General features: G+C 46.2%; 2 protein-coding genes across 2 annotated transcripts in view; both read right to left on the bottom strand.

Annotated features, from left to right (window-relative positions):
- The window catches only part of EPHA8 (EPH receptor A8), a gene marked incomplete at its 5' end in the record, with an annotated part of 34,473 nt that extends 29,423 nt beyond the window's left edge, over nucleotides 1-5,050 (bottom strand). The window contains one exon of the mRNA XM_032760914.2: nucleotides 4,982-5,050. Within this exon, the coding sequence (XP_032616805.2) occupies nucleotides 4,982-5,050 (69 nt within the window). The remainder of the gene's footprint in view (nucleotides 1-4,981) is intronic.
- Nucleotides 5,051-42,932: 37,882 nt separating this feature from the next.
- On the bottom strand, nucleotides 42,933-122,849 carry ZBTB40 (zinc finger and BTB domain containing 40). Its single transcript, XM_032759224.2, has 18 exons — nucleotides 122,696-122,849; nucleotides 83,415-84,179; nucleotides 82,537-82,670; nucleotides 72,378-72,570; nucleotides 71,620-71,762; nucleotides 67,791-67,983; nucleotides 65,915-66,051; nucleotides 65,316-65,517; nucleotides 64,817-64,950; nucleotides 62,719-62,887; nucleotides 61,935-62,393; nucleotides 60,950-61,156; nucleotides 56,614-56,778; nucleotides 53,810-54,024; nucleotides 52,435-52,597; nucleotides 51,634-51,720; nucleotides 49,658-49,884; nucleotides 42,933-47,903 (listed from the first exon to the last, which is right to left on the bottom strand). Exons 2-18 carry the CDS (start codon nucleotides 84,109-84,111, stop codon nucleotides 47,709-47,711), a joined length of 3,720 nt encoding a protein of 1,239 aa, XP_032615115.1. The 5' UTR covers nucleotides 84,112-84,179; nucleotides 122,696-122,849; the 3' UTR covers nucleotides 42,933-47,708.
- Nucleotides 122,850-144,179: the final 21,330 nt, after the last annotated feature.

The following is a 144,179-nucleotide window of genomic DNA, read 5'->3' as shown; positions in this document are numbered from 1 at the left end:
CTAAAAATACAAAAAAATTAGCCGGGTGTGGTGGGGCGGGGGGGCGCCTGTAGTCCCAGCTACTCAGGAGGCTGAGGCTGGAGAATGTCATGAACCCGGGAGACGGAGCTTGCAGTGAGCCGAGTTCCCGCCACTGCACTCCAGCCTGGGCGACAGAGCGAGACTCTGTCTCAAAAAACGAAAGATGCCAAAAACACTCCCTGTCCTCAAGTGCCCCGGGCCCACCAGACTAGGCAGTGCAGGGTGATAAGCTGAGGGAATCCAGGTGGGCAAGACTCCCAGGCCCCTCCCCAGCCCTCCTGGGTGTAGGCATCTGTAGTTTACATGTCAACCTGGCACTGCAATGAAGCAGGACCCTCTTGCAAGGGTGGAGGTCTGCAGAAGACAGGGGAAGGGACAGCCCTAGCTTCCTCGGCTGCTGAGCACCGGCTGGCCAGGAGCAGTCCTTGTTGAGCTGACTTCAGGGACTCATGAGGGCTCTGAGGAGGAGCTGGCGGACGAGGGCAGAGGGAGGGGTTGGTCTCTGGGCCCCGTCCTGGTTCCCCCACATATGCAACACCTTGACCTTCTTCAATTGTCCTTGAACTAGAGATCCTACTGCTTAAAGGGGGAGGGGGGCTTCATGACCAGATGCTCTGAGAACCTGTGGAGTTCTGGGCTTATTCCACAAGTGCTAGAGAGAAGGTCATGGGCATCTCAAGTCTTTTTCTGCCCATCCCAAGCCCCTCCATCTAATCTCGTCTTGATCCTCAGTGCCCACATGTGTAAAATGGGACTCAAACAGGCCCCACTTCAGCGAGATCTGAGAGGATGCAGTGGGAAAATTTCTGCAAAATGCTTAGCTCAGGCCTGGCACAGGAAGGCCCTTGACGAATGGCCCTAATATGATACTGAACTGGCAGCGTCTTCACAACCCACCGTGCCTGCTTCCAGGGACCATGTGGGAAGATTTCCTGCTTCCAAAGGGGCCCCAGGGAGTGCCAGCCTCACCTGAAAGAGTTTAGGCTTCCGAGTCTCCCCGACCCAAGAAGGACCCCTGCTCCACACCCCGCTTTGCTGTCAGAGGCTCCAAGCAGCGCAGCGTCACATCTGGGGTTAAAGTCATTGTCACATTTAATGGAGCACCAAAGAGCTAGCCAGCTGCTCCCTGTCTGTTTCCTGCCAGGGACCCGGATAAATTAATCAGCTCAATCCGAGTCTACTCCAGCTGCCCCGCCGGGGCCAATGGTCTGCCCTGGCCCTGCCAGCCCCAGGAGCTGCTGATGCCCAGAGTGGCACAGACTCCTGGAGGTCTGGTGCAAGGGCAGAATCAGCCCTGTTCTCTGCCTGGGGCACCCCCACCCCACGATGGGTGCCACTCTCATCTCCGCTGCTTCTCAAGCCCAAAAACTGACTCTGGCATGCTGCTCCCCCAACTCTGTCCTCCCAGATCAGAACGCAGCGAACCAGCTGTGCAGCGCTTGGTGAGGCACAACCCTTCTCTGGGGCTTGGGCTTCTCTTCTGTAAAATGGGGTAGCGAACGCCTGCTCCTTCCATCTACTCCAGGAGGTGGTGAGAATCCAGTGAGACAATGAAAATTAACCTGCCCACTTACCTAAAGCAGCATTTGTTAGTCCATGTTAATTAGCCAGAGCAGGCGGAGCACGTCCCAGCGTGCGGAAGTTCCTGGGAGCAGAGAGAAGGACGCAGCCTCATGAAGAGCAGGGGGTCTGGGCCAGACCTCCCCGAGTCTTGGTAGAATTGCTTCGCCTCTGAGAGCTTGCAGTTTCTCGTTGGTAAAATGGCCTTTTCATGTATAAGCCCACTGATGGCACTGCACGGAGCAGTTCTAAGATTGTCCCCACGTTATAAATGAGGAGGTGGAGGCGAAGTAAGTGATCTGCCTGAATCACACTGATCACAGGAGGCGGAGCCCCCGTTCATCAGGACCCAGTGCCCTGGCCCTTCAGGCTCTGCACCTGTCTGATAATCGGGTAACATTTCTGAGACTGGAGACTGCCCTGGGTGACCCTTGTCCTGAAGCTACTGAATGGACTCCAGAGTCAGAGGGTGGACCATCTCCAGAGGTTCCCCCTCCCAGCTGGGCAGGAGAATCACCTGGAAAGCTTATTATTATTATTATTATTATTTTTTTTTTTTTTTTGAGACGGAGTCTCGCTCTGTCGCCCAGGCTGGAGTGCAGTGGCGCAATCTCGGCTCACTGCAAGCTCCGCCTCCCAGGTTCACGCCATTCTCCTGCCTCAGCCTCTCCGAGTAGCTGGGACTACAGGTGCCCGCCACCACGCCTGGCTAATTTTTTTGTATTTTTAGTAGAGACGGGGTTTCACTGTGGTCTCGATCTCCTGACCTCTTGATCCGCCCGCCTCGGCCTCCCAAAGTGCTGGGATTACAAGCGTGAGCCACCGCGCCCGGCTATTATTTTTTATTTTTATTTTCTGAGACAAGATCTCTGTCACCCAGGCTGGAGTATAGTGGCTCACTGCAGCCTTGACCTCCCAGGCTCAAGCGATCCTCCTACCTCAGCCTCCTGAGTAGCTGGGACCACAAGCGTGCACCACCACGCCCAGCTAATTTTATTTTTTTTTTTGTAGAGAAAGAGTCTCACCATGTTGCCCAGGCTGGTCTCGAACTCCTGGTCGCAAGCAAACCTCCTAAAATGCTATGATTACAGGTGTGAGCCACCATGCTTGGCTCCCTGGAAAGCTAATTAAACAGAAGATTCCCAGGCCTCTCTGCGGACCTCCTGGATGTGGGACTCTGCATGCTTCACCTGCTAGCCTGGCACAGGTTCAAGGTCTAGAGTTTGGGAATCAGGCATCTCATTCCGGCCTTTCCTCCTCTCCGAGAAACCCCAGTCTCCAGGTTCCCTGAAGATGGCAGGTGGACCCTGCCTCAGCAGAGAGTGCAGGCTTGCCTCCTCATCTCATGAAACGGTCACAGAGTGGGCCTTACTGCCTGCAGTTCGAAGGTGGCGTAAGGGACTCACCGCAGGCTCTGGGCCCAGAGAGACCCAAGTTTGAGTCCCAGCTTGCCATCAGCTGGAACCTGCTTGATGATGGGCAAATTAGTCCTCACTGCCCTGAGCCTCAGCTTCCTCACCTGTGAAGTGCGGTGGCTGCACCCACCTCAAGGATTGGTTGTGGGGAGTGATGAGATCATGGCTGTGACCTGCTCAGAGCTCAGCGAATCTAAGTTGCCTGATTTGTTCTAACTCGCGAATGCAATGCCAAAACGCTGAGCTATGCTTTATAGCGCCCTGCACGGAAACCCACCTGAGACTGCCAGTGTGAGCGTCCAAAACACGAGGCCAGCCATGCTCCCCACCTGCTGAAAACTCTGACAATTCCTCGCTGCCCTAAACACCAAGTCCGATGCTCTGAGTGGGATAAAGACACCCCGGAGCCAGCCAGGGCCCAGGCGTGCCCTCCTAGCTGCTGCGACTCAGGGGAATGCCATCTCAGCCAACCGCCATGCAGTGAGGGAGGGACCAGGACCCACCTCCTCATGGGTGGAACCCTGCCACGGTGGGGGGGCAGCTCACTGCACCAAAGCCCTTCCACACCACGCTCATGCGGGGAAGACAGCCACACCAAGGAGTGTTTTACAGAGTGGGGAACGGACGCGCCAGGAGGTAAAGGGACACCTCAAGAACCCGGCGTCCGTCCTCAGGCAGTGGTGCTGGGTCAGGTGACGAGGGCTTCCTCCGGGCTCGGGGACCTGGAGAGCCAGGGCCATGTGGCCTGCCCCCAGCTCCCGGGAGCCCGGTGCATGAGGGCTGATAACAGGCTCAGCTCACTGCTGCCTGGTGATCAGACCCCCAGAGACAGGGGAGCGGGGCCGTGTCGAGACTTCCAACCACAGGCCCCCCACAAAAGGCCCAGATGAAAACTCTACCCAAAGTCAAGAAAGGCCCTTCATAAATGTTAACTTTTGGTGTCATTATCATCATCATTATTAATATTATTAGTCCTCTGTCCTCAGAGCCATAGAAGCTGAACGTGTACATGAAAGAACTCAGGTATGCACGATGTGCTCGTGCCTGTGGCAGGGATGTGTGCAGGTGTGTGTACACGCGCGTGCGTGTGTGTGTGTGCATGTGTGTGTTTCTGAGCACGCTGGTGAGAGGAAGTTCGTGTGACAGTAACCATGTGAGATAATACACATAACAATGTTAATGATCATTTAAGCCTACGTTCATCGACGGCTCACCCTGTGCCAGACTCGGTGCCAAGACTGTGTCATCTGCTCTCACCCTGGTGCAGACCTGGGAGGTCATCACAGACTTGTCCCTTTCTATAGATGGGGAAACTGAGACTCAGAGAGGTGAAATGGCGACCCAAGGCCACCTGCTCGTCAAGGGCAGAGCCGGGATCTCACCAGGCTCGCGGGCTCACTCCTACTCTACTGCCCTGCCCCCGCAGGATTAAGAGAAGAGAAGCAGAGGGATGGGGCAGTGCAGCCTGCTCACTGTAGCCCCTCCCCAGGAGGATGGGGGCACGGCCTGTGAGCACATGACCCACAGCAACCTGAAGGCTGAGTCCAGAGTCTGTGGCCAGGCCCAGGAGCTTGGCCACACTGGGAGAGAGACAAGCAGAGACCCCAGAGGTCAGAGGACTGGTGAGGCCAGGGTAGCTGGGAGGGAGGGAGCAACCCAGAAGGCAGGAAAGCCTGACTGGCCTTCTTTAGTCCTGGCCTGGCACCTCATGAATCTGTAGGATGCAGCCATGGGGATTCCCGGACCTAGGGCTTCAGACTTGAAGAATCAGGGACCTGGTGTCAGGGTTGGTTCTGTAATCTCAAGGGTCTGTATGCACTAAATTGTTAAGAGATCAGCAGCACTAACTGCTGTGTGCCCTTGGGTAAGTCCCTTGACCTCTCTGGGCCTCTGCTTCCTTTTGATCTATCTCATGCAGACTCTGTGAGTGGCAGCCTCTCTCTGCTCACAGAGGGATGACGTTGTCCCCAGTGCCCATCACTCACCCCATGAGCCGGATAGGTGAGCCAGCCCCAGTCCCCGTGGATGGTCGATGTGTCCAGCAAATTCACTGTAAAACAGGAGACAAGAGGGCATCAGGCCCCTGTGACTTCTCCCCAGATCCTCAAGAGCGGCCTGACCCAGCTACACTGGTCCACACTCAGCCCCCAGCACACAGCTCACACGGGTCCCTCTGCCTGAATGCCCTTTCTCTCTTCCCCTCTCCTTGAAGGCCCAGTTTAAGTTCTTTCTCTTCCCCGAAGCCTTCCCCTCACCCTCTTGGCCAAAAAGTAATATTCTGAACTCCCAGAACACAAGCTGTTCCAAGTGCTAGACATCCTTGGTTGGTGGCACAGTGGGATAGTTAAGAGGTGGGCTCGAAGCTGGCAGGCCTCAGAATCCCAGTTGTGCCACTTAGGAGCTGTGTGTCCCTGGGCCAGCCCCCTCGCCTCCCTGAGGCTCAGCTTCCTCCTCTGTAAAATGGGGTGATAACGATTCCGGTCCCACAGGACTTTTGTGACGATGACCCCACCCTTGTCTCCTGTAAGAGCCATGATGGCATTCAAGGTATGCTGCAAAGTCATACCTCCCATCTGAGGACTGGCCCCAGCTTCATAATTACCCTGTTCCCCCAGCACGGTGCCTGGCATCTAGCATGTCCTCTGTGCACATCTGGTGTGGAGGGGCTTAGGGGGGTAAGAACTGCCTCTTAGTGAGCACCTACTATGTGCCAATATCTGCCAGGGGAGCTTGAGATGCCTCATCTGCGCCCCGCACAAAAACCTAAGAGGCGGGCATTATTACCTCCATTTTACAGATAAAAGAACCGAGCCTCAGGGAGGTCTGGGAATGTGCCAAGAGCCCCACAGGTGTAGCTGGCGGGGCTGGCATTCAGAGCACTTGCTGTAGCAACTGCAGGCCATCCGCCATCCCTGGATGCTCAGGCCCGAGAAGCAGAACCTCTGGGTAGTCTCCACGGCGGGGAAGGAGCACTGGTCCAAAGGGCAAGTCACTCTAAGTCAGGCCCTCTGCAAAGGGGACCCTGCAGGCTCAACATGGTAGGGAAAAGAGCCCATCTTGGGGGTCAGACATTCCTGGGCCCATGTCTCAAGGCAGCTACTTATTAGCAGGTGACCCTCAATTTTCTCATCTGTAAAATGGGTTCATAGTACCTAAGGGTGGGATGAGGGTCAGGAAGGTATGTGAAGCCTGGAGCCAGGGCTGGTCCTTACCAACACTAGTTCCCCTTCTCTAAGTCCCCCGCCCCCCACCTCTCTCCATGTCCCTTGTGGTCACGCCCTCACTTAAGGTGATACAGATGCATTACACTGTTTAGAAATCAGGGCTCCGGCTTCAGCCGTCTCTAACTGCTGTGTGTCCTTGGTTAAGTCCCTTCACCTCTCTGCTTCCTTTTGATCTAGCTGGTGATTGCTGTACGAGAGGGCTTTTGGCTCCAGAGTCCCACAGCTTTCCCTTTCACTCTGCCTGCCATGAACCTCCTCTACCAGCCAACAGCCATGGGCTTTTAACCACTCCAATCAGTGGGCTTGGGCAGGTGACGGGGGTTAAAGGTGGGGCTCTCCTGGAACTTTCCCGTGGGGAGGCTGGGTGTCCTTCTGCCTGAGATTTGCATAGCTCTAAGCCTGCCCCTCAAAGACGGAGACAAGTGTCCTCAGGAAGTGCTGGAGTGAGGATGCTCTTATTTGCTGATTTTCTCCTGCCTTTCACCCTCCCCACCCCACCGTCAGGGACCCTGGAGGAGGCTGGCTGGAGTGGGGCTGGCAGAACTAGGGAGGGAGTCTCCATGCTCCTCCCTGCATTCCTCCCCGGGTCCCCAGGGGTCACCTGGGGTCAGGGGACACAGCGAATGTCCGCAGAGGGACCTCCCCCTCCCCAAGCCGGCCCCATACCAGGGGCAGAGGCAGAGAGAAGGCTTCCCGCCTCCCTCCCTCCCTCCCTCTCAGGCAATGTAGAGAAAACTGGGTCAGGCAAGCTCTCTCCTCCTGCTGGCTGGTGGGAGGGGGAGGGGGCCGCACTGCAGTTTCCCCCAGACCAGCAAAGGCGAGTTTGGGGAGATGGTGAGGGAAGGACAGGTATGGGTCCCCCCGCCCCACCCCACGTCCCAGACACAGGTCTTGGGGTGACAGGGCCCCTTCTGTGACCTGGCCTGGAGGCAGCCCAGACCTGTCCCTACCCCAGAGCCACCCGAGTGGATGTCCACCACTTAGGATTCTCCCCCTGGAGCGTGCAGGCTTCAGGGCCTGCAGACACCACTCTCCAGGCCCTGCCCTCCTGGGGGAAGCCCCACCTTATCTGCAGCTGATTCTTGATCAACCAGCCGGGGGATCAGATAATCCAAAGATAAGTCAAAAGTCGATTCTGTCGAACTCAGGAAGGGCTACAGGATTCCAGGGCTGTTTGTTCCAATTCATTCCAGACCCTTCTCTGTCCCTCCCCTCCCTCCTCTTCCTCTGTCCCCATCTCCACCTTCCCCATCCATGTCCCCTTGAATGGGTGAGAACGCAGAGTGTCCCTTGAAGGAAGCCCCAAGTCCATAGAAGGTTTGATCAGCACTGAAGAGAACGCCAGCATTAGGCCCACCCAGCCTGGGCCTGGGTCCCCTTGGGAATTCAGACCCTCTGGTCACCGCAGCTGGCCTCCCTCCTGCCTCTTGCGCTGCCGGACTGTGAATCCAATTCTCCTCTGTGGGCCCATCTCGCCGCTTACAAAACACGGGGATTGGACTCCATGGTCTCCCAGGGCCCTTCAGTGAAGTGAAGCACTTAACCCCCTGCCTCAGTTTCCTTATCTGAAAGATGTCCATAGGCATCCCTCCTAGGCCTATCTGCCCGGGCTGTTCTGGGGGGATCAAACGGGTCCCTCTCCTGCTCTGGGAAGCACAGATAACTCCTAAGCCGTTCCTGTTCGACTGTGGAAGGCATTATGCGATTTCTTTTTTTCTCCAGCACCGTCGCCTTCCCCCATTCCATTCCGCTGAGACTAATACTTAAATTGATTTACATTCCCTGAGGACTCAGCGCATGACGGTGAGGCTGGAGAATTCGGGGTGGCCAGGGGATGTCAGCCAGGATTCTGAATGCCTTGGACATCACCTCAAAGTGGAGGATAAGCCACACCGGAGAGCAATAAGGGGCCGTGGGCCTGGCAGGGGTCGGAGGGTGTCTCTGCAGGTGCAGGGCCCTTCCTGGGCCCACGGGCGCCCCAGCAAAGGCTCTGAGAGTGGCCTGGTGTAGGGGTATTTGGCCAGGCTAAGGTCCTGTCACCTTTGCTAGACCCAGCTGGGAGCAGAGCCCCCTCCCTGAGTTCCAACAGTCTCCTCGGCTGGCTCTGGTTGTTCTAGACCAGCCCAGGGACAGTGCTGTAGAGGACTCCCAGATGTGCCACATGGAACTCAGGTCCCAGGTCTCCACCCCATGGCTGTCTGACTCGCGTGGGTAACCTGTGCCTGGCTGTGGGTACCCTGCTGCATTGATCGGAGAGGGGGTGGACTCTCACCCTTGGGCCATGGCTCCCTTCACCCTGGACACAGACTTCCCCACCTGCCTCTCTCTCTAGACCCTGCCTCTTCCTCAGCTGCTGGCCCCCACCCACTGCACAGGTCCCCTCCCCAGACCCATGGTTTGTCCTCAGCACATGAGCCTGGTCCAAGCCCCCTCTTCAAGGGGCTCTGGGGCTACCAGCCTGTGATTCCAGAGAGTGCTGGCTCCTTCCCAGAGAAGAGAGTTGAGGCAAGGGGTTGGGGGTGCACCACCTGACTCCCAGTGCCTCAATGGAGGGGTCCTCGGAGCCTGCTGGGCAAACGAACTGTCCCCTTCCCTCCACCCACCCTCGGAAAGCCGTCTTCTCAGGTGCAGCTCCCAGGGCCCCAAGGCCTCTTAGATTCCAATCCTGCCCCCTTTCCTACTCCCCAGCACTCCCCAACCCCAGACCTCTCCCAGTGCCCCGGGAACCTGTGCCTTGTTATACCCACCCAGCCCTGCTCTGCCGGCATCTCACCTCTCGGCCACCCTGCCGTGCCCCTCCTCCATGCTGGGCCCTGGGCTCATGGGAGACTGATTTTATCTGTGTGTGTGTGTGTTTCTTGGTGCACATGCATTTCCGTGGGCATGGATGCAAACGACAGGCTCCTTACATATGCGGTGTGATGTATACATATGTAGACACAGAGTTGCGTATTTTCATGTGCATGCATCTGTACGTGCATGTACATGTGTGTTTGTGCTCATGCGTACTGGCTTCATTTCTGTGCGTGTGGCTGTGGATGTTATGTGGGGTGGGGAGACTGACCACACGTCAGTCTCTACAGGCCTGGGTCACAAGTGTGAATCCCAAGTAGCCTGTGTGTGTGCTTGTGTGTAGGGTGGGACCTCGGTGAGCTGCGTGTGAAGGGCAGATGTGTGGTCTGTCTGGGTGTGGAAGAGCAGGACCGGCTCTGGAGTTCGCTCACACCTGGAAGTTCATCCTGGCAGGGTGAGTACCCAGCTCTGGTCCCTGGACATCAGCCCGGGAACCTGCATGGAGACGCTCTGGCTTCCTTGGGGCAGAGCTGTAGGAACAGAGGAAGGTCAGGGCAGGGGTTGGGGTGTAGGGAGTGGGACCCAGGGAAACCTCCTGAGCTGGATGGAGCTGGAGTCTCCAGGGAGCTAAGGGGTGTGTGAGCTAAGGGGTGTGTGGATAGGAGGCTTCCGTGCTCCCTCAGCTCTTCTTGTGCCCCCACCACCAGAAGTCATTTCCCAGACCTTTTTGGTCCCAACGACTCAGTGCACCTCCCCACCCCAATCCTTCCTCCCACACGGGGCCCCAGAGTGACCCTGCCATCCCAGCCTTCTCTGACAAGACTTTGCCCTCCGGGGCCTGCCTGCCTCAATCTCTCTGTGGCCTCCCCATCCCCCAGCCCTCTCCTCCCCGAGCCGTTCCTGCTGCCCACGAAGCTGCCTCTCTTCCAGCTGGAACTCCCCTGCCCTCGCTTCTCCCCAGCCCGTCGCCAGACTGTGGCCCTCGGGCCCTGACACCTCTCCCAGACTTTCATTCCGCACCCCTCCTTCCTGCCTCCCCTCAAAGCCAGTCCTGCTCTCCGGGGTCCCGTTTCTCAGCGCCTGGCTTCTATCTCTCAATGCCGTCCCCACCCCCTTTTCCTTCTGCCCTCTGAACCTCCTCCCCCATTCTCCTGTCTCTCCATCCCCAGTGCCTACCCCCGTCCTCTGTCCCCAACCTTGTTCCTTGCGCTACCTCACTGTACCCTCTCCTCCTTACCTCTTCTCTTCTGTCCAGTCCTGTCCCCTTGTCCCTGGCGTCCGACCCTCAGTTTTCTGTCCCCAGCTGCACATCCCTCAGTCCTGTCTCCTGTCCTTTCCCACTGTCCCCCAGTCCCCGGTACCTGTCCGTCTTCCTCAAGCTCGCGGGTTCCCATCTCCACCGCTCTGTCCCTTAATCCCGGGTCTCTTCCGCGGTGCCACCCCGCCCCCCGGGCCGAGGGATCCCGGCCGCCTTGGAGCTCAGGGTCGATGCAAAGGAAGTTGAGCCGCAGGCAGCGCGCGCCGCGCCCAGCGCCCCTCGGCCGCCCCCGCCCCGCCGCCGCCGCCGCCGCTGCCGCCGCTCACGACACAGGTGGCCCCCGGTCAGACCAGACCAGGGGCAGGCGGCGGGGGCCAGGCCGGGCTGGCTGGGCGGGGGCCCCCACCTCGGCTCCGGCTGGGCGGCCCCTCGGGGGAGACCCACCCCTCTCCACACCCGGCGGGCCACCCGGCCACACCGGCTCCACCACCGGGCACCCCCCGGGCGGGGGCCGGCCCGTCACGGCGCCAAGCCAATCAGCACCGAGGCGGGGGGGTGGTGGACACTGAGCCCGCACCGCGGCCACCCGGCCCGCGGCCACCGCCGCCGCACGTGCGCACGCCCACACTCCCCCGGCGGGCACCTAAGGGGGCGCGCCCCGCGCTGCGCACTTGGATTCAGGGCCCCAGTGCGCGAAGCCACCATTGGGACGTCCCGGCGACACCAGGACCAGACCCACCCAGGGATTCCCTCTGTGGACACACGTGCGGGCCGCACATCCACCGCACGCTCGCTCCTGCATGCATGACCCCAACACCGAGTGCTTCGCGTGGTGACACACTCCGATGGATGCACACTAGTTCATGGGCAGAGGCTCAGAGGTAGGCTCAGCGGCAAACTCAGAGGCACTTTTAGGTGAAAAAACAAAAAAACACCAAAACCAAAACTCTCTCCTTTTCCCCACCCCAACAACTTGGCATTTAGGGACCACGGGATTTTAGGGAGGCCTTAGATTGCAGTGGTCAGGAGGGCAGGCTCAGGGACCAGGAAGACAAGTGTCCTGCTGTGTGGCCTTAGGCAAGTTTCTTAACCTCTCTGAGTCTAAAACTTCATGGCTGTAAAACAAGAATACCAGTATCGATATCATAGGGTGGCGTGAAAGGGCCCAGGTGGAACTCCTGGCAGACGGCCGGGCACACAGCCAGGTGGTCGTTCATGGCAGCTGTTCTCCAGTGAAGGGGACTATCATTCCCTGCTTTTCCCTCCCCTGAACTTCCCTGCCTCCAGTTCCATCCCCCAGGACTAGGGGTCTCATCCAGGGATGGCTTTGGGCTGTGAGGGGAGGACAGGGATATAGGGCTGCATCCTGGGGCCTGCTCTGCCACCCTCAAGTCCCTCACACACCTGGTGGGCCAAGCAGTCCGGGAAGCATGCAAGAGACCTGCAGCCTCCTGAGAGGGTGGATGCCCACGGGAGCAAGTGCCTAATCGCTTCCCACTGCCATCTGGCACAGACCATCGTCCAGTCCCCTCTTCCTTCGCTCCCAGCTCCCATGGTCCCTGGCGGGGATGGGGCGGTGGTGGGGGCAGTTGGGGCCATGGCTGCAAGTTACACAGGATGAGAAAGGCCGTTTGGGGAACATGTGCCCGAGTCAGAACCTGCTCTAGGGGCTTTATAAACTCGCTCCAGTTTAAGCCTCACACAGCCCTGCAGGGGTGGCACACCTAAGGAAACAGAAGCTCAGAAAGGCCATCATTTGCCTTAGATCACACAGCTGGTTGAATGCTAGAGAGGTACTCAGATCCACAGCTGCTTGACTCCAACACCCATTTCTTTCATCTGTGTCTTTTTTTTCTTACAGAAAGGGGGAAGACAGTTCCATAGGAGCCCCTTCCTCACAGCTCAGGTGGACTGCCTCACTCATGTAGTGAGCCACCTGTGACCAGAGGCATTTAAGCAGATACTAGCTAGAAATTGTTCAGAGACGCTGTAAGAGGGCAGGTGAGTACAAAGCAGATTGGACTAGAACCAGAGTGGCAAACTCAAATGCCTACATGAGATAGGCCAGCACCCTTATAGATCCTGCTAGGAGCGTGTACCCAGATCCAGCCAACATTGCTGGTGGAGATGTGTGCCCAGTTTTCTGCATTTTCAAGAAAAAGTTGTCTATCTGGAACTTATATGTGATACCTCTTGATTTTTAAGGTTGGCAGCTAATGTAAACATTTTAATAACACCATAGTGTAGGCAGACCTGTGAGTAGAGTGGCCGTAGCCCATAGGCCTCCGGGCTGTGCTTCAAGGCTCATCAGATGGAAGAATCCATGGCTGGGAACTCACTCCTGGGGTGTCAGAGAAGTGGGCATATGGGAGGTAGAAAAACGCAGACAAGGTGAGACACGGTGGCTCATGCCTATAATCCCAGCACTTTGGGAGGCAGAAGCAGGAGGATCGCTTGAGCCTAGGAATTTGAGACCAATCTGAGCAACATGGCAAGACCTCCTCTCAACAAAAAATTTTTAAAAAATTAGCTGGGTGTGGTGGTACATACCTGTGGCCCCAGCTACTCAGGAGGCTGAAGCAGAAGGATTGCTTGGTAGGCTGAGGCTGCAGCGAACCATTAGTAAGCTGTGATTGTGCCATTGTATTCCCACTGGGGAGACAGAGCAAGACCCTATCTCAAAAAAGAAAAGAGAAAGAAAAAAGAAATGCAGACAGTATGCAGAACACAGTCACAAGCACTCCTGGGCATCCCCTACTCCAACCCAGGCTCGCAGAAAGATTTGTTGGTGGAGAGAGGCTTTGCTGGGGGTTGGAGATCTGCATCCCCACGTGTATGTGAAGCCAACCAAACCTGGGTTTTGCCCATTTTGTAGGTGAGGAAACTGAAGAAAGCCAAGTTTTCTAGACCTGGGGAGTCCTTGAAAGACTTGGTAGGCATGAGGGATGGTTCTGAGTCAGGAGTCTGCTCTACATTCCAAAGCTCTTTAGCAAAATAAGGAATTCATTTTGCCAATGTTCCGTGGAATGCTAAGAGCAGCATGCTTTCAGCTGTCTCCCTGCCCCCTGTGAAACTCCCAGGATGCCCCAGCCCAGGTGTGCCCTCTCCCCGGGGTCTCTCCCTCCCACCCCTCCCCTTTGCTGTTCTGGGTTTCAAAGGGGCAACTTGCCCATCTGCCAATGGGAAGGAAGAAACTCCTAGAGGGGCAGGTGATCTCACCGGGCTCTTGGGGACATGACAGTTCCATAGGAAGACAGTTGACCTTGCATCTGTTGACTTGACTTTCCATCCTCCCTGAAGGGTCAAGCAGTACAGGGCTGTGGGGAGAGCCTCAGAGAGGGACTGGGGCAGGCTCCCTGCTGGGGCAAATCTTCCCCAGCTCCGCCACAGCACTGCGAACACCATCCAGGCTGGACTCAGCATGCCTTTTCTCATTGAATCCCCGCAATGCAGAGATTTCACCCATTTTAAAGAGAAGCGCAATGAGATTTGAGAGGACTGACGGACAGGGAGCCCTGTGAGGTGCATGGGCGGAATCCCTGATGCTTGTGGCTTCTTTTGTCTCCTCTCCCCAACTGGATTCTGAACTGCTTGAGGGCAGAGTCCATGGCAGGGTCCCGGCTGGGTCCTGCTGGGTCCTCCTGGTGCACTGTAGATACTCCGGGAGCGTTTGCTGAATGACTGAATGGGCAGCTGTCTAAGAGGGCCACACTCCGCAGGCCAAGTATGCCAGGTGAGCATGGCTAGAGTTACAGGACAGTTGGATAGCTGTTCAGGTGTGCTAGCTGTACCTGCCAAGTGGGCTTGGCCTGAACCCTAGAGGTGAATCTGAACAGTGCTCTCCCTCTCCCATCAGCACATCGGGACCTTGTTCTACAAAACAGGCAAGCTGGGGGCAGCAGCGGGCAGAGCTGGGCTTGGCAGAGCAGGGCAGCCTCTGAGTCAGTCCTTCCCCACTTTCAGACTCCTCCCTGACCCATGTCTTTTCCTTCTGGGAGGGCGAAGAGTAATTGCAAAGAACATCAGACAAGCCTCGCCTACGCGTGGACCCTCCCAGATGTATCTCTCCTCACTTCACCTTTCTGAGCCTCAGTTTCTCCAGTTACAAAATGAGGATAATGCCAACAACTCACAGGGTTGCTGTGAAGCATAAGTGAGTTCACAGATGCAAACGTGCTTGGAAACCTATAACTAGATCTAAGATTGGAAGGCACGGTTACATGCTAGAGGAGGGGACTGAAGCCCAGAGGCTCTGCGCTCTGCAGGCGAACTAGGCCGGGTGCCATTTTAGGCCCAGGTAGAAAAGATGTTCTGGCAGAACACAGATGTATAGGAGTGTGAGGGGTCAAGTCGGGGCAGTGGCAAGTGGTTAAATCTTCACCCATCCTGAGCCACCCTGCCCCCGGCCTGGATCTCTTATTGCCCACCCAAGCTGTCTCAAAACTCCCACCCCACATCTCAGAGCAGGCTTGGTTCACTTTGTGAGGGGTCTCAAAGGGGACAGGGCTTTCCGGACACTTGCATCTAAATCTCTCCCTCTCCTCTGGCTGGAAGGTGGAATCACTGGCGATCTTGGAAGAGTCCTATTCCTAACACGAGGCCCATGTTGCTTTCCCGCTTAGGGCCTCTGTTTTTCCACCTGTAAGGTGCCTCCTCCAGCTGTTTTCCGGAGTTGCACAATGGAGCTTGGCGCTGGCACTCCACCGGGCTGCTGCTGGGGTTCCCTGGTAATAAGAGCTGACCTTGCCCTTGAAGTGTCCCAGCCAGAAACAAGTGAGGAAGTAGCTTATGTTGCGTGGGAGAGTTTCATGCAGACCACGGGGAATGTGTTTAAACTTTGTACTTTGCCTCTAGAGTCAGAGCAGAAGGGTCTAAGACTGCCCCGTCTGATGGAAAGACAGTGGTGTGTGCCACATATGTAATTTAAAATGTGTTTAGCATCACCTTAAAAAGTAAAAAGAAGGCCGGGCACGGTGGCTCACACCTGTAATCCCAGCACTTTGGGAGGCCAAGGCAGGCCGATCACCTGGGGTCAGGAGTTCAAGATCAGCCTGGCCAACATGGTGAAACCCCATCTCTACTAAAAATACAAAAATTAGCCAGGCGTGGTAATGGGCATTTGTAATCCCAGCTACTCGGGAGGCTGAGGCAGGAGAATCACTTGAACCCAGGAGACAGAGGTTGCAGAGAGCCAAGATCGTGCCACCGCACTCCAGCCTGGGTGATAAGAGTGAGACTCCATCTCAAAAAAAAAAAAAGTAAAAAGAAATAGGTGAAATTAGATGTAAGAATACATTTGTTGATTGAGCGGTGCCTGGTATGTAATATTAATTTATTACTAAATTCATTCATTCAACAAATGTGCACTGGGCACCCCCTGTAGCACCGTGCCAGGTGCTGGAAGAAGACAGCAAGCCAAACAGACACAGGCCTTGTTCTCACAGTGTTTCCGTCTAACAGAATAATTAAATAGGCAATTACAAAACCCCCTTCCACATAAGGGAATGCTTCAGAAACTGTAAGGCACCAAAACTTAAAATGTACAATTTAAAATATTATCTCCAAAAAAGTCCTTTTTTTTTTTTTTTTGAGACAGAGTTTTGTTCTTGTCACCCAGGCTGAAGTGCAGTGGCACGATCTGGGCTCACTGCAACCTCCACCCCGCCTCAGCCTCCTGAGTAGTTGGGATTATAGGTGGGTGCCACCATACCCGGCTACCTTTTTATATTTTTGGCAGAGATGGGGCTTCACCATGTTGGCCAGGCTGGTCTCAAACTCCTGACTGCAAGTGATCCACCTGCCTTGGCCTCCCAAAGTGCTGGGATTACAGGTGTGAGCCACCGCGCCCGGCCCAAAAAAGTCCTTTTTAAGTGTCAAGTACTGAATGTGATTTAGCCTATTCTTAGCGGTTGAGAGTCATCATTATGAACCAAGAATCACTGAATCTTGATGTGGAAAAAGACCTAGAGATGAGTTCGTCCAAGCCCCTGCTTGTGGAGTATGAGACAGAGGTGCCTTCAGGGCCACGGGGCTGGGTGGACTTATTTGCCCTGGCATGAAACGCCCAGGCTTGAACGAGTTTCTGTCTCTTCCTTCTCCCTCAGGCTGTCAGCTACCTTTTCTGTCTGCCCCAGGTCTCCTGCCTCTGACAGTTTCTAACTGCCTCCTGCACTGTGGTTTGTAATCTCTTGTGGACTTTGAAAATAAAAAGGAATGCTTGTTAGAATTGTTTGCAGAGTAAGAGTCAATGGGCTGTAAGCGAGCAACTGCCCCATGGGTAGAGTGTGAGGTTAGGGCGGATGGTGCGGCTGCCCAGAAGTCTCTTCTGCTTATTCCTGGCGGTTCTCCAGACATTTGTTCTCGGGTTGAAGGGTAAGGGAGGTGTTGTTCTAAATACATAAGAGGCTTATTAATGGCCAGGCATGCACAGACTAATTGCTTCCTGCTGTTTACACATAATCAATCACGTCCACAGTTAGGAACCACTAAGCAAGCAGCAGAGTGGAGTGGAAAGATGACTGGATGGGGAGGGGCCTCAGAGGTCTGGGCTGCTCCATCCTTCATGTTCAAGTCTGTCCTGTCCTAACAAACCAGAACGAAAGCCTCCCTCACTCCCCTGCCTTCTCCCTCTCTCCTCCCCTTCCAGCAAACTGCTGTTCTCACGGCCTCCCATTTCCTTCTCTCCCGGTCTCCCCTCCACTCGGCTCATCTCCCAGTCCCTGCATAGCCCATTGTCACCTCCATCACAGTCCCTGCACAGCCCATTGTCACCTCCACAGCCCTTCAAATACCACCTGCCCCTGCCCCAGATGACGCCCTGGGCCTCTCCCAGCACCATGGGCCGCCCGGTTGCACAAGTCAGGAAACTGCGCTTTGTCCCTGAGCCTCCTTCTCCAGCAGCCACGTGGCCAGGACAGCACAGTCCTGTTGCTGATACCACCTGGACGTGTCTGGAGTGTGTCCATGCTTCTCCATCTCCACCGCCATCAGCCTGCTCTAAGCCTCCCTCACCTCTCACGGGGACAGCTGCAGTGGCCGCATATCTGGTGGCCACATCCCTGGCCTCTGTGCACACCCTCTGGCCCCTTCCAGCCGCTAGCCACACTGCAGCCAGGAAGCCATTCAGTGCACAAGGTCATGATCAGCCCTGCCCCTGCCCTCCCCTCCTCTGACCTGATTGGAGCTTTTCCAGAGCTTTCCATCACCCTCTCTGGATAAAGACCCAAATCTTTATCACACCTGCAAGTGCAGGGAGAGAGGGGCGGGGTCTGGCCTGTACCACCTCTCCAGTCCCCGCCTCCCCCTCCCCAAGCTTTCTGGAAGGCACTGTGCCCCTCCTCGCACACGGTCTTTGTCTCTGCTGCTCCCTCCTTCAGCCTCTCCTCCCCACCACCCCTCACTCCTCCTTCAGCTTGGCTCAGGCCACCGGTCTTCAGGGAAGCCACCTGTCCCCCGCCCCGCCCCCCGGCCCAAGTCAGCTCTGTCTCAGAGCCTCGTCTGTCTCAGCGGCACTCTTGGCTGGGGCTGGAATCCTACCTGGATTCCTCGGGTGGCTCCTTGATTCTTACCACCCTCTTGGGGAGCAGGGGCCCCTTCTTCTCTCGCTGGACACCAGCTCGTCAGTGCCCGGCCGGCAGGTTGCCCTCCACAAGGGAAGCCCTGGCTCCTCCTTGAGGCCTGGCCCAGCCCCGGAACTGAGGCTGGATTGTCTTTGCCACTGCCTGCCTGTGTGACTTTGGGCAAATCACATTACCTCTCTGGGGTGCTGCTCCGCATGGGGGAGGGCCTCCAAGGGCTCTCTGCATCTACGATAAAATGACAGAATAGTCACTATTCTTATTAATCTCAATAACAATCCTTTGAAGCGAGTTCTATTATTATCAACATTGTCTCTATGTAAATAGGGATCAGGCCGGAGGGGGGAACGTGAGGTGTCCAAGATGCCACAGCTATTAAGTGGCAGAGTCAGGATTCACACTCAGATCTGTTTGGTCCCAAAGCCCAAGCACATAGTCATGAGACAGCTGGGGCCAGGCAGCAGGGGGAGACTCCGAGCGTGGAGAAGGCCTGGGCGAGGGGCCAGGTCGGCAGTGAGGACAGAGCAGGCGCCACGTGGGTGCTGGGTTATTGCTTTGGGGGTTACCAGGTGGGTTGGCTGATCCTTCCCTGGCTCCTCAGACTTCTATGGGGAAGGTCAAGGAGCTCATGGCCCCGAGGAGAGGCCGAAATCTCAGTGGGTGGAGCAGGGAGGTTCTGCCAAGTCCACGGGTCAAAGCTGGGCTTGACTTCTAAGTGTGAACACAGGGCGGTGCAGGGGCCCTCCCTGGGGACAGCCAGGGTGACAGGGCTCCCAGGAAACGGCTGAGGAAAGTCTCTAGAGTGTTGGGAGGCAGCAAAGAGCTCTGGAGTCAGACCTGGTTTAATAAAAACCCCAGGCCTGACCCTTCCCGTGTGCTGTGTGGCTTTGGGAGCTCACTCTACCTCTCTGAGCCTCAGTCCAGATATGCAAAATGGGGCCACCAGCCCCTGTCCTTTAGGGTTGTGAAGATTAAAAGGATGCCTGGCACAGAGTAGGTCCTCGGGCTTCACAGGCCCTTTGCCTGGCTCTCCCTGCCCAGCCCCAAGGCCGCCCCCAGGGAGCAGGAGGGAGAAAGCCTCGGCTGCGTATCAGAGAGAGGAGCATTAATGTCCCTGATATTCAAAAACAACCATATCACCACTCTGCCTTGTTGGGGGGACAATGCATTGGCATTCTCACATATGGGAGGAACTCTGTGCATGCCAGTGTTTTCTAGAGAGACAGACAGACAACGAGAGGGAGGGGGAGAGAGCGCGCGCGCGCGCGCGCGCGCGTGTGTGTGTGTGTGTGTGTGTGTGTGTGTGTGATGAGAGAGAGAAAGAGCAAGCCAGTGCCTGGATGACAGTGACTTGTGTGTGGGGGCGGGGATTGCGTGGGTGTGAGTGGGTGGGTCGTGGTGAGGGCACCTCTCTCGAGCAGGGGAATGGTTTAAGGAGAGTGACTTGGTAATGCCCAATACCGAATGTATTGAGATGCTAAGCAGCTCTAAAGATCTGTGTCTGATTCTCATTCAAGCTGCCGAGGCAGAGGGCGTGGTGGGAGGGGCGATGGCTCCATCACTGCAGGGGAGGTCTGATTTCAGGAGCCAGAGCCAGGGTCATGGCCAGCACTGGAGCCACCCCCACCCACACCACGGCGGCCGCCTTCCCAGCCACTGACACCATTGTCGTCACCACAGCCAGTGCCACACAAGGGATGCTCTGGCCCCTGTGTCAGGCCATGTTGGTTGCTGGACATCTGGGCCTCAGTCCCCAGTGCTGCAAACGAACGGAGGGAATGCCTGCCCAGTGCTCTGCGTTCGGAAGTCCCCCTCCCCTGCCTCCTGGGCCCATGTGCTCATCTGTCACATGGGCAAAGAAGACCCCTGTCCCACCTCCATCCCGTTCCATCCACCCACGTTTTCTGAGGCCTGACAGTGTGGGGGCCCTGTGCGGGGTGCCAGGTACTGGTGACACATAACCCGCCCTGCGGACACTCCTAATCTGACGGTTCAGACAGACTAATGTAGACCATTTCCTGGCAATGAACAAGCTACTGTAGGCTCCAAAGGAGGGAGAGCTGAAAAGCGGTGTGGGAGTGGCGTGTATGGAAGGACGAAGGGAGTGATTGCCGGGCCCAGAGAGGGAAGGTGACTTCTCCCAGGTTGCACAGCCAGCAGCAAATCTGGGACCAGAACCCAATCTCTTGGCTCCTCATCCAGGCCTCTGGCCGCTACCTTGGGCCATCTCACCATGGAGCAAGCAGATCATAGAGAAGGAGCCAGGCTGTGGGTCTGTTCACCTGTCAGCCTCGGGGAGAGGAGAGGTAGGGGAGTCTGTGTGTTGATCCCCAGCAGGGCAGGTGGAACGCAGCAGCCAGAAGGGGCTGTCATCTATGCGGGGCTCAACATGAGCTGGGTGCTTTGCAATTCCCCTCCTCCACTCACCTCCGACCAAGGCTGCTGGGGCATCACATCATTAGGCTGCCCAGAGTCTCAGAGCAGGGGAGCAACCTATTCAAGGTCACTCAGCCAGGAAGCAGCCGAACTAAGATGCGAACCCTCCAGCCCGCGTATGTCCCCTTGGCCAGAGAACTCCCCGGGGCAGGTTTGTTGGGAGGGAGATAGAGGGTCACTTGGACACTGGAGACCCATGTGGTTCAGGGATCACCTAGGAGCAGTTCTCGGGAGTCTAGTTTAATTTGGATTTGTCCCAAATGCAGGGTTACTCCCTTGGATGCGAGTGCAAGAGGGGGTGAGAGCCCTTTTCCGCCCCCAATGGGGCACCCAGGGCCGCTGGGGACCCAGGCTGTCTGGATCCCAGCCGAGCTGTTGCCGGTCCTGGCCCAAGGTCATTTTTTCCGGGAAGAAAGGCAGCTTCTCAGTCCAGCGTGTCCCGCCCTCCCTGGCTCTGAGCTGGGAGCTGGGACGAGGCTGAAGGACGTTTCTGGTGAAAACCGATTACCTGGTAAGGGGGCCGACCGGGTGGGATGGCACTGTGGTGGCAGGTCCATCAGACGTATCTCCATGGGGATGTTTCCTGGGGCTGCTGGTGACAGGCCCCCACCTCGGGCTGTGGAGGGACTGCCGCTGAGGTGGAGACAGTCTGGTCCCACGCCTGGGCTCAGCCTGCCTCCCCTGTGGCCTCACGGGCAGGGGCCCAGCCTCGCTGATGGCTCCTCCCAATAAACCCCAGAAATCGCCCAAGGACCAGCCTTGTTCTAGCTTGAGCCCATCTATTGAATCCGTCCCCTCGTTAACTCCATCACCTCCCTCTCTGCTGGCCACTGCCTCTGGGTGGGTGGTGGGTGGGGGGGTCTTCCTACCTCCAGGTGCCCCACCTCCAATTTCGCCTCCAACCACAGCCAGGGCCATCTTTCCAAAGCAAGATACTTCCCTTGGCATCACCTGCAGTGATCCCACTGTCTTAGGAGGAAGCCCCGGCTATGTGGCCTGAGAAACGAAGCTCTTAGTGGTCTGGCCTCTGCTTCGCTCCTCGCAGCATCTTGGACTTCTGTCCTCTCCTCTCTGCTCTGGGCTTGGCGTGGGCTACTCCTTCCGCCTGGCACCCTCCCCTCACCCCGCCACTTCCCACAGGGCCTAACTTCTACATCTCCTGCAGATCTCAGCTTGGACATCACCTCCTCCTTGAAGCCTTCCCCGAACTGAACCTCTGAAGTCTGGATGGGTGACCCCCAGGCCCCCTGGCCCTCACCCCTTGGTCATCCCATCATCATAATGGCTCACTGCGATCAGACTCTCAGGGGGAGTGGGCTGTGCCAGGCGTTTTGCCCACACTGCCTAATTCCATCCTGGCACTGACTGCAGTGTGGAAAATGTGATTGTTCATCTCACCCACCGAAGTGGGAGTGCCTGATGATCACCCCTTAATGAAGGAGGGAGTTGGGGAGGGATGTGCTCAAAGGCAGGCAAGTGGCTGCTGTAGCTGAGTTCAAGGATCCCGACTTAGCCAACACCCAACCCCCACATCCCACCCTGGATATCTTGGCTTCCTGGGGACTGTTCCCAGGTTCTGGGGATGCCAGCTGTGTTCAGATTTTAGCCTGAGACCAGCCCTCCCAGCAACTCCTGCAGGCCCCAGATCTGAGCGGCTTCCCAGGGAATGCAGCCAGGCTTCACAGCCCTCTCCTCTCTGGTTCTCCCCCCTCCACTTCTGAGTCCCTCTGCTGGCCCCTAAAGTTCCTGGCCTTCCCCACTCATGACCTCCTGGCTTTCAGATGTCACCTCCTGCTGGTCCTGGATCGCCATCCACACTTTGGAAGCAGCCTCTTGGTCCACCCGGCCTCCAGCTCGCTGGCTCTGTGGAGTGGTTTCAGAGAAGGGTTTCTGACCTTGGACCCTGCTCGAGGCCCCACCCTACCCTCAGTCTGCACCTGGGCTTGTTCTGTGGGCCTGACCCCGTACCAGAGCTCATGAACTCAAACGCAGGAGCTCAGCGCTCTGGCCCCACCCCCTCTCCCCATCACTGCCTAGGGGCTGGGGGCGCTGGGGATGATAAAGTGGTCTGGGAAGAAGGAAGCTAAAGATGTACAGGAGCCCGTGAAATCCTCAGTGACAGCCGTGACCACTGTGGCTTCAGCCATTAAACATGGAGCTTTAACGGCCCCCAAAATACACCTGGGGCACTTGTCAGCAGCTCCTGCTCATCACACTTGTACATGCGGGCTGTGCACACGCGCGTGCCTACACAGGCTCAGCGAGCGGCACAGAGGGTAGGATGGGAAAGCCCAGGAGGTGGTGCTGCAGCCCCCTTGGCTTAGGGATGGGATATCGAGGGCGGAGAGCAGACCTCCTTCCATAGTCTGTCCCTCGTGGCCTCCCCACTTCCACGTTAACTTTATAGTTGCATAGCACTCGCTCACTCCCTGCATCCTTACAAAAAGGTTTTGATGTCAGTCGGATGCTATTTAATATCCGCTTTCCTCTTTTTCCTTGGCATAGCCCCTGAGGATGCAGCACGCACCTGGCACACAGCAGGCACGGGGCCATGGCTTGCTGCCCTGGTACATCCTGTTGCCTTGGCCATCAGTGAAAATCCCTAAACCAGACCCTCAGGCTTCATCTGAGTTCCACGTGGTCGTGTTGAAAGCCCTGGAGGGGAAGCCGGGGCTCTGGGTCCTGGCCTTGCTTCTAACTTCTGTGTGACCAAGGCCTCCCTGTCTTTGGGCTTCGGTTTCCTTATCTGAAAAGTACCTGTCCTGCCCTGGTCATAGAAGCATCCTGCGGATGGCTGGCTGGAACCGAGTGGTGGGTGTGGGCAGCCTGTGGTCCCTGCAGCCTGGGCAGAGATGGTGGCCTGGCAGCTGTGGGACCCCAGAGCCCGGGGTGCAGTCAGGGCTGAGGAAGCCCTGTCGGGGCGGGGTGCTTCCTCTGTGGGCAATCGTTTTTGCTCAGACAGCGCTAGGCTCAAGGCATGTGGTAGAGACTCAGAGAAGGTTTCTTAGGCCTGAACTTAGCACCAAATCCTGTTAGAGAGAATCTTCAGGAAACATTCAGGAATCCCTTCTGGGCCATTCCCCACCAAGAAAGTACCGTGGCCCAGTTCTTGCTTCTCTCTCCAGCTGAGGGTCTCACCACTCCTGCCTCCCCAGCTCCAGGGAAAAACCACTCTGAACTTCCCGCTCCTGTCCACCAAGGCCTCTCTGCTCCCCTCAGCTGCTGCCCCAGCTGGCACACTCCTCTCTGCTCACCCTGGCCCTTTGCCTGTGAACTCCACTTCAAACGACCCTGACTTCAGGTCTCCACAGCCTTCTCTGCTTCCCCTATCTGGGTCAGTGTGTCCTTAGAGCTGCCTCAGCCTCCTGAATGTCCACATCACAGAACTCATCATAGTGGCACAGCCATGCTGGGTGGTGTCTCTTCTCCAGGCCCTGGGGACTTGAGGGGGCCGGGTGATGACTCCTCTATCATAGTGGCACAGACATGCTGGGTGGTGTCTCTTCTCCAGGCCCTGGGGACTTGAGGGGGGCCAGGTGGTGACTTCTTCAAGGCTTGGCCTGGCACATGGTGGGGGTCCACACAGGCTTGCTGACTGAATGAAAGACTCCAGGGCAGCTCAAAGTTGGCAGGTTCTGGCACAGGCCCCGGCACAGGCCCCGGTTATAGCAGCATCCTGTGGATGGCTGTCTGAAACCGAGTGGTGGCTGGCTGGCTTCCCACTGGCTCCACAGCCACCCAAGGCCTGACACGTGTGGTCATTTCTAGGGCCAGAGCCGCTCTGTGGGGCAGCTGCTCTCACGGTGTGCTCCACTGACTGTGCCACAGGCATGCTTGCTCGGGGGCCATCCTTCTAAGATGCCAGGCACGGGGTCAGGTGGGACCCATGTCAGCCAATCCCTCCTGGGTGCCTTTTCCACACACAGCGGGCCTTTCCCTCACGTCCCTGAGGGCTGCAGGGCTCAATTCTTCCATCTCAGTGTGGGTTAACTTTGCCCTTTCCAGGGGTCATCAGTCACAGATAACAGGAGGCAGGGTGTCAAGGACTTTTATGCTTAAGTTCCTGAGTAGAAAACTGCCTGTCCTCGCTCGGTGGTGGCCTGTAGTAAGACCAAACCCCCAATGGATGATCTGTGATGGAAAAGGTCAGACTAGGGTGGGTGACAGGTGATGGGGGAAAAGCAGGCAGGCCTGGCTGGAAGGGATGGAGACCCCAGGCAGGCCGGCCATGTGGTGACAGCCCCGTCTGACAGGCCACCCCCTTGGAAGGGATTGACTATAGGGTCAGGGTCCTGGAAGGGGCAGGCAGAGGTGACCAGAAAAGATTTAAGTGCAGGCAATTGGCAAAGGGCAGGCTCAGCACAGACCTCCAGGCCTGGGGTTGGGGACCCAAGAGGAGACTGGAAAAGAGGCTGGGGAGACAGTAGGTGGGGGAAGAACCGCGAGCCAGTTACTTAGCTTCTTGGGCTCCATTTTTCTCATCTGTAAAATGGGGATAATAAGAGTAGCTTCCGGCTGGGCATGGTGGCTCATGCCTGTAATCCTAGCACTTTGGGAGGCCAAGGGAGGTGGATCACTTGAGGCCAGGAGTTCAAGACCAGCCTGGCCAACATAGCAAAACCTTGTCTCTACAAAAAATAAAGAGTAGCTTCCTCATAGGGTTGTTCTGAGAATGGAATGAGTTAACATAAATACAGCTCTTAAAACAATGCCTGGGCAGGCACGGTGACTCACACCTGTAATCCCAGCACTTTGGGAGGCTGAGGCAGGCAGATCACTTGAGGTCAGTAGTTCGAGACCAGCCTGGCCAACATGGTGAAACCCCATCTCTACCAAAAAATACAAAAATTAGCCAGGTGTGGTGGTGCGCGCCTGTAGTCGCAAATACTTGGGAGACTGAGGCAGCAGAATCACTTGAAGCCGGGAGGCAGAGGTTGCAGTGAGCAGAGATCACACCACTCTACTCCATCCTGGGTGACAGCAAAACTCTGTCGCAAATCTCTGTCACAAAACAAACAAACAAAACCAAACAAACAAACAAAAACAATGCCTGACACATATTTGCTGTGCCTGTTATTATTAATGACTGCATGAGTTGTTGCAACTGTTACTATTATACAAACAATGGTGATTTATTGAGCAGCAAGGATGTGCTGAGTGCTTTTCATGCAATACCTTACTACACGCTAGGGATAAATACTCATATCCCGGTTTGCAGAGGAGGCCTAGAAGGATGAGGTCAGTTGCCCTGGGTCACACGGCTAGGCAGCAGCAGAGGGATGGGGACCTGGAAGCTGTTTGACCCCACAGCCCAGTCAGACCTCTACCCCAGGGCTCCTTTCTCTGTGCAGCAGTGGGATCTTGGTCTGGCAAGGCTGGGGGCTGACCCAGAGAGCCTGCTGTGAGGGAGCCCCCAGATAGTAACCATCAGTGCTGGGCATGTCTGGGAGGGTGGTTGGGAGGAGGGGCGCCCACTCCCAGGCCCCAGGATAGATGCCCTGCCTGAACCCTCCTTCTACCATCTCATTTCCAACAGGGACTCTTTTAAGAGCAATGACCAGCTTGCTAGCGGACTTCAAAGATAGTATTTGATGAGTTTTAGCAGCTTCAGCAAAACTCTAATTTGAATTTCAGGCGCTGGTGTGTGATTTCCTCAGTGACAGCTCCGAGGGATGCTTGGGCTTGGCTGTCATCCAGTGGGGCTTCTTGCTGGCTGCCGCAGCGCCTGCCTTCCCAAGGAGGAAAGGCGGGAGGCTGAGAGGAGCGGGGTGCCACTGAAGCTGGGGAGGAGAGGCGCAAATAAGTGACAGGGAGAGAGAGATGGAGAGAGAGCAGGGGAAGAGAGAGATGGAGAGAGAGCAGGGGAAGAGAGAGGGAGAGAGAGAGAGAGAGGGATGGAGAGAGACAGAGGGAGAGAGAGAGATAGATGGAGGTGGAGAGAGATGGAGAGAGACGGAGAGAGATGGAGAGAGAGAGGGAGAGGGAGAGAGAGAGAGATGGGGGAGACAGAAGAGATGGAGTGGGGAAAGAGAGAAAGAGAGAGAGGAATGGAGAGAGAGAGGGAGAGAGAGAGGGAGGGGAAAAGAGAGAGAAGGAGAGAGAGAGGGGGGAGAAAGGGAGGGAGAAAGCGTTAGAGGGGGGTAGAGAGAGATGGAGAGAGACAGGAGAGAGAAATGGAGTGAGAGAGGGAGGGGGAGAGGGACAGAGAGATGGAGATAGATGGAGAGAGAGAGGGACATGGGAGAAGATGCAGAGGGACAGAGAGATGGAGAGAGGGAGAGGGGGGAGAGACAGATGGAGGCAGGGGAGAGAGATGGAGAGGGAGAGGGGAAGAGAGAGATGGAGATAGAGGGAGACGGAGAGAGATGGAGAGAGATGGGGAGAGATAGATGGAGGTGGAGAGAGATGGAGAGAGGGGGAGAGAGAGATGGAGATAGAGGGAGAGAGATGGAGACAGAGGGGGAGAGAGATGGAGAGAGAGGAAGAGAGAGACAGATGGGGAGAGAGAGAGAGAAATGGAGAGAGGGAGAGATGGACAGAGAGAAAGAGATGGAGAGAGAGAAAGAGATGGAGAGGGAGAGATGAAGAGAGAGGAGAAGGCCAGGAGAGAGTCAGAGGATGAGGGTGAGGTTGGGGGCCTTGGGGAGAGACAGCAACAGAGAAAGGAGATGGGAAGAGAAGAAGAGCCAGAGGAGAAAAGGCACGAGACGTGTGGAGAGATAGAGAGAGACAGGCAGCCAGAGAGAGGCCAGAAGAGACTGACCAGTCAAGCTAGACTGAGGGAGAGGGCAAGAGAGACCCAGATAGACAGAGGGACCCGCAAGGAGCTGGAGGGCAGAGGCGGAGACAGGGATTCGAGGAAGGCTGTGGGGAGCAGTAGAAGGACCAGGAGGGGAGGGAGGCAGAGAGGCAGGCTGAGGACAGCAGGAGCACCTGCTCAGTGCCAGCCCCGTGGGTGCGGGGCCTGGGGTCCCAGCAGGAACCAGACAGGCAAGATCCAGAGGGCCGTGAGGGGGCCTGGGCTCAGGGCATCCAGTGAGAGAAGAAAGTTCCGCCTTCCAGCCCCCGTTCCCTCCCACAGCCCCACTCCCACTTCAGCTGTTGCAGAGTCCCGCTCAGCACAGGTCTCCCCGCCACCTTGACCCCCCAGCATCAGGCAGTTTGTAGGCAGGAGCTCTAATGCCTGAAACCAAGGCTGTATGCGGGCAGGGAGTTTATTTCCCAGGTAGCCCTCCCGGTCCACCCTACACACACACACACACACACACACACACACACACACACACACACACACACACCTGGGAAGAAGGGAGGAAAGGGAGCGACTGAATGAAAGAGGGATCTGGGAACAAGGAAAAGAGCCACTTCTTTTTCTGCGCCTCAGTTTCCTCCTCTGTAAAAATCAGGATCTGAATAGTGTACATTTATTTATTTATTATTTTCTCTCCTCCTCCTCCTCCCAAATTGGATTTTTTTTTTTTTTTGAGACAGGGTCTTGCTCTGTTGCCCAGGCTGGAGTGCAGCGGCAAATTCACAGCTCACTGCAGCCTCAAACTCCTGGGCCCAAGTGATCCTCCCGACTCAGCCTCCTGAGTAGCTGGGACTACAAATATGAACCACCAAGCTCAGCCTCGAGTATTACAAATTTCACAGGACTCTTGGGAGGGTAAAATGAGATGATTCGTGCCAAGGGCTCAGCCCAGCACCTGGTTCAATGGATTCTGAGCTGAAGGGACACCTCCTCCCCCCAAATGGAACCCAGGTTCTGAGATTGATTTTCCTCACGATGTTGCCTTTCCTGGGGGAATAGGGAGGCAGTGCCCTTCTCCCCTTCCATCTCCTCCTCCCACGCAGGGCACGGCGAGAAGCCTTCTGGAGGCTGCGCGTACCTTCATGACCAAGACCCCTCACCCTCAGAGCCCAGCTCTTGGTGTCACAGGCTTTGTAACTGCCATCCAGGCTGGCACTCAGTCAGGTGGGTAGGGACTGGGAGAACGAGGGCAGCCCACAGCCCCAGGAAAGGTGAGAGGAAAGGTTGAGGGCAGAACAAGACAAGAATTCTAGAACAGCATTCTCCAGTACGGTAGCCACTAGCCACATGTGGCCAGTGAACGCTTGAAATATAGGTAGTCTAGATAAAATACATTATTGACATTAATCTCTCCTGCTTCCTTTTACTCCTTTAATACAGCTATTAGGCAATTTAAAATGACACGCGTGGCTCACCTTCTATTTCTAGGGGATGGCACTGTCCCTGTTCTGGAATGTCTGAGCTGGAAGAGCCCTTCCATACCAGAGACTCCGAGCCTCCACTGCACAGGCGGGGAGACTGAGGCCCAGAGGAGAAAGGGAAAGGAGTGTTCAGTGTTCGGAAGGCTTGAGCTTCTGCCTCAGGGACAGAGCCGGGAAGAACAAGCACTCTCCTCTGGCCTTACCTGGGCTTATGAGTTCATTAGGACGAGATGAGAAGGCATAATTTCTGAGAGTTCAAACAACTGCCAAGTGGATTAGGAGCTTGAAAAGGCTCCTGCCAGGGCCGTCAGAGGAGCCCGACCTCAGGCCCGAGGCCTCACCAAGGATGGGGCCAGAGAATTAATGACGCCGCAGCTGCTGAAGGAGTGTGTTCATTTTAAAAGCTGCAAAGGGGGAAAAAAAGGCGAAGCTGAACTGTGGACAATTATGAAGTCTGCAGAGCCCTTACATGGCTTAATAAAAGGCAGAATGAAAGTACTGAAAATATGACCTGCTCCACGCCTAAGCCCTCAGGGGACCCAGCGGAAAGCGGTGTGAAGAATGTAGCCACCGACTTGAGCAGAAGCTGGCTGGGTGACTTCGGGCCAGTCTGTGAGCCTTGCTGGGTGCAGCACCCTCATTTGTGGCCCAGAGTCTAAGGGTGCGAGCTTTGGAATCAAACTTGACCACCAGGCTCTGCCACTTCTCAGTGACCCTGAGTCAGGCCCTTAACTTCTCTGGGGCTCCACTTCCTCATCCAAAAAATGTGCAGAATGCCTAGCTCATGAGTGGCTGTGGCGACCAAGAGGATGATGGACTGTGCTTCGCCACCGCCAGGCACATGCTCAATGCTCTTTCATGCAGCAAACATGTATTGGGCACTGCACTGGTCTAGGCACTGGGAACCCAACCGTGAACAGTGAACAAGACGGGCCAGGTCCCTGCCCCTGTCTCAGAGACAGGCCAATGAGTAAAGAAATTTATAAAACTTTTTTTTTTTTTTTTTTTTCTGAGACAGAGTCTGTCTCTGTCACCCAGGCTGGAGGGCAGTGGCGCGATCTCAGCTCACTGCAACTTCCACCTCTTGGGTTCAAGTGATTCTCATGCCTCAGCCTCCAAAGTAGCTGGGATTACAGACACATGCCATCATATCCGGCTAATTTTTGTATTTTTAGTAGAGATGGGGGTCTCACCATGTTGGCCATGCTGGTCTCGAACTCCTGACTTCAAGTGATCCACCTGCCTCGGCCTCCCGAAGTGCTGGGATTACAGGCGTGAGCCACCGCACCCGGCCTATAAAACTTTCGATCCTGCTAAGTGCTCTGTAAAAAACTAAGATGGTGAGAGGATGGGGAGTGGCATGGGACTATTCCAGGGAGTGTGGACAGTGAGGGCTCTGTCCACACTGTCGGAGAAGGTGATGTCTGAGAACCCCAGTGTCAGTGAAGGTCTCTAAAGACTGCAGACCTCAGACTCACCTCACCCCATAAGTGCTCTGATGCCAGACTCAGGGCTTTGATCCCTGCTCCACCTCCTAATACCTGTATGACCTTGGGCCAGTTACTCTCCAAGACTCCATCTCTTCACTTGTTGAATGGGGAAAACAGCACTTGCCTTGGCTGCTCTGGCCTTCCTGTGAGGGCAGCCACGTGGGCAGTCCACACCCAGAAGCTGACTCTGACCCGGCCTGTGCTGCTGAGGCAGACACAGATGGCCACAGCAGAGCCTAAGTTCAAGGATCAGAAGGATGGGGCGCAGAAGAAGCACACAGGAGGCCTTCCTGGAAGAGGTGACATCTGAGTCAGGGCTCAAAGTGTCAGCAGGTGTTGGCCAGGAAGAGGCCAGGGAAGGGCCCTCTGGCCCAGGGGCAGCACATGCAGAGGCTCAGTGAGGGAAGTGCCACGCTTCCTTCTTGCCCCAGAAATGGGGCTGGGCAGAGCTGGTGCGAGGATGGAGGCTGCTGGTAGTCTGCTGACCTGAGAGTGAAGTCCGAGGCAGGGGAGAGTGAGTGACGAGGCTGGAGAGGTCGGGTCTCAGAGGACACTGTCTGGCTAAGCTACCAGGGTTTCATCTCAGGCACTGTGGGGGGTGAGGGTGGGCCACGGCATGGTCAGATCTGTGTCCTAAATAGATCCCTCTGACAGCTGAAGGCCTATGAAGACAGCTCCAGGGCCCCGTGGGCCTTCCCTTTCCCGGCTCAGGGTCTCTAGGGTCCCCAGCTGCCACTGAGCCATCTCCTCAGCGTGTGCTCTGCTTGTAAACAGCCCCCTGGAAGAGTGATGGATCGTGGCTCTCGGGTGGACAGCCCAGGGCCACCCGTGGGACAGCCCAGGGCCACCCGTGAGACAGCTGAGCAGAGGGCCTGTAGGGCCAGCGCATCCGCCTCCCCTGAACCACCCCTGCCTCTCCCCGCTCACCCCATCAGTGCCACTGGGATACGATCCTGGCCTCCTCTTACAACAGGTGTGATCTTGGGCAAGTGACTCACTTCTCCATGCCTCAGTCTCCTTGCCTGTAAAATGGGGCAGAAACCTCTCATCGTAGGTGTGAGTGAGCTCACAGATCTACAGGCTGTGGCTGATGGCGTCCGTGGGCCTCTCCTGCCCTCTCCTGCCTGACCCCCATGTGACGTGGTGGGGGGAGGAAGGGATTTTAGAGGTAGGGAGTCGAGACTGAGAGGGAGCTGGCCTCTCCCAGGATGCTCCGCACATCAAGGGCATAGCTGGGACCGAGACTCTGTTCTTTTGGCACCTGGTCTAGAATTCTTTCCATTCTATCAGGTTGCCATTAAGATATATCTCTCAGGTTGAGGGACAAGGCTTTAACGGGAAGATTCCAGCATCTTCCAGGCACTGGCGAGAAGGTATACTGAGCTGAACTTGAAGGCCTCCCTTCAACCCCCTCTGCGCCCCACCGTGCCCGAGGGGATCCGTCTATGGAGGCATCTTCGGACTGCGTCTAGACGGGGAGCTGGGGTCAATGGGCTGGCTTTCCCCGAGCTATCTAAATTCACTTGCTGCAACCGTGCTTGGCCCAGTCTCGGGAGCCTCCCTGATGTGAAGCCCCTCCCCTGCCCCACTGCCCTCCCTACCCCGGCCCTGGCATGGCTCTGTCATTGGGTATGATTGCCTGTTTTATTGACTGTCACTCACTAGATGGTGAGCTTCTTAAGGGCAGTGTTTCTGAGCTTGGTCACCCCTCTGTCCCTAGTACCAGGACTGTGGACAAATGAGTGTGGCTCCCAGCCCTGACCCTCCTCTCTTTCCCTTAACGTGGTGTTGCTCACAATTTTTTCCCAGTATTATTCCCCAGGGATCCTTTTAGGACATCTTCTCCCCCAAACATTTTTATTTTTATTTATTATTATTATTTTTTGAGACAGAGTCTTACTCTGTTGCCCAGGCTGGAGTACAGTGGTGCAATCTCGGCTCACTGCAGTCTCCACCTCCCGGGTTCAAGTGATTCTCCTGCCTCAGCCTCCCGAGCAGCTGGGATTACAGGCATGCACCACCATGCCTGGCTAATTTTTGTATTTTTAGTACAGATGGGGTTTCACCATGTTGCCCAGGCTGGTCTCAAACTCCTGACCTCAAGTGATCCGCCTGCCTCGGCCTCCCAAAGTGCTGGGATTACAGGCGTGAGCCACCACACCTGGCCTCCCCGAAACATTTTAATACTACAGACATACAATATATCTATATATGTACTACGTATCTACTTTATAAATAAAAAGAGCAAGATTTTTCTTCCCCCAATAGCCAGCCCCCTTGAGAGTCCATGCCTCGACCCCAGTCACTTTCGTGAGTCCTGCGCACTGCAAACCTCACTTGCTGGGTTGACTTAATTGCTTCACCCAGTTCATCACCTCTCGGAACATGACGACAGCAAAACTGTTGTCAGGGCACATTTGTTGGTCAGATGGGTGTTCTGGGAGCAGGAAGCCAACACAGATCCATCCCCCAGCTCTGACCAGGTTGTGGGGGCCTGGCCCAGAGGAGGGCGGGGATGGGCAAGTTGAGGTTATGGGAGGGCCAAGTTGGTGGGGCACTTAAAGACTGTCTGATCCAAAGACGCTTTACCGATGGAGAAGGACTGAGGCCAAGGGAGGAATGAGGGGCAGAGCTGGAGGAGGAGGGTAGAGAATTTGTAACCAGACTGTGGGCCTGTGGAGGGGAGACGCCACGTCTTACTCATTCCTGTATTTGGTACTGTGCCCGACGTAGGTGGGATGAGCAGGGGGCATTGGATGAATGGATGGATGGATGGACGAAGAAGGGGCACATTGTGACGCCTGGTCTCTGCCACACGCCGAGGAAGGAGTGAGTCTGAGCTGCAGCTCTGGTGATGCCAGGTGCCAGCCCGGACCCAGAAAATGAAAGAGGGACAGTGGACAGGGTGACCTTACCACCTGAGTCCAGACTCGCATCTCTCCACCCGGACATGCAGTAGGCTCTTGAGCTCAGCCCGCATCCCCCGTGTGCCCTGCCCGTCTTCCCTGCCTTCTTGAGGTTGTCCCCAGCACAGCACCTGGCAACTTCATGCTTCCACTTTCAGACCAAAATTCTTGGGAATCATCCTTGAACCTCTTTTTTCTTAAATCCCACATCTAGTCCATCCGGGGACCCAGTGGGTGCCACTTGATCACTCCTCACCGTCACCCGTGTCCACATCATCATTTTCCTTGCTTGGCTAACAAAGGAGCCACTCAGAAATATTTTCTGGCTGTGGCTTCATTTTCATTTTTATGAAATTCTGCTGCGATGAGATATTGCAATGGCCCCTTAAGTAACCTCCCAGCACCACCCCCCAACTCCCTACCTTATATTTATTCTCTGCACAGCAGCTGCAGCACCTCTGCTCAAAACCCTTCACTGACCACAGCCTTAAAACGACCTAGAAGGCCCTGCACACTCTGGGCCCTGACCACTTTCTCGCTTTCTCTCTTACTACCCTCTCCCATGCCCACTCTGCTCCAGCCACCCTGGCTTCCCAGGCATCCTCAAGCAGGCCGTGCATGTTCCTGCCTCCAGGCCTTTGCACTGGCTGTCCCTCTGCCAGGAACATCCTCCCCTAGACATTCACACAGCCACTCCCTCAAAGCCAGCAGGTCTTTGCTCAAGTCATTGAATCAGCGAGGCCTTTCCTGGCCACCCTAGAATTTCAACATTGCCTGGTACTTCCTGTCTGCCCCCTGCCCCAGTTTAATTTTTCTCCCTGACGCTCACCATTATCTAGCAGACTATATATGTATTTACTGTCTCGACTCAACTGTGAGCTCCGTAAAGGCAGGGACTGCAGTCTGTTCTGTTCACTGTGGGGTCTCCACATCTACAATGCTGTCTGCCCATCATAAGGGAATGAATGAATTCTAGGAGTTTTGGAGCTGGGTGAGGCGGGTGACTGTGCCTGTCTCAGGAAGTCTCAGGCATGGTGGTAGCATTCTTTGCCTCTTCATTTGCTCTTTTTGCTCAGTCAGTAGTCACAAGGCCCTGTGGAGGATTAAGACGTGAACACAGGCTGGGTGCAGTGGCTCACATCTGTAATCCCAGCACTTTGGAAGGCCAAAGCAGGAGGATCACTTGAGCTCAGTAGTTCGAGACCAGTCTGGGCAACGTAGTGCCACCCCGTCTCTACTAAAAATAATAATTAAAAAAAATTAGCCGAGAGTGGTGGCTCCACCTGTGGTCCCAGCTGCACAGGAAGCTGAGGTATAAGGATCATTTGAGCCTGGGAGATTGGTGCTGCAGTGAGCCACGATGGCGCCGCTGCACTCCAGCTTGGGCGACAGAGACCCTGTCTCAAAAAAAAAAAAAAAAAAAAAAAAGACATGAACACAGACAAATACTGTATGATTCTACTTCTATGATACACCTAGACCACTCAATTTCCTAGAGACAGGGGGTAGAATGGTGGTTGCTGTGGTGGGGTGGGGGTCGGGGTGGTTCTGGGAGAGGAGAACGGGAAGTGACTGACAACAGACACGAGGCTTCTTTCTGGGGCAAAGAGAACGTTTGATGGATACAGAGCTTCAGTATGAAATGATGAAAAAGTTCTGGAGACAGGTGGTAATGGTGGTTGCACCAGTAAGAATGTACTTAATGCTACTAAACATGACACTTAAAAATGGTTAAAAGGGTAGACTTTGTTACATATATTTTATCAAAAAAAAAGTAGTAAAAAGACATGAACACACATGACCACATGCTCAATACTATGGGTTGTACAAAGTATGGCAGGAGTCCAGGGAAGGCGTCCCTGGCTGAGGTCATAGAGGCTGCTTTCTGCAGTGGAAGACATTTGGGCTGGGCCTGCAGGATGGGGGGAAGCTGGGTGAGAAAGGCTGGCAGAGGGTGTGGGTTGGTGGATGGGGGAGGAGGATGGCCCTCAGTGTGTGTGCTTGGCTGGGGGTACTCACAGTTCCATGGTGGGAACCTCGAAGCTCTGTGCCCCCTGCCCCACTGGCAGTCTAGGTCCAGGCTCCCAGGAAGGCCTGTGAGAAAGGTTCTGGCCAGGAGACGGGGGTGACCCACGGTGTCCAGGGGATCCTATCCTCAGGGTTCCTGATGAGGAGGCCCTCCCCACACCTGGGGTTCTGGGCTTGTTCACTCGGCCAGCCAGTCCTAACCCGAGACACTTGGACCCCAGCATCCCCAGACCTCAGGCCCTGGTTCTCCCAGCTGGCGCCGAGGTCACAGCCTTCCCGAGGTCAGCAGTGGGGCTCCCAGCAGACTCACTCCTCTCTGTTGCCTCATGGACACCAGAGGCCAGAGCACCCAGCACAGCCTTCTCCTGCAACAGCTGGGTCAGGCCCCAGGAAACTAATAACCACTACTGAGCCCACTCTGGCTGGCATCATACAGGGGCCTTCATGGGTATTACATTCTACCCCCTACCCTCCCCATGGCACAGAAGAGGCAAATAAGGCTCAGAGAGCTTAAATGGTGTGCTCAAAGTCACAGTGCTGGGCAGCAACAGTGCTGACATTTGACCATCTGACTCCATATCCCTGACTGTCAGCCTGGGGGCTAACATGGACTCTAGGCTTGCTTCAGACCAGGGCTGGCAGGGATGGCTGAGCCATTGTCCTCGTGCCCTGCTCCTCTCTTGAGCCATGCCCTCCCCTCAGCTCTGGGAAACCTCCCTCTTCCAGGACTAAATGCTTTTGTTACCTGTCCCTACCAGATCCTCCCAGCTGTGCCACTGGTGGGCACAGCCCCCAAGGCCCATACCCACTAAGGTGAGGGGGCAAGGCTGCCCTGCAGTGAAAGTTGCCACAGGAGGCTCTTTGGTGCTGTTCTCAGCACTGGTGCCACCATCTTGGCCCAAAGAGGGCATGTTTCTCCTTCCGTTGAGGACAAGAGACTTCTTCCAACATCTCTTCCCTGTTCCTTGAGATGGGGCCATGGGGTATTGCTGGGTCTTGTGCATGCAGCACAAAAGAGTTATCAGGACCTTCACTGAGCACGCGCCCCATGGCAGCCCCGTGCCAGGCTCTTCTTGTGCCAGATCTTGCTCAGCACTGCCACTCCACAGGAATGGCATCCTTACAGATGAGGAGCCCAAGGCTCAGAGGTAAGTCACACACCGTGAAAGTGGCAGTCCGAGCCAGAACCCTGGTTTCTCTACTTCCCACGCTACCCAAGGAATCAGAAACGTTGGAGGAGGGCTCGTGGAGGTTATCTAATCCACTTGCGGGGGTGGGGCTGAAAAGACTCGACCAAGGTCACACAGCTCATGAGTGACAATGAATTGCGTCTTCTCATGACTTGCATTGTAAGTGTGCTGGAACTAACACATCTTGTTCCATGATGAAACAAAAATCTTATTTAAGATTATGTATGCTTTTAAAAAAAATGTTTACTTGAGGCAAGTGCTTTCTAGAATAGTTGTGAGAAAGCTGCAAATACACAGGCGAGGCTGCCCCCCAGGAGTGGCGTGCCTGGCCCTCTGCCCACTCTCTGGGAGCAGTGGCTGCGCCCAGACAGCACGCTCAGTACAATGCTGTCTTCTCAAAGATGGGGGCCAGCAAAGTGTGTGATGGGAAGTGGGAGGGCTTCCTGGCTGCCTCTGTGGCACTTTCTAATTTCGCTTTAGCTCTGGTCTGAAGCTGGTGAGAAACAGGAACAAAAATAGGGTATTTTGTATTCATGCCAATGTGACCCTTCCAGTAAAAGCTGGTGACCTTGGGCAAGTTTCTCAATCTTTTTGAGCCTCTATTGACTCCGGGAAATGGGGTCACAGTAGTGTTATTGTAGATTCAGTATCAGGCTCAGTCCTGATGGAGGTAGAGCCCCTGGCGCGCAGCCTGGGGGTGACGGGTGGTCAATATAACAGCATCAACACTGACGAGGATGAAGACGCAGGAGGGTACAGCAGTGACGTGGCTGTCCGAGCGCACAGCCAGGGAGCGAGGGGCCGCCTTCACAAATGAAATGAAGCCTTCTGAACCTCGCAGCCAATGTCCACCACTCGCGCGCATCTCCCTCCCGACACTGGGCGCCAGTGGAAATGCCACAGGCTTTGCAATCTCACAGATCCGGACTTGAATCTGGACTCAGCCACTTCCTGTGTGACCCTCAACCCCCTGAGCCTTCATCCAGTTCTACGCTGTCCAACAATAGCAGCCACGAAGCTACATGGGACTATTTAAATTAAAACTATGGTTCCTCAGGTGCACTAGACACATTTCAAGTGCCCAACAGTCACACATGACTAGTGGCTCCCACACCGGACAGTGCAGAATGGATCACTGTCGTCATCACAGAGAGTCCTACCGGCCAGTGACTGTGGGTGTGGCACCTGCATTTGGGATGAGGTAAACACGCTATGGCCCAGGGCAGAGGTCAACAAATGGCGGCTCTCACCCATCCCTGCTGCTAGGACTTGGGCTATGCCCGAGTCTCCTCACTTGCCTGGCCTAAGAGGCACTTCTCCTTGCCAAATGAATGTAATGCTGGGTCCAGCTGTTCTCACTGCAGTTCTGCTACTGACTCACCATGTGACGGAACAACCAACTGTCCTGAAACCTCGATTTCTTCATCTGCAAAATAATCACCCGCACCCCTCCAGCTTCAGAGCACTGCTGCCAGAACCAAGCGTGTAAATGACTGAAAGTGCTGTGAAACGCAGGGAGGTGTAATAGGCAACACAGCGAGGTGGAGAAAATCCTGCGTTCGATGTCAAAAACCTGGACTCCAATTCCACCTCTCACTAGCGGAGGAGCCTTGCGTCTGAGGCTGAGGTCTTGTACTGTCTGAATCCCTTTACTGTAAAAAGAGGTAACAATAAAGATACCTAAACTTTCATGTGACTGTAAGGATCAAAAGAAATAATGTATATGAAAGTATCTAAAAATAGCAGAGTGCGATTCCAGAATAAGGCATTATGGGACTACTATTATCCATGCAAAAGGGAGGGCAGGCCAGGGGGGGTCACGCTTCTGCCGCCTCCTTTCTTTCCGTGCTCCACCTGCCCCACAGCCCTACTCCTACCAGGTGAGGCCTCTGCTACTCCAGGTCAACTGACCGCTGCTTGGGACAGAAATGCGGACACCACATGGGTAAGACGACCCACTCCTCAGCCACAAAAAAGAATGAGATCATGTCGTTTGCAGGGACATGGATGGAGCTGGAGACCATTATCCTTAGCAAACTAACACAGGAACAGAAAACCAAATAAATACCCCATGTTCCCACTTTAGTTAGTGGGAGCTAAATCACAACAGCACATGGACACACAGGGGGTACAACACACACTGGGGACTTTTGGAGGGTACAGGGTGGGAGGAGGGAGAGGATCAGGAAAAATAACTCATAGGTACTAGGCTTAATGCCTGAGTGATGAAATACTCGGTACAACCAATTCCTGTGACATGAGTTTACCTGTATAACAAACCTACACTTGGATCCCTGAACTTAAAGTTAAAAAACAAAAAAGACAACCCATTCTGCTGATGCCAGAACAAGACACCAACTCCACTGGGGCCACATGGCCCAAGCCGTTGGGGAGCATGAGGTCCAGGAAGGCCCCTGCATTGACTATGGGCCCCCTGGGCTGCAAGGGCTTGTTCCAGGCAGGCTCCACAGTGCCACTGCAGCAGTGGGAGGAGCGCAGGTCTCAGGCCACCACAGAGCCCAGACCTACTCCCGATTCTGCTGCTTACCTGCTTATACGAGACGTGTCTCCTGAGCGCCAGGATCTCTGGCTGTCCTGCATCTCAAGGAAGAGCCCAAGTGAGCTGTCAAGTGTCAACTGAGGACCGGTGAAACTGAAGAGCATAGGGGTCCAAAAAAGTGACAGGACCCAGGCCACTGATCCCACACAAAGCAAAGGACATGACCCTTTGCTCCTGGACACATTTCTGGCTGATAAAAGCAGAGTTTTAGGCCTGCTTGGCTGTTTCAGGCAGGATGGACGGGGGGACGGGAAAGGAGAGAGAGCAGGTGGAGAGTCCTTGGCTCTATCACGACAGTCCAGGTGTGACAGCAAGGCTGCTTAAGGCATGGGAAGTGGGGATAAGCCACGTTTTCTGGCTGATTAGGTATTAAACAAGAAATGCTTAAAAATAGCAACAGATTTAAGAGCAGACTCGAGTCAGACACCTGGGTTTGGACCCCACCTATGCTGCTCTCTAGCTACATAGCAACTTCACCTCTCTGGTGTTGGTTTCCTCATCTGTAATACAGGGATAATAACAGCACCTACATTGTGGGGTTGGTGCTAGAATTCTAAGAAATAAGAATTACTGGGCCGGGCACGGTGGCTCATGCCTGTAATCCCAGCAATTCGGGAGGCCGAGGAGAGTGGATCACCTGAAGTCAGGAATTCGAGACCAGCCTGGCCACCACGGTGAAACACTGTTTCTACTAAAAATACAAAAACTAGCCAGGTGTGGTGGTGCACACCTGTAATCCGAGCAACCTGGGAGGCTTAGGCAGGAGAATGGTTTGAATCCAGGAGGTGGAGGTTGCAGTGAGCCGAGATTGCACCACTGCACTCCAGCCTGGGCAACAGAGTGAGACTCTGTCTCAAAAAAAAAAAAAAAAAAAAATTACAAAAAGCTCTTCATCTAGTATCTAATGCGTGGTAAGCACGTAATAACACCAAATATTAATTAGGATATTTCTTTTTTTATTTTTTGAGATGGAGTCTCGCTCTGTCTTCTCCAGGCTGGAGTGCAGTGGCGCAATCTCAGCCCACTGCAGCCTCTGCCTCCTGGGTTCAAGTGATTCTCCTGACTCAGCTTCCCAAGTAGCTAGGACTACAGGCATGCACACCACGTCTGGCTAATTTTATATTTTTAGTAGAGATGGGGTTTCACCATGTTGGCCAGTCTGGTCTCGAACTCCTGACCTCAGAACACCCGCCTCAGCTTCCCAAAGTGCTGGGATTATAGGCGTGAGCCATCACGCCTGGCCTATTTCTAAAAAATATGAATCCTCCCCTTCCTTTCCTTACCCATGAAAAAGACCAACCAATCAACCAACTAACCAAAACCCCCACAGAATTTGTAGCCACTGGGATCTTTACGTCTTGAGTCTGGACGGGCATGGGTGTTTTGGTACCTGTTTCTCATATATAATCCTTACCTGGCTGATGAGTCCTGTAGGAGCGGGAGCCAGGCACCATTTTAGCCTGGTAACAGGACCTTACCGAGTCTCAGAACTTCAGGTCGAACACACCTGTGCAATCAGGCACCTGATGTGCCAGGCTAACTGCTGGGCACACACGTGTGCATGTAAGAGAGAGAACGAGGATAATGCACAGTCCTTGCCCTTGAAGGGGTCGCAGTTTAGCGAGGGAGGATCTTAAGTCATCCTGTGACAATCTAATAATCTCATGTTCCCAAACCCACATGTGCTCTTACTTGACGTCTCTGTCACCCCCACATACTCATACGTGCACACACAGCTCCCGTCTCCTCAGCTCCAGCTCTGCCTTTCTGGAAATGCTGGCTTGGTGTGGACCCTGCGTGGAGCACAGGGGTTTCAACCTTAAAAAAAATGAAAAGCTGTTTGGTCCTGTGCCAGCCCCACAGGCCCCCTTCCCCGCCCCCTGCCCATTTTTATCAGACCCTCCTGATGGCAGGGCTGTGAAATCTCCCCTGGAGGGGACCGTGGGTCCCTGGACTGACCTTGTCCTGATGTGTTTGATCAGCTGTTTCTGGCCTGCACTGAGGGAGCCAGAGCTAGAAGAAGCTGCAGGAATGGTGTTTGATCAGAGCAGCTGGGAGTGGTGGGGCCTGGATGGCTGCTCTTAGCCTTCTGCTAATCTCTTCTCAGAGGACAAAGAGAGGAGGATGTTCTGACAGACCAGCCCACGGGTAACCTGGGGTATAGCCTCAATGACCAGAGTAAAATGTGGAAGTTGGGTTCTCCCTGAGCCGAGAAATGAAGGTAAGCAAGAGGGGTACCGCTTGGTTCTGGCAGAGCCTCTGTGTGCCCAACACAGCACTCCTAACTCTCAGAGAAACCAAGGCAGTAGATAGGATGTGGCCCCTGTCCTCATACTGGTTAGAATCTCAAATGAGATGAAGCTGTGTGAGGATTAAGGCACCAAATACACAACTGCATACCTAGGGTTTCAATTGTGTAGTGGATGGATTTGGGACATTGCAGAATACAGATGTAGGGAGTGACAGGGAAAGCTGGGGGAAGTTCTTTCTCCACGATGGAGCTCAGGATTCTAGCAGCACACGCAACCCCGCCAAGTGCTGGCTCTCTCTGCCTCACAAGGTTGCAGACATGAGGTGGATGGAGAGTAGATGGAATAATAGCGTATTCCACGACTGGCTAGAAACAGCTCATACTGAACGTGTGGTGCAGAGCTGCAGAATAGGAAACAGCTCCTCTACCCCTCGGAAGAGCGAGCCCAAGGTCAGAGTCCCCGTCTCCAGCAGTCGGCAGCATCTGCTAAGCATCCACTGAGTACTGCCCAGTCTGAGTACGCGGAGGAGATACAGAGGTCTTGGTGGGCACGGGACCTACACCTGCCCTGGGTGAAAGGCCAAAAGGCAGGACAGATGCATGAAGAAACGCCTGCAGAACATTCTCGAGAACATGAACTTGGTTTCTATGTCCACGTCCTTATAACCTCTTCATCTCTTAATGAAGAGTAAAGACCCTGGTCTAGGACACCTCTGCATGGCGCCAGAGCCCCTTTTCCCTTTCACTCCAAACACATCCTGAGCATAAGCCCATGGAGAAAAGGATAGACAGTGAACACTAAAGAGGCAGAGAGGCCAAAAATCACTGCAGACTTAGTTTTTCCGTTTCCTTTGCTCTCACTGGATGCGTCCCCACCCAACATTCCCAGGTTTCTGCCTTTACTCAGATGTGACCCCTCTGCTGCAGTGCCGAAGAGCTGAGAGCCCCTGTTCCAACCAGGCGAGATCCTGTTCCCCTTGTATCACTGTTCACTCTGGCCTGGGCCGGGGTCTCTGGGTTTATGCCTCCTCTGACCCTGGTTTTGGAGACCCCTGCACTGGGTTCCAGACTCTGTATCTAGGATATATTAGGTACCTCCTCTCCAGCTCTCCTCTGCACCGGCTCTTCCTCCAGGCCCTTCTAAAGTATTATACACATGAACAGCCATCATCTACGAAGCGTCTATACTCTGTCAAATATTTTACAAATGTTAACTTTCTTCTCACAGTCACTGTCAGGAAAAACTCGCCCAAGGTTATCTGTCTAGTAAGACGTGGAGCTAGGAAGCTCCCAAGCCCATGTCTTTTCCACCATGCTGCTGAGCTCCTTCCGGCCAGCCACCCTGGCCCCGAAGATCACCGAAGGAACCCCTCGGCCCACTTCCTACCTCTGCTCAATCCCACCCGACCTGCAGCAGCACTTCACCTCTGCATACCTTCAACTTTGTGGCTGGGGCCCAACTGTATGTTACAATTACCCACTGCAGCTGGCTGGGACACTCTCAGGACTACTGCCCAAAATATGACACGGGCAGCTCCAGCCCTGCTCTCCAAAGACAGCACTTAGGCAGGGGAGCATTCCTTCCTAAACACACTTGCGGGCTCTGAACAAGGGTCCATCTGTGCTCCTCCAGAACTGTCCCGGGAGGAGTGAGCACAGAACCTCCCCAACTCCCCTGCTCTCTGCAGCGTCAGGGCTGTGGGATCTGATGCCTCTCCCCTCGTCTTAAACACTGGTGCTTCCTGTAGGAATCATGTACATCCCATCCGGGTCTCCTGCTCTTGTTTCCTTGTTGGCTGCCAGCAACGTGACATTTTCAGCTGTTCACCGAGAAAGGTTTAGTTTATTTTACAGCAATCCGCTCAGCACTTTGTACTTTGAGGGCAGTTGAGATTCAAGAGATAAATGAAAAGTGGGTGTTATAAGGATCCCCTAAGGATTCAGAGAGGAAAAAGAGAGACTACATAAAGATACAGGAATGAACATTCTCTTTAGTGCCAGAGAATGCAGGGAATAGTTGACTTGTATGCCAAAAACTTTTATTAATAAAAGCTAAAATTTTCTACATTAAATACATTAAATCCAGACTTTTAATTCATACTACAATTCTGTAGGGCAAGCACAATCATTTTCCCCATTTTAAAATAAAGTTGGGAGCCAGGAGGAGGGAGCTCAGAGAGAGTAAGCATCTCACACAATGTCACAGTTAGACAGCGGGACAGCTGGATGTACCCAGGCTGGACACCAAAGCCTGTGCTCTGAAACCCTGCCCCACACTTGCTCCCTGGGAAGGAGGGTTTAGGAATGAGACTCCATGTGACAGGAGAGCTTTCTTTCCCCCAGGCCATGTTAACACGGCCTCAAGGTACACAAATGGCCCCTAGGACACCAGGCCTATCACCCCTGTCCCTGTCTGACACTGGCCCAGAACCAAACAGAAAGCAGGTCTATAACATCACAGTCCGTTTGAAACTCATGTAGCCTAATTTTTTTCAAATACATATTTTATTTATATAGATTAGTGCAAGTTGAACATGAATATGGTTTGTAATCCAATTTATACAGCATCACGTAGGGGCTGGCTGTCCTGACCATGGGTGGAAGCAGGGCTGACTGGCCTTGGTAAAGGAAATGACACACATTCCCCCAATTTGGAAGCAATCTTAATTAGCCAGGGAGTGATTTTTTTCCTTCAGCAATGCAGTCCCCAAAGTACAGACAGCTTCTCTCTTCCTTATAGGCCGAGTCGTAGGAGTAGCAAGCTTCTAAATTTTGGCTGTGCTTCTGAGCTTTTGGCCTAAGTCCCACCAGCCCCAAAGTTTCCGTGACAACAAAACAAGGATCAACTTGCCTCTGACACTCCCTTCAGCCCCAAACTGTTCTCTTACTTCCATTTTCTTCCTACCTCCCAAGTATCACTGGGATACAAGTAGAACAGGGCTGGGGTGCTGAACTCGCCCTTGGGGAGGACTCATTATAGCATCCCTGCATTTTCTCCATTATCGTCCAACTGCCTAGGCCCAATTTAATAACATGCTGCTTGTCTCCCTGGAACTGCCTGCCCACTCTGTACATGGTTAGCAATTCCCTCCCTCCCTTGGTCAATGTGCAGCTTCCAGGCACGAGGTTTAAAAGCACACCCGCCACCCCATTAGTCTGTCTTCAGCTTGTGGTGACCACGTCACCAGCCCCCAGGTGAGAGAGGAACTCTTAGGGCCCCTCTCACCATTCTCCTTCCTTTCTGGGAGTCCCTGATTGATCCTGCAAATAAAGGGCAGGGACCTGTCTCCCCACTGTCTGTCTGACTGGATTTCATTTCCCCCCTCAGCCCTGATTATCAGAACTCTAGCCCAAGGGATGAAGCTGACGTGCCTCCTGTGGTCAGTGGGAAGTCAGAACGCTTCCTCAGAGGAGACACAGATTGCCAGGGAAACCTGGTACTCACACTGCAGACCCTGCTACTCACTGGGCTCAAAGTTTCCCAAACACAGAGCTTCTGAGACAGAAGAGACAGGCTGTCTCTTCATGTCTCTTTACCCATAAAATAAATGAGTAAGGACCCCTGGTCCCTGCCCCTCTGGTTCCATGTTCTGCTCATGCGCGTGGACAGGAGTCTCCCCTTTCTGCAGTAATCCTTGCTCTTGAATCATCTATTTGCTGTCTCACTTACCTACAATGGGCAAGTCCTGTTCCATAACTGACCCCAGTATTCCCACAGAATCACACTCTGGCCTGGAATCTGACTGCCTTTCCCTCCTCACCAGCTGGGCCATGAGCTCCGGGAGCAGAGGTCTGGGGACCCACCGCACAGATCCATGTGTTCCAAGAAGCCCACAGACTCCTTCACACCACCCCAAAGGCCCCAGAGTTCAGTCCAGAGGCCATAAGGGCAGCACCCTACAGGGAACGAGGCAAAAACAACACTGGGACCCCATGGAAGCGAGCGATGTGGACTCAGGAGACCACATGAACACTGCCCTCTGTGGCGGCAATTCAGGTCTCTTGGGTAGAAGCAGGAGAAAAGGATAAAATGGCCAAGCAGAGTCAGAAAGTTTTCCTATAAGATCCATGCCTGCACTTCTCTAGAGAGCAAGACTATAAAATCAGTCAGCCAGTGCGGAGCCCGCTCAGAGCAGACGGTAAACTCGGGAAGGGCCTTCCCCTCTTTCTTGATGAGAACCAACACTGGGTTTGTGCCTTCTGCTGAGTGTGCCATTGGCCAGAGGGCATCCGATGGGCCCCAGCAGCCAGTCCACTCTCGGCACAGTAAGCTGCAAATCTGGTGATTCCGAAGAAAACAAATGTCTTGTCACAATCTGGGTCTCCAACAGAAACCTGGCCAGGCGTAGTGGCTCATGTCTGTAATCCTAGCACTTTGGGAGGCCCAGGTGGGAGAACTGCTTGAGCTCAGGAGTTTTAAACCAGCCTGGGCAACATGGCGAGACCCCGTCTCTACAAAAAAAAAAAAAAAAAAAAAAAAAAAAACCAAAATCTGGCCAGCAGTGGTGGCTGACGCCTGTGGTCCCAGCTACTTCGGAATCTGGCAGGAGGATTGCTTGAGCCCGCAGAGGTTGCAGTGAGCCAAGATCGTGCCACTGTGTTCCAGTCTGGGTGACAGAGCAAGACCCTGTCTCCCCCCAAAAAAGAAACCTGAGAAAGAATTTCTCAGTGCTTGAAAGGATCTGACACTTGAATTCAAAACTTACAGCTCTCTTTATTCTGAAGAGTTTTGGTTTTTTTGTTTGTTTTTTTTTTCTTTTTAAATCACTTCCCTGTAAGTCCTCAGCAATTATTTCTTGTTTTGTTTTGGAAGAAATTTTAGTGACATTCACTGCAGCTCCCAAGCCCCATCCCACAGCTTGTGAGGGGCTGGATTCTCATCCACTGGACTTGGCACCAATGCCCTGTAAGCATGTGCCACTCTACCATCTTTCAGTGGGTTTTCTCTGGTGCCAAGGGGATATTCAGTGCCATTTTGCCACCTGCAAATCAAGAGCTCTCCCAGTCTGACAGTTCCCAGGACGGAAAAGCCTTAACACAGGACAGCCTTGGTAGAAACAGTGAGTCCTTCACATGGAGATGAAGAGCACCATCTTCTGGTCAGTTTTTGGCTTCTGAGGCCGACTCTCCTTTAGAAACTTTATTTATTTCAGAATGGCAGAACCCTAATTGACAAGCTCAAGTGATCTGCATATCAAAATGTGGACAGGACCAGAGGCAGGTGTAGTTGGCTGGGATGAGCCGTCCCTGGCTGGCCGGAGCTGGCGCTCGCTGTGGAAACCGTCGGGGCTGCCTGCACAAAGCTAGCAGATGCCAGTCAGTGGGCGTGCTGGTCAGTAAGGCTGTGCCTTCTGCGCTTCAAGCAGGGTGAGACCTGACCATGTGGGAGCAATAAAAGCTTCCATGGTGACCAAACGTGACCCCTGCCTCTGTACATGGCAATGTGAGATGTGCCTGGAAGGAAGGGGTGGCCCCATCTCTGCCCGTGTGGAATCCAACCAGGCACTCCCCTCCACAGGTCGTCAAGCCACACAAGGTGGCAGAGAGCCCTGCCTGGTGTGTAAACACCATACCAGCAGACTCCAACCTTTGGCATGGAAGGAAAAGAAGATAAATGCTAGTCATTCTCTCCAAACGGCAGGAACCTACATCTATCTAATTGCACTTCATAATGGATTCCACAAACCATTAATTATCAGATTATATTTTAGGAACTGAAGATAAAAAAGCTTTGTGAAATTCAGACTCCAAAGGATCACTGACCTGCAATAAGTGTGGCGGCCTGTGGGAGGTGAGGCAGCAGGCCACTCCCAAGGCAGGGAGCGGGCGGCAGCAGAGCCACGGGCAGTCACGGCTGCTCCTCCACAGGCAGACAGGCCTGCCTGCCTGGTGCTGGTCACAATCTGCAGCATATGACCCAGAGGGAGCGAGGCTGCGAGGTCAGGCAGAGATTTCAGCCTTTGATTAAAGGAAGGGGATGAAGATGACACGGAAGAGCTGTGGGAACCAGCCTTCAGGTAAGGAATACCAAGAAGAATGGCCTGGAAAGGCAGACACTGTCTAGCAGCTGATGCCTCCCATTAAACACTTCCAGCAGAAACTCCAGAGCTTTGTTTTGGGAAGGGGTGACAACTGACAAGGGGTTACCAGGCATGGAAATAAAGGCTACCTATCCTATAGCCATCAGTAGGGTGCAGGGCGTGGCCACTGGGTGGAGGGGGAACCCCAGCAGAGGGTAGGATAATAGGACTGAGGAAGGGGCCAAGTGTGCTCACGCCTGAGGTCCCTGAATTGTCTGTTGGTGCCCCTTCACTTTAAATGGCCAGAGGCACTGGCAGGATTTGCAGCCCCCACTGTGGGCCAAGTCCCATATCTAACTGCCATTCTGCCCACTGAGGGCTGTCGGCACATTGTGCCTCCTGGGGTACCCTGGTCACCAGCTCCCATCCCACTTCTCTTTCAGACTGTACTTCTGAAGCCACATGTCACTTGGTGATGGACAGTGTCACAGAGGCCGCAGCAGCGGGCCTGTGGGGAAGGAGGCCTGTCTGCTACAGAGGATGGTGCTGTTGGTGTTGAGGGCTCAGATGCTGTTGGTTCTATGAGAACAATGAAGCTTCCGTCTGTTTTCTAGGTGAGACTGTGTTGGTTGGTGCTAAGCTAAGATGCTCACCACTCAGGACAGCCAGGGATGGAGGGCAAAGGGCAAGCTGTGGGGCCTCCTCTCTGCTGCAAACGCAGGAAGGCTCTGCCGGATGAACGGCTGCTCATTTGGCCTCACCACAGATCAGCGTCACTGTGCCATCCAGCAAGTCCTCCACAGTTACCGCCACGAGCTCAGAGCTGGCCTGAGATGCCTGAGAATCTGGCAACGTCACAAACACCTGCGACCCGGCAAGCTGGGTCTCCTCCAAAGTGATCACCTGCTCTGTTGAGGCCACCAGCTCTGGGCTTTGGATCACCTGAAAGAGAAAGACCGTGAGGCTGCTCTGGGCAGTGTTCGCAGTTGGCTCCCTGATTTACATGGTTTTCATCTCATGCTGTAATGATGATATTTATGTTTTCACCTGAGGAGAGCAATTACATGTGCTTAATGGGAAGAGGCAAGTCTAACCCACCAGCGATGCAAAAGAGAAGGCCAGCAAACAATTTAAATAACTGTGCACTAAATTGCTATAATTTCGCTCAGTACACCATCTCGGGGCACCCGGACTCTATGATTACACACCAGCGAACACTGGCTCCGTTTTTCACACTGGGTTTTCCTGTCTTGGGATGACACTGCAGAGGTGAGTGCCATGTGAGAGGAATGCCACTGAAGCCAGCTGGTCTCATGCCTGGAACTTGGGAATGGGGCTGATCCACCATAGGCCCAGGCGGGCCCGGGGCAGCGTCTCTGGACCTCTCGCAGGCTCACAGCCTTCCCAGGAGGCCACACAGCGACTGAGCTTAGGAGGAAGATTGGATGAACCGTGACTCCACGCATTCATTCAGCTCACCAGCCTGGCGGGGCCAGTGCCCCCTTCTCTCCTCCACAGCCCACCTATGTCCCTTCCAAATCACATAATCTGTTAGAGACCACCTTTCCAACTCAGAGAGAATGAGTCTGTGGTTAGGCATATCCAATTCCCGCCTAAGCCTCTAAGTTGATGTTTCTGACCCATAGATCCCAGAAGAGCTAGATGCCCTTGATATTTTTAAAGTGAAGGCCACAGCCACCTTGCTCTTGAGAATCAGCAAAGAGCAGAGAGCAGGAACAAGTGAGGAAGCCAAGCCTAGCTACTTCTCTGTGCTACAGGAGAGGAGATCAACTGCGATGTTCAATCAACAATGATCTAGGATAGTAGTTTTCAAACTGCTTTTCTTTCTTTTTCTTTTAGAAATGGACCCCCAGCCCCACCTTTTCCCCAAAGGACATATTATCAAGAACCATAATATACAAGAAAGATAAAAGCAGAGCACCTTTGGTTGACATGACAGCAGAGTGTTGGCGGGAGTCCTGCCTACCTGACTTCCCCTCTGTTCCCCAGAGGCCTTTAAGAACCTGGTTTATAAATGACTGATCTATGGAACTGGACAGCGGGACAGTCTAACAGACCAAAACCTCAATCAGTTTATGGTTCCTCTCCAATCCACCCACAAATTACTGATGATGGATGGACCTCAGTTTATTTTCCTTTTCTGCCCACCCTCTCTGGAGAAGATGGGAAGAAGAGTAAACGAGGATCAGGGAAGCAAAGAGAAGCTGGATCAAGCTTAGCCCTGAAACATCAAGAAGAGGTGGTTTTTTTGCCCAGGTAAAGGTAAGAGGCCCAGGTGTGTGCAAGTGTGTATTGTGTCCTGCCCAGCGGCGCTCTCCAAGCGCTTCAACTGCAGGCAGTCCCTGCCCAACAAAGTGTTCCTCTGTCTCCGAGGTTTCCCGCAGTTCTCACCACACCACACAGTGTTTCTCAGGAGGCAGGGACGTATGCACTGGGAGGAGGAGCCAAGCTGTTCCTCTTTTGGAAATTCTTGTTCCAGGCTCCCTCTACCTAAGGGCCACTTCCCATGTGGCCACCAGGAGACTAGAATCTTCTGTTCTGTTTTGTAAGAAGTCCAGAGAGACTCTCTACAAGATCCCCAAAGAGTATCGCTGGGTACTATGACAGAGCCACCTCTAGAGAAGCCTTAGGAACCCTGTGTTAGCATTCTGTGTAGCTGATGGCCCCAGAATCACCTGCGCCATCTGTGAGGCTGCTGCCTGGGTTTCCGTGCTCATCACCTTTGGGTGCTCAGATTCCAGGTGACTGTCAAGCTGGGCCTGGGAGGTGAAGAGTTCGCCACAGAGCTCACAGGGGAAGGTGGTCTCTGACTGCTTGAAGTGCTCCGTGGTGACATGGTGCTGCAATGCTCCAGGAAAACGGAAAGTGGCAGCACAGTACAAGCACCGGAATGGCTGGGACCCTGGAGGAGAGGGAGACAGGAGGGGAGGGCTGTGGGTAAAATTCTCTGGGTAAAATGAGAGAAATGAGGGCTGGAAGACATGGGAGGAAGGAGCAATGAGGATCGAGGCTTGGAGGCAGATCCACATTTTGTGGGACACGAACGTTGTTCAATTTGGGGGGCCTTAAGAAAAATAATACAAAATGACAAAGACAGAGCCTTGGAAGGGTCCACGCAAGTGAGGGGCCCTGAGACGACAGTTTCATTAGTATCAGATTCAGGCCAGATCTGCCTCTGCAGAAGCCCATTATTCATTCAACTGCAGATAAAGATGCTGACGATACTATATTTCATCAATTCTAAGAAATACATTTTAACATCTCTGAAGTAGGATCGATGGCACCTTACGAATTCTGTGGGCTAAGGCAGTCAGGTGCAATTGTCAATGCGCACACGAACATCAAAAGTGGCAGCATCAAGACTTGCAGAATGGGTGTCCACGGCTTGGAAGAAACTCCCTAAGACAGGAATGGTACACGTTTTCAACTCATGGAAACCAAATGGTTTAGAAGGGAGGAGGTAAGTGATGAAAGGTTAGCTATATTCCCAAAGCAGGAATCAAAAGTAGACTAGTTTTACATAATGCTCAAGAGACCAAAACCAATAGCCTTCAATTCTTTGATGGAATCTTATATTATGTGTTCCATCATCAATGTTCTTGATAGCAGAGTAAACACTGTGTGGAAAAACATGCTTGTTGACAATCTGAATTGAACGTTACTCTGAGAAGCTGGATTCTTCCCTTAATCAGTTTATTTTTTATGTTTTCCTTTTTATGTATGCACTCTAGAGTGAGTGACATGATAAAAATCTATGTCAAATTAGTCCAAAACAGCACTTAGAATAACGTAGAAATTCTAAGTGATAAGAAAGCACAGTTTAACTGGCAGTTTTTCTTTTTTAATAGTTCCTTAAAATGGTACATCTTGGCTGGGCGCAGTGGCTCACGCCTGTAATCCTAGCACTTTGGGAGGCCGAGGCGGGCGGATCATGAGGTCAGGAGATCGAGACCATCCTGGCTAACACGATGAAACCCCGTCTCTACTAAAAATACAAAAAAAAAATTAGTCGGGTATGGTGGTGGGCGCCTGTAGTCCCAGCTACTCGGGAGGCTGAGGCAGGAGAATGGCGTGAACCTGGCAGACGGAGCTTGCAGTGAGCCGAGATCGCGCCACTGCACTCCAGCCTGGGCGACAGAGCGAGACTCCATCTCAAAAAAAAAAAAAATAGTACATCTTATTTAGTCGAGCATGGTGGCAGGCACCTGTAATTCCAGCTACTTGGGAGGCTAAGTCAGGGAGAATTGCTTAAACGCAGGAGATGGAGGTTGCAGTGAGCCAAGATCGCACCACTGCACTCCAGGCAGGGTGACAGAGTGAGACTCTGTCTCAAAAAAAATAAAAATAAAAATAGTATATCTTATAACTGGAATTGTATTTATTTATTTTTAACTGACACTTTAGATTTGATGAATATAGCAATAACAATGACAATCACAGTTACGGCTTAAGGGATGCTTATTGATGCCAAGGACTTCAGTTTTTCATACTACTCTATGAGGCAGGTACTACAACTGTTCCCATTTTATAGATGAAGAAACTGAGGCACAAGTTTGTTAAGTGATTTAGCCTGGGTTGCAAAGCTGCAAGTGGTGGGGGGAGATTCAGGTCCCGCAGTCTAGCCTAGAAGCATGCTGACAAGGGTACTGACCTGAATGCTGGCACTTGACATGAACCTGCAGCAAGGCTGGCGTGGGGAAGAGCTCCTTACACTGGTCACATTCATGGAACTTCATATCTGTGAAGTGCATAAGGAAAGACGTGCTGGGAAAGAACAAATGGTTGGCTCTCCAAGGCTGAAGACAGGGCTGGGGTTGGGGCGATGGCCAATACTTAGCAAGCATCTACCAAGTGCCAGGAATCTTATAACCTATGGTATATTTGTACAATCTGGAGGTAAAGAGCACGAGATCTGGATCCAGACTGCCTGGATGCTCAGAAGGATGTTGTGAGAATGAAATGAGAAAATATATACGAGGTGCTTAGCATGGTGTCTTGCACATAGGAAACACTCTGTAACTGACAGCTGTTGTGATTATCACCAAATATACCTGCAAAGTAGGTTTTAATAACTGCCATCCTGGAGAGAAGGAAACAAGCTCAGAAAAAGGAAGCCACTTGCCAAGGTCATGCAGCTGAGAAGTGCTGGAATCAGGATTTCCACTCAGGCCTGCCTACCACCGAGGCTGACACCCTTCCCAGGTGCCACGACAAGTTCTCACTCAGGGCTGGTGGGAGCTTACACTGCGCTACACTTCCAGGTTTGAGAACCACTGCCATTCAAGCTGCTGCTACTAACTGCTGCTGCTACGGACAGGTGCGCTGGGGCAGAACAAAGGCAATGACCACTGCACATCACACTAGACTATTAGAAGTGGGGATTTCTGGTGGAGCCCAGGAGGCTACACCATCAAGCCCCTCCTGCTCTCTGCCAGCGGTACCCAAACTTCACCTGCATGTTCTGCTTTGATGTGCTTCTTGTGCTCAATGGTGTTGGGGAAGGTTTTGTCACAGGAGCTGCACTGGAGTGATGAGAACTTGGAAGATCGGTGGTTCTGAGCAGCAAATACGTCAGGGTGGTGGGTCCGATTGTGGTACCACAAACCAGACAATTGCTGCAAGGAATTTGGCAAGTGTTAGGTCTTAGAAAGTTCCAGCAAGCTGGAGAGCTCACGAGGCTCTCATGAGAGAAATACATTTTTGGATAAGCTGACGTTTCTAGTATCACACACTCTTACCTATCACACCAGGTGCCGATGTAAGGAGAGGCTGGTGTTTGTGAGAATAAGGCAACTACATATTCACTGAGAAGCCACTATAGGGCAGGGCTCCCGGGAGTCCTTCACATGCTCATTCCTTACAACAAGCCTCTGAGGGAGGTGTTAGAGTCTTCCTAGTGAGCTGGAAGCGGACACCGAGGGGCTAAATGACTAATCATAACATCAGGAGATAGCAGGACCAGGATTCAGGCCCAGGCCTTCCAACTCTAACACCTGTGTGCTTTACCAGTGAGCTGCATCTCATGGCTTCCCAGGGAGCTGGGGCACAGCCGAGCAAGCTGGTGGAGGAGCGCACACTGCCCTTGCCCCAGAAGCAAGAGTCCCTCTCCTTCCTGGGTTCCAGAACAGCACTGGGAATACTTTCCCTACCATTCCATGCCATCCTAGGGCTCAAGCCCAGGTCTCCATTCTGGAACGCTAATGTCACAAAATGAGCGTTGGCGCAAAGTTAGCTCTCAATTTTCGCTGAGCTAAAGTTAGCAGTTATGCTTCGTCTATACCCAAATCTTATAGATGCCACAAGCATCATTCTTTTCTCTGTAGTTTTAAAGCTTCTGATAGATGTAGTTTCTTTGTAGTTCTATGTGGGGCTTCACTTTAATTACATATCAAATCCTAAGGTAAAAAGGCTGAGCCCTTCCCTGGGAGTTAAACAAACAAATACTAATTGTGCCAAACAAGGTAATTCTAGGTAGTGTTCCACTCCCCATTGCCACTGTCATGCCCATTGACACATGGGAGCAAGGGGTTCTATGGAAGGTGAGCATCCAAGGGGAAAAGCAGCATTCAGTTCATGACAAGTCTGCTGTCTAAGAGAAGAAGTGTATGAACTCTCTGCTCCAATAAGGAGCTCCCTCACTGCAGCACTCTGACCAGATCTCCTTAGAGAATCTGGATCACAAGCTGCATCCTTCATGAGAATCAGCCAATTGTCACATCCTGGATACAAGATATGATCTGCAAGCCACCAACCCAGGCATCAGGGAAGATCAAATGGAGAGTAGGTCAGGGGTGAGGGGAAGAGCTCCCAGTGGCACCTGAGGTCACCTGGTAGGCCTTGTTGCAGATCCCGCAGCTGAAGGGCTTCCCTCCAACGTGGGTCACCATGTGCCGCTCCAGCATGGATGGGGCACTGAAGATCTTCCCACACGTGGGGCAGGGGTGGTACTCTTTGGAGTGCACCTCATGGATGTGCTTCCGGTGATCCTGAAGAGTGGGGAAACTCATCCTGCACTTCTTGCAGTCATAAGGATCTTCTATGTCTAGTTTCACGGGACATCCATGAGAGGAAGAGGTGGAGAGGAAAAGAAAACACCATAGGCAGCCATCAGTGAAACACTGGTTGTTGTGTACAGCAACAAATGTGAAGACTCTGCTTACATAACAGGCAGGGTCATAGACTCCAAGGATCAGAAATCAGTGTAGCAGTCACCTGACTACCCCCACCTTCATCCCAGGAGGTGGGATTCCTCCGGGGTTTCGAGATTAACTATCTCTGCAGCATCATGTAGTTCATCTCCATTCCTCACTTTACATCTCACAAGTTAAATTACACTTTACCACTTTCCAGGGAGTTTCACCCTGGCTCGTCCTGTTTGCAGTGGGCATTCTGGAGTTTTCTAATTCTCTGTAGAGGATTTCCAGCACACTCCCCAGAGCATCACTAATCCCTTTGTCATCAACAACACAAGTGGAGGGATGCTTCCTTTCTCCCCACTTTAGATTCAACAATAAAAACATTAGCATAATGAGTGCTCTATGACAGGCATATTCTAAGTGCTTTATGTAAATTAAGTCACTTAATCCTTCTAATAACTCTATGAGTAGGTTCTATTATCATCCCTATTTTACAGATTAGGAAAATCAAGGTTTAGAGTGGTAAGGCAGTATCTTGCCCATGGGCACAATTAAGAAATGGCTGAACTGAGTAACAATCCCATCTCTCACTCCCAAATCCATGCTGTCTGAGAGCTACGTGCTTAATTGGATACGCTAACTCTTCAGTGAGACCCCCACAATAAAACTAGTAGTGATGAAGAATACATTTGCCATCCTATGGCAGGAAACTTTGGTCTTTTTCTTAAAGCAACAGAAATCAAAATGTTTTAATAAAATCCTTTGCTCACAAGCCAATCTTTTATGTGCACTGATTCAGATTAATTCAGGAATTCTGACATGCAGCAACATTCGGTATCACTAACTAGTTTCCCTGTGGACATGAGCTCTTGAAATCTCAGTTTTACACCGTCTTCTAAGACACTTTGATGCAGCTTTCCATAAGCAATGATGTGGTTCTATGAAACAGGCAAGAAATGGGAGAGAGAGGGGGGCCTGCATGCTAGGCCTGCCAGGGATGATATAGTTTAGGGTATGGCAAAGTATTCTGGGTCTTCTCCCTTCTGAAAGTTAATAACGTCTTCCCCTTTCCTGACACCCATGTAATGCTACTGGGAAAGGAAGACTAAAGCAGAATGTCATTAAAGAGGTCAAGACAACATCAAAATTGTGGTGCTGGATCCAAGCCAAATCTCTCATCTGGAAGCCTACTGTAACCGGATTTTTTTGGACAGCCTTATAAACTCCTTGGAGGGAAAAGGCCACACTTTATTTTCCCCCTGCATCACCCAGTGTCTAGCCACATGCTGGGCACATAGGAGCTTTGGCAAAGTCCTTGTTGGCTGGCTGACGACAGACTTGGATGTGTTTACATAAAACTCACTTGTGAGACACTGTATCTGCCAACAGCTAGAAACTGGTGTGTGGGAAGAGGGGTGGGGAGGGAAGAAGAGCATGTGAGATGCATGGCATGCAAAAAAGACAAGCTTTGATGGTGACAAATGGCATCTGAGAGGGTTGCTCTTGTCACCAATAATAATAATATCTGGCATTACTGAGCATTTTCTATGTGTCAGGCGTGGAGTGTCATGCTTTACATGTGATCTCATTTAATTCTAATTACAACCCAAGGTGGTGGCATTATTATTTGCTCTAGTTTACAGAAGGGGCATAAGAGGCTTAGAATAGTAAATAAATTTGTTTAAGGCCTCAAGAAAAGTAAGCGTCAGGGTCAAAATTCAAGTCCGAGCCTGTGTGATTTCAGACTCCAGGCTCTTAACTCCCCTGCTGTGCTGTGCTGATTACACTCCTGCTGCAACAAGAGAGGCTGAAGAAAATGTGATGTGGCCAGCCAAATGCCACGCTGGTGATTTCCCGATGGTGTAATGAGGAATCACAGAATTTCTTTGTCCTTCCTTCCTGTGTGTGTATATATATGTGTGTGTGCCCACGCACGCATGCATGCCGAATAAAAGTTGTTTTTGTCTGTGTCAGTTCTCACAGAAGGGGAGAAAGACAGGGGCAGACCCCACTAACTGTGTGAAATACAATGGCATTCGGAAGAGAATGCTGGGCAGGAGGTTTTTAAGGGAACATAACCAAGGCTCACTTACGATGGTAGACATTAACTCAGAAAGTGTCTGGACTGCTCCTATGGGAAAAGGCAGATGGATGATGGACTAATGGAAATATTCCAGTGCTTTGTGAGCCAATCAGTTATAGAGGCTTTCTCCTTCAAACAAAATTTGCCTCTGTTGGACAAATGGTGCTGGGTGGGCTAAAAAGGAAGACAGGGAAGCAGCCTGGCCAGGGAGAAATAAGCATTATATGAGATACCTTAAAATGAGATTCTTCCTGAACTAGGAATGAGGGACCCTGGGTTTTGCAAGGGAACAGGTAAGGGGAAGGCACTGAATGGAGCTCGGGTCTGATGGATTGACACCTCTGCTGCAATTGACACGCTTTTCCAGTGCCAGGCTGGCACTGAGGGCTTGAGATCCACAGTCTCTACATACTGTGAAAGGTGTGCAGATGGATGGAGAGGCCATTGGCTTGCCGGAAGCCCTTGCCACAGTCCCTGCAGACATACGGCTTGTCCCCGGTGTGGGTCCTCACGTGGCGGGACAGCTCAATGGACTGGGCAAACACAGCATCACAGTACTGGCATGCATACATTTTCCCTGCAAATACACAGGAGCTTATTAGAGTCAGCACTAAACATTTATGGCATTGCTACAAACAAAATCTAATTCTACAGCACGTATCAGGGAAATATCATCTGGTAGATGACATTAAAACATCAGGCAGTCTGCAATACGCTGGGTGAGATCTGAGCCATCTCATCACATGGCACCTCACAAACACAGCCGATCACACAGAAGGTGCGAGTGTGGTTGGACAAAGGAATAAGGACGGAGTTCTCACTGCACAAGACAACCCATCTGTTCATCAGCCGCCACAAATATGGAAGAGCGCACTCTACTCCCGCAACCAGATACATCTCTGTGCCCAGAAATACGTGGGTTTGGGTCCCCTTGCAACATATACAGTGTGGATTTGCAACTGCACACAAAGGTGAGAGTCGTGGATTCAGAGAAGAATGAAAGCCTTCTTCCAGTCGCTTGCTATAAAGTTATTATGTATCCCCTGGTTTCTCTATATTCACACGCACATAATGAGGATATAATGACCAGACTGCCAAAGATTATTAGAAAACGTGGGTAAGGAACAAGTCTGGAGAACTGGCATTTGTGAGAAATGCGAGACCAATAGAACCTCCAAGCTCCCTTATAGGCCAAGAGAGCAAGCAGGGCAATCAGTGAGGCAAGGCTCCAGAATCCCGGATCCCAGGGTCTACCATAACTAGGGCAGGCAGCCTCATTTTCAGTGTTTATGTATTGGGCTGCAAAATAGGACTCTGTTAGGAAAAAAAGGGTTCCTTGAATGGAGAGGTGAAATTATTGAGGAGCCTGGGGCTTTCTCCTTGCCATTCTCAATCCTCAGTTTCTAGATGATCTCTCAGTGCCTCATACACCATCTGTAATGGATGCCTCCTGTAGTATACCTCCAGCTCCCACCTTTCCCCAGAACTCCAGACCCGTATGTCCAACTCCCCACTGCTCTGCTCTCCACCTGGATGTCTAGTAGGTATCTCCAATGCATCAAATAGGCCACTAGTTGTGGTAATTTGTTACAGCAGCAGGATAAACTAACATACTGCACATAAAAACCCAAAGTCCTCATCTGTTTTGGGAGCTCAAAACAGAGCTTCCAATGCTCTACCCCATCACCCCCACAGCCACCATCCACACACTCCTCCATCTCAGTAAACGGCAGCATCATTCACTCAGTTGCTCATGGCAAAGCCCCAAAGCCTTCAGTTCCTTTAGTTCCTTTCTTTCCTTCACATCCCACATCTAATCCACCTGTTACCTCCATTTTCAAAAATATATCCTAAAACTTGAACGTTCTTTACAACCCCCACTAACACAACTCTAGTTGAAAACTGTACCACCTCTACACTGAACGGCTCTAACAGCCTTCTGTTTCCCTCTGGCCCTACTACAGCTTTATTGTCTGAAGTGGCCAGAATTAACTTCTGAAAATGTAAATTAGATCCTACCACTCATTCTCTGCTCAAAACCCTTCTATGGCTTCATGTGGTAGGTGGGATAATGGCCCCTGAAGATGTCCATGTCCTAATTCCTCAAATCTCTGTGTATGTTACCATACATGGCAAAAGGACTTTGTGAATGTGACTGGATTAAGGATCTTGTGATGGGGGGTTGTCTTGGATTATCCACGTGGGCCCAATGTAATTGCAAGCAAGTGTCCTCGTAAGAGGGAGGAAGAAGAGTCAGAAAAGGAGGTATATGGTGATGGAGGCAGAGGTTGGGGTGATGTGGCCAAGAGCCAGGGAATGCGGGCAACGTCTAGGGGCTGGAAAGGCAAGGAATGAGATCTCCCCTAGAGCCTCCAGAAGGAACTCTGCCGAAAGCTTGAATTTAGCCTCACGAGGCCCATCTTGGATTGCTATCCTCCAGAATGGTAAAAGAATGTATCTGGGTTGTTTTAGGCCAGCATTTGTGGTAATTTGTTATAGCAGCAGGATGAACTAACACACTTCACATAAACACCAAAAGTCCTCACCTTGGCTTCTAAGACCCTCCAAGGTCCAGCCTTCGCTAACACCTCTGGCCTTATCTCTTCATACTCTGCCTCGTTGACTCTGCTTTAGCCCCTTCTAGTTTTCTGTGGTCTCTCGTGCAGGTAAAGCTCGTTTCCACCAGGGAGGCGGCTCTGCACTTGGGATGCTCTCCTTCTAGGTCTTCCACTGGCTCCATCTCTCACTTTGTTTAGGTTTCTCCACAAATGCCATCTTGCAGAGGCCTTCTCTGATGATACAAATAGTGTCCCCCAAGCCCTGTCCTCTCACTGTGTACCCTGCTTTATGCTTCTTCATAGCAATAACTGCTATCTAAATTTATACTATATATTTATTTGTGTATTGTCGGTTTTACCCAGTGGGATGTAAGTCCATGACAGGGGTGCGTATATTTACAATACCCCATGCCTGAAACAGTGCTTGTGAAATCCATTCACTCAGCAAATATCGATTGAGGGCCTACTATTGCCAAGTACTAGTCTAAGTCCCATGGATGCAGCAGTGGGAAAAGAAAGACTAACAGCTTGCCACTCATGACATCTGCATTCTAACAGGGAAGACTAAGCAGAAATAAATTACTAAAGTAGATACTACATCATATGAGAAGCACTATGGGAGAAAAATACTGCATGGAAACCAGGGGTGGGGTGCTGAGACCTTACAGAGGGTGGCCCAGGAAGGGACTCACAGAGAAGGTAAGTGTGAGTAAGGTTTCAAAAGAGGTGAGGAAGTGAAGCATGAGGTGTCTGACGGGAAGCGTCCCCAGCAAATGGAAGGGTAAGAATAAAGGTCCTGGAACAGGTGCCTGCAGGCCTGAGGCCTGGCCAGAAAGCTAAAATGTGCAGGCCTAAGAGATGAAGTCAGAGAGGAATCAGGAACCTTAATCACAGAGGGCCAGGGAGGCTATCTTAAGGACTCTGGATTTCACAACGGAGTGGGACAAAAAGCCATTGAAGAGTTTGGAGCAGAGAAGTGACCTGATAAGGTTTATTTAATTTTTAAGTATCAAGAGAAATGGTGAGAGCAAGACCAGCTTTGAGGCTACTGTGACAGTCCAGGTCAAACAATGGTTGCATTATAATTTATACAGAAATGCTCTAAACAATACGTAGACTGCTCCAAGAAGCTTTCCCTGACAATGTACCTCCTCCTCCCCTCCAACTGGACTAGAGACCCCTTCTCCAGCCTTCCTCATCACGCTGGTGTTATTCCACATCATACCACTGACAATCTGCACTGTAATGGGTGCTACACTCCCCTCCCCCTGCCCCCTTCAGGCCACGAGCTATGGGCACACAGGAATCCCAGATCAGCCACTCGGCATCTGCCACTGTCTGATCCACAGTAGGTGCTTAGTCAGGGTCCTTCTCATGCTTGAACTCGACCTCAAAGCTCAAAGAATTTTATGTAAATTCTCTATAATTTTTAACGGCAAAAACCGCAATGACTTTTCCACAAGACCTAATATAAAGTCATAGGAGGTTAGCCAGTGTCTTTCAGAAACTCTCTCAGTAAGCAGTTTACATGCCTGTGCACAGAGCTATTCCCAGTCGTCTGTTTGCCTAGAGGTTGTGCATTGTTTTTTTAATTTATTTTATTTATTATTATTATTATTTTTGAGACGGAGTCTCGCTCTGTTGCCCAGGCTGGAGTGCAGTGGCACAATCTCGGCTCACTGCAAGTTCCGCCTCCCAGGTTCACACCATTCTCCTGCCTCAGCCTCCCGAGTAGCTGGAACTACAGGCGCCTGCCACCACGCCCGGCTAATTTTTTGTATTTTTTAGTAGAGATGGGGTTTCACCATGTTAGCCCGGATGGTCTCGATCTCCTGACTTCGTGATCCGCCTGCCTCGGCCTTATTTTTTTTTTTGATACTTAACTTTTGTGGGTGCACAGTAGGTGTATATATTCATGAGGTACATGCGATGCTGTGATACAGGCATGCAATATGAAATAATTGCATCATGGAGAATGAGAGATCCATCCCCTCCAGCATTTATCCTCTGTGTAATAAATGATCCCAATTACACTCTATTTAAAATGTACAATTAAGTTATTGACTTTAGTCACCCTGCTGTGCTATCAGATTGTTTTGTTTTTGAAATATATATCACACCTAATCCAAATGGGGTTTAGGCAATTCGCAGTGAAAGTCTGCAGGAGAAATGAACTGTGCCCCGCCTTACCTTCCGAGTGCTTCTTCTTGGTGTGATAGGCCAGGGCGGAGGCCTGGGTGAAGGTCATGAGGCAGTGCTTGCACATGAACGGGCGGTCCCCGGTGTGAAGGCGAAGGTGGTTCTTCAGGGTGGAATTGGCTGCAAACTTCGCCCCACACTCTTCACAGGAGAAAGGCTTCTCGTCGAAGTGCTCTGTCAGCTTATGGTACTGCATGCCTAGGGAAGCCATGCATACCAGAGGCCAGAAGAGATGCCACTAATCAGTGTTAGGAATCTAGCACAGGATGCCAAGAGCACTGCCTCAGGCCAGGCCTCCAGAGGAAGCACAGCACGAAGCCCAGGGTGCCAGGCCACGCTGGTGCCCACTGCACACAGCCACGCTGCTCTCTGCCCACCAACTGGCATCCCCAAAGTCACCTGGCCTCACTCCTGATGGAGCCGGTGGAAAGCAATGCTGGGCTTATCTTCCTCTTAAATAGGACGCTGCCACCCAGAACTAGGGAAACTCAGCTTGTTTTTATATTTCATTAGGTTTATCCAAATTCTAGGACAAGGGAAAATCATTCTGACTATACATCCCATGATTTCCATGACTCTTGTTTGTTACCAAGAAACAAGTGGCACATGGCAACACGAGCCAGGTATTAAGTAGCTGGTCATCACTGTAAACAGTAAGAGCTATAAGTTATTGTGTGCTCACTCTATTACAGGCAGTGCACTGGTGTTTAGCTCTGTTACCTTAAGTCTTCATAACAATCCAACAGAGTAAGTGGTATCAGGGTGCTGCTTTAATAGATTTGGGGAAATCAAAGCTCAGGGGGCTGATTCCAAAGCCCATGCTCTTCTCAAAATATTACCTTGCCTCTGTAGGAACCTGCTCTATTTTCTAAGCCCACCCACAGCCCTCACTGCACACAACTAAGGGAAAGGCCTGAAATCCAAGCTATGAAACCCACAATTATCATTCTCTCTTCTTTTGCCTTCTTGAACGTACCGGAGGCATGGGCAAATTCTCTGCCACAGAGGTCACATGTCACTGGAAGCCTCTTCTTCTTCTTCTTGGGGGCATCGGGCTCTCCACCTGCACCATGGGCCTCCAGCTGATGTTTGTCCAGCTCTTTCTTTGAATCCTTGGTCTCACTGCACTCCTTACACTGCACCTGTTTGCTCTTGGCCACCCGGCAGCGCTTCATGTGCACCTTCAGGCGGCAGTAGAAATGGAAGCTTTTGTCGCAGGCCTTACAGATGAAGCTCTTCTTGGCAGGGTCTGGTGAGGCTGAAGCCTCTTTCTCTTGCTGTCCCGGCAAGGAACCAGTCTCTCCTTGATCGTTCTGTTCCCCAGGCTGGCTGTCTTCTTTGGCTGCCTTTTCATCTTCTTTGTTGTTGGCTTCAAGGTGAAATTTATTACTCACCTTCCACGTTTCCTTCTCTCCATCTTCCTTAGTAAGGACACCTGCATAAAAGAGACATCTCGTGGCTCTGCGAACTCTCTGTTTCTATTTGGCTTTATGTTTCTAACACACTTCTTACAGGAGACCAGAGACTACTTGAGATCCTCAAAAACACTCTGAAGTAATATCAACGTCCTCTTTACTTTCCAATAAACACAAAGAAGATTTTCCCCCTATGTCTCACGACATTTTTAGGTATTGAGAGCATATAAAATGAATACATAACTTAAGGTTGTGATAAACTATGATATGAAATGCTGCCTCTTTCTTCAAGAAACAACCTGGGGTGCTGACAGGAATCCCCTTCCCACCCGGCCCGTTCCTTACCAATGTATGCTAACTCCTGCATGACAGGTTGCAGGCCTGGAAAAGATTTGTGGACACTGCACAGGAGGTGGCATATTTCAATGACCGAGACTGATTTTTCCATGGCTCTGCTCAGCACTGCTCTCAGGGAAGCTTCAGGGCTGGCTGTCTCAGAGGAAATGCTCAGAATCTAAATGATTACCAGGAGACAAAGGTGTGGGGTTAATCTCAGCAGATTTTCTCCATGGTTTTCAATGTAAAAAAAAAAAAAAAAAAGCTAATCCCAGGAAGGCACTGCTCCTTTTATAAGCAGTTTATACATCACCTTGTGATAAATGTAGCGGACAGCTGTTTGCCAAAGAACAGGAAAACTAACAAAACAAAAAAAAAGAAGCATGTATCCAGATAAATGTGCAAATACAAAGAAGATACATGCAGGGAAGCATAAAGCATTTTCTATAAGAAATAGCCTATCAGAAACTAGGAGTCTCCCAAAGACCTTTTCTGGATCTTAATACTAAAAGCGTGAAAAGCTATAGGATTTGGTTGTTGGTGTGTCTGTCTTGAAAATCAGAGTAAGTTTTCATAATATATAATTGTCTCAATATCTGGAAGTAATTCTGCATGATCAGTGGCTTCATATTTTTAGATACTTAGATGTACCCGTTTAAACGTCATTTTCTTTCACAAAGAAACTCAGCGTTTTAAAGAAGGTTCAAATAGAAGCTTTAAAGAGGCCAAGAATATTATTTCAAAGCCGTCGTCCTCTTTCAGAATGTTAGAGCTATCAGCAGAAAGAGTCGGTACACTGAGAAAATAAAGCTAAACCATCCACAGATGGCCGAATGGAATTTTCATTTTGGAAGATATTTTATTTCTGCTCTTTTCAAGTCTGTCTAAATAAACCTGATGTCCCTGGAGGCAGGCATGAGACTAATTAGTGAGGCTAAAACTGATCAACTGCAGAAGCCCCATCTCTGAAGTTACGGCGTGCTGGAGAGAGTCTAACAGATGAATCTTTCCTCTGAAGCCCCACAGAAATGTGTACCATCTTCTTCCCATCTGAGTCAGACCAACATGTGGCTGTCACCTGCACAGAGAGAGTTAGAAACCTGCCCTTCTGCACACCTTCCACACCTACCTGAATCAAAAGGGCACTACATTTGAATCTGTAGTTTAATTTCATGTTCCTTTCTTGTTCTTCCCCACTCAGGATGCAAATGATCCTGGGCTGGACACCCATGAGTTCCCCCAGTCCTCACCTGGTATTCCTGGGATGCTGGCCACATTGTGTGAAGCCTTACAGAAAATGAGCTGGCACTATTTGCTACCCCATATGGGGCAAAAGCTTTGTTTTATCTATGTTTATCTTGGCTCTTTCTAGAAGCCAGAATAGAACATGTAATAAGACCAGTTTTACTTTCCTTCATCTGAGAGAAGCTGCTTCTTAGAACAGGTAAGAGAACAGTGTCATGGCTCCAGGGGATGCCAGGTTTAGACAAATGGAATAAATTGGTTTGAGTCATAAGAACCTGGGTTCAAATCCTGACACCATCTCCTCCCTGCCAGAGCATTTTAGACTTGGGGCCTGAGAACCCTTGTCTATAAAATGTGATAACATCACCTGCCATGTAGAGCTGGAAGGATTAAAAGAACAAACGTGTTAGGAAGCATTAGCCTAGCATGGGGTACAGATGTTGGTTCTGGCCAGGCACAGTGGCTCACGCCTGTAATCCCAGCACTTTGGGGAAGCTGAGATGGGTGAATCACTTGAGGCCAGGAGTTCGAGACCAGCCTGGCCAACATGGCGAAACCCCGTCTCCACTAAAAATACAAAACATTAGCAGGGCACGGTGATGTGCACCTGTAATCCCAGTTACTTGGGAGGCTGAGGCAGGAGAATTGCTTGAACCCGGAAGGCAGAGGTTGCCATGAGCCAAGATCGTGCCACTGCACTGCAGCCTGGGCGACAGAGCAAGACTCTGTCTTAAAAGAGAAAAAGAAAAAAAAAAGAAGGAAAACCAACCCAACCAGATATTGGTTGCTCCCTTAGGAATGAAGACAGTCCCAGGCAACAACTGTAAAACTCTGGCATTTTGCTTTTTTATTCCCACCACACCTCTTTCACAGTCTCTGCCAGGTGCTCCTCCTCCAAGGTAAAGAGCTTGCACTCAATCTTCTGTTGGATGGCCTCCAAGATCAATTGGTTATGCCTCAGAATTGTTTCTAAAGTGGCATGTTCTGGGGTGGTCACTGAAAAAAAGGGGGATCAAAAATTCATTAGGCAAACAATGAGCACCATTTTTTCCTTCACCCTTCCTCCACTCAACTCTCCATAATGAAAATGCATTTTCCCTATCTCCTATCTGAGGTTGGCAGTGGGGAAAACGGCAAATAGCACTGTAATCAGAGTATAATAATGAATGTAAGCTTAAGATAATTACTGCATCTATTTTTTAAAAGGTTTACAAACTCTTTGTCCTTGAACGAAACTGCCAGTCCTTACTTCTAATAGTAGGGATGTAGGTGACTGCTGTTAAGAGAGCTCTTCCTATTTTCTAGGAAGACTGACAGTCATCTATAGTGGGGGCAAACCCCCCAGAGGTCAGGTAACTTACGTGCCCGGAAGAAAGCATCGGCACCAGGCTCCCTCCGTATTTCCTCCATGAGAAGGTCCAATGGGCAGGTCTTTGTCTCCTGAACCACCAGCAGCAGTTGCCAAATGGCTGTGGCAGAGACAGTCTGCTTTTCTACAACTGCTGATATCAGGGAACTGAAACCACCTGAACCAGAGTCACGTTTCACAAGCTTCTCCATGACCTTCAAGATTTAACACAAACACTCACGTAAGAGACTCTCCAGCCACTGGCCCAGCTGCAGAGCTGCAAGTCTAGGTATTGGGTTACAGTGAACACGTTTGGGGAAGGAGTTTTTCAACATCCTCACCTCTCTCAGTCTGAGAGATTTCTTATACATGACAAAGTTCTTCATTTCTCCTTTTGAATGCCTTTCCTTATTACCACAGAAATTAGAACTATTCTATTTGTTACTCCACCTTAGAAACTGAGATACTTTCTATTTCTCCTCTACTTAGCAATTCTCAACATGGCTACATATGTATATTTACAGAAAATATAAATGTGTGTGTGTGTATTCATACTTTTTTCCTTCTTTCTCATTTTACCCTCCCCTCCCTCTGTTTCTCTCCCTCTCTTACCTCTCTTTCTCCAGGGGCTAAACTTGTCATGTGTGAGATCATCTTTAATAAAATCTGGTTGTCTGTGAAAATCTCAGAGAGGTTTTCATGATAGCGTCTCAATAGCTCAGTCCCATAATCATCAGGGCTTGGTTGGACTGTAAGGATATTAGCAAAACAATAATGTTTGATGCAACAAAACCTCCTACAGAAGACTCCAGGATATTACCAATGAGAGAGGAAGAGCACGATCAGCACAAGAGCTCAGTGTCCTCTGCAGAGCCCTGGCTTGGGGCCTCATACACATATGTTCAGAGCTCCTCTGCCTACACTTAATCGCTTGGCGCTTCAGGGTCATAAAGCCATTAACACTTTGAAAGTCGGTGCCTGGTGGTAGGAGCTAGCAACTGCTCACTAGGGGGGTAATTACAAGGCTGTACTTGTAAGAGACTCAGATGTGCAGGTTCAAGGGGGGGTGTCTGTCAAGCCTGAGGTAGAGGATCCGTGCGGCGATCCTAAAGACAAGCACGAATCAAGGCTGTGCGTGTGAAGCTGACCTGTGGTTTTTCTATTTAGGTGCCCTTTGGGCCCGAGGTCATATTTACTTGAAAGTTAAGAAAAACTGAAACTATCAGGCATTTCTCTTAGCTTCGTAGATATTTTAAAATGTGCTCTCTTCTTTAGCTCAATAACTCCACTTCTGGAAATCCAACTTTAAGAAATTATCTGAAGGTCTTTGTCTATGTACAAAGACAATTGTCAAAGCATAATCTTTGCTGATGATGACAGTGAAGATAACAACTAATATTTACTGAGTGCCCATGTGCCAGGCACTGTGCTAAATGTTTTACATGTATTATACTAGCCACACAAAAACAAATGTGATAGGTACCACTCTTACCTCATTTCACACAGCAAATGAGGTTCAGAAAGGTTAAGTCACTTGCTCAGGGTATTACAGCTACAGAATGGTGCGGTGAGGGTGCAGCCCCAGGTAGTCTTGACACTAGCGCCTACAGTCCTAACCATTACGCTACATCCGCTCTGAAATAAGGGCATGAATAACACACCATATACATCCTTATGACGGAAAACTACACAGCCTTCAAAAACTAGGATTGTAGGGAGTTTTTCCGAACTGTGGAAAAGAATGCTGCTGTAATGTTACATGGGGAAACCATAAAATTATACAATATGAGAGTATCTCAATATTATAAAAATGATAGATAAAATTTGTCAAGGTGTTAATATTGGCATACTTGAGTGGTAGGATTTTAATAGGTTTTCTTCCTTATATTTGGAATTGTCCAAGCTTGTATAAGTACATACTACTTTTATAGGCTAGGAACAAATATCCTTTTTCTGAAAACCATCTGAGTCCTAAATGCTCTGGGATAGGGAAGAGTTGGCTTGAGTTGGATTGTCTTTCTAGGAAATAGGATATGGACTCATTTCCCCAAGCTGAATGGACACCAGAATAGTGAGTTCCGGGGACTGCTGGAAGCAAACAGCACTCTAGTAGAAAACGGGAGATCGAGATTTGAGGCTTTGCTGCTCCCATTTGTGAATATGGTTGACAGAGTGCTGAGCTTTATGAGCACATTTGCTCCTCTGGCTTTCACAGGTGATCCTGGACAGCCCTGGGGAAGCCACACGTTAATAAATCCTGAGCCACAGGAACACCATGAGGGAGCTTAACCGAAGAGAGTCACTCTCAGATTTCAGATCTTAACTCCAGAGAGACTGAGAATTATCGATTTATGACAGCTAGTTTCTATTCTGCAATGACATTTCTTAACATTATCTTATCTCCTCAGCATGGAGCCAAAAGGGTGTTTCTAGCTATAATTTTCTGGAAGAGTGGTTCCAGTCTAGAGAGTCAACAATTAACTAATACCTGTGGCGCTTGGCAAAGTGGCTAATTTCTGCAACTTCTCTAGCAGAAGGCCCAGGTTTGGGAAAGTCATCTTCACAGCCTGGAGGAGTTTTACCAAACTCTCAGCAGTCAGGGTCTTCTCGTCAGTCATTCTGTGCAACAAATTTTCTATTGTCTCCTTGGGTGTTCTGCCCTCACAGCAATTCAGAATCACCTGCAGTGGCAAGCAATCAACCAGACACCAGTTACTGGCAATTCAACATTTATCTGATACACTACTGGAAAACCTAGCAAGAGAGCATCACAAGATGCCCGATCTCCAGGTCCTCTTCTATTGGTCTCCAGCATTATTTTTTTCATAGTTTCTTCCTTATTCTGTTTCAACAAAAATCTAAAATATTTTCCACACAAATAACTGTGAAAATCTTTCTTTCTCAATTGCAGGTCTGTGTATATGCTCTGCTTCCAACAGCTTGCATTTTGTGAAAACATTCCTAAACTAGGCCTATCTGATACAGCAAGTAGCCTACCTCTAACCTGGTTCTTTAGATGTGGCTTGTTTAGACACTAAGATTGAGAAACACAGATTGATAATTAATATAGTTTAATGTTTTTTGGTCTTTTTTTCAGTAAAGTTCATAATATTAGCATAGGTTATAATTTCATAGGTTATAATTCCATTGTTTTACTTTACTTGCATAGTAATCTGAATACTCAGATAATTTGTACAATTAGTCTGTGGACTCCAAAATATTAGATTTAAAGTGTCTTTCTGGATTATTTTTCTTGTGGATTCCTTATTATCCATTCCTCTCATTCTCAACAGCCACATACATCAGCTCCAGTCATAATTCAGCAATTCCACTCCTTTGTCCTTCCTTGGTGTGCTAGAGGATTTTGAGTCAAAAGGGCACAGAACTCTAGCAAAAGGATGAAAATAAAACACGTGACAGATATTTTACAGATATTTTTATATTACAATAGAACGATTTCTTAATGGACTACGGCATAATATGCATAGCTTAGCTCTTATGGAACTGATAAAGCAGGGGATTATTTCAATGCATGTAATCTACAGATTCACAGGAACTGAATTTTGAGCTTTCCTTTGGGAAAACGCCAGCTCCTAGTCATGGTAGTATGCCAGAGGCTTCCATTATCAAATTAACTTCCATTTTAAAATAATGAATTTAGCTTTAAAACCAAATTGGTTTTATATATATAAAAGGAATATATACATAATAAATCAAGCTGTCACATTCTTTGTCAGTACAGAACATAGTCATTCTCTTTAACGTCTAATATATAGATTTCCACTAAATAAATCATAATTTAAAATTAAGAGTTTGTATCTAAACACTATACTGACTTCAGAGCCAAATCTTGGTTCCTAAGCAATAATCTGATACATAAAGAGGCAGCCAGATACCGGTAAGAGTAAGCCTAGACTTTAAAGCCAGACAGACCTAGTTCAAATTGCAGTTCTAATATTTATTGCCTGTGTGACCTTGGGCAAGTTATTTAATTCTTCAAGCCTTATTTTCCTCACTTGCAAAAGAAGATAATACCAACTCTTGCACAGTTGTTACTGTAAAATGAAGGTGCTCTTTGTATGGCCTTGCCTAACTCCTAGGACAGATGTGATCTTTAAGAAATGACTATGTTATTGATATGATTAGGGAGAAGTACTCATAGGGGTTAAGAGAATGTGCTTTGATTAGAAGTCTAGTTCTTATTACGAGCCCCAAACAGCTGTGTCTTTGAGGGAGCTGCTTCACCTCCCTATGCTCTTGTTTCTTCATCTTTAAAATAAGGGTAATATCCATGATGTCATAAAGTTGCTATGAGGGCAAATCTCAGTAATGTTTAAAAAGTCCTCAGCACATTACCTGGCACACAGTAAGCAATAAATAAATGACAGCTATAGTAATTACTTTTTTTTTCTGTTTCCAGTCCTCATGTAAATATGTTCCTGGTTACTGCTTCTTACAAAACCCAACATATTTATAAAGGCCATGGCATCCATTATTAGCATAGTTTCTAACCAGAAAAAAAGTTCAAAAAGGCCTGGGTACACATTCCACACGATGTCAAAATACTGTGGCTATTCAATCAATATTCACCTCTCCACTCCCACTTTCTTAGTCTGCTTCAACTTTCATGAGAAGGAATCACTTAATGAAGCTCTGGTGGAACCCCAATCTTAAGAAGTGTTTTTGTGATTTATAACTAATTTAAGCTCTTCTGCTGCAGCTTTCTCTGTCAAGTAAACTGAAAGTGACAGAAGAAAATGACAGTGTGGTCTGTCTTGCTGCACACAATGAGGCTGAGTTTGGACTCTATCTATAAATGCTGTTTTACCAAGATAATGAAACAGTTCAAAGGACACATTCAATCTAGCTAATAAAAAAAAGGTTTGAATGAGTAATCGAATGAAATCATTAAAGAGGGAATCAGGAACTTCTAGAGCTATAAGCAACTTAAATTGAGTGCCTGAAATTACACTTAATTTGAAGACTAAGGAGAAAAAAACAGAAGTTTAATCTTTTTATATTTTCTTTCTCTAAGAAGTTTAAAGGACTTAAAAATTTAAAAACAATTAAATCACAAAATGTAATTCTGAGATTAAAGGTTGTTCCCATTGTGTGTGTGTGTGTGTGTGTGTGTGTGTGTGTGAGTGCGCACATGTGCAACATAAGATCACTGAGAAAAATAAAATCGAGGATCTAGTGCTCACTGTAAATTCAGGGCTTAGCCATTATACCAGTGGCTTCTAAATGTTTTCTCTCCTGAACACCTAAGTCACTTCCCACAGTTTTAGGAATTGATGCCACAAAAGTACTCTATCCCTATTCCTTCCTTCCAGATATAAAAGTATTTTTAGCACAAAGTTGAAATCAATAACACCAACAAACATAGTTATCTAGTTGCCTTGAGAAGTCATGCCAGCAGTTTTATGAGGATTTTAGTAGCTAGCTGGTGGGAGAGTAAATTGGTACAACCTTCCTGAAGGGCAATTTGGCAATATGTATCAAACACTTGAAAATTTTTATACTCTTGATTCCAAAATTCCACTTCTTAGAAATTATAGTAAAGGAATAATTTCAGAGGTATGGAAAGATTTATGTGCAAGAATGTTCTTCACAACATCACTTTTAATAGCAAAAAAAAAAAAAGGATACTAATGCCCAATGATAAAGAAACGAAATCCATATTATAGGTACAGACATGTATTAAGATATTAGGTAAAAAGTCAAGTTAGAAAACCCTGTGTTCTATATAACCTCATCCTGGGATGACTCAAATGAGAAAGAGGGGAACATATGCTTCAGCATGTTAGCGGTGTCATCTCTCAGTGGTGAAATCTGAATTTTTTTCTTTTTGATTGCTTTCCCCATTTTCTACATATTCCAAATGTACAGTACATTTCTATAAAGAGGAAAGGTGTCATAATAATTACAAAATTTCCTTAACATTTTAATTCTTGATACAGTTGTTTACAGTAAAAATTGATTGAGTCAGAGCAGGAATAGCATATATCCACCTGTCCATCTGTCCATCCGCCCATCCATCATCCATCTGTCCATCTGTCCACCTGTCCGTCCATCCACCCACCCATCCATCCATCCATCCATCCATTCATTTTCCTTATGGCTCCACGTGCAAGGCCCTCAGCAAGCTACCGCGAGGAACGCGACAGGATATGAAACAAGCACCTCGACTTCAAGGTGCTTACTATGCAGTATGTATTAAAATACTGCAAAGTATAAAGTGCTATGTGCCACAAAAGAACATTTTTTTAAGTACTATATGAATTCAGGAGGAGGGAGGAGACACTTGACACAGTTACCCTTTTTTCAGTGCCAGTCAGGAATTCCTCCTTGGCTGTTTCCAGGAACTCCATAATAGGTCTCAGCTGTGTTACACACTGTATCAGGTCCTCTTTGTGTTCTAGTAACAGAACAGACAAGGTCTTTCCCTCCTCTGTGCTCCCTGGGGGAGAAAGAGTTAGAGACACACAAGAGAAGCTAGTCAATTTGAAGAAAATGACAGCATGGTTTGTCAAGAGAGATCTAACAGAATAATAAAGTGATTTTCAGCTTATTCTGAGCACCTGAATGCAGAATCTCTTTTATAGAGGAAAATACTTTATTATTCTGTTTAAACTCTATGAAAGGAAAAATGTTTCATTTATCTGTCGAAACACAAAGCTGCAGAGCCAGCCAGAGGTTAACTTCCGGTTGGCAAGGCCACTGCTTTGTACCTAACCCAAATGAGAGAAACTTCAGCCTTAAAGTGCTGTCAGCGAACCAGTCCAACCTGGGTACTCAAGTCATTGATTTGGATGTGTGGCTTTTTGAAGGGCAGGAGAACACTGATGATATTCTCCAACTTCAAGGTGTCAGACTAGTTAACTGTGGGATAGAAATGGAGACTCAAATTTAGTTGGTGTATATTTAACATGCAGCTTCTGGAATTTACATGTGAAACTTAACGTGAAAACCACCTAATAACTAAGCCACCAAAAAAACATATCATTGGAACAAACTTTATAGCATCATCCCAAAATAAAACCCTGCCATTCCAACGCATAGGATCTTCTCCTACCTTTTGGCTGCACTGTGTCTACATCTTCTGGCTTCCTGTCTAATAGTGCTGTTTTTACTGCAGGATTAGAATCTTGGTACAGCCTCAACAGGGACACAACAGTCTGAACATCCAGGCTCTCCTCTCTTACTTTACCCAGGATTCTCTGGAATGCTGAATGTCCTCCTTCACCCTCGAAACATTTCACTATCATCTATGGAACAAAAGTACCCAGAAAGATAGATTAGCGAACCACAAGAACCATCCGCTCCTTGCATTTGGCAGACAAGGCCCTCAACAGTTTGATTCCCGCCAGCTTCTCCTGAAGCTCCCCACCCACTGCACTTTCTTCCCCAGCAGCAGTTCCAACAAGCCCTGCAGTCCCATGCTCCTACCCCTCTCTTCTGGAGGACTCCAATTCCACGACTCCATGCTCTAACCTTGCTCAGGGGTTACCTCTGCTGGGAGGCCTTTCCTGGCCACAGGCCCTACCTCCTCTTCACTGCTTTTAATTTGACATTTGTCACACTATATTATAATTATTTTTTTTCTCCTACTAGACTTCTTGAAGACAGGAATTATGCTTTCTAGGGCTCTGTATCTGCAGCAAATAGCATAGCCTGGCACACAGTAGGGGCTCAGTGAATTTTTAATAAACTTAATGCACTTCTTACCTAATTATACCTTTCTGAACCTGGCATTTTAAGTATTTCACGGGCAAGGATGTCTGAATTGAAATTTAATGAACTGTCATTTTATTATTTGAGAATGCAATTAAAATCTCACAATTTAGGAAAAAAGAATACCTTAAATCATTTACATTATAAATGACAGACTATTTAAAAAGACATGGGCCTTATTAATTTTAGATATAGTCTGTAACAATTAAGGCTAACAATGTGTTGGCTTGTAGTTGCCAGCTGTAAGAACATATGACTCACATGTTAATTACCCCGTGTGAATGGCTGCTTTCAGCCTGAAGGGGCTTCACAGCTTCTTCCCCTAACCAACGTTTATATAACAAGCCTTGCCTCTGGCTTTGTGCCACTTGACCTTTCGGTGGCATTTGGCAGTGCCTCTGTATCACAATCCTCTTCTGATTTCAGCAGCACTGAAGTATGTGGGATAAGAACTTGCCTTCCTGACCACTCCTTTTCAGCCTTTCCCACTGGTTCTTCTTCCAAATCCATAACCATTAACCTCACCTAAGACTGGTCTCAATCTTTTATTTTTTTCCCCTTTTATATGCTCCCTTTTGAAAAGCTCTCACATGTATAGCTTTAACTATCACCTTTATGCAAACTTCTCTGAAAAGCAGCTCTAACCCTGCACTGTTTCAATCCAGAGCTGCCACACAGATTCTGCTGGACACACCTTGTCCTCCAGAGGTCTCAGGGGTGCATATAAAACCAAACTCATCATCTTGACTCTTCTAGACCCTTCTAAGACATCAACAACCCCAGTGGTAAAATAAACAAAATTAGCATTCCTTTCTTTGGTCTGACAGAACATCTCTCATGCAAATGCAAGGAAGGTCAATTGGAAGGTAAGGTTCATATTTCTATTTTAGCAATAATGAATTTACTTGAAAAAATCTGGTAACCAAAACTGAATTTCATGTGTACAGTCATATGTATAGGCTTTATGTTTCTACTTGACAAAACTACAATCTACCTTTGAAGTTTTTCAGTGTCAAGAAAAATTTTCTCACCAGAGTCTTTAGAGAGCAAAAGGTTAGTTTTCTACATACACACGTCTCCCCACCACACTAAAGGAGCTCATGAATACTCTATCAACACAGCAAAATTTAGCTAGACAGCTGTTATTACAAATTCTGGTAGTAAGTATATGTTTAAGATTTTTATTTAGAGAGATTTTCTCTTTCTCCTCTCCTCCCGTGGGACCTTGTGTTTCTTGGCTTTGCTTTAGCTTGCTTCCTAAGCACAGGATGTCTGTATAAAGCTAAATTAAACTTTAAAAGTTTCCTGTGTTTTTCGGTCATCTCCAAAAGTACACATAGACAAAACACAGTTTAATAATCCATATCAACATATCACTAGTGTAAGAAACTTCTGAGAACCTAAGGTAACTCATCTTGTATTTAAAAAATAATAAACAAGAAATGAAGACGTCAGTTGAATGCTTAATCCCCTTTGGCTAAATTAAATCAACTTTTCATGCTTTTGTTAGTTGGCCTGAAATCTCTTTAAAATGCCTTTTCACTGACAGCAGTAGGGAACCCAAGGCAGGCAGCATCTAAAATGGATCCTAATACTTGACTCTGGGTATTCATGCCGTTGGATTGAACCTCGTGACTTGCTTCTAAGAAGGAGAATATGGTAAAAGTTACAGGATGCTACTTTTGAGGTCAGGCTAGTTTGACTTCCATCTTGCCTGTGTTTTCTCTCTCTGCCCTTGCTCTGTGAGATGCAAGCTGCCATGTTGTGAGCTGCCCTACGGAGACACCCATGTGGCAAAGAACTGATGTCTCCAGCCAACAGTCAGGGAGTAAGCTTGGAAGTGGATCTTCTGAAGCCTGCCAACAGCCATGAGAGTGGGCTTAGAAAAAGATACTCCCCTGGTTGAACCTTGAGATGCAGCCCTGGCTGACACCTTGACTGCAGCCTGTGAGCGGCTGAGCCAGAGGATTCAGCTGAGCCCTACCTGGATTCCCGACCCACAGGAACTGTGGGAATAAATGTTTGTTGTTTGAAGTTGCTAGATTTTAGAGCAATTTGTGATATAGCACTGGATAATTAATACAGAGCCACTTGCTGCTAATACCGTCAGTAAACATATTTCTTCCTTTTTATTTTCCCTTTCCTTCCTGCCTGCCTTTTGTGCATCTCAATTGATATAGCATATAGCTATCTCATTCTAGCCTAGGCCAGGCTTTTCTTTTTTCCACCTGAAACTCTCTGAATATCCCAAATCCACATCTCTCAGTATCCAATTTGTCTGGCATTATCATTTGAGCCAGTGGGGAAGAGAAGCTTTCATCAATGGTGGCATCTGATACGCTTCTCATTATCCTCTCTGCTGTCTCCCTCTCTGCAGAACTACTCAGCAGTGAAATTAAAACATTTGTTCACTTCATTGCTCAACAGTGATGCTAGGGTGGCCATCTGAGAAGAGAAGCAGGGGTGGGCTGATGAAAGGGCCAGGAGAGGGCAGTTAGCTGCATGGACAGCCCTGCTCTCTCTGCTCTTTCTTTCAGAACCTACTGGGGACCTACGCCAGTGCCAGCACTACAGCAGTTACTCCATCAGCCCCCTCAAGCTGCCTACGGCTCCACAGTGGAATAAGCAAGCAGGCCCTTTTCTGCAACAGTTTCTCTGCCTAAACAGAAGGGTATTAGGATATTAGGATAGGCAGGGGTTCATCAATTACTATCATGTAACAGAACTCCAAAAGCTGAACCAAAACAGAGTTCTGCTGAAAGGGCTAAGTTCTTTAACCATACATTTGGAACTAACTCTTAATTCTCAGGGGTAAGGGTACTTCAATAAATTCATGTTAATGCATGGTCACAGAAGTAATCTAAATATCTATGAGTGAAATATAGATAAATATATTTCAAGATGAGACCATTTCTTTTCCCTCTGTAAGTGAAAAACCATTTAATCTTTCCCTTAACTCAAGCCTTTTAACTGAGTTGACTTATTTACCCAATTGTTCGCCTACTGCCTTCAGATCTGTTTGAGTTACACTATATTCTTGTTCACTCAGGCCTCCCTTGACTGCTGAGGGCTGGGTGATGGCAATAATGATAGAGACTACAATCGCTCCACATCATCCTGGACACTGTGCCATCTACCTTCTTCCTCACACCAGGCCTGAGAGGCGTTACTACTACTACTTTAGATGAACTTCAGAGAGGTTAAGTAACTTGCCTAAGGTCACAGGTCTAGTAAGTAGAGTAGCTGGCACCCCTTTCACCTCGTTCTACCTCCCAGATTTAAGCATAATCAAATCTATTTACACTGGGTTCTATTAGACTTACCAGAATCAATACCGGTTTGAATACTGGGTAGTATGTAGACAATCTGTATCACTTTTCTTGGTCTCAATGAATATAAAGACTGGTACATAGTAGGTGCTCAATAAATGTTTAATTGAATAAAATTCCCTTGCCATAAAACCATTAGCCCTTCTATCTATGGCTGCATATCTTAGGCTTAATCATTAACAGAAAGGAGATTTGGAAAAACAACAACTTATTTTCACCTTTCATAGACCTGTAAAATGAATCTCATTAACTCACTCTCAAGAGGGCTACCCAACCCTGTCAGTGAACAGAGCCCTCCAAACACAGATCTGCACTTGACAAACTTCCAAAGCAGCAACACAGCTGAAAACATCAGATTCACATAGGAGAAGAGACGTGTTTGCCTTTGAAATAAAGTTGAAGGAGAAAAAAATGCTACCAGGTCTTCAGCTTTGGGAGTCTTCTAGATTTTTAGGTGAAGAGTGGATCAAAAAGCACAGAAATCAATAGTAGAAAAAGTTATCTCCTTATTCTAGTTAAAGACCCACTTTGCTGTATACACAATTAATTAAAAGCAGAGACATGGCTAGGAATAAAGAAGGAAGACAATTTCAGCCTTCATCTTTCTCCCATGCTGGATGTTTCCTGCCCTCGATCATCAGGCTCCAAGTTCTTCAGCATTTGCATTCTTGGACTTACACCGGTGGGTTGCCAAGGGCTCTCCAGCCGTTGGCAAAAGACTGAAGGCTGCACTGCTGGTTCCCCTACTTTTGAGGTTTTGGGACTTGGACTGATCCACCAATGGCTTCCTTGCTCCTCAAGGTACAGACGGCCTATCGTGGGACTTTACCTTGTTACTGTGTGCCACCTACCATGGCTTTGGCCACTTTCTGTTGGATTGCACATGAAGTTAGAGCAGCTGCTGCCATTTCTGTCGCCATGAGGGCAAGCCTTTCTGAAAGTGGAGGCCACAGAGAAGAAGCATTGCTGAGAGACGGGGAGAAAGAACCCAGGTCCTGATGATGGTGTTGCCATACCTGTAGCCAGCCATGGCCAGGGCTATCTCTCCTTCTACACTATGAAGTCACAGGAGCCAACAAGTTAACTTTTTGCATAAGCCAGTTTGGACCAGTAAATTGCACACAGAAGGTGCTCAAAGGAATCCCAGAAGCCCAGCGCTGGAAAGGGCCCCACAATTCAGCTGGTCTGGTGTTCCTTGCGGTACGTGAATGTGTTTACAATGTCCCCCTACAACTGTCTCTGATATTCCCATGTCTACCCTAACTTAGTTGTTTTAGTATCAACGTGGTGCCTCCCAGGCAACGTGGTGTCCTGGATGAGAACGGGATCTCTGATGCCTCCATGCTTCTGAGCACCGCCTGGTCTGCAGGGACCATGGGTGGTGTCTGAATCCTCAGTGAAATTCCCTGAGCCTCACAGTCCCAGTGGGGCTTGTCTGTCACTGAGTTGCAAGCCACGCTCAATCCCTGGGGATGCTGAGTGCCATTAATGGACACGTGATGCCAGCTAAATAAAAACAATTTTCAACCTCCAGAAAGTATCCCAGCCACTCACAAAATCATCCACTGTGTCTCATTGTATGCAGGTCTTGTTAGCTCCATGCTGTTCTCGATCTATAGCATCTCTGCTGCCTGCACATCGGGAGGCAGACACATGTCAGAAAATACAGATGAGAGAACTGGAAAATGCCAGTGCCAGCGTCCTGTCCAACCCCTACCTTGCCTTTGTTTGTTTTTACCCACATGAAAACTGGCAAAAAGAGGCAAAACAACTTGCCCAAAGCCACAGAGCAAATAAGCAGCAGTGTCAAAACTTGTTAATGCTAATGTCCAGGAGAGTTAAATGATTCCTAAAACATAAAAAAGGCTGGGTGCGGTGGCTCATGCCTGTAATCCCAGCACTTTGGGAGGCCAAGGTGGGTGGATGGATCACCTGAGGTCAGGAGTTTGAGACCAGCCTGAACAATATGGTGAAACCCCGTCTCTACTAAAAATACAAAAATTAGCCAGGCATGGTGGCGTGTGCCTGTAGTCCCAGCTACTCAGGAGGCTGAGGCAGGAGAATTGCTTGAACCCAGGAGGCTGAGGTTGCAGTGAGCCGAGATTGCACCACTGCACTCCAGCCTGGGCAACAGAGCAAGATTCCGTCTCAAAAAACAAACAAACAAACAACAACAAAAAAAAACCTAGCACAAAAACTGAAAAAAAGTATGAGTCTGGCTCTACATAAAAGTTTTACTCAGCTTAGCCAGAGGTCAGAAGTGACCTCTTAGGTCACTACCTGCTTTTCTAATGGGTAAGGGATATTACACTGATATAAAGACAGGCAGAAGACATGTTCCCATCCCAGCACCCAAGAGATTTCTCTTTAATAAGTTTTGGCTTTGGTTTCTCACAATTCAAGTAGCCCAGCTTCTTCTCATGTTGCTGCAATTGCTGCTCAGGGAATGGCTTTGCCACCTTTCATCATTGATCTCAGGAAATAAAATAATCAGGACACTAGTTCATGGCATCCTCCCTAAACTCAATCCTGCCCAGGTTCACACCTCACAGCTGTGTTTCAGAAATGGAATGACACATCCAGGAGTAGACTATTCTTAATGTTAAGCTGTTCTCAAGTTATGATTAACCAAACAACAACCAATCACAAGACACCACTCAAAGCTCTTGGGGAGCTAAAAATGTATAAACAGAAAAACAAAATACCCCAAACAAACTGTAAAATTGTACGGAAATGTGAAACAATGTTGTTCTAAGTGAACAGCTCTTAAATGCGCTCATTGCTGAAGCCTTATGGTGAAATCTGTAATTTGGCGACTCCTGTGCATACTTCCCCCAAAATAATCACACATGTGGCAGGAATTCTCTGCTGTCAAGATACTCTTTAAGGACAGGGATCAAGTCTCATTGAAGTTTCTCTGCCTAGCAAGCGGCTCAGTCTGGCACATATCAGTTGCTCAGTAAACATCTGCTAAATCAAAGGGTAAGCAAATGAGGAAAATGGGTATTCGGTGGCCTCTCATGCCACTGAAAGGTGCCAGCACAGACATTATGACATCTGCCATCACACACTAAGAGTTTTGTAAGCCATTCACTTCTCCAACTATGCTTCTCAAAATGTAATCTACAGGTTCCAAAACAGCAACCCATGGGGAGCCTGTTAAATATGTAGATTCTCAAGTTCTAACACAGCCTAAGAATCAGACACTATGGAAATGGGTTCCGGAGGTATACATTTTAACAAGCACCTCAGATGATTTTTCTATACATTGCTAGAGACTGATTGCTTCATACTAGACACTACCCCTGCAGTACAGGAAGCTACTTCCTCTAGAGACTGTTCTAGAAAGTGATTGCTTCAGACTAGACACTGCCCTTGCAGTTTAGGAAGCTACTTCCAAATGGATGGTGGTACCTATCTGAAAGCATGCCTTACAAATTAAGCTTAAAGTAACAGCAAACCATCTCATGTGTCAGAGTAAATGGCCATGGCACCAGGATATTATAAGGCATTCAGTGAAAAGGGGGTTTCAAGATCTATTAGGTCTAAAAATACTGAGTTAATGTAAAAACAAACAATAGCGGGTGTTACCTACTGATCTCCTACTGAGTGCCTGGCATTTTACTATGAGTTTTATATAAATAATCTTAATTCACAATGACCCCATGAGGTAGGTGACAGTATCCCCATTTTACAAACGAGGACACTGAGGCTTATAAAGATGAAGCTGCCTAAAGTCACAATGCTAGTAAATAGTAGAGGTGGATAAATGAATTGTATATCCACACAATGCACACAACTCAGCAATAAGAAGGAATGAACACACAACAGCAGGGGTGTACCTCTGTAGAGTTCACAGAAAAAGAAAAAAGGAAAAAAAAAACATGGATGAATCTCAAGATACTTATGCTGAATGAAAGCCAGACAAAAAATACATACCATATGACTCTATTTATACAATACTCTGGAAAATACAAACTTACGTACAGTGACCGAAAGCAGACCAGCGGTTACCCGGGGCATGGGTAAGTGGAAGGGGCAGGAGAGAGGGGTAGTACACAGGGACAAGAAGAAACTTTTGGGGGTGATGGAGATGTTTACCATCTTGACTTTGGTGATGGTTTCAGGGTATATACCAAAACTAATCACACTGTACACCATACCTATGTACAGGTTACTGCATATGTCAGTCATAGCTCAACAAGGCTGTCTGAAATAAAGTACGAGAGACAGACAGAGAGAGCAGTAGAGGCCCAAGTACAAAGCAGCAGCTCCCTAACTCTCTATTTAATCTTATGTTCTTAAAGTATCTGTTCTCTTTTTCTTTCTGAAGTTCAAAGATTTATTATGGACTGTAACAGAATCGGCTTTAAAAACAGCCACCAAGTGATTTGCAGAGCTCCTACTCTGACCTCTCAAACTGAGGAAGAAATAACATAAGCCTATAATGATCACCAACAGCAAATCAGTGTTCTTTTAAAGTACTATTAATGATATTGCCATCAAAAGATTAGAACAAGAAATGGAAAAAAAGAAAGAAATGCTGAACGAATGCAGTATAACAGACATTTCTTCATCACCTGTTACATGCCATATACTTTTAGGTACCAATGTTAAAAAAAATGCATAAGACACAGTTCAACTAAGTATAAAGGTGACACTAATAGCTTGAGTATTGCTGATCTAAGGAATAATGTCACTCCTCTGTAGCCAAAGTTAAGTGGAGAGGAAGCCTTAAGAGAAAATGGTGTGTCTAGAAGCTATCAAGGTAAAAAACTAATGACAAAAATGATGGATTTAACAGTTAAGAGAACATGCAAGTGCAAAAATATAAAACCATAATGTCCTTCAGCGTAATCAGTACAAAGAGTACCAAGGATTTATGACTTGAAACCTCCCAAAGAGAACCAAGGATTTATGACTTGAAACCTCCCAAAGAGAGTCATCAGGATTAGCCTAGCCTTGTAAATAGCATGTCTCCCAAGAAAACAATGTATAGCCAACTGTCAGTTAACACAGCTAAAATAAATACTAGACCTTGAATTTGTTTTTTTAAAAAGTTGCTATGAATCAGGAAAACATTTAATTATTAGAAGGCATGTATTACTTGAATTAAGACAAAATTGCCTATAGCAACATGGGAGGACCGACCCACACTACCCCCTACCAATCAGAGGAGCAAGCCTGCTGGGGCAGTGCCCTCTCGCTCTGCCGGCAGCCTCTCAGAAAGGGGAAGCAGGGCTGGGAGAAAAGGGAAATAAATGGAATTCTAAATTGGTTGTGGAGGCGAATCCTGCAGGGTCAGGTGTGAAGAATCAAGTATTGAGCGATCACACAGGTGGGAATGCGTCTGAACTGAGTTACTTAAAAAAAGAGGTCAGCTAAGAAAGCATGATATTCATTTGGCAGTTTCGTGTCAGGCGATTCCGAAACACTTATACATATATGCATCACTTTTACCCTGTTGGGAGGCAGTATAACTCTGTGTGTAAGGGAGCAGCTCTGAAGTCAGAATGCTGAGGTTTCAATTCTGGCTCAGGGTCATATGAGCTCTGTGACCTTCGCCAAATTACACTACCTCTTTGAGACAGTTTTCTCATGCATAAAACAGGACTTAACAATAATATCCACACTGATGATTTTTGTGAAAATTAAATGCGGTAACACATATGCCAAGCTTAATACAGGGAGTGTTCCATAAATGTTTATTTACTACTACTGTTTTTATGTCTGAAAATGGCCACTGTTATTCCTAAATATTGGATGCATTTTACCAATAATTTATAAGTTTATATAAAGTCCTTTTGTTCATGTTTTGAGTATCTGTTGTTTTAATTTTAATGGTTTAAGTCTCAAGTTTGCAGTTATACATGGCTACCTTCTTAATTTTATCTGTGATTAATCAGGAGGAAATGGTATGATCAGTTAAGTATCCTGGATCAAAACTGGTTAGAAGCTAGGATTCTCCTGGTGATCAAAATGTAACGTCATTCTGAAAGTATCCTGCCTAAGTACTTTTGCAAGACTGCCCTTTAGGGAATAAATGTCAAAAAAAAATTTTAAGTTTCAAAACACTGAAACCCTGGGCTATTTCCACCCCATGTGAAAAGTGAGTAAGGTATCCTGAGAACACTAAACTAACAAACAAGTACAAAAGTCAGAGGTGCCTACCTCCTTCTGTGGACCTTTAATTTCTGAACACACTTCTAGTTTTTTTAAAACATCCTGGGTAACCATGAGTGCATCTGAGAAGATACCTTCATTTTCTAGAAGAAAATTCAGCTGGTAGTGTTTCCTTTCACATGCTAAATGTAGAACAAAACAAAACAAATCAGAAATTCATTACTTGAAATAAATTTTTACAAGTTTAAGCTGTCTGAGCACCTTCAGGTCATATACTGCACTTAACTGATCTCTAACTAGCACATTAGTTAGGAATAACAGAAAACAGTATCTCTCACAGCTTCCTCCTTTGTGCTGTCCTCAGCCTAGTTAAAACAGCAGATAATCAGCAGGACGCGGTGGCTCACGCCTGTAATCCCAGCACTTTGGGAGGCTGAGGCAGGTGGATCACGAGGTCAGGAGTTCGAGTCCAGCCTGGCCAACATGGTGAAATCCCATCTCTACTAAAAATACAAAAAATTAGCTGGGCGTGGTGGCACATGCCTGTAATCCCAGCTACTCGGGAGGCTGAGGCAGGAGAATTGCTTGAACCCGGGAGGCAGAGGTTGCAGTCAACTGAGATCATGCCATTGCACTTCAGCCTGGGCAACAGAGCAAGACTCCGTCTCAAGAGAAAACAAAACAAAACAAAACAAAACAGATAACAGGCACATCATTATTCCAATACTGCTTTTCTGCTCTGTAGTTCATGTTTGGACTTTCAATGTTCAAAAACACAGACACTTTTAAAAGAAGAATGGCCCAGTACGGTACTGCACTGAATTTTGGTTTTCTACCTAACAGTGGTCTTTGATAAATGTATTAATCAAACATTAAAACTGATAAAGATCATTGAAAACAGAAGGATGGATTATAAAACAATTTACCTGGTTCTGTGCTTGTCTCCTTTGCCTCACTAAAGGTTTGCACAGCAGGGGAGGGGGAACAAACTTCAGCTGTGGTAGGAGTCGCCACTGGGTTTTCTGCATTCCTCTGGCTCTCCTGGGCTGTGGGAGAATTCACACTCATCTCTTGTGAAACTGAATGGGCTGCTTCCTCAGTCTCAGCTTTCACAAGGCCCCCTGGAGTGGCAGAAAGCTCTGGGGAAGAATGAGGCTCTCCAGCACCTTCGGATGAAAGGATTTCTACTTGAGGCTTCTCTGGTTCCTTTCTGACTGTCTCTGAGGATGGCACAGAGACATCCCTTACCAGCTGACCCTGAACGGAGCAGTTTACAAGGCTGGTCAGAAGATTTTTGCAACTAACAGCTACATCAAACATCTGTAGACTGTCTGCTAAGGAGATGATTTTGGAGAAGTTGTGCTTGCCCACAGGTAGTTTGCCCGTGTACATCATTTCCAACAAGAGCGCAAACTCCTCGGGGCTCACCACAGATGCATCGATGGAGATGGTATCTGTGTTATCCAGCAGGGTTTTGAACAGGAGGCTGGCAGCAGCCAGGACAAGCTTGTGAGCCCTGAAGTAAATGGTACCAATGGAGATGGTGCAATCACAGAACTGCTGCTCCTTGCACAGAGTGTAGAGCTGCTGCAGCAGCTGCCGGCTGTAGTTGGGGAGCTCCATTGCATCAACTCTGCCCCAAGAACTGCTCTTCCTCTCCTCTCCTAGAGTCAGCTTTGGGAGGACAGGCCCTAGAGAAACCCAAAAAATACCAGGTTAAAACTTCAAAAAACCACAGGGAAAGGCCTTGAATGAAATGCTGAATGAACAGAAAGGCATTTCACTCATTCATCCAACAAATGTTGCTTAATAGGGAGGAACAGTATGCCAGGTATACTAAATCAATAATGATCATTATCATTATGTGTTTAAATATAGGAAAGAGTCTGTGCATAATGCTTTGTATGGACGATCTCATTTGATTCTCACAATGATTCGGTGGAAAAGATATTATTTCCTCCCCATTTTACAGATGAGATTGGAGCTTTGATGGACCAAAAAATCACCCTAAGGAAAAACAGCCATCTCACTGACTTCAAAGCTCTAACTACACTACCATTCCTGCTCCCAAACAGCTCTCAGCTACCTAGAGGAGAAAAACATGTAGACGGAGACTTACAATACAATGTCCTTGGCTTATTCAGTCTAGCCCTAACAATGGATGGAGGTCATCATTCTCTTCCTCTGAAAATACATTTTTCACTTGGTTCTCCTTCTCACTCACTAGCCATGCCTTCCCAGTCGCCTTGGTTGGGTCCTCTGCGTCACTGCAACCTTTAAAGCTTGAAGTGCTCCAGGACCCAGTCATCCCACCTCTTACCTTCCCTCTCTTCTGATTCCACAGCTTTGAAATATCATCTAAATGCTGACAGCTTTCAGATTTATGTCTCTGGCTCAGGCTGTTCCTCTGAACTCCTGACGTAGACCTCCAACTACCTATTCGACATTCCAACTGGAACCTGGTTTCTGAAGCGTAACATATCCAAAATTCTCCTGCCGCTTTCCCACCTCACAGCAATTCTGTCCTTCTAGTTCTTCAGACTAAAACCAAGTCATCCTTGACTTTTGCTTTTTCTCATACGCCATATCCAAACCTTTATAAATCCTGTTGGCTCTACCTTCAAAACATATCCAAAATCCAACCGCTAATTTCCTTCACTGTCTCCTCTCTAGTCAGTCCAAACTGCCATCATCTCTTACCTAGATTACTGCAGTAACCTCCTAATTAGCCTCCATGCCTCCATCCTCCCCTACTGCTACCCCTATCTCATCCTATCTTCGACCCAGTAGGTGGAGCAATCTACTTAACACACAGCCAGATCTTGCTGCTTCTTTGCACAAAAAGCCTTAAATGGCTTCCTGTCTTAGAGTAAAAGTCAAAGTTCTTACAATGGCCTAGCAAGCCTTTAATCATGATCTGGCTGTCATCGGCTCCTAACCTTATCTTTTACCACTCACTCTCCCCCTCCCCCGTTCTGCTCTGAGAACTCTGCCTTTCTTGCTGACCTGGGAATATACCAAGCATGCTCTGCGTTCTCTGCCTCAGGGCTGAGCATGCTTAGTATATCTGTGCCTGGCTGGCTGGCTCATTTCTACCAGCCCTTTGCTCAGAGACCATGTTAGCAGTAAGGCCTTTCCTGACCATGTTTTTGCAACAAGCAACCTCCCCTCCAACCTCAGAATATCCCACTCCTTTGTCTGCTTTGTTTTTCAGCATAGCACTTATCGCCTACTGACATACTATGTTTTTATTTGTTATTATCTATCTTCCTTCACTAGAATGTAAGCTCCATTAGGGTAAGAACTTAATTTTATCACCTGCTGTATCCCAGTGCTTAAAATTCTGCTTAACACAAATACTGTTGATTACTTGGTAGAATGAATAAATAACTAAAAGACAACATAATGATGGATTTGTACACAGAAACACAGTTTGGGGGACAGGAGAGTCCAGGAGTTAGAGTAAAGCTTTGAGGGAATAACAGCTGACCTGTGTCTTAAAAGAGACGGACACAGAGATGAGGTAAAAAGAATGGGAGGAAAACGCAATCCTGGCAGGGACGCCTGCATGAGGCATGCAGATAAGAAAACATCCCGTGGTAGCAGGCAGGAGGATTAGGAACTGAGATTATTACTGGAACATAAAGCAGGGAATAGGAGTGTTAAGAGATGAATCTGGAGAGGCAGACAGGGGTGTTGGCCACAGAGGGATATGTAGGCCATGCTTACGAGCTTGGAGGTTATCCTAAAAGCAATGAGCAGCCATTGAGGCGTTTGAAGGGCTTTAAGCAGCAAAGTCATGTGGTCAGATATGCATTTTAAATATACCACCTAAGTAACATGTGTACAGAATTTGAGGGGGATAATGCTGGAGACGGGCTCTATTATTGCAGGAGATCAGGAGAAAATCAATGAGGGCTTCAAGCAGGAGAACTGGTAATAGGAGAGAGCCAAAACACACTGCGAAAGTATAGCTGTCATGACCTAGGGGCTGAATGGATGTGAAGGACGGAGAGCAACAATTCCCAGGTTCCTGGCGTGGTGAGTGGGTGGATGATAAGATGATCCAGATAATACAAGAACAGACAGTTTAGGGGAAGAGACGTCTAGTTCAGTTTTGGGTTTGAGGAACTTATCCTTGAGGATCTTTGAGGAAATTATATAATCTCACTTGTAAAAGAAAAAAGTACGCTAAGAAAAGACTGGAAAGACATATGTCAAAAAACCAGGAATTGCTTTTGTTAGAGGATTATGGGTGATTCTGTTTCCACTCCACCATTTCTACATTTACTGACACTGAAATTGACAGATAAAAATATAAATAAAAATATTTCAGAGTTCCAGTTTCCATTCTGGCATGTTAGGAGCTTAGAAGTCACTATGTCCTAAAAGCAAACAAACTGAACAAACTGAAAAATCAACAACTCTTCTTTAATTCATCAGAAAAGAAAGGTCACAGGGCAAATCACTGTCCCTAAAATTAGAGACAGACAGGCAGACACAGAGAATCACAACTTAATGAACAAAAAACACAAGCCAGGTACAGCGGCTCATGCTTGTAATCTCAGCACTTCAGGAGGCTGAGGCGGGCAGATCACTTGAGGTCAGGAGTTCGAGACCAGCCTGGTCAACATGGCAAAACCTCGTCTCTACTAAAAATACACAAATTAGCCAGGCATGGTGGCGGGCACCTGGAACCCCAGCTATTCAGGAGGCTGAGGCAGGAGAATAACTTGAACCTAGGAGGCAGAGGCTGCAGTAAGCCCAGATCACACCACTGTACTCCAGCCTGGGTGACAGAGGGAGACTCCGTCTCAAAAAACAAAACAAAACAAAAACAACATATGAACAAAAGCCTCTGTAGGAACAAGTGCCAGGTTAAGAAAATCTGAAATGCAATCAAATCACTGGAGGCTCAGTGTGCACAACTCTGAGAGTTAAAAACTCTGGGGGGGATTCAGCCATAGGGGCCCCCCCAACACTTCTGTGAGCTTTACCTCCTAGAGCTCTAACAAGTCCTCACAATGAATAGTGAAGAAAAATCCCCTCTTGCTTCCAGCAGCGGGAGAGGGAAAAGGAACCATTTTGAAATCTGCCAGAGCACTCTGTTTTTAACAAGGCCTGCCTTCAAGAAAACTATTTTACAAGAGCCTAACTGGCTACAGTTTTCTCAGAGCCCAACCTACCTGGAGAAAAACAAATACCCAACTCCAGCTCCCTCCAGCCATCCTGTACCATCTAAGGAGCAAAAATGCCTGACAGCACTTGGGAAGTTCACAGCCCAGGCGCACAAGCTCACCAAAAGATTAAGACTGAATCCCAGGACTACAGAAAGCTTCTCCTCCCCTGCACCCTACTACCAAATCACTAAAGGCCTAGCTACAGCAGTTCCTTTTATGCAGTACATTATGTCCACCTTTCAACAAAGAAATTACAAGGCATACTAAAAGGCAAACAGACAAAACCCAAAAACAGTTTGGAGAGACACAGCAAACTTCAAAACCAGACTCAGATATAGCAAGAATGTCCAAATTAGCACACCAGGACTTTTTTTTTAAGACTATGATTAAATAGCTTTAATGGGAAAAGTATAAAATATGTAAGAATAGATGGATAATGTAAGCAGAGAAATGGAAATTCTAAGAAAGAATCAAAAAGAAATGCTAGAGATAAAAAACACCATAACAGAAATGAAGACTGCCTTTGATGAGCTCATTAGTAGACTGGAAATGACTGAGGAAAGAATCTCTTAGCTTGAAGATGTAACAATCCAAAACGAAAAAGCAAAGTAAAAAAAGAAGAAAAAAACAGAACAGAATATCTAACAGTGGGAAGACTAGAAAAGAAATAACTAATGCAAAATGGGGACACCAGAAGGGGAAGAGAGAAAAGCAGCAATATTTGATGCAATAATGACTGAGAATTTCCCCAAATTAATGACAGACACCACATCACAGATCCAGGAAACTCAGGACATTAAGCCTAGGCATATAGTTTTCAAATGTCAGAAAATCAAAGATGGCCATGGCAACAAAGAAAAAAAAATAGACAATACAATTTATTAATATCAGTATCACTGTATACCCCATATACATTAAAAATATAAGGTAATTTATGAATGTCCACAAATATAACCTAAATAAAATGATCCAAATTCCTTGAACGATGCAATCTGTCAAAACTCACACACACAGCAATAGACTATCTGAATAGGCCTATATCTATTAAAGAAGGTGAATCAATAATAACCTCCCCAAAGTGGAAGCAACAGGCCCAGATGTGTTCACTAATGAGTTCCACCTAATATTTAAGAAAGAAATTATACCAATTCTCTACAAACTCTTCCAGAAGATAGAAGCAGAGGGAAAATTTCCCAACTCATTCTTTGAGGCCAACATTAACCTTCTACCAAAACCACACAGAGACATTACAAGAAAAGAAAACCACAGACCAATATCTCTCGTGAAGATAGATGCAAAAATCCTCAACAAAATATTAGCAACTTGACTCTAAGAATGCCTAAAGAGAATTATACATCATAGCCAAATGGGACTTCTCACAGGTATGCAAGGCTGGTTCAACATTCAAAATCAATTAATGTAATCCATCGCATCAACAGGCTAAAGAAGAAAAATCAGGTGAACATGTCAACGGAAAGATGCAGAAAAAGCATCTGGCAGAAATCCAATGCCCATTCATGATAAAAACTCCAACAAACTAGAAATAAAGGGGAACTGCCTCAACTTCATAAAGAACGTCTACAAAAAACCTACAGCTGTCATCATTCATAACGGTGAGAAACTCAGTCTTCCCACTGGGATTATAAACAAGGCTGGGATATCCCAGTTCACCACTGATCTTAAACACTGTACTGGAAGTCCTAGCTAATGCAACAAGACAAGAAAAGGAAATAAAAGGTATACTGATTGGGAAGGAAGTTAAAACTGTCTTTGTTTGCAGACTACATGATTGTCTTTATAGAAAATTAGAAATGACAAAAAACCTCCTGGAACTCATAAGAGATTATAGCAAAGTTGTAAGACCTAAGGTTAATATATAAAAGCCAATTGTTTTCCTATATTAACAGCAATAAGGTAGAATTTGAAATTAAAAACTTTACCATTTACACTAGCACCCCAAAAAGAGAAATACTTAGGTATAAATCTAACAAAATATGTACAAGATCTATATGAAGAAAACAACAAAACTCTGATGAAAGATATCAAAGAACTTAAAAAATGGAGAGATAGCCCATGTTGTTAGATAGAAATATTCAGTATTTTCAGAGACTCAGATCTTCCCCATGACCCAAATAGCTAACTCAATATTGAAGGAGAAGACTGAAGTTGGAAGACTGATACTGACTTCAACATTTACTATTTTAAAGCTACAATAATGAAGACAATGTGGTATTGGTGAAAGAATAGACAAGTAGATCAGTGGAACAGAACAGAAAGCCCAGAAACAGACCCACACAAATATAGTCAATTCATCTTTGACAAAGGAGCAAAGGCACTAAAATGAAGCGAAGAGTATCTTTTCAACAAGTGATGCTGGAACCAACTGGACATTCACATACAAAAAAATGAATCTAGACATAGACCTTACACCCTTCACAAAAATTAACTTAAAATACATCAGAGACCTATATGTAAAATACAAAATTATAATTCCTAGAAGTTAACATAGGAGAAAACTTAGTTGACTTCAGCTATGGCAGTCTTTTTAGGTACAACACCGAAGGCACAATCCATGACAGAAATAAATTTTGCTCCATGAAAGACAATGTCAAAAGAATGAAAAGACAAGCCACAGACTGGGAGAAAATATTTGCAAAAGACACATCTGATAAAAGACTATTATCCAAAATACACAAAGAACTCTCAAAACTCAACAATAAGAAAACAAACAACCCAATTAAAAAATAGCAAAAGACCTGAACAGACACCTCATCAAAGAAGATATGCAGATGACAAATAAGCATATGAAAAGATGTTGTACAAGGTATGTCTTTAGAGAACTGCAAATTAAAACAACAAGATACCATCACACACCTATCAGAATGACCAAAATCCAAAACACTGGCAATACTAAATGCTGACAAGGATGTAGAGAAACAGGAACTTTCATTCAATGCTGGTGGGAATGCAAAATAGTACAGACATTCTACAGATTAACAGTTTCTTACAAAACCAAACATACTCTTGCCACATGATCCAGTAATCACATTCCTTGGTAATTACCCAAAGGGGTTGAAGACTTATGGCCGCACAAAAGCCTGCACATGATGCTTATAAAGCAGCTTTATTCATAATTGCCAAAATTTGGAAGCAACCAAGAAGTAGATATAATGAATAAACCGTGGTACATCCAGACAATGGACTATTATTCAGTGCTAAAAAGATATGAGATATAAAGCCATGAAAAGACAGGGAGGAAACTTAAATGCATATTTCTTTTTTTTTTTTTTTTGAGATGGAGTCCCACTCTGTCGCCCGGGCTGGAGTGCAGTGGCGTGATCTCGGCTCACTGCAAGCTCCGCCTCCTGGGTTCACACCATTCTCCTGCCTCAGCCTCCCAAGTAGCTAGGACTACAGGCACCTGCCACCATGCCCAGCTATTTTTTTTGTATTTTTAGTAGAGATGGGGTTTCACTGTGTTAGCCAGGATGGTGTCGATCTCCTGACCTCGTGATCCACCTGCCTTGGCCTCCCAAAGTGCTGGGATTACAGATTACAGGCGTGAGCCACCGCGCCGGGCCTTAAATGCATATTTCTAAGTCAAAGAAGTCAATCTGAAAATGCTACATACTTTATAATTCCAAATATATGACGTTCTGGAAAAGGTAAATATATAGATAGTAAAAAAGACCAGTGATCGCCAGGGGTTAGAGGAGAGGGAGGGATGAATAAGCAAAGCACAGAGGATTTTTAGGGCAGTGAAATTATTCTTCATGAATCTACAATGGCAAATATAGGTCATTATACATTTGTCAAAACCAACAGAATGCACAACACCAACAGTGAACCCTGATGTAAACTATGGACTCCGGGTAAGAATGATGTGTCAATGTAGGTTCATCAGTTATAAGAAATGTACCAATATGGTGTGAGGCATGGATGGTGGGACAGGTTGTGGATGTGTGGAGAATGGGAGTTGGGAGGGATCTGCAAACCCTCTGTAATTTCTGCTTAATTTTGCATGTACCTCAAACTGCTCTAAAAAATAGTTTATTAATGAAAATAAAGATTTGCTGAAATAAATATAAATGTTTCAGTTCTAACTACCCCAAGCCCCTTCTATACCATGTACCTAATATTGTTGGGCATTCATGAGTTCATAAGATTTTTTTCAGCTTGCTCAAAGAAAATCTTTAAGAATGTCTACCCTTACTTTTTGAATACAGTCTGTTTTAATCTATATTATAAAAATGCACATATATTTTTAAACAAATGAAGAAACAGTCCTAGGAGGTAAGTGGCTTTTCTCTAATAGAAGTAGCTCTAGTAGGGGACTGGAATTTTTATCTCTTGGTGTTTTATGGAAAGAGGGAGGGAAATTCCATAAGATTTAAAACTAGAAAAACATTTTTTAAAATTTTAAATTAAAATTTGAGAAAACTCTTAACAAGAATTCAATTTGCAAATAACAAAAGATCATAAACAGGCACTGATGAGGTTTTTCTAGGAAACAAATTACACCAATGTAATGTGATTTTTTTTCTTTTTTTTGGTAAAACAAGACATAAGTCTTATGGATTACAGTAAACCAAAAGACTTACCTGGACATACATTAGATCTTTTTAAACATTCTTATTAGTAAGAAACAAGTGACTGGAATTATATTTTCGGGATGGACTCAAACTTAAAAGGTTGCTTTTAAGTTTCTGGGGAGGGTACCCACATCAGGTTAAACAAGAGAAGATTCACCCAAGATGCGGAGGGAGATATTTCGAGCATTATGTGGTCAGGGCTGTTTAATGTTTTTGTGAACAACTAAATAAGAAGAGAAAAAGAAAAACTTCAGCAGAATGAGTAACTGGGCAAGGTTAAAAAGAAAACTGAACCTAATTATCTGGCTTACCAATATATAGATACTAAAAAGATGATTATAAGCTTGAGCAATGAAAGGAAAATGGGAACCGTTAAGGCCTAAAACATTCAAGGGTGGTCAATGGCTACATAATGAATCTAAGTTGGCAATGTCTAAAATTGAAAATTTACTGAGATTAATGCAATAATAATTAAAAAACAGACTTTTGGCAAAACGGCACACTGAGCTGGAGTAAATGGCTCTTTTTCTCCCACTACAAACACACAGAAATGCTGGATAAAACATAAAAATGCTTTTAAAATACACAGGCTTGAAAAAAAATTAAAGAAAAGAAATCCCTAGGTACCTGAAATGAAAGAAACATCAAAATCAAAGCTAGAACAGTAAGTGGGAATTGAGACCATGGTGGCCCACAGGGGTTTCAAACTCCTGTACAGGCCTTAAACTGCGAGGAGGAAGCATTAATACTCACATGGAGACTGCAAATGTAGCTTCAGGCAGGTAGAAGGTGGGGAGTTAGCACTGAGACCCTTGCATAAAGCCCAGAGCCTCAAATGCCGATCTTTCCTTGATATGCAGTCTCAAAAATCTGCTCACTGGCTCAGGGAAACGGCAATAAAAGTTGCTTATTATCTAGGCCATCAGCAGGAGAAAAGGTAAAACGCATGCCTATGCCATACAGAGGTATAGCATCCAAATTTATACTCTGTATCATACAGGAATCTCAAGTCAAGAAATTAACGTAAAAACTGGTCTCTAGCATGCAGCAGAAAAAACACAGGGACTCACATAGAGAAAAAGAAAAACACAGAAAAGGGCAGGGCGCGGTGGCTCACGCCTGTAATCCCAGCACTTTGGGAGGCCGAGGCAGGTGGATCACTCGAGGTCAGGAGTTCGAGACCAGCCAGCCAACATGGTGAAACCCCGTCTCTACTAAAAATATAAAAACTAGCTGGCATGGTGGGGGGTGCCTGTAATCCCAGCTACTCAGGAGGCTGAGGCAGGAGAATTGCTTGAACCCAGGAGACGGAGGTTGCAGTGAGCTGACACGGTGCTACTGCACTCCGGCCTCAGCGACAGAGTGAGACTCTGTCCCAAAAAAAAAAAACAAAGAACTTACAGGACTACAAAATTAAGTCACTGAAATCCATCAATGGATAAATAGATTAGACGAAGCTAAAGAAAAAATGTGTGATTAGGAAGAAAAGTCTGAGAAAACTGCTTAGAAGGTAGTAGTTAAAAAGAAAATATGAAAAAGAGGTTAAGGGACATAGAAGATAAATGAGAGAGCCAAACATGCATCTAATAGGTGTTTCAGCTGGAGACACTGGAGAACATGTGGGAGAAGCAATTTGAAGACATATCTAGGAATTTTCTAGAATTAAAGAATGAGTTTTAAGAATAAAAACTTCAAAATATCAACACAGAAAAAGAAATTTAAGCAAACCAAGAGAAAACACATTACTTACAAAAGAATGACAACTAGGCTGATACAGACTTCTCATTAATAATAATAGATGTAAAAAGAAAATGGAGCAACAGTTTTCAAATATTAAGGAAAACACCAATCAACCAAGTATCTATATGATAAACTATCATGTCAGGCTGACTTTATAAACAAACATAAAAGACTCAGAGACTGTCACTGAAAGAATTACTATAAGAAGGCAACTGAACCAGAAAGAAAGGATAAATATGCTAAGAAAAAGATAGCAAGCAGCAAGCAAAGAATTATTAAACATCGTCTCCACTAAAATAATTAAAATCAGAAAGACTGATAACACCAAATGTTGGTAAGAACGTTGAGTGACCAGAACTCTTATACACTGTTGGTGGAAGTGTAAAATGGTACACCTACTTGAAGAACAGATTGGCAATTTCTTATAATGAAGACTAGACTATTATACATACAAGAACATGGATAAAATTTTAAAAATATGTTATGTCAAAGAAGCCAGAAACAAAAGAGTACATACTATATGATCCAACTTATAGAAAGTAGAAATACAGGCAAAACTAATCTACCATGATAAAAATCAGACAGTGGTTCTAGAGGTGGTATGAGTAGTAAAAACATTAAATGTAAAGAGACACCAAGAAACTTTCAGGAGAATGGAAAAATGTTCTACATCTTATTTTGGGTCATGGTTACAAGAGTAGATATTTGTCAAAACTCTTCAAATAAAACACTTAAGATTATTGTAATGTATGTTAATTATATCTCAATTTAAAAATTACTTAATATGTTAATATATCTAAAATGCACCAACGTCTAAAAATGAGTATGGGAAGGGGAGATTAAAAACAAAGTAGAATAATGACAATCATTGTAGCTACCACGTACTGAGTGCTTACTATGTGCTGGGCACTGTTCTAAATGCTTTGCATATATTAACTCATTTAATCCTTTCAAAACAACCCTATGAAGTGGGTACTCATCATCTCCATTTATAGGTAAGAAAATTATAGCACAGAGCCGGGTGTGGTGGCTCACGCCTTAATTCCAGCACTTTGGGAGGCCGAGGTGGGCGGATCACGAGGTCAGGAGATCAAGACCATCCTGGCTAACACGGTGAAACCCTGTCTCTACTAAAAATACAAAAAATTAGCAAGGCGTGGTGGCGGGTGCCTGTAGTCCCAGCTACTCAGGAGGCTGAGACAGGAAAAAGGCATGAACCCGGGAGGTGGAGCTTGCAGTGAACCAAGATCACGCCACTGCACTCCAGCCTGAGCGACAGAGCGAGACTCTATCTCAAAAAAAAAAAAAAAAAAAAATCATAGCACAGAGAGGTTACATAACTCACTCAGGGCCACACAGCTAGTATGTGGCAGTGTGGGGTTCAAAATTGGGCAGTCTGACACAGAGTTCTGTACTGTTAAACACTGTAATCCACTGTCTCTCTGAAATTAAAAATCAACAACAACACAAAAAGTGAGAGAAACTAAAGTTAGGGTGTTCTAAGAGTCAAGGACGACAAAATAACACCTTTAGCCTCTGTTAAGTAAACTATGTTTATGTACAAGGATATAAGGGAATAGAAGCTGAATATTTACAAACGAGGTATAGAAGAGAATAAAGAAAATGTGATTAATCCAGTAGTAGGTGGGAAAGGGGAAGAAGGAAGGCAAGAAAAGTACGGTAAACAGAAAACAAATTAAGATGGCTGGGCACGGTGGCTCACGCCTGTAATCCCAGCACTTTGGGAGGCCGAGGTGTGAGGATCACTTGAGATCAGGAGTTTGAGACCAGCCTGGCCAACATGGTAAAACCCCATCTCTATTAAAAATATAAAAATTAGTTGGGCGTGGTGGCAGGCACCTGTAGTCCCAGTTACTGGGGAGGCTGAGGCAGGAGAATTGCTTGAACCTGGGAGGCGGAGGTTGCAGTGAGCCGAGATCATGCCACTGCACTCCAGCCTGGGCGACAGAGCAAGACTCCGTGTCAAAAAAAGAAAAGAAAGCAAGCTAATTAAGATGGTAGAAATAAGTCCAAATATATTACTCATCACAATAAACAAATATTAAAGTCTCTTGTTAAAAGGCAGAGATCCTCTGATTGTTATTTCTTTTTTTTTTTTTTTTTGTGGGACGGAGTCTCGCTCTGTCACCAGGCTGGAGTGCAAGTGGCGCGATCTCAGCTCACTGCAACCTCTGCTTCCCGGGTTCAAGCTGTCTTCCTACCTCAGCCTCCCGAGTAGCTGGGACTACAGGTGCATGCCACCATGCCCAGCTAATTTTTTGTATCTTTAGTAGAGACGGGGTTTCGCCATGTTGGCCAGGATGGTCTCGATCTCTTGTCCTTGTTATCTGCCCGCCTTGGCCTCCCAAGACTGTATTTCTTAAAAGCCAGCTCTATGTTGCTTATTAGTGTGTGGGTGTATTTACACTTAAAACAGTGCCTAGCATATTGTAAGCACTGTATGTGTTAGCTCTTATTATTGGTACTGAGAAAAGCTATGAAATCATCCTCATTAAACAGTTTTGAAACTAGCCATCTGACTTGATAGCTTAAGTATTTATCTGTAAATAAACAATTAAACTAGAATCTGTACATACCACTTTCAGGAACACAATTCTGTTATTAAATAAATATATATAATCATGAGGGATACACTAGTGATTTGGGGGCTAAGGAAATACACTATAGAGGCTAAACTATATTTTGCTCATGTCACAACTGAAATGTGAAAGTCTCTAATATATAGTTTACTGTTTCTGCCTAACTTTCTTTGCAAGGAAGTAAATGGAGGAGACAGAATATAGCACTAGATGTCATGTGGTGAAAGGGCGCTTTCCGGAGGTAAGAAAGCATAGTGGAACACTGCATGTTGGAATCTCGAAGTCCTGTAGACTCAGGTAAAGAGGGAACCTAAATTATGTTGTTAAGTACTTAACTGAATTGCTAGGCTTGAGAAAATTGTCAAAGGTCCCATGGGAAGAACGTTTAAGCAACAGAAGAGTACCAGAAAGATGAATGTTCCTCAAAGGAACAATATTAAAGCCTCAAGAAAAGACTATACTGATATAGAATAAAGATACTTAGAAAGAGGAAACTTAATTGGCTGAACCAAGTGCCGCATAATGACCCAAAACACAAATGGGAATTCAACACAAAGTAGAAACTAGGCCAGCTTTCTAAAAGGAGCACAAAGAATATTTATTCATTTAAAATTTTATTCTGTCTACTTCCAAAAAGGATTTGAAAGTTTGAGGGCTAGGCGTGGTGGCCCACGCCTGTAATCCCAGCACTTTGGGAGGCTGTGGTAGGCGGATCACTTGAGCCCAGGAGTTTAAGGCCAGCTTGGGCAACACGGCAAAACCCTATCTCTAAAGAACACACACAAAAAACTAGCCAGGTGTGATGGCACGTGACTGTAGTCCCAGCTACTTGGGAGGCTGAGGTGGGGGATCACTTGAATCTGGGAGGCAGAGGTTGTAGTGAGCTGAAATCATGCCATTGCACTCCAGGTTGACAGAGTAAGACTGTCTCAAAAGAAAGTTTGAGGATCCTCTAAGTTATAAGGAAATAACAGTCATACACAGGAGAAAAACCAGAAAAAGTACAAGTGAGAACTAAGTCATCGTTTGTACAAAACATGGAATCCCTTTAATGAATAGTGAGGAAAATACTACTAAATATTTACAGTCTCAATCTACGTTGCTTAAATCAATAAAGTGGATGTTCTGTAATCCACAATTGCTGGCAAGTTCCCTAACAAGACAAAAGCCTTTGCTGCTACTACTAGAGGGTAAGGGGCTCTCTTCTGTGCCTCAGGGAACTGGACCTGATATTCTCCAATTTATTGTACTAACTTTCCCCTAAGTCTTCAGCCAGCAATACACACATGTCCTCATACCAGTCAGTGGTAACATACATAAATAATTAACTATCTGTGGGTCAACTGCCCACCATTTACTCAGTACCTTGCTAGGTGCTGTGTGGGAGCAAAAGGAAAGGTAAGTAAAACAAGATCCTTGTCCACAGGGAGATGGTAATCCAATACTGAATCCAACACTGGAATGATTGAAAAGAGAACTCTTAAAAGAACTCAATCCACAAGAGACAAGAAGAGGGAAAGGAAGAAAAGGAGAGGAGAAAAAAAACAGATTAATCCCAGTGAGTGGCAAAGGAAGGACTAAGGCTGGTAATTTCAAGGTTCAATTTCAACAGACAAGGTGAAAAGAAAAAGAATTGCAGACAAAGAAAGAAACACCAACCCAGACCTAAAGAGACATACTTGGCACATATGCTGGAAATAACATATGCTTGCAGGCAACTGGCACCGCACCTGGCTTTGGAAAGGCACCTGATAAGTAACTGCTATCGCTGTTAACGGACACTGGGCTGGCCAGAGTAGATCTCCAAAAACACCCATGTAAGACGAAGTATGGAGCATGAGTCCAGACAATGGCAGAGGAACTTAAATGCTTGCTTTCTGAGAAAGGCACACTGAACTAGGAACAGCATAATTAAAGCACAGCTTTGCTAGTGACCGGCAGAACGGACTAATAAGGGAAACGCATTAGCACTAGGAAGGAGTAACAGGCTTCCTATATATATTGCCTCCCAATAAACAATTGGAGGTTCATGAAGCAAAAGCTAGACCCACCTCTGCCTGGATTTCCGTATTTCAATATCCAAGAGAGAAAAGTCATTCTAATTCTTGATCAAGGTCTTTGATTCTGTCTCCCCTAACAATTCTGCACCCTCCTATGGGCAGACTTATCCCATGGTCTGAGACATCTTTTTGGGTGTTCCTGCTTGATGCAACCTTACCTGTTTGGTTTTTTTATTGTTGGTATTGGTAATCCCTATCTTCTGAACAAAATCTTGACTTCTATTTTGAGGCCTGGGCTCTGCTGGAACCAGAAAGCTGAAAGGGACCTTGGAAAGCCCTATTCATTGCTTTCACTGAACAGAAGTTCATTACTTTATCTATCACGTACTCTTGTCGCATGACCAAATGACCTTAGTCCAATCTCCTTCCTTTTTAAAGGAGGAAACTAAGGTCCTGAGAGGCTGAGATGCTCTCTGATCCTAGTCTGTTTTAACCTCATGGCTACTTAGTAGCTCACAAACAACCAGAGTCAGGTGCAATAATAGGCACTCTCAACATAATTAGAGCAAAGATCACACATTCAGAAACAAGAAATGGGGGGTTTGCTACACACAAAAAGATGACTTAAAATGTAAGGTATCTAAGGGATCAGCTAAGTTAAAAGAGAACCCTTAGCAATTATTTCTGAGGATGCAAGGAGGATTGGCAAGGTTAGGAAAGGGTGACTGTAGCTTTTAGTAGGCCCAGATTTCTCAAGTTCAAAAGCTGCTGTAATTTGGTCTGTTCTCTTGTACTGAGGGCCTGAAAGGCAACAACGTGGAGTGTAAGAGATGCAGATTTCTGTATTTCACACTCCTGGGTTCATGATAGTATCTCTCACATGTATCATCATTGTTTCAAATGCTTTCACTGTCATCATGATTCCTTCCCAAATGCTAGTGTGCTTTGGTTCCACTCCCCAAGATTTGGAGTGATACTCGAATGGCCTGTATGCCTTCCTAAGGTACATTCTATTGTAGTCATTGGGAAATCCAGGCAGCCAGAACAGCTCTGAAGAATGCCAGCACTGAAGATTCTAAAGGGTGTGAATCAGGCATAAAATTCACCTTTGGGGATTTGGGAGGCTGTCTAGTGAGCTCTGTTGTAGATACCAAGTAGGGATGATGCTAATACCACTTTGCTTATATACTGGGATTTACAGCTCATAATCCCACTTATCCTTGTTTTACAGATGAGGACTAAGGCTCAGAGATGTTAACTGCCTTGCTAAGGGCCACAGCGCTAATAAATGGCAAAATCCATACTTGAACTCAGGTTTCAATTCCTAAGAAATGGTTCTTTCCTCTGTAATGCCAAGGCCTCACTGAATGCTAAGACTTAGCTACCACTTTTACAGATAATTTCTCCCTTCTAAGAGCTTACAAGCCATTAAGAGTATAGCCATCAACGCTTGGTTACTTAAAATGAGCAGTTACAGTCTCATCCTGAGGGAACTGGTCAGTGAGCCAAACACATCCACTGCCCTATCCGCTCAGGAGACCATGTTTTCCTCAATCACCAATTCACACCTCATGGCTGGGTCAGCCCTAATGATATCCTGCATTCTCTTTTCATATTCTAAATAATACTAGGATATTATTTATCAAATAACCACTAATAGCTACTGATATTTAAGTGCTTTACTATGTTTCTAAGCTCTTTCTCTATATCACCTCTTTTAATACTAACAAGCCAGCAGGACAGTCAAACCCAATTTACAAATAAGCCCCTGATAGTGAAGTTAAGTAACAGACCTGAGGACATATAGCAAATCAGTAGAGGAACAGAAATTTTCATACAGTCTGACCCGAAAGCTCATGCCCTTTAACCACTAGAACAGTTTCTCACACATTAATGTGCATAAGAATCACCTGCGGATCTTGCTAATGAAAAGATTCTGATTCAGAAGTTCTGGGTGGGGCCTCAGACTCTGTTTTTAATACGCTCCGGGTGACCCGGCTGTTGTTGGTTCAAGGAACCATCCCTGAGTAGCAAAGTGCTGCCTAACAATGCCTAATCTCAAATCACACCTAATTATTATCAAACATGTTTTAAGCAACACTTCACCTCTAGAAAGTCACAAGTCACCCTCAAATCCCTCTTTCGCACCTGCCCTTGGCTCCAGACAGAAAAACAATGTCCAAAGTATCTCTGGGAATAAATCCATACGACATGGAGGATCCTAACCACCAGGCCTTAGGCAAATAGCTCTGTGACCTCCTGGTACCAACCCAAACTCTTTTGGAATGCATTCCAGCAGCCTATCTTCTAGGGCCCCAGGCTTTGGCCAGTTGCTGCCAAAGTAACTAGACCTAACAGGATCCTGTGCCAGGACACACTGCTCCTGATCTAGGAAGGGGTCAACCAGACCTAGTTAAGCCTCAAAGGACCTAGAATGGTACAGCCAGCCAATAAATATATGCTGAACTGAACCCAGTGAAGAGATTTTGGCTCATGACACAATATATGACCTACTGTGACATTTCCTTTCTAGCCACTATGCCATCTGTCATCTCTCACAGAATCAAACAACTCTATTTCTCTTCCATAGCCTCCTACTCAGATCCCCTGAAAGCTGTATTCAACAGCATTTCAAGGTTAGTATTCTCTTTTGTGGTGTAAAGTCTAAAATTAAAGCTCAATATGAGGCTGGACACAGTGGCTCACACCTGTAATCCCAACACTTTGGGTGGCCGAGGCAGGAGGATCACTTGAGTCCAGGAGTTCAAGAACAGCCTGGGCAACATGGCAAGACCCCCGTCTCTATAAGAAACACAGAAAATTAGCCAGATGTGGTGGCGTGCACCTATAGGCCCAGCTACTTGGGAGGCTAAGGTGGAAGGATCACTTGAGCCCAGGAGGTTGAGGCTTCAGTGAGCCATGTTTGTACCAGTGTACTCCAGCCTCCAGACTCTAGCCTGAGCAACAGAGCAAGACTCTGAAAAAAAAAAAAAAAAAAAAAAAGCTCAGTTACATGCTTATTTGACATCTAGTACAATCTCGAGGGCCTCAAATGGCCTACCACAAGCACCCCTCCCCATTGTGCTCCATGGATAAGGTCCCCTGGCCAAACAATCCTCCTTACTAAAGGGACCAGCTACAGCTCTTGCTTATTCTTGAGAAGTGAGTGGGTTACAGTTCCCAGCCAGCCCCTCAAATTATTCAGACAAGCCAATCATATCCTCTGGCCAGAACCAGGGGGCACCATCCGCTCTTGACACTACAAAGGCTGCTTCCCACAGCCCCTCGCCGGTGGCTTACTCTGCTCTCGAGTGCAGCTCCCGTGTGGGCCTATGTGGTGTGTGGTATCCCAGCTTCCGGGCTGTGAGTATATGTGACTACATCTGTCAAGCTCATCTGTCCACTGTCAGGTGTCATGTGTTCAGCATCCCCATAACCCTACAGTGGAAATCCCTCTCTCTTTGGAAGGGGTGAATAGGAGGTGATTAAAACATCTTTTTTGCCCAATCCACTGGTCTCTGCCCTTTTTCATATCCTTGACGCTCTCAAATGCCTTTGGCAAGGTCATCAACTGCTCTATCGTGGTAATATTGTGCTAAGCATGTTCCACACACTTTCTCATTTAATTCTCCTAACACCCCAATGAGGTAGATACCATTATATCCCTATTTTATAGATGAGGAAACTAATGTCCAGCAAGGTTATATAACCCACAAGACCACACAGCTAGTAAGTTTGAGCAGAGCCCAAATGCAGATGTGTCTGGCTCCGTGTTCTTAACTACTACCTTCATCTCTCTGGCTGACAGTATTTCTGGGCTCCCTGCCATCATTTCCCAATCCCTCACAGGCAGAGATGGACTGCTAGGTGGTCTGGCAGGAGTGCCTGCATTTGAGGCTCCTTGTTTTTTCTGCTGGTCTCTGCTAAAGAATGGATGGTGATATGTTATCTGGGAAACAGTGCTATTGGAATAGGCCAGCTGGCTGGCTGCCAGAAGACTTTCCAAGATGACTTCAACTTAATTTACCAAAAGGTCTAGTTTGGTTGTCAACCTTGCCCATACCGAAACCTTAACCTGTCAAAGTCTTAAAGTTAACTGGACTTGAGGAGGTTGGATAACACTATCTAGACACAGAAGAAGCACAAATCAGAAAGGCAATTCATTAATTCACAAGGAGAAATATACCTATTCTTTGCAGTTATCTGTGAAAAAATTCAAATGGCAAGGTCAAATATCATCAGAAAGTCTCTTCAGAATCATAGAAGACAGCAAAGGAAGTTAGCTGTATGCAACCAACATTTAGTGGAAGCCTGGTGCCTCTGTCTTTACCATTAAAGTAAATGCCTGGCCCCACATTCCGGCAGGTGGAGTCTGAGGGCCAACTACACTGCACGGGCACTGCCAACTGACATTCTGTGATGTCTCGTCCATCACGGGGTTCCTAGACTCTTCTGTGGCTCCAGTTTCTATTGATATAGTCGCATTGCTTTGTCTTTGAGATAACCTTTGGCAGGTATCTAATAATGATGACCATGTGCTAATTTTTCAGTCTCTTTCTCTCAGAGTACCCTCCTACTGGCCCTGACCACAGGATTTTCTTTTGACGCTCAGGACATCTATCTACACCAGATCAGAACTACTTCTCTTCAAGAAGACAAAGCCAATGAAGCTCCCAACTCACTTCAGATTTACCCCCCTTCTAGCTTCCTTCTGGGCCATCTGCCATACACTGGCTGTGGCAGACTCATTCCTTGTTCTCTTTCTCTGTTCCCTCACCCACTCCTTTCTCCCACACACCTCATTCACTTGTTACTACTCTCCCTTCCTTTATGCCACTTAAAACTTTATAAAAAACTTATCGATACCAAATGTACATGAAATGATTCCTTATCAGAAGGATAACAGTCAGAATTATGCAACTAGAATTATCCTTAGAGATTATGTAATTCAGCCCCATTATTTTACAGATGAAAGAATTGATAGAAATCAAGTGACCTGCTCAAGTCATAAATCTATAACAGGCAACAGCGGGGCCAGAACCAGGATCCAGGTTTCTGAGCTTTTAAGCCAGTATTTGAACCAAGATACCAAACTCCTAAGTACACACAACAGGGCTTCAGTGGGGAGGGCTTCCATGCATCTCACATGCTGCTGAAGCACTAGGCTGGTTATACAGCCTGTTGATCATTTTTTTCTTTGAATGTTGATTAAAATTCAACCACCGATGGCTCTTTCAGCAAAAAAATAACTATCTTTAAGTCATAAAACTGCCCAAAATATATGCAAACATATGATTGCAAATTTCTCAATCCACTGCCATTAGAACTATAAGGTGGGGCCAGGCACACTGGCTCACACCTGTAATAGCAGCACTTTGGGAGGCCAAGGTGGGCGGATCACTTAAGGTCAAGAGTTCAAAGCCAGCCTAGCCAACATGGTGAAACCCCGTCTCTACTAAAAATACAAAAATTAGTCGGGCGTGGTAGCGGGTGCCTGTAATCCTCGCTACTCAGGAGGCTGAGGCAGGAGAATTGCTTAAAGGCAGGAGGCGGAGGTTTCAGCGACCCAAGATCGTGCCACTGCACTCCAGCCTGAAAAAAAAAAAAAAAAAAAAAAAAAAAGAACTATCAGGTGGATTTGTGACTCGACCTCAAAAACATTTAGGTGACTATTAACATAATATAGCTGGGTGCAATGGCATGTACCTGTAGTCCCAGCTCCTTAGGAGGCTGGCGCAAGAGAATGGCTTGAGGCCAGGACGCCAAGGCTGTAGTGCCTTTGATCACACCTGAGAACAGACACCACACTCTATCCTGGGCAACATAGTGAGACTGTGTCTCTTAGAAAAAAAAAAAAGAAGTAATACATTAATGAAAACATAACTGGAGGAGGCTTTTCTACACATAAAGGAAACAGAAGAAATTCACAAATGATCAATAGATTTGACTACATAAAAATGTAAGCTTTAAAACAAAACACCATCAACAAAATTAAAAGGTAAATGATAAACCAGTGAACACTTCATGGCATATAAGAAGTAACAACCAGGCACAGTGGCTCAATGCCTACAATCCCAGGGCTTTGGGAAACCAAGGCAGGAGGATCCCTTGAGACAAGGAATTCAAGACTAGCCTGGGCAACATAGTGACACTCCATCTCTAAAAAAAATACAAAAAAATAGCCAAGTGTGGTGGAGTGCACCTGTAGTCCCCGCTGTTCAGGTGGCTGAGGTGGGAAGATTGCTCAAGCCTAGGCAGTCAAGGCTATAGTGAGCTATGATCGTGCCACTGTATTCCAGCCTGAGTGATAGAGAAAGACCCTGTCCCTACTAAACAAACCAAAAAAGAAAGATTATACAAATCAATAAGGAAATGCCAAGCATGGCAGCCCATGCCTATAATCCCAACATTTTGGGAGGCCAAGGCAGGAGGATTACTTGAGCCCAGGAGTTCAAGATCAGTTTAGGCAACAGAGCATGACTCCATCTACAAAAACTAAAAAAAAAAAAAAAAAAAAAATTGCCAGGCCTGGTGGCACATGCCTATAGTCCCAGCTAGGTGGGAGGCTGAGGGAGGAGGATCACTTGAGCCCAGGAGTTCAAAGCTGCAGTGAGCCATGATTGTGTCACTGCACTCCAGCATACGCAACAGAGCGACCCTGTCTCCAAAAAAAAGGGAAACATTAACATTCTAAATTTTAAAAAGAAAAATATAGATAATTCACACAAAATTAAACATCAATAAACTGATTAAAAAATTCAGCCTGAGGCTGGGTGCGGTGGCTCACGCTTGTAATCCCAGCACTTTGGGAGGCCGAGGCGGGTGGATCACGAGGTCAGCAGATCGAGACCACGGTGAAACCCCGTCTCTACTAAAAATACAAAAATTAGTCGGGCGTGGTAGCGGGTGCCTGTAATCCTCGCTACTCAGGAGGCTGAGGCAGGAGAATTGCTTAAAGGCAGGAGGCGGAGGTTTCAGCGACCCAAGATCGTGCCACTGCACTCCAGCCTGGCACTCCAGCCTGGGCGACAGAGCGAGACTCCGTCTCAAAAAAAAAAAAAAAAAAAAAAAAAGAAAATTCAGCCTGGTGTATAAAGAAATGCAAATCAAAACATGGAATCAGAAAAGTTTTTCAGTGACAGTATTTAATTGGGAAATAGCGTTTTAGACCGTGGACTCAGATTGGGCAGAACTAACTTTAACACTTACTCGGTGACCTTGGGCATATCACTTCAATCACTGTGAGCCTTAACATCTTTATAGTTTTGATGTGAAGGTGAAATGAGAGAATGCACCTGAATTGCTTTAGCAAAGTGACTGTCAACAGTAAATGCTCAATAAGTATTAACTTCTTTTTTTTTTTGAGATGGGGTCTTGCTCTGTCACTCAGGCTGAAGCACAGTGGTGCGATCTTGGCTCACTGCAGCCTTGACCACCTGGGCTGAAGCAATCCTCCCACATCAGCCTCCCAGGTAACTAGGACTACAGGCATGAGCCACTACACCTGACTAATTTTTTGATTTGTAGACAGGGTCTCCCTATGTTGCCTAGGCTGCTCGCGAACTCCTGGGTTCAAGGGATCCTCCTGCCTTGGCCTCCCAAGGTGCTGGGATTACAGGCATAAGCTACTATGCCCAGCCTGCTATTATAATTGGGGGAAAAAAAAAACAGGCCTGACACAGTGGCTCATGTCTGTAATCCCAGCACTTTGGGAGGCTGAGGCAGGAGGATCACTTGAGGTCAGGAGTTCAAGACCAGCCTGGCCAACATGGTGAAACCCTGTCTCTACTAAAAATACAAAAATTAGCAAGGCGTAGTGGTGCCCACCTGTGATCCCAGCTACTCGGGAGGCTGAGACGGGAGAATTGCTTGAACCAGGGAGGCAGAGATTGCAGTGAGCAGAGGTTGCACCACTGCACTCCAGCCTGGGCGACACAGTGAGACTGTCAAAAACAAAACTACTTGCACTAATAACATAGAAGGGGGAGCAATGAGCTAGGTACCCACACAATGCTGATGGAAGTATAATCTGGTAAAACTTTTTAGGAAACGAGGCTGGTAAATAATCTGGGAGTAATCTGCTCATCTAAAGCTATAAAAATGTCCTTAGAGATACGAGAATTTGCAGGGTGGGGAAAAGTATACTTTACTTGCACTGCTTGAATGTTTTACCAGAGTTACTTTACATACAAGTTGTATAATTCCAGATAAAAAAGAATGAGAAATCCATGATAGTAGCAGGAAAAAAAGTTAATGTTTATGCCTTTTAGAATCACTTCTAGGAATCTATCAGAAATAATTAATTAGATATGCAATGAAATATTTATGTACACTATATTCACAGCAATAGTATTAATGGTTAAAAAAAAAAACCTAGAGACAAACTTAAATATATGAGGTTTTAAAGTAAATATGGCATACAGCCATATTATGGAATATTATGCAGCCATAAAATTAGGCTCTCTATATGACACTAAAAGAACATGTAATCCCCCCAATAAATAAATAAATCGAATTTCATCACATTTTTCAATGTCTGTTTATCAAAGGACATCATCATGAAAGTAAAGAGACACTGCACAGAATGGGAACAAATATTTTCAAATCACATATCTGATAAAGGTCTAGTATTCAGGATACATATAGTGTACCAGAATCTAGTATCCAGAACTCTTACAACTCAACAATAAAAGGACAAATAAGCCAATTTTAAAATGGGCAAAGGATTTCAATACACATCTCTCCAAAGACAGGCAAAGTGGCCAGTAAGTACATGAACAGATGTTCATCATCAGTCATTAGTAAATGCAGATCAAAACTGTGGTGAGATATCACTTCACGTAACACTAGGATGGGTATAATAAAATAAAACAGAAAATACAAGTGTTGCTGAGAATATGGAGAAACTGGAACCCTCACGGAATTGCTGGTGGGAACGTAAGATGGTGCCGCCCCTGTGGAAAACAATCTAGCAGTTTCTCAAAGAGTTAAGCACAGAGACACCATATGACTCAGCAGTTCCACTCCTAGTATACGTCTGGGAGAAATGAAAACATGGATCCACTCAAAAACTTATACATTAATGTTCATTGGAGCATTAAGCCTAACGGCCAAAAAATGCAAACAACCTAAATGTCCATCAACTTATGAATGGACAAACAAAATACTGTGTACGTAAACAATGGAATATTATTCATCCATAAAAAGGAGGTACTGATACATGCTACAATGTGGATGAATCTTTTTTTTTCTTTTTCTTTTTTTTTTTTTGAGATGGAGTCTCGCTCTGTCGCCCAGGCTGGAGTGCAGTGGTGCAATCTCGGCTCACTGCAAGCTCCGCCTCCCGGGTTCACGCCATTCTCCTGCCTCAGCCTCCCGAGTAGCTGAGACTACAGCCGCCTGCCACCACACCTGGCTAATTTTTTTGTATTTTTAGTAGAGATGGGGTTTCACCGTTTTAGCCAGGATGGTCTCGATCTCCTGACCTTGTGATCCGCCCGCCTCGGCCTCCCAAAGTGCTGGGATTACAGGCGTGAGCCACCGAGCCCGGCGGATGAATCTTGAAAACATTATGCTAAGTAAAAGCCAGTTTAGCCAGACATAAAAGGCCACATATTGCTGTATATGAGTCCATTCATATGAAATGTCCAGAATAAGCAAATCCATAGAGACAGAAAGTGGATTAGTGGTTACCAGACCCTTTGGGGAAGAGTAAATGGGGAGTGACTACTAACAGGTACAGGGGGGTTTCAGAGTGATAAAACACGTTCTGGAATTGGAAAGTGGTGATGGTTATGATGGTGGCAGCTGATCCAGTTGGCGTGCCATCATCCTGGCTGAAGCAAGGAGGCCTGGGCAGGGCTATATGTCCCACGGAGCAGGCAGGAACACTGCCCAAGCTGTGGCTGCAGATATGAGCCTCCTTGTGCTCTTGGGGGGCCAGAAGTAAGCAGGAGCCCCACCCCCCATGGGGCAGCTGAAACCCCCCAAACCATGGCTGCAGACTCAGGCATCCCTGCACTCTTGGGGGTCTGGGAAGGCCCGACCCTCACAGGCTCAGAAGCGCCTGCCCCCACTGTTTGGCTTCTCCCTGCTATCAGCACCCACTCCGATCTCGATCTGGGAGCAAAGTTGGGCAAAGCCTGAGCACCATGGACAACAGTAGGCAGACAGAGTCCCAGGTAGAAGGGTGCTGGTCCCAGTAAGGTCCCTTCTTCGGGCCAGGGAGGGGCCTGAAGGCTGGAGGCCTGGCTGCCAGCCCCACTGATCAGAGTGGGAACTGGTGCCTTTTCCAGGCCCGCCCATGGTCACTTGTGGGCCAACTGGCACATACCACACTTCCTCCCCTCTGAGGCCCATAAAAGCCCCAGAGTCAGCCAGAGCTGAGCAGACATGAGATGACCAGCTGCAGAGAGGAGCTACCCTCTCTGCTGAGAACTTCAGAGACCTGCAGAGACCACCAAATGACCTGCCCACAGAGAGGAGTTACCCTCTCCAGGGCCTCCTCTCTGATGAGAGCAGCAGACGTCTAGTCAACCAGCAAGCAGAGAGGAGCTACCCTCTCCAGGGCCTCCTCTCTACTGAGAGCTGAACACTCAACAGAAAACCTGCCTGCCTACAGAGGGGAACTAACCATCACAGGTCTCCTCTGAGCTGTTCTAACACTAAATAAAGCTCCTCTTTGTTTTATTCACCCTTCACTTGTCTGCATACCTGAATGCAGGACAAGAGGTTGGGCAAAGGTGCCAACAGCCAACAGAGGTTTCCAGGAAGAAAACTGACACCCTAAAGATCCCATAACAGTTGCACAGATGTTTGAATTGTGCATTTTAAAATGGTAAATTGTATGGCATGCAAATTACATATAAATACTTTTTTGGGGGGGAAAAGGGCACTTGAAGGTTTTTAATGACGTAGGAAAATGCTCTCGATATACTAAAAAGAAAACAACCAGCATGCAACTGAATACATGTACAATTCCAATTTGGTTTAAAAATATGTGTGCATGTGTATACACATTTGCATTTAAAAATATAGAAAATACAGAAAAATGCTAAGAGTATCCTAGATACTGTCATTGTGGCAGACTTATTTTCTTCTTCATATGTTACAAAATTTTCTATAGTAAACATGCATAAACCTTATAACAGGAAATTTAAGAATAAAAACCCAGACAGGTGGGGCTGGCTTTAAAGCTAGTGTCATTTCCAACGTACCATTCATTCATTAAACATTTATTTAGCTCCTACTATGTACCAAACACAGATATAAGACATAATCTCTGCCTGAAAGGAATTGACATAAGTCTAGGGTAGGGTTTCAACCCAAATCAATGGACTGGACAGGGGAAGAAGAGTCCAGAAGCTCTTTAAATTACTGCACATGTCATGTTGCCCAATTACACACTTTCTGGGGGAGAGGGCCCACGGCTTTCATGAGCAATGTAGCTTAGTGGTTAAAGGCCAGAGCTGGAGCCAGACTACCTGGGTGCAAATCTTGAATGTTCAATTACAAAGTGTGTGATCCTGGGCAAATTACCTAACCTATTAGGAGCTCAGTTTCCTCATCTACAAAATGGGGATAGTAATAGTACCTTTCTCCCTGGGCTGCTGGAAGATTAAATGAGTTACACCTAAAGCACTGGCACTATAGGCCAGGGACATAGCAAGTGCTCAATAATTAGCTGCTAGCTGCAATGATCATGATCATTGCCCCACCACTATCATCTCACAGATTGTCAAGGAGATAGAGACATGGAGAAGATTAAGGACCACTAGAAAGGTTGTTTCCAAAACTGGTAGGTAGCATCTGATTCTTGATGTGCCTATAATAACCATTCTTTTCAATTAATTTCTTTTTCCAGATTCTCTCCATTTCTAATGAAACTTCTTTTGAGGGCCGGGCGCGGTGGCTCACGCTTGTAATCCCAGCACTTTGGGAGGCCGAGGCGGGCGGATCACGAGGTCAAGAGATCGAGACCACGGTGAAACCCCATCTCTACTAAAAATACAAAAAATTAGCTGGGCGTGGTGGCGGGCGCCTGTAGTCCCAGCTACTCGGAGAGGCTGAGGCAGGAGAATGGCGTGAACCCAGGAGGCGGAGGTTGCAGTGAGCCGAGATTGTGCCACTGCACTCCAGCCTGGGGGACAGAGCGAGACTCCGTCTAAAAAAAAAAAAAAAAAAAAAAGGAACTTCTTTTGAGGTGTTCTACAAAATATAATGAGGCAAAATATCAAAATGTTTAGCATAACAAACTGCTTATGTCCTCTTATCTTCTGATTAATTCATAGAAACAAGCGATTTTCAAGACTGTTATAACAGAAGGAGGCTTTGAGAGATTTAGGTGCCTTTCCAGGCCATGCTGCTCTGATCCAGTAGTTCATCCAAGATAACTCTTTACAGACCAAACTGCAAAATCTCCTGAGCGACACGTGTCTAATGAGTGATTAGGGATTGTGACTGCATTATACTTAAGGCCAACTTTTCCATCCTGCAGTCAGGAGTCTCAACAAGCAATTACCACTCCAATGCTTTCAAATCCAATCTCTTAGGTATCAAAAAGACCCTTGGCTTTGTCACTGGTATTGATAGGCATTTTGCTCTGCCCTGAAAACATGGATGATACCTAAGTTTTCATCAACTTGATTATAATACACTTTTCTTCATCAGGGAATAAATCTGGGTCACACATAAATACAGTACCAAATTCCAGAATTCACAGATACCCATCTAATGGAAAAATTAAGGGGCCCTGGCAACTAAAGAATAATACACCAGGCACTGTGATGCCAGCGGCTATGTGCTCTACAGTAAAGGTTTACAGTGCAGGCTCTAGAGAGAACCAGGAGCATGAATCCCAGCTCTGCCCCTCTTACCAGCTAAATTTTAGTCAAGTTGCTTAACTCTCTTGGCCTCAGTTTTCTCATATGTAAAATGGGGATAATATTAGTGCTTATTTCATGAGGTAGTTGTATGAATGAGCTACTGCATGTAAATGAGTCAATACACATAAAGAGCAGTTCCTGTAACATTGTTAACAGTCACTAAATGTTAGGTGTTACCACCTTTGGAAAAGGAAGCATAAAAATACACCTAGCAAAGTATTGGCTTTTTATCATTCTGCTTCATCACTTTCAAGTTACATATGTATCTTCTATATATGTCAGATGTCACATAATTTTTTTAAAAGAAAAGAATTCACAGACAACTATATTGCTCATTTCATACAGCTGGACTGGAATGAGACTAAGCCAGGAAAGAGAGAAAGTGGGGAGAGTCCGACTTCTCATAACAAGAGGGCTGGGCTATAATCAGAGATTTCATACAAAACCTTAAACTCATTAAAAATTAGAAGATGCAAAGGACTTTGAAATCACCTGGCCCAATTCCCACATTTCATAGATGAGGAAACCACAGCCTTGAAATGTAAAGTGTTTTAAGATCTTCCAGTTAATTAATGACAGCAATGAGACTCTTCCTGTTACCTATGGCTTAGATATATATTCTAAGTGGGATGCAAAGAAGACGACATTTTGGAAAAGGGAAGAAGAATGCATTTGAGAGGTTAACAATAATAGCTAACATTTATCAAACATTTATTGTATCTCAGGTATCGTGCCAAGCACTTTACATTGGTGGCCTTAAATAATTTTTGCAAAACCAGTGAGATAGTTACTATCATTAACCCCACTTTCAACTGAGGAAGTGGAGGCTTAGATTAAATGACCTGCCTCAAATCACGAAGCCAGTGAGTGGTGGAGTCAGTCAGTGAACTCATGCTGTCTGACTCTACAGCCGAAACTTGGACCACTGAGTGATACTGCCCAAACTTTAAAATTTGAAAAGCAGTGAAGTTCTTAACCTTAGACTCTTTCTCCTACTTTTTTGATAACTTCTCTGTTCAGAGGCATTACAAGGATACCCTGTAAATGAAGTGGTTTTTAAATAAGAACAGATAATGGAGATGTAGAGCCTACTTATTCTGTGCAGGTGAGACACCGCACACACATTCCTCAACCCTCCCTGCCACTTCCTACTTGTTCAAGGCTGTGCACCTTGGTAACAGGGCAGCTGAAGGATGTGGGAGCCCATGTGGCCCCAGTGTGGCCCCAAGGCTGTGTCCCGGCCCTATCAGCAAACAAGATGTGTTTGTCAATCCAGCAGATTGTCACTGAGCTCAGCCGAATGCCCTTAACTGAGGCTTGGCACTACACAGAGAAGAAATTCAGCATAATCCCTGCCCTCAAGGAGCTTATGGCACAGCTGGGAAGAAGAGACCACTTTCAGCTTAAATCCTTCTTTTCTCACACTTTTGTAGTTAAGTACCAGAGCACTGAAGAGACTAGAGACCCCAAACTTCCAGCAATACTGTCCTATCACACTACTCAGATCACTCAGCCTTCAGTACCCCTCTGTGTACATTTCACAGATCAACCCCTTTCTCGTCTCCTCCTAGTGTTATAAGGTTTTTCTTTTGTCTTTGAAGAAGTGGGAATTATTTTCATCTCTCTATTTCCCTCCATCACCAGGGAGTATGACAAGAGGGTTAACTTAAGGAGCTAACAAAAAAATGTAAAAGAGGATAACTTCTCTATTGCTGTTAATGTTGGGAAAAAGCCTATGGGATTCCATAGTATTTGCTCAAAAATGTTCAAAGGAATATATGGAAATTTCATATATGGAAATTTCATCCTCAACATTTTACTGTCCAGAAAAAAAAAAAAAAAAAAAAAATGGAACTCTAGGGACCAATTATTCTGCTGTCTTGGACTTTGACCTTAGCAAGTCTCCCTCTGGTTTTAACCTGAGGGAGTTTAACAACTGAGGAGAGCTGACAGCAGAGTACCAACTGAATGAGCAGCTTGTGTCTAAGTGGTCAAACTGAATGACTTCAGGCCTTCAGAGCAACATTCAAAAGTAACAAGTACCACGCCAAACTTATAGCCTAAATGATTAAGAGCAAGTTTCACTGTTATTGAATTTAAATGTATTGGTTCCTACTATGTTCATGACATCATACTAGGAGCTAAGTATTCAAAACAGTGGCAAGCCTTTGAAAACCAACCAATAGCAGATTGTAGTAATACAACTAGAGAAACAGAAGACAGAGTGAGCAGAGCACATGAGAAGCAGTAAAGGGGGAAAGATGGGAGGGTTTACTGTCTGCAGCGAGTAGAGAAGGAAGTATCTGGGTGTGAATTCGTAGATGGGAAGACTACTATTAGAGTCTTCTACAATACTATACTAGTTTGAAGAGTGGCTCCTTTCCTTCTGCTCTTCCCTGGCCAGCTAGAGCCTAAAATTTGAAAAACAATTTTTAATAAGGAGCTATAAAGAGTTGGGTTCTAAATCTCACTTTAGCTTTGTAACCTTGAGTTACTTAACCTTTCAAAACCTGTTTTCTCAAGCGTAAAATGAAGTTAACAAGCATATGGGAGCTCATAATGCTACTCTCACTTTTATATTTGAAAATTTTCTTAATTTTTAGAAACGGCAGTAATAATACCTATTGCTTAGTTGTGACGGTTACATGAAACAATACTGTAGAATACCTAGTACACTGCCTGGTATTTTGTATGTGTTCAATAAATGGTAGCTATTATTATCAACATGATGTGAAATGTCATATGATGTTAAGACACGAATTATTATATTTTAATATTATGAAAATTTAAAAGTTCACTAGAACTTTTAAAAAAGTTTTGGAGTGGAGGAAAGAGGAGAACCAAGTACTATGACCCAGTGAATCAATGGCTGCAGACTTAGAAATACAACAAGGATGACCTTTCCAAATAAGTCTGATGGGCTCTCACTCTTTCACCCACCTTCATTCTCCCCTCACTACTTTATTCATCCATTCAGCAAATATGTTCTGACTGAACTGTACGCAGGATACAGTGCTAAGAGGGGAGACTGAGAAAGAGATGAAGGTGGACAAAAGAAGGAGATTTAGGGAACAATATAATAGGATGAGCTTTAAGGGGGAGGTATCTAGGAATCATTTGAAGTCATATGCAAAATGTTTGGAATATGTGGGTGTGTAGAACTTCTCTAAGATCTTCTGGAGGGATTCTAAACAGAATTATTATTTTTTAAATGTTAAGAATAAAGGTCTAATAAACTGAAAAAGAAGCATACAGATTTTATATAAGGAAAAACATGTAACACTCCTGAAAAATCACCAAAGTAGCTTTGAGCAAATGAAAAGACAGACCATAATCTTGGATAGAAGAGTCAATATTGTAAAGATGTTAGTTCTCCCTAAGCTAATTTATAAAATGTAAAACAATCCTAATAAAAATACAATCAAGTCATCTCCTCTTGAAATCAGACAAATTGATTATTAAGTTCATATGCCAGAATAAACAAGCAAAAACAGCCAGGAAAACCCTGAAAAAGAGCAATATTTTAAAAATTGGCCCTTCCAGATGTTAAATGATAAAGCCTCTAAAATTAAGATGATTTTGTAACAGCATATGAATTGGCAATCAAACCAGTGGAACAAAACAGAAAATCCAGTAAAGAAATCTAAATGCATACAAAGGCTTAGTGTTCAATAAAGACAGCATCTCAAACCAGTGAAGAAAAAAGTTTTGAATAAGTACTGTTACGACAACTGACTGGCCACTGGGATAAAGATAAAATCAGATCCTTCCCAAATACTAAGACAAATTTCAAATGGATCAGAGTCTTAAATGTTTTTTAAAAAGTGAAACCATAAGCCACACATGTACTAGAAGAAAATAGAGCATCTTAAATGTTTTTTAAAAAGTGAAACGATAAGCCATACATGTACTAGAAAAAATATAAATGGATGCTCCATAAATTGAGAGTGGGGCAAATATCCTAACTATGACTGCAAATCCAAAGCAATACACGGTAAGACTGAGAAACACGACTATATAAAGATATAAAACTTGGACAGAAATAAAACAATATATACAAAGTCAAGCATATGACAACTGGAAAAATATATTTGCAATCTGTATCACAGACGTGATATATCCTTTATCTCATAAAAAGAAAAAACAAATTTAAGCTATACTGAAATATTATTTCTTACCTGACAGATTGGCAAAACCCCAAAACTTTAACAGCATACTTTGTTAGCAAGACAGGAGAAACAGAGAAGAAGGGTTTAGGTATGAAATAAAAACTTCTTGGTAAAAAGGAATTTAATTTTTAACAGCAATCCTTAAAGTTTAAAACAAATCATGGCCTGGCGCAATGGCTCACACTTGTAATCCCAGCACTTTGGGAGGCTGAGGCAAGTGGATTGCTTGAGGCCAGGAGTTCAAGACCAGCCTGGGCAACATGGTGAAACCCCATCTCTACCAAAAATTATAAAAATTTGCCAGTTTCCTAATCCATTCTCAAAATAAATTAATTTTTTAAAAAGTATTCAAGAAAAAGAGCCTGTTTATGAAGTTGGTGATACAACTACACAGAAGATAATTACATCAAGTGACTTTAAGACAATGTCTGACTACACATCTCAAGTAGCATATATTCTAAGGAAAAAAGGAATAACAGAAAACCCAAAAGCATTCAGTAATATAAAGGTCAGTGTAGATAATGGCATTGCTACTGGCTTGGTTGATACCAGCAGCAGGGAAGTCCAGGGAGAGGGAGCAGCCCTGAAGCCTTGGAATGTGGCCCACTGGCCCCAGAAAGGATGAAGTCCTGTGGCCACTGAGAGATTTCAACTGGTGCTCAATACAAGGTGAATTGTGGAAGGAGGGGCTGCTCAGAGGCTTGAGAGGACAGGCACAGCCACAGTTGGAGGGTAGCACTTGCTGGACCATCCAAGGGCAGGCAAGCCATCCAAGAGTTTTAAAGCAAGGGAATCACATATTCCAATCTGTGCTTTATAAAGACCACTGGTAACAGTGTACCAAATAGATTGGAGAGGAATGAAGCTGAAGGCCGCTGACCAACTAGAAGGCTGTTTCATAACCCAGGACAAGAGATTATAGCAGCTCTAACCAAAGGAAGAGAAAGGGTAGAAGAAATCAACAGTCTTGTAGCCTAACTAAATATGTGCTGAAAGAGAAGATCATGGCACCATTCCCAGATTTCTGCCTTTGGCAACTCTGTGCTGCCATCCACTGAGGCTAAGAACCAGGGAGAAGTATCAGGTGGAAGAAAGATGGCAAATTCACTGCTGCCAATGCCCTGGAGACCATCTTCTGGAGCTAATGGGGACAAGGAGCAAAAGGAGTCAAGAAGGAAAACTCAGGAAGACTCAATGGTCAGGCCCCAGTCCTAGAAAGCTGAGAAATAGGACGAAATTACCAGGTTAGATTACCTCTTACAGTATTTTTTTCAAAATAAGAAATAGAATCACCTACTGTTCACCTTTGTTTTTACGCTAAAAATAACCCCACTATAGCTAACACTAGCTAACAAATATTAACCAACTAATAACCAATATTTGGAGCCTCAAAAGCTATTATTTACAGTTACAATCCTTTGTTTCTAATTGCCTCATCCTTCTTGGCCCCTTCCTTGCATAAAGCATCCTCTACTGTTTGGTCCTGTTCCAGAACCACACTAGTGCCTGCAGCAAAGGTCGCTCATGCAAACGCCTCCAGGGGTCAGACAGACAGAAAATCTCTAATGTTTAAATGGAAGTAACTACTTTTTAAACACTCTATGAGCCAAACTCTGGCCTATAGGAGTTTTCTATTGAGGTCCCAGTTTTACAGAATATCCTAAGATAAAGATATTTCCTTGTTTTTGTTTCCCTTTGGGTACTAATAAAACCAGAAATTACATTTATGAATTGACTTTTTCAGAGGTCCGAGTATTAGTTAAATTCTGAGATAGGTCTTGTCTCAATATAGAAGCTCTTTCTTTTCACAGACATAAAGAGAGGGGACTCTTCCGGACAAATGCAGGGAAACAGCCTATCTTTCTTTAATCCTCTGCTTCCTCAAGTCTATCCCCTCCCCTCTTCTTCTTTCCTTTAAAAAAAAAAAAAAATACAGACAGGGTCTCAACTGGAATGCAGTGGTCTGATCATAGCTCACTGCAGCCTCAACTCCTGGGCTTGCATAAGTGATCCTCCTGCCTCAGCCTCCCAAAGTGCTGGGATCACAGGTATGAGCCACTGTGCCCAACCTTCGTTAAGTCTGAGGAACTGACTCCATCTGGGAAGAAGCTGATGCCTAGAAACAAAGTCGTGGGCTGCCACTACCTCTTCCTTTCCTCTGTCAGTAGAAACAGTTATGATATCTGCCAACGAGGCTGCCTAGACAATAGGTCCACATCTCGCCAGTCTCATGTAAATTAACAGCCATCTCTAAGGCATTTATGAAGCAGTTCGGGGAGCAGATACCTATGTTACACAAACATTCAACTATGCTTGACCACTTTAGACAGAAAACAAAGCCTGAAAAAACTTAAAATCTGAGGTTAAGGTTACAGAGCAGTGAAACGGTACCTGGTTTCAGGGGAGATTCTCATCACGCCTTCAGTTAGGTGGTGTTACATGTGATGTTTCATTGTTGGCTCTGCACCTTTTAAAGGGTCAAGGGCCTTTCTGAGATCAGATTAAAGTAACTGGCTCTCTCCCCAGAAAAAAATGACAGTCACACAAATTTGCAGGCAACTTCAAAGGATTCATGGGTCTCTTGAAATTCAACCATTTACCCTGAGATTAACAATCTCTGACTTACATGGATCAGCATAATACATTTATGTGAGGAAATGAAATACATGGCATCATAATTTTGAGGATTTGGAGTTAAATAACAACATTAGGGAAATGTAAGGAAAGCTGGCTTTCTTTCCTTATCCTTCTCTCTCTTGAGGGCTGCCAGAGTCTCAAAACTGCATGCTCTCTGCAAATGAAATACTGCACTCTCTGCTAGACTTACAGAAAGTGACAATCTCATCTCTCAATTTAAATGCCCTTAATATTTAATTCTTTCCTCTATGTGGTTAGTAGCTTGCTTTCTCCACGTTATCCAGATGATGGCTTTGGAAGGCAGACTATTGGAGATCCAGAAAACCATATATCCCAATTCAATTTCCTTGTGAAAATCAAAGAGCTCACTCTGCTGAAGAGTTGAAAGAGGCTGAGGGGTCACTGCCTTCCCTCAGGGTGCTGGTTCAGGCAGTACTCGAGAAGGGTAATGTAAATACTCAGTATGAGGCAACAGGGCATACCAATTTGTTTTTCAATCTATTTTATTTCAGTTCAAGGCATCATTGCAGACAGAGAGTCCAAGAAAACAAGCCACACTTGGGTTATACTCAGTCTTCCTCAATCTCCAAAAGCAGGTGAGTGTTGCCAAAGTGTGGCTCATTTTCTGGGGCTGCCTGTCTGCAATGATGCTTTGAACTGAAATAAAATAGATTGAAAAACAAATTGGTATGCCCTGGCTCTTCTTGCAGTTTCATATTATCCTTCAAAGCTAGTGTTGGCACCTGCTCTTTATTGGAACCCAAAAGACACAAATCACAGAGTAAAACTGCAATACTTTAGATGCAAAGGTCCCACCCAAACCTAAAATAGCAATTTAATTCAGGGCTTGTTGTTTAACATTGCATTAAATGACACTCTCTGTCCAGTTCTTTGCTCCGTTTGCAGGGCTGGAATGTGTCTTCTGATGACATACGCAATATGGTTACTGGGGAGATTTTAAAGCGAAACCTGCCATGCTGTTCTTCTTACATAGTTCCCTTGATTTATTATTGCTTCCAATTTCTTACGTTTATGAACCCGAACATTATCCTATTTTTACTTATTCAAAAAGCCTGCCATTTGCTTCAAAGCATTCAATACTGTTTTAGGGTATGTGACATTATTTTGAAAACTTTTGGAGGAAACTTGAAATCATGCGCAAACAAATTTTTAAATCGCCACCAACTAAAAGTCTAACATTTGTTTAGAATGCCTTAAGAGAATACACGCACCTTCGATGGAGGAACACAAGTAGTCTCCAACTTAAAATACTAAAATGCTGAAAAGTGTTCTGCATAGACAGCTGTACCATTTGGCTTTAAAAAAATTAGATGCCATTTGGAAAAGTTCCTCTCCAAGCAGAAACACTAAGAAAAAACAAGATCTGGTCCCCTCTTTCTGGAGATAAAAAGTAGAGGGCTTCTATTTTTAACTGGATTCCCCCATTGTTAATTTTGTCTGTAATGTATTTCTGGATTTCTGTTATTAGCACTTTATAAAGTTTCCACTTGGAGCTAAATTTGGTTAGTTATTCAGCAACATGTGTAACAACAACAAAAAGAAAATACCATAGCTATGAATACAGTTTCTCTTATTTAATCTGCACAACCCTTTGAGGAGGCACCACTATCCACATTTTCCAGATCAGATAACTAATCTGTAACTTGCCCTTGGACATGCAGTTCTCTCAGCAGTAGGTGGGTTCAGGGCCAGGGACTGAGCACAGGAGTGAACCACAGCACAGTGACTCCCTTTGAGTTCTCCAACATCTCAAGTTGTTACCCACCTTAGTCTCTGAACCTGCTGAAAAGTTCTTCCTCCCAGCTTCGTCTCTCCCTTTCCCCTTCTTGCTAGACTGGTTCCTTGTCACTCAACAAGTTTCAGCTTAAACTACCTTTCTTAAGAGAGGCTTTCCCTGACCACCCAGATAAAAAAGTGAGTCTCCCAGGTTAGTGTCTCTCTCCGCGCGGTTTTATTTCCTTTAGAGCAGTTGCCACAATTTGGAATAACTTTGTTATTTCTTTACTGTCTTGACACTAGGCTTTAGCTTCCAGAACAGAGCCCCAGGTTCATGTTGCTCACCCTGGTAATCACAGGACCTAAACAGTGCTGCTTGGTTCATGGAGACACTAAAATATTTGTTCGAGGCCGGGTGCAGTGGCTCACGCCTATAATCCCAGCACTTTGGGAGGCCGAGGCGGGCAGATCATTTGAGGTCAAGAGTTCAAGACCAGCCTGAACAACATGGTGAAACTCCGTCTCTACTAAAAATACAAAAAAAAATTAACCGGGTGTGGTGCCATATGCCTGTAGTCTCAGCTATTCAGGAGGTTGAGGCAGGAGAATCACTCGAACACGGGAGACGGAGGTTGCAGTGAGCCGAGATTGCGCCACTGCACTCCAGCCTGGGCAACACAGCAAGACTCCACCCTAAACTAAACTAAACTAAAAACTAAGCTAAACTAAACACTAAACTAAACTAAAATAAAAATTTGTTCAATGAATGACCTGGATTTGTTTACTTAGTATTTACCTGCAAACACCAGGTTGTGGGTACTGGCTAGCAGCTGAGGATACAACAGTAAGGTGTGGTCCCTGCCCTTAAGGACCTTCTAAGCTAGTAGGAAAGACAATAAACAGATGGAACAATACAGGGTAGCGAGTGTGATCAGATTAGCTTCGGCTCTCAGCTGAACGCATTAGCTATGTAACCTCGAACATCTCTCTGCCGTCAGTTTCCTCTATGCGTAAAATGGTAATATTAATACTACTTACGTCATAGTATTGGTGTGAGGATTAAATGATAGTCCATGTAAATAAAGCACTTAGCACAGTACCTGGCACAAAATAATCACCCAATAAATAGCAACTAATAATTTTATTATGATGATGCTATTACAGCGGTATTTGAAATTATATTTGTCTACCTGTATACCACTTGTCCAAGCCCTATATAGAATTTAAATTCCATGGAAGGGCAGAAATCGTGTTTGTCTTGTTCACCACTGTATTTCCAGGAATTTGAAACGTCTCTGGTACACAGTAAGTGTTCAACAAACACTAAATGATTAATGAATGCAACCGTACATGCATGGGGTGTTCTGAAACCATTTGTTAAATCACTGATGAATAGCTAAGTTTGGAGACTACTGACATAGAAGAAAAGTGTTTATATTAGAAGGAGGGGCAGAAGTTTGATGATTTAGCTAAGTAGAAAAAAATTTCACTTTGAGATTGTAATTAAATCTCCATTAACCATACAAAGATCTGGGTACAATTCCGGAGAAGAACAAACAATTCCAGGTAGAAAAGACTTGAAAGAATAAAATCCAAAGCAGTTTGACTGGTGCCATCAGGCAAGGGGCTCCCAGGGACGGGCTCAACTTGGTAGCCCTATAACCTAGTACACCTATAAATATCTTAACCACTCAGAACCAATTTCTTCCTCTTTTGTAAAATGGAAATACCATACTTACTTATAAAGCGTTGTCATAAAGTAGAACAACACTTGTATGAATATAAATAAAGCACCTGGTTCATTGTAGCACTGGCTGCATGGTATCAACGCTATTCAAAGCAGGAGAAACTGAATAGTCAGTAAGACCAGAAGGGAAGCCAGAGTTTTCTGTCAACTAAAGTGCTCTCGGTGCATCGGGCAGTTTTAACTCGTTTCCCACTCCAGGAGAAGGGACGACAGGAATAGCTGGATGACAACACTGATCCAATCTACTTGTGTTTAGGGCAGGGGTCAGTAGACGTTTGCTGTAAGGGACCAGACAGAAGTATTTTTGGCTTTGTGAGCCAGCAGATCAAAGCCAAGCAACGGCTGCGCAACTACTCAGCTCTGCCCTCTTGGCAGGAAAGCAGCCATAGACAATACATCAACAACGAACAGGGCCGTGTTCCAATAAAACTTCATTTATGGACTTGATTTCATAGAACTTTCGCAAATTACATGAAACATTCTTCCCCCCAACCATTTGAAAATGTAAACAAAGACCGAGAGGGGAAGAGAGAAGAGGGGCATGGATTAGGCCCAAGGCCATAGTCCGCTGACGCCCGGCGAAGGGACCTGAAGGGAGGGGGAGTGAGACAGCGACAAGAGGCCTCCGGACGGGCCGAGAGGGAGGTGCGGGGCGACAGCAAGTCCCAGGCGGTGTCAGGTCGGGCCTGGCGCCCTGAGTGGGTCCCCGCTGTCTCTCCCCTCCTCAGTCTACAGCAGAGCCGGCGCTAGGGGTGCGGACCGCCCCTGGAGGGGGCACGTCCGGGGTGTAGTTAAGCGGCCGAGTTCCGCGGAGTTCGCCACGCGGAAGGGTTTGTTATACACCCCTCATTTAGGGCGCACCCGGGCCTCCGCTGCAAAAAGGGTCTCCACGCGGAGTCCCAGACCCGTTTCTATGGTTACCTGTTCAGCACCGATTCAAACTGCCGTTCTTTATTGACAGCGCCATAGAGGACACGAACACTCCTGCCCGAAGGGAACAATAAAGCTTTCGCCATTCAACAGCGCCGGAGACGCCAGAGGGCGGCCATCTTGAGGCCGGCGCGCAATGGGTATCGGAGGGGAGGGGGCGGCCCGACCTGCCCCGCGCGCCGCGGTCACGTGTTTGGGGCGGGGCCTGCGTCACGCGCTCGCTCTCCGCCAATGCTAGGACGGCGGGGCTGGCCGGTTGCTAGGCTCTTCTCTGACCTCTGACCTTGGCCACTCCCTCCTTCCCTTCCCGCACTTCCTAAGTAAAGTTTTTTTCTTTTTTTTTTTTTGAGATGGGAGTTTCGCTCTTGTTTCCCAGGCTGGAGTGTAGTGGCGCGATCTCGCCTCACTGCAGCCTCCGCCTCCCAGGTTCAAGCGATTCTCCTGCCTCAGCCTCCCGAGTAGCTGGGACTACAGGCGCGCGCCACCACGCCCGGCTAATTTTTTTTTCTCTTCTACTTTAAATAGAGACGGGATGTCACCATGTTGGCCAGGCTGGTCTCGAACTCCTGAGCTCAGATGATCCATCTGCTTCGGCCTCCCAAAGTGCTGGGATTACAGGCGTGAGCCGTGCCCGGCCCTAAGGAAAGTTCTAATGGAGCTCCGCCGTCTCTCGCTCGGGCAGCTCTAGGGTTAGGATTTTGTTTCAAACGATGGCAAGGAAGTGAACACAAAAGACTTCATTTTTCCAAAACAACACATTCACGTGCGAGGCGGAGAGGCGACCTGAGCCGCGTCCCCAGCCCGCACTCTTTGTGGGAGAGGCTTGGCGCTGGTGGGGCGCGGTGGGCTGAAGGCATCCTGATCCTGCCTCTCACACCTCCCAATTTTGGGATTTAGGGGCTTTGGGATTTAGTCCTAGCTTTTCTTTTGCTCATTTTCCTTCTCACACACTATGCGTTCCCCGTTGAAGCGTCCCCTTGCCACCCTTCCTTACACAAACATTTAAATCAGATCCAGCAGTATCAAACTGAGTCACCTCCGCGCTGGCCCACTGAACACAGACACCCTGTCACTGGCATGCAGCCACTTTTTCTGTCCCTGACAGTTACGCGACCAAATCCAGCCATCTTAGTGCAATGTCCAGCTTCCTCTGTGGTTGTAGCTGTTCCATCTGCAATGTCAATATTCAGTCGTTCCGAGAGCTGTCTCTGGCAGACTGACTCACCCCATCACCGTTTTACATCACAAATTCAATCTACTAGGCAGAACTGTCACTTGCATTGTTGCTGTCTCCCGGTCGATCCTATTTACTGTCACTGTCTGACATGCAGCTACTGTCAATGACCATAAACTTCAAACGGTTCTGTTCAAAATAGCACTCTGTTTGCCCAGCTGTTGCCCTTTCTCTTGTTTTCACTGTCATCGTCATGCAGCCACTTTTGCTGCCAGACAGTCAAGCCAGTATTTAACAGGCCCCTTCAGGGTACACGGTTGTCCTCATGCCCTCGTGCCCAATTAGTCACTTTCACTATTATACTCATGTCACTGTTACATTCAGGGTCGGATTTACTGTAGCTGATATTCAGTCACTTTTGTAGTCACTGGAACCACGCCCACAGCTGTTGTGTCTCCTAAGCCCTCATTTCCACCAGCCTCACATTCTCTTTTAGTGGGAACGTAGGGTTGATAGATTTAGCAAACACCTAGAAGGGTGCTTGGCACATAGTAGGTGCTCTAGAAATATTTATCGAGTTAATGGGATTACAGGTGTGAGCCCGGTGGCTCAGCATTTTGGGAGGCCGAGGCGGGCAGATCACCTGAGGTCAGGAGTTCGAGACCAGCCTGGCCAACATGGCAAAACCCCGTCTCTACTAAAAATAGAAAGATTACCTGGGCATGGTGGCAGGTGCCTGTAATCCCAGTTACTCAGGATGCTGAGGCAGGAGAATCGCTTGAACCCAGGAGGCGGAGGTTGGAGTCAGCTGAGATCGCGCCACTGCATTCCAGCCTGGGCAACAAGAGCGAGACTCCATCTCAAAAAAAAGAGAGAAATATTTATTGAATTAATGGATTTTTAAAAAACAGTATCATTGCCAATGTGCTGTATGTGAATGCAGATGGCTTGAAGCTCAGGAGTCTCAATAGGAATAAGTTTTCAGGCACCACCTGTCCCTCCTGTTCCACTAACAAGACTTCAAATCCTATAGGGACTAAACGAAGAGTGCAAAAGAAAAATGGCCACCAAGTGTACTCAGTTATTGGGACAGCAGTGACAAAGAAGAGGCTTTCTGTAACTTTTTTTTAAAATGAATACATGTTTATTATAAAATATTTAGAAAACATGGAAAGGAATCTTTGCCTGGGGGGATTGTTTTAGACATACCCTAACACACCCCACACACGTATCCACAGTCAATGGATCCATGGCTGCAGTTTCCCCATCACCATTTACTTAAGGTTTTGCATTAACAGAAATTCTCATGGGGCTGACTTGCCTACAGCTCATGAACAACGACATACGGCCATGGAGAGCAATGGCTCTGGCTTCTGGCTGGTCATGATATGGAAGAATAAGAAGACAATACCTAGACCTTCTAAGGGCCTCATCTCCCCACAGAGCTTCGATAGCTGCAGAGAAATAACCTGTGCTTCCTGATCACCGGAAGGACCCAAACCTTGACTTTGAGGCGGAGGGTTGAGAACTTTTCAACTTTTTTCTACTTTAGAAAAGAGTGTTGCCATGCCACCACCCAGTGTAAGATGCCCAAGGTGCCTCTGCTAAACTGCCAGCTGTTTCCAGAGTGACTACTATAGGCCAAGAACACTGAGCTCAACAAAACATATTCCTGGCCGTAGTAAGAAATAACAACCTGCCGGCTGTGGTGGCTCACACCTGTAATCCCAGCACTTTGGGAGGCCGAGGCAGGCGGATCATGAGGTCAGGAGGTCAAGACCAGCCTGGTCAACATGGTGAAACCCTGTCTCTACTAAAAATACAAAAAAAAATTAGTTGGGCATGGTGGTGCAGGCTTGTAATCCCAGCTACTCGGGAGGCTGAAGCAAGAGTATTGCTTGAACCTGGGAGCCGGAGTTTGCAGTGAGCCGAAATCATGCCACTGCACTCCAGTCTGGACGACGGGGCAAGACTCTGTCTCACAAAAAATTTTTTTAAAGAAGAAAAGAAATAACACAACCACCACGACTTCTCCTGCTAATAATAGCAATCATTTATCTCACTCTTTCTGCCAGGTACCATGCCAAGCCCTTTAACTAAATTATCTCATTTAATTCTTGTAACCACCTAATGAAGTAGGTAACATTTTTACTCCCATTTTATACAGGAGGAAACAGACTTAGAGGGGGTAAATAATTTGCTCAAAGAAACACAGCTACTAAATAGTAGAGTTAGGGTTTAAACCTAGGAGGTCTGACTCCAGAGTCTGCACTTTTCTTCAACCTGTAGTAATAACTTTTGGGTTTTACAAAATAAATGTGTTTATTATAAAGAATTCAAGGATTACAGAAAAACACAAAAGAAAGAGTAAAACAGAATCGCTGTAAATCCTAGCACTTAGCAGCAACATATCATTATAGATGAGAATTTCTCCCAACTCTGGGCATATTTACATGGGTTGATAGGGAGATAATAATGATAATAATGACAGCTTCCATGCAATAAGCACTAGGTGCTGGACATTGTTCTAAGCGGTTTCCATGAATTAACACATTTAATTTATTCCAAGAGAGAGAGATCGACATAATTTTATTAAAATGAACACATTTGACATATTCAGGGTTCACATCAGCAGCCAACCACCTGGTGATGTTTTTCCCCAAAGCTGGTTCTTTCCTCAGTTTTGCTGTCTTCTCTCCACATTCCAATCAAATTCTATGCCCAGAGTCCTTGGGCTGCAAAAGCTGAGTCTTTAAATAGCACCCTCTGCACAGCTGCTGTCCAGTCAAATGTCTCTGCTGTTCCCCAAGGCAGTGGTGTTATTTGTGGAAGTGAAGTTTGCTGGAGGCTCGACATATGCTTTTTATTTGTTGGAGTAGGTGCCTGGGCCTTGGCATTCTCTTTCCTGGCTTTCTAAGTGTTAGAATTTCACTACCTTTTCTCCAGTCCAAATGAAGCTCAGTCTTCAGCTCTTGCCCAGTGGATACCAGACAGTCTCAGATGAGGCTGCTGTTGGAATTTGCCAAATGACTCAGAAAGGTCAACTGCCTGCCTGCTCATCCATCCCCGATGATAAACGCCGAGGAGGAGGGACACTGCCTTGCTCCAGTGGGGCTGCCCAGACAACAGTAGCACTTCTGTGGGCCTGACCCTATGAATCCCTCGCCTTGGTTGCCCCTAAGGCAATAGGCACTCACATTTAGAAGGATGGAATCATTTCCACTGAGATGGCTCACAGGCCCGTCATATTTACCTGATCCAAACCTGGAGTGATGATTTCCCAGCCAAGCCTGTTTCTCCCTCAGGGTTTCTAGCTCCGAGATGATAGCCCACCTGCCATTCTCTGCCCGCTTGCTCAGGTCAGACACCTGGGAATTGTCACAGACATTTCTCTCTCTAACCCTCAACCACTCGCCAAGTCTTGATTTCACCTCTGATACACTCTGTCCAGGTCCACAGCCAAAGTCCAAATGACCTTTACCTCTTGACTACTCTACTACCCTCCCCCTGCAACCACTTTTCATATCCTTTACAATGTTCTGCAGACAGCAAGGCAGCATGATCTTTCATTTCCTTTAGAATCAACTTTACCAAGATATAATTTACATATAAAAATGTACTCATTAAAAATGGAATTTTGGCAAATATATGCACCTGTGTAACCATTACCAACCATATCAAGATTTAGAACTCTGTTTTTTTGTTGTTGTTGTTGTTGTTTTTTGAGATAAGGTCTTGCTCTGTCGCCCAGGCTGGAGTGCAGTGACACTATCATGGCTCACTGCAGCCTCAACCTCCTGGGCACAAGTCATCCTCCTGCCTCATTTCCCTGAGTAGCTGGGACTACAGGTGCATGCCACCATGCCCAGCTAATTTTTGTATTTTTTGTAGAGATGGGATTTTGCCATGTTGCCCAGGCTGGTCTCAAACTCCTGAACTCAAGGGGTCTGCCTGCCTGCCTCGGCCTCCCAAAGTACTGAGGTTACAGGCATGAGCCACCACGACCAGTCTCTAACCTATATAATTTTCCTTCTCTCTAAAGAACTTCTTTTCACCTTTCTTGCAAGTTAGGTCTCCTGGCAACAAATTCCCTCAATTTTTGTCCGTCTGAGAAAGTCTTTATTTTTCCTTTCCTTTTGAAGGATAATTCCACAGGGTACAGAATTCTAGTTCGGTGGAGTTTTCCCTCAACACTTTCAGTATTTCTCTTCATTTTCTTCTGCTTGCATGGTTTCTGGAGAACCTTCATGGAGAAGTTAGATGTCATTCTTGTCTTTGCTCCTCTGTAGGTAAGGTTTTATTTTTCTGTGGCTTCTTACAAGATTTCTTCATCTTTGGTTTTTCTACATTTTGAAAATGATACGGTTAGGTAGAGTTTTTGTTCTTTTGCATTTATCATACTTGGTGTTCTCTGAGCTTCTGTGATCTGTGGTTCGATGTCTGACATTAATTTGGGAAATTATCAGTTATTCTTGTTTCAAATATGTATTCTGTTCCTTTCTTTCTTCTTCTGACATTCCCATTACATATGTTGCACCTTTTGCAGTTGTCTCACAGTTCTAGGACATTCTGTTTTGTTTTTCTCAGTCTTTTTTTCTCATTTTTTTTTTTTTTTTCAGTTTTGGAGGCTTCTACTGACATATCCTTAAGCCCAGAGATTCTTTCCTCAGCCATGTTCAGTGCATTATCATAAGCGTATCAAAGGCATTCTCCATTTCTGTCACAGTGTTTTTATCTCTAGTATTTCTTCTTGGGTCTTTCTTAGAATTTCCATCTCTTTATTTATTTATTTATTTATTTATTTTTATTTATTTTTTTTTTGAGACAGAGTCTTGCTCTGTCACCCAGGCTGGAGTGCAGTGGCGCGATCTCAGCTCACTGCAAGCTCCTCCTCCTGGGTTCACGCCATTCTCCTGCCTCAGCCTCCCGAGTAGCTGGGACTACAGGTGCCCGCCAACATGCCCGGCTAATTTTTTGTATTTTTGGTAGAGACGGGGTTTCACTGTGTTAGCCAGGATGGTCTCCATCTGCTAACCTCGTGATCCGCCCGCCTCGGCCTCCCAAAGTGCTGGGATTACAGGCTTGAGCCACCAAGCCCGGCTCCATCTCTTTATTTACATTGTCCATCTGTTCTTGCATGCTGTCTCCTTTATCTATTAGAGCTCTTAGCATGTTAATTCTTAGTTGCTTAAAATCCTTGGTCTGATAATTCCAACATCCCTACCCAATGGGGCTGGTTCTGACGCTTGCTTTGTCTCTTTAAATCATGTATTGTTGTGTTGTAGTTGTTTTGGTTTTTTGTTTTTCATTTTTTTCTTTTTTTTTTTCAGACGGAGTCTTGTGCTATTGCCTAGGCTGGAGTGCAGTGGTGTGATCTCAGCTCACTGCAACCTCCACCTCCCAGGTTCGAGCAATTCTGCTGCCTCAGCCTCACACAAGTAGCTGAGACTACAGGTGTGTACCACCATGCCCGGCTAATTTTGTATTTTTAGTAGAGATGGGGTTTCACCATGTTGGCCAGGCTGGTCTTGAACTCCTGATCTCATGATCCGCCCGCCTTGGCCTCTCAAAGTGCTGGGATTACAGGTGTGAACCATCGTGCCTGGCCGGTTTTTTGTTTATTGCCTTTTGGTATGCCTTGTATTTTTTTCTTGACAGCCAGACATGATGTACTGGGTAAATAAGATCTGTAAATAGGCCTTTAGTGATGGGGTGGTAAGGTGGGAGGATATGGGAAGTGTTCTCCAGTCCTGATTAGGGCTCAGTCTTTTGGTGAGCCTGTGCCCCTGGACTGTGAACTTTACAAGTGCTTCTCAGGTTTTCCCCCAATTTAGATGGGGCAGGATGGCCTCAGTGGGCTGGAATTAGATATTTCCCCTCTTCCACATGGAAAGCCAGAAGGGGTTAGAGTTGGCTTTGTCCCTCTTCCCAGATAGGCTAGTCTTTGGTAAAATTTGTAAATCAAAAATAAAATTCTAACCCCCCAAAACTGGCTGAACGTGTTACAGTAGGTAGTTAGTCAGACGTGAGCAGGGCAGGAGATGATCTCCCCAACCAGGAATGTCGGGCAAGTATGTTAGCCATAGGAAATGTATCCAAGTCACACGGCACCAAAGTATGTTAGCACTAAGGAACGTACCTAAACCACATGGCACCAAAGTATGTTAGCAGCCGTGAATCTGTATGGGTCTGCAGCAACCTCAATTCTTGCCTCCTTAGAAGAAAGAATTTGACCAAAGGGCATAAGGCAGAGTGAGAGACCAAGGCAAGTTTTAGAGCAGGAGTGGAAGTTTACTAAAAAGTTTTAGAGCAGGAAGGAAAGGAAGTAAAGTATACTTGGAAGAGAACCAAGCGGGTGACTTGAGAGATTCAAATACATGGTTTGACCTTTGACTTGGGATTTTATAGACCAGCATGCTCCTGGGGGATTGTGTTTCTTCTCCTTTCATTCTTCCATTGGGGTGGGCTGTCTGCATGAGCAGTGGCCTGTCAGCACTTGGGAGGGGAGCATGCACAGTGAGTTTACTGAAGTCATACGCATGCTCACTTGAGGCATTCTTCCCTTACCAGTCGAGTGTTCCTAGAAGGTCATCTATTAACACCAGTTAAACTCCACCATTTTGCCTCTTAGTGCACATGCTTGAACCCACTCGCCCAACTCCTGAGATCTTATTGGGAAGCTGCTGATCACCAGTTTCAGGCTTTTTCTATTGGGAGACTGCCTTTCCTTGGTAACACTTTGACCAATTATTATTTTATTTTATTTTATTTTGAGATGGAGTCTCTCTCTGTCGCCCAGGCTGGAGTGGCATGATCTCAGTTCACTGCAACCTCTGACTCCTGGGATCAAGTGATTCTCCTGGCTGAGCCTCCCAAGTAGCTAGGACTACAGGTGCCCACCACCACGCCCAGCTAATTTATATATATATATATTTTTTTTTAGTAGAGATGAGTTTTTGCATGTTTGCCAGGCTGGTCTCAAACTCCTGACCTCAAGTGATCCACTTGCTGCGGCCTCCCAAAGTGCTGGGATTACAGGCATGAGCCACCGCACCCAGCGACCAATTATTATTTTAGAGAGACAGTGTAACAACCACCTGACCATTACCTGATGGTCACCTAACATTCCTGGCAGAGGAGTCCCTCTCCTGCCCTGCTTATGTCTGACTACCTACTGGAACAAAGGGACCCCCATTCTTGGCCAAGGAAATCCCAAAGAAACCTGAAAAACTAGTTCAAGCCTTGATGGGAAGGGAGGTTGGACATGCCTAGTTATACACCCTACCTTTGGAGTTTATACACTACTGATCAGCATTAACATTAAAATAGAGATCATAAGACTGACAAAACAGACTGTAGCAATAAGATACCAAATTCCAACCTGACATCACCTGACAGATAGCAGGCCCTGAAGGAAATCAAAGTATTTTACCCCAAAATATATTTCTTTGACATATTTTGAAATGGCCTTGCAAAGCCGTCTCTTGCGGGGGGAAATTTGCATTCTATAGAGAATCTCCTTCTCTTTCTAGGTCTTTTCCGGATCCAGGAGAGATTTAAGTAAGAGTCTGACACCTTTTAAGATCCGAAAAGAGACATTTACCATCTATTCTCTCTGAAGCCTGCTACTTAGGGGGTTCATCTGCATAACAAGAACAACTACCCTTATTTTAACTCAAGCATTTCTTTCTGCTGACTTCAACTCTTTAGATAAAGCTTAACTCTTTCAACCAATTGCTAACCAGAAACTCTTTGAATCCACCTATCACCTGTAAGGCCCTTGCCCCTGCTTCAAGATGTTCCGCCTTTCTGGGCTGAAATAATGTATATCTTACATATATTGATTTATGTCTTTGCCTGTGGCTTCTGTCTCCCTAAAATGAATAAACCAAGCTGTAATCCAATCACCTTGGGCACATGTTCTCAGGACCTTTTGAGACTACCCTGGGCCATGGTCACTCATATTTGGCTCAGAATAAACCTCTTTATATATTTTATAGTATTTGGCTTTTTTCATCAACAAACCCCAGCAGGTTAGATTCTGTTTAAATAATTTTCTTTGAGACTTTGTTCGAGAGAGAACATAACGTTCTGGAGTATTTTGAAATAATTCTTTTTTCTCCTTTCCCTGTTGGAAGCATCAGGAGATTTTTCTCAGATATTCATTCTGAGAACCTGGCCAGAGCTCCAGGAGGTAAAACTCACAAAAGTATGGGAGTCCAGATTAAATACAACTGGAAGATGTAGTAATTATAAATATTTATTCACCCAATTACACACCATCAAAATATATAAAGCAAAAATGGACAGAATTGAAGGGAGAACGATATAGTTCTTCAATACAGTTGGAGACTTTACTACCCCACTCTCAACAATGGATAGAACAACCATATAGGAGATAAGAACGCAATAAACCAACTAGATCTTGTTAGAGACAAGCTGCCCCAGGACTCCCCACCTCCATCCAATGCAGCTGACCCTTACCCTGAATACTCTGCAGCTGCATTCCTGGACCTTTATCTAGGCGCTACAGCAAGGTCACCAGACTTGCTTACAGCCCTCCGGGCGGCATGGGGGAGGTCACAAGAAACATGGATAAACCTAAGTTACACCCTCTTGTAAATTCCTATATTGTAAGCAGTTCTCGAGATGATATGTGGTAAAGTTAACCGACAAACAACCCCAGGGTCTCTCTCCCCCATATAAACCCATCATTTTGTAAGCTCAGGGCTGCCTCCTCTGACTGTGGTGGAGCAGCCTAGCACGTTAATAAACTTTCTCGCCTGATCTTGGGTCTGTCTCTCTCTCTCTCTTGTCCTTTCTCTCGGCTAACCTTACAGATCTAACAGAAATATACAGAACAGTCTACACACCACCACACACATTCTTCTCATGTGCACATGAGACATTTTTAAGGATAGATTATATGTTAGGCCAAAAAGTAAGTCTCAGTAGACTTAAAAAGATAGAGATCATACAAAGTATCTTCTCCTACCATAATGGAATGAAGTTAGAAGTCACTAATAGAAGTAAAAGTGGAAAATGCACAAATTTGTGGAGATTAAACAACACATTCTTAAACAACCAATGAATCAAAGAAAAAATTAGAAGAGAAATTAGAAAATACTTAGAGAAGAATGAAAGTGAAAACACAATATACCCAAACTTGTGTAATGTAGAAAAAGCCATTGTAAGAGGTAAATTTATGGGTATAAATGCTTACATTAAAAAACAAGACAGATCTAAAATCAACAACTTACATTCACAACTTTAGGAACTAGAAAAAGAGGAACAAACTAAACTCAAAGCTAGCAAAGAAAGCAAATAATAATGGCCAGGCACGGTGGCTCATGTCTAATCCCAGCATTTTCGGAGGCTGAGGTGGGCAGATCATCTGGGGTCTGGAGTTTGAGACCAGCCTGGCCAACATGGTGAAATGCTGTCTCTACCAAAAATACAAAAATTAGCCAGGTGTGGTGGTTTAGGCCTGTAATCCCAGCTACTTGGGAGGCTGAGGCAGGAGAATCACTTGAACCCAGGAGGTGGAGGTTGCAGTGAGCTGAGATCATGCCACTGCACTGCACTCCAGCCTGGGTGACAGAGTAAGACTCTGTCTCAAAAAAAAAGCAAATAATAAAGACTGAAGCAGAGATAAACAAGAGAGAACAGAAAAACAATAGGAAAAAATAAACCAAAACTTGGTTCTTTGAAAAGAACAAAATTGACAAATCTTTAGCTAGACAGACTAAGAATAAAAGAGGAGACTCAAATTACTAAAATCAGAAATGAAGATAGGGACATTACTACTAATTCTAGAGAAATAAAATGGAGTATAAGAGAGTACTACAAACAATTGTATACCAACAAATTGGATAACCTAGATGAAATGTATAAATTCCCAGAAACACAAAACCTACCAAGATGAAATCACAAAGAAATAGAAAATCTGAACACACCTATAATCAGTAAGGAGATTGAATCAGTAATCAAAAATATCCTGACAAAGAAAAGCCCTGGACCAAATGGCTTTACAGGTGAATTTACCAAACATTAAAAGAACAACTAATACCAATTCTTTTCAAAATTTTCCAAAAAATTGAGGAGGAGGAAACACTTCCCAACTCATTCTATGAAGTCAGCATTACCCTGATACCAAAGCCAGACAAGGGCACTACACGAAAAAGAAAACTGTAGACCAATATCCATTATGAACATTAATATAAAAATATTTCTCAAAATACTAGCAAACCAAATTCAGCAGCATAGTAAAAGGATTATACACAATGACCAAGTGAGATTTACTCCTGGAATGCAAGGATGGTTCAACATACAAAGCTCAATGTAATATACCACATTAACAGAATGAAGGAAAGAAAACCACATGATCATCGCAGGTGATCATCTAAAAAAGCATTTGACAAAACATAACGCCCTTTCATGATTAAAAAAAAAAAACACCCAACAAGCTAGGAATGAAAGGAACAACCTCAACACAATAAAAGCCATATATAAAAAATCCACAGCAAATCTCATACTCAGTGGTGAAAGACTGAAAGCTTTTCCTTAGGATCAGAAACAAGACAAGGATCTCCACTTTTACTGCTTTTGTTCAACATAGTATTAGAAGTTTTACTTGTTTTGTTTGTGTTTTGGAGACTGGGATCTTGCTATTTTTCCCAGGCTGGACTCAAACTTCTGGGCTCAAGCAATTCACTTGCCTCAGCCTCCCATGTAGCTGGGACTACAGGCATGCCACCTCATCCAGCTTAGTATTAGAAGTTTTAGCCAGAGCAATTAGGCAAGAAGAAAAAAATAAAAGGCATTCAAATTGGAAAGGAAGAAGTAAAATTATCTCTATTTGCAGATGATATGATCTTACACGTAGAAAACCGTAAAGATTCCACCAAAAAAACCTGTTAGAGCTAATAAATGAATTTAACAAAGTGGCAGGATACAAAGTCAACATACAAAAATCAGTTGTATTTCTATATATTAACAATGAACATCTGAAAAGGAAATTACAAAAACAGTTCCATTTACAATAGTGTCAAAAAGAATAAAATAATTTGGAATTAACCAAGGAGGTGAAAGACTTTACAATGGATACTATAAAACATTACTGAAAGAAATTAAAGAAGACATAAATAAATGGAAACACATCCCATGTTCACGGATTGGAAGACTTAGTATTGCTAAGATGTTAATATTACCAAAAGCTCTCTATGGATTCAATACAAAACACCAATGACATTTTTTGCAAAAAAGAAAAAAAACACATTCTAACATTTATATGGAACATTAATGGTCTCCAAATAGCCAAAACAATCTTAAAAAAGAACAATGCTGGAGGATTCATGCTTCCTCATTTCAAAACTTACTACAGAGCTATAGTAATCAAAACAGTGTGGTACTGGCATAAAGAAAGACACAAACACTAATGGAGTAGAATAAAGAGCTTAGAAATAAATGTTCCCCATATATGGTCAAATAATTTTTGACAAAGTCACCAAGGCCATTCAATGAGGAAAGAATAGTTTCTTTTCAGCAAATGGTGCTGGGAAAACTACATATGAAAGAATAAAGTTGGACCCTTATTTAACACCATATACAAAAATTAATTCAAAACGAATTGAAGACATAGATGTAAGACCTAAACTATAAAACTCTTAGAAGAAAACATGAAGCAAAAGCTTTGCAACATTGATTTGGTAATGGTTTCTTGAATATGATGGCAAAGGCACAGACAATAAAAGAAAAAATAGACAAACTGGACTTCACAAAAATTTTAAAATTTTTGTGAATGAAAAAAATAAACATAGTAATAGGGAAACCCATGGAATGAAAGAAAACATTTATAAATCATATATCAGATAAAGGCTTAATATCTATAATATATAGAGAACTCTTAAAACTCAACAACAAAAAGAAGTCCCAATTTAAAAATGGGCAAAAGATACAGGCTGGGCACAGTGGCTCACACCTGTAATCTCAGCACTTTAGGAGGCCAAGGCGGGTGGATCACAAGGTCAGGAGTTCGAGACCAGCCTGGCCAATATGGTGAAACCCTGTCTCTACTAAAAATACAAAAATTAGCTGGACATGGTGGCGGGCACCTGTCGTCCCAGCTAATCGAGAGGCTGAGGCAGGAGAAGTGCTTGAACCTGGGAGGTGGAGGTTGCAGTGAGCCAAGATCATGCCACTGCACTCCAGCTTGGGTGACGGAGCAAGACTCCATCTCAAAAAAAAAAAAAAATAAATAAAATAAAATAAAATAAAAATGGGCAAAAGACTTGAATATTTCTCTAAAGAAGATATACGAATGGCCAATAAGCACATGAAAAGATGCTCAACATTAATAATCATTAGGAAAATGCAAATCAAAACTTCAATGAGATACCCTGTCAACACTCATTAGGACAGCTGCTATAAAACAAAAAACCAGAAACTAGTAAGTGTTGGCAAGGATGTGGAGAAACTGGAATCCTTGTGCACTGTTGTTGGTAGTGTAAAACAGTACACTTGCTGTGGAAAACAGTATGGTGGTTCCTCAAAAAGTTAAAAATAGGACTACCATATGATCCAGCAATTCTACTTCTGGGTGTATACTCCAAAATTGAAAGCAGGGTCTCAAAGAGATATTTGTACACCCATGTTCATAACAGCATTATTCACAATACATAAAGCATCAAAGCAACTCTAAGTGTCCATTGACTGATGAATAGATAGCAAAATGTCATATATAGATACAATAGACTATATTCAATATTAAAAAGGAAATAAATTCTGCAATATGCTACAATGGGGATGAACCTTGAAGACATTATGTTAAGTGAAATCAGCCAATCGCAAAGAAACAAATATGATTCTACTAATATAAAATACCTAGAATAGTCAAACTTACAGAGACAGAAGGTGGAATGGTGGTTGCCAGTGGCTGGAGGGAGAGGAACATGGGGAGTTATTGTTTAATGGGTATAGAGTTTTTTGGGTTTTTTTTTTTGAGACGGAGTTTCACTCTTGTTGCCCAGGCAGCAAGATCATACAGTGGTGCGATCTCAGCTCACTGCAACCTCCGCCTCCTGGGTTCAAGCGATTCTCATGCCTCAGTCTCCCAAGTAGCTGGGATTACAGGCATGTACCACCACGGCTAATTTTGTATTTTTAGTAGAGACAGGGTTTCTCCATGTTTGTCAGGCTAGTCTCGAACTCCCAACCTCAGGTGATCAGCCTGCCTCAGCCTCCCAAAGTGCTGGGATTACAGGCATGAGCCACCACACCCAACCGGAGTTTTGGTTTTAGAAGATGAAAAGAATTATGGAGATGGATGGTGGTGATGGTTGCACAACATTATGATTGTATTTCATAACACTAACTGTACACTTAAAAGTAGTTAAGATGGTAAATTTTGGCTGCCCACAGTGGCTCACACCTGTAATCCCAGCACTTTGGGAGGCTGAGGTGGGAGAATCACCTGAGGTCAGGAGTTCGAGACCAGCCTGACCAATCGGGTAAAACCCCGTTTCTACTAAAAATACAAAAATTAGCCGGGCATAGTGGTGCGCGCCTGTAGTTCAGCTACTTGGGAGGCTGAGACTGGAGAATTCTTGAACCTGGGAGGCAGAGGTTGCAGTGAGCTGAGATTGTGCCACTGCACTCCAGCCTGGGCAACAGAGTGAGACTCCATCTCAAAAAAAAAAAAAAAAAGACGGTAAGTTTTATGGTATTTTATTTTGCCACAATAAAAAAATTGAAAAAAAAAAAAAAAAAGTATGTGCACTCCTCCAACATGACTGGGTCCCCTGGAGTTTTTATCTCTCAAACTTGTCCACATTGAGCCTCTAGCAATTCATCAATCACAGTTCGGGTTTCCTTACCCAGCACTAGTTTCCACGGAGGTTTATTACAGTCTGGTAAATTATGATTTCTGTATCCACCTGTCTGTTTCTCCAATTCTGGGGCAGTAGTTTGCCCTATGACCTCACTTCTCTACAAATCTAAGAGTTGTTGATGTTTAGTTTGTTTGGCTTTTACTTATTGTTAGGATGGAGTGGCAACTTCCAAGTTTCTTACATGCCAGCTTGGAAACTAGACATCCTAGAATATTTTCATCACCTGCAAAAGTTCCCTTGTACTCTTTCCCAGTTCAACATTCTCCCTCCCCTTCTAGACTTGCCCATCTTCCCATTGCTCCAATCCTCATCTCCCAACAACCACTGATTTGCTTTCTGTCGCTATAGATGACTTGCTAGAATTTCATATTCAGAATTTCTAGATAACACTACATATTATATATGTAATATATATGGAATTCTAACATATCCTAGAATTTCATATCAGCGAAATTATACAATATGTAGTGTTTTGTGCCTGTCTTCTCTCACTCAGCATAATGTAGTTGAGATGTATTCATATTGTTACATTGATCAGTTTTGTTTCTTTTAATTACTGGGTGCACTGATATGGATATACCACAATTTGTGTATTCATTCACCTGTGTGAATGTATGAATTTGTGTGTTTCCAGCTTCAGGTATTATGAATAAAGTTTATGAGTATTTATTTTTATTTTTTTATTTTTTTGAGATGGAATTTCACTCTTGTTGCCCATGCTGGAGTGCAATGGCACCATCTCAGCTCACCACAACCTCTGCCTCCCAGGTTCAAGTGATTCTCTTGCCTCAGCCTCCCGAGTAGCTGGGATTACAGGCATGTGCCACCACACCCAGCTAATTTTTTTGTATTTTTAGTAGAGACGGGTTTTCACCATGTTAGCAAGGATGGTCTTGATCTCCTGACCTTGTGATCCACCTGCCTCGCCCTCCCAAAGTGCTGGGATTACAGGCATGAGCCACCGCACCTGGCATGAGTATTTATTTATGTGCAAGTCTTTGTGTGAACATATGTTTTCATTTCTCTTGTTTAAACACTTAGGAATGTGAAGACTAGGTCGTATGAACCCAGGAGGCAGAGGTGTTTATGCACCTTTATAAGAAATTACCAAACAGTTTTCCAAAGTGGTTGTATCATTTATACTTCCATTGTCAATATGCAAGAGTTCTAGTTACTCTACATCCTCATCAACAGTTGGTGTTGTCAGTTACGACTCTCCTGCCTCAGCCTCCCAAGTAGCTGGGATTACAGGCACCCACCACCACGCCCGGCTAATTTTGTATTTTTTTTTTTTTTTTAGTAAAGATGGGGTTTCACTATGTTGTCCAGGCTGGTCTCTAACTCCTGACCTCAGGTGATATCCAAAATATATTTTGGATTCAAGTCCTTTGTCATATGTATGTATTATGAATATTTCAGTCTGTATTATGAATATTTTCATCTTCATAAGGTATCATTCAAAAGCATCTATCACTTTTTTTCTTTTAGGAAGAAAATTATTGTCACAGTATATCTGCTTCACTGGGAAACCCTGGTGCATTTCTCCTAAAATTAGGAGCAACACATGGATGCCCACTCTCACCACTGTTCTTGAACATTAAATTGAAGGTATTATTCTGTACAATCCAAGAAAAATCAGAGATAACAGGATTATATAACTAGAAAGCCCTAAAGAATCAGCTGAAGAACCTAATATATTAAGAGAGAGAGAGAGATGTGGGGGAAGGAAAAAGGAGTAAAAGGTGCCAAGATAAGGTGGAGATGGAATATTAAACAAATATACAGAAACCAGTTAGAAGAGAAAAATGGAATAAAAGACTGCATTTGCAATAGCAAGGAAAGATAAAATACCAATGTATATGCTTCAAAATATTAGTGAAGGATAAGCTGGGCACAGTGGCTCATGCCTGTAATCCCAGCATTTTGGGAGGCCAAGGCGGGAGGATCACTTGAGCTCAGGAGTTCAAAACCAGCCTGGGCAACATAGTGAGACCCAATCTCTATAAAAAATACAAAAATTAGCTGGGCATGGTGGTGGGTGCCTGTAGTCCCAGCTAGTGAGGAGGCCGAGGTGGGAGGATCAGTTGGGCCTGGGAGGTAGAGGTTGCAGTGAGCTGAGATCACACCACTGTACTCCAGCCTGGGTGACAGAGCAAGACGCTGTCTAAAAAAAAAAAAAAAAAAAAATTAATGAAGAATAAAATAAAAAACTTGAGTAAATGGAAACACATACCATTTCTCGAAGCAACAAAGGTAAACATAAAAATGTTAACTCCCGGCAAACATACCAACACATTTTTTTCCAAAACTGGAGAAGCTGATTATCAAGTTCAAATGGAAAAACAAGCAACAAAGAATATGAAGAGCCAGGCCTGCCAGATATTAAACTATATTTTAAAGCTTCAACAGTTAAAATAGTGAATAATCAGCACATAAACAGACAAACCAATAGAACAAAAAGAAAGCACAGAAATACACCAAGACACATACAGAAATTTAGTTTATGCTAAAGATGTGAAGTAAAGATAAACTTTATAATTAAAAGTTGGGGATAACTGGGTAACAATTTGAAAAAGAAGTTTTATCTATATCTCACATCTTATGCTAGGATAAACTATAAAAAGATCAAAGACTTAAAGCTAAAAAATTGTAGACATTAAAGTACTAGGAAAAAATGGGCAATTTCTTTATAACCCTGAGGTGGCAAAGACCTAATTGACTCAAATTCCCAAAACCATAAAAGAAAGATTGATAAATTCAATCACATTTTATAAAATCCATAAATAAAGTCTAAATGCAAATAAGAACCTGGGAAAATACATTTGAAACTCGTATTACAGACAAAGGATTCATTTTCCTAATATATGAAGAGCTTCTAGAAATTCACAAGAAGAAGACCAAAAATCTTCAAAATCTTAGAAAAATGAGCAGAGACACGAAGAAGCAGTTCATACATACGAAAGGCACGAAAATGACTTATAAATACTCAAAAAGATGCTCAATTAATTCATAGTATTATTATGCAAATGAAAACTACCCTGAAATATCTTTTCTTCACCTACGCATTGGGAAAAATTCTGGAAGTTTGACAATGTGATGGTAAACAGGCATTCCCATCCATTGCTGGTTGAAATGGAACTCCACTGTATGATCCCTATGCAGATTAATAATACCAACATTTTAAAAAGCATTTTCCCAGTGATCCAATAATTGCACTTCTGGGATTTTATACATACCTGCATGTGTACTAAAGAATGCATATACAAAGTTATTCACTGAAATGATTCCTGAAATAGGAGAAAAGTAAAATTCAAACACACACAAAAAACTAGCTTAAATACACTGTGATGCATCCATATAATGTCATATTATGCAGTTTAATTAAATAATTAATGAATTAATTTTTGAGACAGAGTCTCGCTCTGTCACCCAGACTGTATTATGTAGTTTTAAAGAAGTGAAGAAGCTCTAAGCATCTTTATAGGGAAATAACTTCAATACATAAAATCAGTCCATATCTGTGGAGGGTTAGTTCTAGGACTACCCCCCCCCCGCCCCCCGCATATCAAAATCCATGGATGTGCAAGTCCCTGATATCTATAATGGCTTAATATTTGCATATAACCTACACACATCCTCCTGTATGCTTTGTCATCTCTAGATTACTTATACTACTTAATAAACTGTAAATGCAGGGTAAATGGCTGTTATACCGTATTTTTTTTTTTTTTGAGAGGGAGTCTCACTCTGTCGCCCAGGCTGGAGTGCAGTGGTGCAATATTGGCTCACTGCAAGCTCTGCCTCCTGGATTTACGCCATTCTCCTGCCTCAGCCTCCCGAGTAGCTGGGGACTACAGGCACCCGCCACCACACCTGGCTAATTTTTTGTATTTTTAGTAGAGATGGGGTTTCACTGTGTTAGCCAGAATGGTCTCGATCTCCTGACCTCGTGATCCACCCGCCTCGGCCTCCCAAAGCTTTGGGATTACAGGCGTGAGCCACCGCGCCCAGCCTAGCTGTCTTATTTTCTATGATTGTATTGTTCTTTTGTATTTTTTCCCCAAATATTTTCGATCTGAGGTTGGTTGAATCCATAGATGTGGAACCCAAGGATACAGAAGGCTGACTGCATGGCTAACTTTACAAAGATATAGAACAGGGATCAACAAACCTTTTCTGTAAAGGGCTATATAGTACATATTTTCAACTTTGCCTGCTATATAATCTCTGTTGCAACTACGTGACTTGCTTTTCCATTGTAGCATGAAAGCACTTAGACAATACATTCAACAAATGAATGTGACCAGAATTGGCTCTGGATTTGTCCTACTGGAAGTAGTTTGTCAAACTGCTGCACTTACATTACAGTTGCTATTTTTGTGCTAATGGGGGTGATGGGGGGAAGATATAAGAATATACATTTGTATTTGTTTAAAAACATTGGGACAATATATAAGAAAAATGGAGTATGTGTCAGTCAGGAGACAGAAACCAGGGAAATCTGAACAGGGAATCTTAATAGAGACCTTGAAAGCAACACTTTCCAACAGGACTTTCTGCAATGAAGGACATGTTCTATAACTTTACTATCCAATGTACCTATATGGCTATGAAACACTTGAAATGTAGCTAGTGCAACTAAGAAACTGAATTTTTAATTTTACTTCATGTTAACTTATATTTAAATAGAAGTGACACATTTGGCAAGTGGTGGCCACATTAGATAGAGCAGTTCTAAAGAATACAGATGGAGCAGATGTTGGGAGTAGTTGCTGCCTCTAAGGCTGAGCGTACCCAAGGAAGGGACAAGGTTAGGAGAGTCCTTTCCCCAACCCACCCCAAGGTTGAGATGCAGACCTCATTGAGGAGTGTGTGGCTATAGCCCACAGGATGCTGGAGTGTGTATATCACTATGTTTCCTACACATCTTTTGCAGAGAAGCCATCCACTGGTAGCTGCACTATACAAGCCAAGAAGAAAAGCACCCAGAACCAGGAAGAGAAGCCCTTCGTCTTGCAGTTTCCCTCAGTACCCTCTACATAAAGTCTAGCATTTTGCCATCTGCAAAATGAGAGAAATGTTCAGAGTCTACCCCCAGAGTCACAAAGCAGCATAAAGAAGAGTGAATTTACTCCAGAACTATGCAAGAATAAATGTCTGTTGTTTCAATATTTTTTTTTTTTTTAGCTGAAAAGCAAGAAATCGAAAACTAGCACAGGGAAATGGAAACCAGGTGGGAGCAAAACTTTTCATTGTATACCATTTCATATCATTTTGAGTTTGAATCATGTAAACATATTACTTACCCAAAAATTTAAAACAAGAAGATAAAAAAAAATCAAATACAAATTTTAAAAAACCTAAGACAACAAAGCATCCATACAAAGAAAAAGGGCCACATTTATCAGTAAAAACAAATTTTTTTTTTTTGAGATGGCGTTTCGCTCTTGTCGCCCAGGCTGGAGTGTAGTGGCACGATCTCAGCTCACTGCAACCTCTGCCTCCAGGGTTCAAGGGATTCTCCTGCCTCAGCCTCCTGAGTAGCTGGGATTACAGGTGCCTGCCACCATCCCCAGCTAGTTTTTGTATTTTTAGTAGAGGGGTTTCACCATATTGGTGAGGCTGGCTTTGAACTCCTGACCTTAGGTGATCCACCCCCCGTTGGCCTCCCAAAGTGCTGGGATTACAGGTGTGGGCCACTGCACCCGGCCAGTAAAAGATCTTTACACAGAGGTCGTATAACAATTACTATATATATATATACACACACACACACACTATATATATATATACACACTATATATATATAATATATATATACACACTATATATATAATATATATACACACTATATATATATAATATATATACACACTATATATAATATATATACAATATAAATATATACTATATATTGTATATATTCAATATATATACAATATTGTATATGCATACTATATATAAATGCTCCTAATAACTTAGAAATACATACATTAATCTGCTGATAGACTTTACAATCTACTGAAAGACTTTACTGTCCTTACAAGGCAAAGCAGGTGAATTTACAATGGCAGCTGGAGATACAAACATAACCCTCTCAGAAACTGATAAAGAAGAGAGAACAAAAGCAAGGATATAGAACATTTGAACAATTAATCAGCCTAAGTTAATATATATAACTTCATCCACAAACCCAGAATACAAATTATTCTCAAAATCATATATAACATGTACAAATGAATTATGTGCTAAGCTACAAAAGAATTATTAATCAATTACTAAGAATGGGCAACACGTTGGCTAGTTATCTAAATCAAATGCAGTAGAAGTGGGAACGAATAACAAAAAAGCTTATATGTCTGAAAACTAAAAACTGTATCTTTAATTAACCCATGGGGCAAGGACAATATAT

The sequence above is a fragment of the Hylobates moloch genome, unplaced genomic scaffold (assembly GCF_009828535.3).
Source record: "Hylobates moloch isolate HMO894 unplaced genomic scaffold, HMol_V3 SCAFFOLD_9, whole genome shotgun sequence".
Lineage (NCBI taxonomy): Eukaryota > Metazoa > Chordata > Mammalia > Primates > Hylobatidae > Hylobates > Hylobates moloch.
The sequence above is the reverse complement of the archived record's forward strand: the minus strand, read 5'-3'. Positions and strand labels throughout refer to the sequence as shown.

Excerpts from the sequence above, each read along its gene's own strand:
- ZBTB40 (XM_032759224.2), bottom strand. The coding sequence starts at position 84,111 with ATGGAGCTCCCCAACTACAGCCGGCAGCTGCTGCAGCAGCTCTACACT. Across the intron at positions 72,571-82,536 it reads TTAAAGGTCCACAGAAGGAG|ATGATAGTGAAATGTTTCGA; the intron begins GTAGGCACCTCT and ends TTTGTTCCATAG. Across the intron at positions 67,984-71,619 it reads TGACTGGCACTGAAAAAAGG|GTGATTCTGAATTGCTGTGA; the intron begins GTAACTGTGTCA and ends TTGCCACTGCAG.